Genomic DNA, 105,973 nt, shown 5'->3' with positions numbered 1-105,973 from the left:
AAAAACGCAACGAATACCTCTAATGCAACATGAAACATAATTTTCTTTCAATTTATTAAGTTTTACTATTTTTTACTATGGTTAATTACTCACTGTAATGTAAAATAGTTAGGTCTATTATGCATATGTAACAATTCCCATGAAAATAACAATCTGTCCCCGTACACGAGTGACAAAGCCGCGAAGTGGCTAGCGTGTAGTGCCTGCACGGGGGTTGGTGTGAGAAGCGAGCAGGAGGCTAGCCCCCTAGTTAAAATGAATAATATCTGCAGAAAATATAAATGAAATACATGATATTGAATAATAGCAGAGACAGGATGTAAAGACCTAAATACACCCTTGTCCCATAGAAAAAAGCTTAAGTAACACTTTCCGTAAGGATATGGAAGCTGATGAATAGCACCAAAGAAACATCTGTGTAAGGAAGACAGAGAGAAAGAAAGAGAGCTTGTTTTCCAGGTAGCTTGAAGTCAGGCTGATGCATGGGTGGTATCTTTTGGGTTTAGCTTAATGGAGTCCTTCTGACAGAATGGAGATTCTCTCTCATCCTTGAGTGGTCCATCCTTTATGCCAAAATTTCACATGGGGTTCTGGGTCCTACAATGTTAGACAACTGGATAACCATATTGATGACAGACAGCTTGTTTCACATGTGGCAATTATGGATTTTTTCCTGGCTTGAGAAAGTTTGGTTTTATTGTCTATTTTCCATATTTTAGAAGATTTCAAACATTTAATTATTTTTGTTTTGAAAATGTGTTTTGACGCAATTAAAATTAACTATTGCCTGTTTTGTATTTACCATAACATTATTATGTTTTTATTATGTGACCATGGTTTTGCTAGGTGATGGCCCCCAAAACGTCACACCAAATGATGTCACTGTGGTGACAGTTTATTAAGTTGGGCCAGAAACCTTTGTGTGACTTCCATCTGTAGCTGAGCCATCCATTCTTTACTATATTTTCTATTGTAAACAACATGGATTTTTTCAAGGGCAGAATAAAGGAAGTTCAAAAGATGAAACATGAGTAGAAAATGAGCTAGAAAATCAATCCTATCAGATGTCAAAAACATAAACTGAAGCAAAAATTGAAGTCAGTACTCAGACGTAAGTTTGTTGCTTAGACTTAGTAGCCAGAAACACTTCAAATTACAATTAAGAATTCATTAAATTTAGATGATGAACTACTGTGTCCCCAATTTAAAAACCATTCCTGCAATAATGTCATTTCATACGACCATCTCCTAGCAATCAGTACTTGCAACCATGCGCAAAACAGTGAGGCCTATAACAAAATGTCTGAAATTGACAACATCACAAGCTTTGCTCATAAACGTACATGCATAAAAACTTGATCTTGTTAAAAATATTTATCTATACAATATCTAATTTCCTTGGGACAGATGCTCCGATCTGACACTTGAGTTATAGACTGTCCAGCCATTCTAACCCATGTTAATAATGTGATTTAACCACTGAAATAAAATAAAAATAAACAAAATACATGGGAATATGAACTGTATGACACAGTCTCATGGTGTTGCTCTGAGGGTAAAGTTCCAGATTTGTAGGTAAAAAGAGTTAAATTATAGTTCACCATAGACAGTGGTTTTTAAACAAAATGTCAACAGTCACAAAACAATGATTTTCTTTCTGAAAGACAAAAGACCAGGAGATGAAGAAAGCAAAGGGTCCGGGGCTAAAGAAAGGCCTAAAAGGGCAAGCAGAGGTTTGAAACCAGACAGCCAAACTGGAGATATAATATCAAAAAACAAGCCATTATGCCACAGTTGAATTTTAACACAAGCATATTTGCCGTAGTTAATCAAAAAAGCCCTTAATTACAATAAATCAAGCATAGATTCATTGAGAATATTTCAATACTAGGATATTGACTGAAGTCTCACATTGAAACATGCAGGTTAGGTCACCAGTTACGGCAATCATAAACAAAATGGCTGTGACCATTTTTAAAACATAACAAAATAGTGACCAAACATGGGAAAAAAATAAGAATGAAAGTTTCAAAAAATAGGTAGAGTGCAAATAATTAATATTATCACAATTTAGTTATTACAATAATTATTCAAATCATAAATATTTCACTTATAGGCATGTTCTCATATTTTCAAACCAGTTTGTCAGTAATCCTATGAAATTTCCTTCCACAAAATAAAGACTGGATACAAAATCACAAGAGACCTTGTGTTTCCCAGCCATAGGCAACGCCTGTTGCTTTGCATTATTAAAACAGAGTTCTTGGTTTTACATCACAGTGCGGCTGAGATTCAGCTTGGCTCCCTAAAGCCCTCTGATTGAAAAATTTGAATTTGAAAAAAAGATGGATCAATTGATATTGGTGGGTATGTAAAAAGTTGTGTTATTTATTTGATTTTAATAATATTTCTTGATAAGTTGGAAGGCAATGTTTCTAGACGGACATCTACAGTATGGCTGAAGATTTTATTAGCACCCGACTGTATGTTTGCTTTTATTTTTAATTTGCCAGATTAGCATTGTTGCTCTAAATATGTGATGCAATCATTTCTGAAAACATCCACACCCATTGCTATATTTTGCTGTTTTGAATTGAATATGTGTGCGCTTCATAAACTTTCTTCTAATAGCATAGTTTGTAAAATCTCTTGTGTAAAATAAAATTACATTTTTTAAACCATATACTTTTGAGATTTGTGAATTAACAATGAAACTGAAAGATTTTTGGTCAATTTTCTAATTATTGTATAAACATGCATATTCAAACTGTAAGATAGTTTGAAAAATGTATTTCTCGTCCTTCTTGAAGTTAATATTAATTTTGTTTGTACAATATAAATTTTTTTTTAATGAAGTGTCTATCTGACTGGGTTTTATAATTTGTATTTGTTTCTTAGGAAAAGTTTATTATTATTATTATTAGTAGTAGTAATAATAATAATATTTAATGTGCCAGGATTTTTTGTTTCTATTGTTGATGCCTCTCTCGTTTGCTGAGGGCATGGCCCTGCGCGATGCAATTGTTGACGTCATTAGTGTGAAATTATAAATACTGGCTCTGCACAACTCCCAGTATCTGTGATTGGATACAGTTCTTTAAAAAGACTAAACCACTGCTTCTGGTACTCTGAATCACTGTTTGGCCTTTTCAACTACGAAAATTGCATTGCGTTTTGGTTAAAGTTGTTCAGTTTTTCTCTCCTTCCTGGTTATGATTCACCTTCTGTCCACAACTTTTACACATTACCTGGTACTGTTACACTATCTCCTTTCTAACTGTCAGCCGCAATACAGTACTAAAAAGAGGTACAAATAATGAACATTTTATAAATATTATATTTATCCTCCCTTTCCTCCCCTGCTCCTTTTCTTATGACCAAATGAATGTTTGCATAAAAGTAGAAAGTATTAAAAAAAATGTTTAATTTTCTTTTCTGCAAGTGAGGTGGGGATTCCTTCAAAGGGCAGAAAGAGGGCAGTCAGGATAAACAGAGATCAGTAAAACAGGCTTGTAGTCAACAGCCAAACAAGGGTCTGAACCAAATGCAACTCTCAAAAAGAAATTTCATGAAAAATTAATTTAATCATATTAGAAAAAGAAGATTACCTTTTATCAGAAACACAGTGCAGACAGTAAAATAATCATACAGCTCACCATTAAATATGACGGCCACCAGCACTACATTTTCTCAGATATTCACAGGTACATTGGACACATCCCCAATGACGAGTGGCATCACAGCAACCAACTCTAAAAAGCTGTTACTAGATGACAGATCACCAGCATGTGACTAATTAACATTAAAAAGGTAGAAAGAGAAAGAACAAAGCATTAACAATGTAATCATGACATATTTACAGGACAGGAGTGAAGCAAAACCTATCTTGCAAGCAGAGAGACTAGCCCTGGACAGGACACCATTGAACCTTCACTTGCAACTAGTCAATATCGAGTTACCAATCTACCTATCATTTAGGTCTATGGCATGTGTGAAGGAACTGGACTACTTAGGGAAAAAATCCTACATGAACAAGTGACAGCACACTAATTACAAATAATATGAAGACAAAATATTCCTGTCATTACTGAATATCTTTAATCACTTGGTGATTTGTTATCATGCAAATAAATAATTTAGTTAATATTTTAGTTGCAATTGTAAAATTGTCATGTGTACAGAATACAGTGCAATTCTTACTTGAAATTCCAATCCATATGCAGCACCTTACCACTCTCTGGCTCCATGATAAACAAGTGTATTAAAATATGTACATAACTTGGTATTATATGGATACCTTCTTTGCATTTCTATAATTAGCATATCCTAGTTGTTTGCAACATTCAAGACTGCATACACTTTTCATAATGGGAGCATGGCAGGTTAAATGTCTTACTCCGTATCACACACTAAATTGGACAGGGGGATTGAACCAACCACTTGGTAGATTACATTTTAATGCCTTAAGCACTCATCCACATTTAAGTAAAATAAATAAAAAGAGACATAAAATATTTTACACATACTATTACATTTAAAACCAGTACCCCACTGGCCTTCTAGGGAAATGTTTCTACAGTTTCATGCTAGGTCATAATTATATTAGTCCAAAGACAAAATATTACCAAAACAATTCAAGGCAGAGTTTAAAGCATAACTAATGCAAAAGCACACCCATCCTTTCCAAAGAATGTTGGAGACGATACATCTCCATTTCCCATTTAATGTCTCATATCTTTTTAAAATGATGTTTGTTTATGCTGGTGATAAACATTCTAATACTGTATCATGAGCAAATTTATCTTAAACACTTTTAAAACCCAGGAGGCTTTAATAAGTCTCTGCATTGTGGATTGCTTCTGTTGCTGCTTACCTTTGAGTCGCCATATAACTCTTTATAAGTTTGTAAACAGAATTGCTTCTCTTTTCAGTCCTGCAATGTGAAAAGCAGGTTTTAAAATGCATGGATGGGTGGATAGTTATTACTTACTTAAACAAATCTTTAGTCTAGTAGGATCTATAGCATTTGATGGGTTAGATTGCACTAGCACATACAGTAGAGAACATTCCAGTTTAAGTTAAGCATCTCAGACTACATTATGGATTTCTTACAAAAAAGGTAACTTTCATCTGTGAAGTATTCAAGGTAGGAACCACCATACCTGGCACTGTTACTGGTTGTGTCACTGTACAGAAGAAAAATCATATTAGCCTACAGGAAACAACTAATGAAGTTCAAATTAGCTCCCCATGAGGGTGCATGCTACACTGTGGATCACACTTCTGTTTGCTGAGATGTTTATAATGACTAAAACTACTCATTTACAACACCCTGAAAGGCAATGTTGTGAGGTTCCATTAACTGTTCTCTAAGTAAATGACAGCTCATGAGCCATCTTTTCTCTCTGGAATTTTAGAACTCTCTTTTGCATCTGGAATCTCTTGTTGATTTTATTGTATCATGATTCTTGCTTCAAATGATTTCTCTGTTTACAAGATGTTTTATTTACTGGTTAAGTTATTTATTTTCTATTTCCAATGTTGTTGGATATTATAAAATGGTATTTGTATATTAGGAAGTTGGAATTGAGCACAGCTGCAATAAAGGCCCTGAGACTTGGTACCTGCCCTGGCCTGGTCACCATTTGAGCTAAATTTCATGTGCCTGCAGCTCTTCCACAGGACCTGGTACTCTGCCTTTCCTTTCAAAATTCAAATTTTAAGTGCTTTATAGGTTAATTATCCAGTGATAGTGCAAAAGCGTTTACTGTGAAGGACCAAAGTCAGCTAGAAAACCGTTTCATTAAGGGTGGACCCTACCATTTAGACAAATTAGACAGTTGCCTAGGGTGGCAAAATTCGTAGGCTGCATTTTTGTAAACAGTTCTGATGCTGACTTGAAAACACTCAGGGGCTCAATACAGCTGTTCAATTGTCATTAACCCAATTACATTGTTTCATAAAAGGATGTTTGGTCCTAAACATCTGGTGATCTACACTATATGTGCTACATGTTGTCTTCCAAATCTCAGGGGGCAGGTGATTGTGGAGGATTTTGGAGTAAAACTCAAAGGCTGTAATATAGATAATAAAAATAATAGTAATTCTCAAACTGGTGTAGCATAGATCACATACAGTTGATACCGCAAAATAAAATTAAACAATCAAAATGGCAATAGGGCAGTAACTCTTGAAGGCATTGCTAAAGGCCGATTTAATTCAAACTAAAATAATTTCTCAAATGACCTTACATTAAAATGTGCGTTAATATTTGGCAAATATCATTCTCAGTTATTCACCACCATCTATTACTTTTTGCTCTTGACACTTAAAAAAAGTTCTCCGTAGTCTGTCTCTCTGAGGTTGTGCATTGGTTGGGTATTTACATTGCATTGATTGCATACAGTGCATCCAGAAAGTATTCACAGCGCATCACTTTTTCCACATTTTGTTATGTTACAGCCTTATTCCAAAATGGATTAAATTCATTTTTTTCCTCAGAATTCTACACACAACACCCCATAATGACAACGTGAAAAAAGTTTACTTGAAGTTTTTGCAAATTTATTAAAAATAAAAAAATTGAGAAAGCACATGTACATAAGTATTCACAGCCTTTGCCGTGAAGCTCGAAATTGAGCTCAGGTGCATCCTGTTTTCCCTGATCATCCTTGAGATGTTTCTGCAGCTTAATTGGAGTCCACCTGTGGTAAATTCAGTTGACTGGACATGATTTGGAAAGGCACACACCTGTCTATATAAGGTCCCACAGTTGACAGTTCATGTCAGAGCACAAACCAAGAATGAAATCAAAGGAATTGTCTGTAGACCTTTGAGATAGGATTGTCTCGAGGCACGTATCTGGGGAAGGTTACAAAAAAATTTCTGCTGCTTTGAAGGTCCCAATGAGCACAGTGGCCTCCATCATCCGTAAGTGGAAGACGTTCGAAACCACCAGGACTCTTCCTAGAGCTGGCCGGCCATCTAAACTGAGCAATCGGGGGAGAAGGGCTTTAGTCAGGGAGGTGACCAAGAACCTGATGGTCACTCTGTCAGAGCTCCAGAGGTCCTCTGTGGAGAGAGGAGAACCTTCCAGAAGGACAACCATCTCTGCAGCAATCCACCAATCAGGCCTGCATGGTAGAGTGGCCAGACGGAAGCCACTCCTTAGTAAAAAGCACATGGCAGCCTGCCTGGAGTTTGCCAAAAGGCACCTGAAGGACTCTCAGACCATGAGAAAGAAAATTCTCTGGTCTGATGAGACAAAGATTGAACTCTTTGGTGTGAATGCCAGGCGTCATGTTTGGAGGAAACCTGGCACCATCCCTACAGTGAAGCATGATGGTGGCAGCATCATGCTGTGGGGATGTTTTTCAGCGACAGGAACTGGAAGACTAGTCAGGATAAAGGGAAAGATGACTGCAGCAATCTACAGAGACATCCTGGATGAAAACCTGCTCCAGAGTGCTCTTGACCTCAGACTGGGGCGACAGTTCCATCTTTCAGCAGGACAACGACCCTAAGCACACAGCCAAGATATCAAAGGAGTGGCTTCAGGACAACTCTGTGAATGTCCTTGAGTGGCCCAGCCAGAGCCCAGACTTGAATCCGATTGAACATCTCTGGAGAGATCTTAAAATGGCTGTGCACCGACGCTTCCCATCCAACCTGATGGAGCTTGAGAGGTGCTGCAAAGAGGAATGGGCGAAACTGGCCAAGGATAGGTGTGCCAAGCTTGTGGCATCATATTCAAAAAGACTTGAGGCTGTAATTGCTGCCAAAGGTGTATCGACAAAGTATTGAGCAAAGGCTGTGAATACTTATGTACATGTGATTTCTCAGTTTTTTTATTTTTAATAAATTTGCAAAAACCTCAAGTAAACTTTTTTCACGTTGTCATTATGGGGTGTTGTGTGTAGAATTCTGAGGAAAAAAATGAATTTAATCCATTTTGGAATAAGGCTGTAACATATCAAAATGTGGAAAAAGTGATGCGCTGTGAATACTTTCCGGATGCACTGTATGTTACGGAGTTGGGGTAAACAAGTATTAAGGGTAAATGTTTAGGAATAATCATTTAGCTTCTATGTTTTTGGAGTTACCTTGGTAAAGTTTTAACTAAATTGTTACCATCATCATAAGATATCTGGTAGGCTGTGGTTTAAATAGAGAACTACTAAATTTTTGTAAGATAAGTTGATTTTGTCATGTTACAAAGTGATTTTTTTAAATGCAACTGAATAAATAAAGGCTGCTAACACAGCTCGATTTCTAAGTGCTTTCTGAAATGACATCTCTCACACATATATTTTCCTGAGAGTGTCATGTAAAAAGAAGTTGCAATAATGCCCCCCTCGATTTCTCAAATTGTAAATTCACTGTTTGGTATCCAAACCCTTAATATTTTGCTCTCCCCAGTCTTGGCTCCTCACTTACTATCGTATCTCCAGGTTTCTGTGTACAGCTGTGGCAGTAATGATTTCACTCAAAGCAAAGGGGTGCCATTTTGAGCTTGCCTTGGGCAGCAAAAATGCTAGAGCTGACTCTGCTTCAGGCCCAGTAAAATAAAACGGATGGGAAGTATGGAAATATTTCAGTTTATAAACACGTATGGCAATGTTCTCTCCTTTGTAAAGAGACTTGTAGTAACCATAGTCTTAAAATAAATTATACTAAATTAATCTTGAGTAATGCTGGCTATAATGAAAAACAACGATTCACGCAATTTACAGGTACTTGAATTCCCAGAACATGCCTACTTGTAACCAACCATTCACCTGTCTAGTTTCTTTTTCACCCACTAATTTAATCTCACTGAGTCGCGAGACACGAATTCAATCCCGTCAGCACTGGCCGCAAATCTGGAACAATCTTACAACACCGGTTCATTTTAGAACACAGTTATAACATCCACCTATTTAAGCCATACTCGCGGTCTTGTGGATTACAAGAGAAGAACAACAATTGTCATCATTCAAAAACAGTGCACATAACTGTGGCAAAATGACTATAAAAAACCCACTTTTACCAAATCAGAAAACCGTTAGAAGACGCGTAATTTACTTCTCCATTCAGAATTTCCAACCAGCCGCCGCTTCACTGGGTTAAATCGCGAAACGGACCGTACCAAACTGCAAATAGGGGTACACTTTTTACAAATCCAAATTATAATTAGCGTGCTCATAAGCTTATTATTTGAATATTGTAGTGTTCCATGTGTAAATGCTTTCTATACATTTGGATATTCTTCTTCTACTTCTGTTCTTCCTGCTTTATACTTTTATGCCGTCTGGCACTCTCGGATTCCCCACATCCTTTTCACGTGGTTGCGCGTTTGCCCACTGCTCAAGTGAGTGCCAAGCGCTGGCGACGCCGGTGAAGCTGTTGCTGCTGTAGGCGGCAAAGATTTATTAAAGAAGGGATTTTGATGCAAGGGCGCGCTGTCCGGTGAGAGGCCATCTATCCTGATATCATAAAGTGTGTGTGCGCGCGCGTGTGCGTGCGTTTGGGAGAGAGAGAGAGAGAGAGAGAGAGGGAGGAGGAGGAGGAGGAGGGAGCCGCGGAGGATGAGTTATTCCTGTGCCGGCACTGAGGCAGTGTGTACCGGACAAGGAGCCTCCAGTAGCGGGAGCACCACCACTTCCGAAACCGACAGCAGCCCACCTTGCGGGACTAGGGCTTGTAAGAACCAGAGCAGCAGCTCCGAGCGAGGTGCGGCAATGAAAGTCAAAAAAGGCTGCAACTCGACGGACGCAGGGATCCCGGTGACTACGGAGGAGGAGCTGCTCAGGAAGACTGACATCACTCCGGAGGATGTGTTAGGGTTGCAGAAGATCACCGAGAGTAAGTGGGATTCGGCCGCAGGTCGGGTTTGGTGGGTGGGATGTGGCGATGTTGCCGCTGCTGTGACAATCAGCTGGTGGTCTCTATTTACAGTTTGCTTTGGCATCCAGTCTGGGCGTTCATTCACTCCCATATGTCCAGTTTTAGCTCCGGGTCTGCCTAGCGTGTTTATTTCGTTCACACTTACTGGCAGTTCCATACGTTTGTGGATTATATTTGCTTTTCTGTTTTAACCCCATTTGATCAGGATTTTGACTGGTTGGTTTGTTAATCGCTACTTTCCAGTTAGATGAAATTGTCATTTATACGATTATTTTCTTAGAGGAGCTTGGCAGAATTTTTTTCTCTCACATGGCTTTGAATGATTATTAGTTTCTCCAGTTAATAGTTTGAACTAAGGTTCATTAGTCAGTTGCCCATGTCTATACTGCAGCTCATAACTGCAGTCAATTTGCACCTATGATGTTATTAACTGTTGGATTATGTTTGTATACACAGTACTGCCCGTACTGAATCCACACTCTCCCGATTATGGTCTTATTTTACTGATCCCTGTTGGTCATTTTGAAAATTGCGTGCCTGTTATGACCATCTGTGTTGTGCAGTAGGAATCCAGGTTTACCCAATCTGTTGCCTAAATTTGCTCATCCCTGCTGTTTCCTTATTAGCTTTTTTGTACATCTCAGCTGTCAGGTTCACACATAGCTTTAAATGATTACGTGTATGCTTTTGTAGACCATGCCATTTGGTGTCCCAGTTTTTTTGAGGTTCTTATTTTTCCATTTGGTGATTTTACATGTTGGCTTAGTATGTTTTTTCCCTGTTTTCATTTTACACTATTCTTTTGATTGGCATCTTAAAACTGGATAATTTTGAGAGTACCTGCTCCTTGTTCTAGGTCAGCATTCTTTTGTAACATATTTGGTGCTACCATGGAAAATGTTGGCTCTTCAGTGATTAAGAATGGTATATAATGGGTACTTAATATTGACAAATGCACAATTACATGGATGTGGTATTAGTTGATTTAGCAAGCTTTTGGATGTTAAGCAGATATTGCAGCCTAGTGAGTCATGATGTTACTGAGCAACTCACATAGCCCACCAGTGCTTTAAATGTAAAAAAAATGTGTAAAGAGTTGTACTATAGTGTAGGTCTAACGTATCTGGGAATGGTGTACAGTACAGAAAAGTGATATCTCCGTACCTATAAAACACAATTTCTGTTTGTTTGTCCTATTACGCAGAGCATTGTTTCTCATGCCACAGACTTGAAATTTGGTATACAGGTACTTTTCACTATAAGTCATATTTTTCACATGTAATTTCAACAGAGTGGCTCTGTGTTAGAATAAGTGCCATGAAATACTACAATGCAATTTAATAAAAGAGAAAATGTGGTACATAGGTTGTGATAGTAGTGTAATAGTATGTTTGCCCTTCAGACATGGACTCCTGGTTCAATTTCTGCATTTCTCTCACTATTTTTGTCCTGGAGCTAAACCCTTGTGAGCGATGCAATGTTTTCTCCAGAGTTTTGTTATTGCTGGGGGGGCCTTAATACACCACCCTCATAACCTGCCCTTCACTGTTTTTCTGCCATATCGTATTAGATGTTGCATTCAGCTAATTAGCAATAATAACACCATCGCTGAATCAAATCTTCTAACAAATTTAAATCACAGATATTTAGCCTGCTGTTTATTTTATCCACTTAAATTTTCAGCAGTAAAGCTTGGAAACAAAGCCATTATCTGCAAGTAAAATTGACAGTTTGTATGTTTGTTACAGCATCTCAGAAAATCAGCTATGCATGTTTTCATGAAAACTGGAACATAACTTAGGGGTTGTCCAACTTAGAATATAGGCTATATGGACTATATGTGCAGTGACAGAGAGTTTGGTGAATCTGATCTTGGGGTGGGGGGGTTCTGTTTTTGAGCGTTGACTACCCCCTTTATGACGTCAGAAGCTATCTTTCAAGAAGATTGTTTGAAAGTGAATGAGAGTGAAAGGGGCAGCTTGAATGTACAACAGGTAACCACAGTCTTAATGGAATGTGATAAAGTAGAATCCATATTAATTCTGCAGATTCCTCTCGTTCTGTTAAATTAATATTTCAAGTGGCTATATTTGCCTGCTACTCTGTGTTTTGCAGCCTGGCATCTTGTATGTTGTTTTCTCAGAAAAGTGTAATGTTAAATTTACAGCAATGTTTTGAAATAAAGCCTTGTCAACTGCAGGAAAGATTACTAGTATACAATAAATTATATTTTTTATTAATGGTTACAAATATACTGTCTGTTTTTGACAAACCAATCACATAGCATTTATTGTTCCTATGAACAAATAGGAGTACCATGACTACATACTGTTGAGTGATAATAATATATCAATATTGTCATTGCTGGCTGCATGTCTGCTTTTCTGAACATTGTTACACTGCCATGTTAGCATGGAGTGACATATACTGGGTAATTGATGGACACATGCCTATCTATATCCTTTTGGCAGATACTTGTGTGGAGAATATGATACAGTTACATAGTTCAGTTGTAGGTAATTTAACTTGACCAAATACTTTATTTAGTTATTTTGTTCAATATTTTATTGTGGCTCAATGTCTATCTTTATAAGTAATGAAATTTTTAATGTTTCATTTTAAGATAAGCAATTTAATAATATAAAAGGTGTGTTGGCCATAGTTCCATTTTCATACCTGTTTACCCATTTCAGGGTTGCATTAACTCTGGGCAGCAGCAGGCATAAGACAAAAAGCAGCCTTAAATGAGAAGCTGCTGCTTTTGAAAGTCACCAGACCTGGATGAAGAACTGGATCCTGAGGTGCCATTGAGAATACATAATGTATTTGATTATAAGTACACTTCTAGATAAAAAGAGCTCCATAAACCTAGAGTTAGCTATTGAAAGAGGTAGGAAAAAAAGAAAAACACCTTGAAAATGAATTAGAATTCAATCACACAAATAAAAAGAAGATGTGCCTAGGAGATAACCTCAGTGAGACAGCAGTTACTGAAGTGGTGAATAGTTTTAATTGGATGTTCTTCGTAGACCTGGTGTACTTCTTCAGGCCTTTTAAAAGTGAAGCACTTGTACGGTCTTCTGAAAATCCAGTATGTCAACACTGCATGAGGTGACTTATTTTTACACATTTTGTTGCCTTTTGTAGCATCAGGAGGATTCTTGGGCGTATAACATTGGTACAAAATTGCTGCTAGTCATAGTGCACACACAACAGGATATTTCATTCTTCATCCACCTTCCCCCATCTCTCAACCCAAACCACTAACTAAAATATGCTTCCTGCTGTGAGTTTTGGTAAGAAAGACATCTGTGACTTCCCTAGTACTAAATACAGGATACATGTATGTGTATCATTTATGGCTATCTGTAAATAGGTAAAAACATATAAAAAAGAAAGTATATTTTGTACTTAATTTAGCAATTGTAAAGATTTTAGTACGGTATATTCTTAGCATAGGATTCACACTTTCAAAATAGTTTCCTCAATTAGAGTCTTGCATACCATATTACAAATGCTACGTTTGTCTCCTTTTCTCTGCCTGACATTTCTTTTGCCACCTGTAGATCCGGAAATAAAAACCTCTTCCTGCTAAATGAAACCAAAGGAAAAGTAGGGTTCTGTCTCCCTCCGGAATGCACATATTGTACAGTTACCTTTTAATATGTATTTCTGGTTATTGTATTTTTCTTTCAGCCTGATGTAGCCAGTTCATATTCTAGCCCTTTTAAAGTACCCTCTGCATTTAGAACAGATGCTACTGCACTAAATGCTACTGAAACAGTCAAGTTGTATTTACACTCTAACCCTAGCCTACGTCTGCCCTGATCAAGCCCAATGACTTCAAATGTGCACTGACACATTTTCTCAACCATGCTTCTAAGCTAATTACAGCAACTTTGCAGAAATCTAATTTGTTAATATAGTATATATTTTAATACACTGTAAAATGCACAAGTAAATAACATTTAGTTAAACTAAGCTTTCAAGTCTGAAAAAGATTAGTTGCTTTCTGGATAATGATATGAATTGTAAGAGTAATTAAACATTTCAATAACTCTGTTTAAATTGCATGATGCAACATTCATGAGGAAACCAGTGGGTTTGTAGTGCATTTGGTGTAAGCTCTTAAAGTATTTATTTATTATAATTAGGTAATTTCTGTGTTTTCTCTAAAGTGGTGCCTTGAATATGCCATTGAAAATTGCTTTCAGTGCCTTTTCTCTTTTCTCGATTTTACAGGTCATTTTTACTTTTATGTTAATGGAGGTTTGGTGTTAAGTGCAGTTTCCGCTTCTGTAATATTCAAAGTATTGAGAAAAGCTGATTTTACCATGATATCTGTATGAATGTCTATCTGTGGAAAATCAAATTTGACTTTCACATCTGTTCTCTTCAGAAAAGTTGCATCATGCATATGTCTTGTTACAGGCTTCAGGCCTATTGTTTTTGGTCAAATATGGTCCACTACTTAGATCTATAACCTTAAAAACTGTTATAACCTATGTCCAACAATCACTACTATAAAAAGAGTTTAATTTAACAAGGAGTTTTGCAGTTCACTTCTATTCGTCAAGTGACCAGGGGCCTCATGTATAAACGGTGCGTACGCACAGAAATGTTGCGTACGAACCTTTCCACGCTCAAATCGCGATGTATAAAACCTAAACTTGGCGTAAAGCCACGCACATTTCCACGGTAACTCATACCTTGGCGTACGCAATTTCTCCGCTCGGTTTTGCAGACTGGCGGCACCCAGCGTCAAAGCAGTGCTACTGTTCCTGTGTGGTTACTCTTTCTTAGATCTACATCCACGGCGGCGGCTTTATCAAATACACTGAAATTAACCGCATATCGTTCATAAATTTAATGCATCTGATTGTAATTAACCTGTAACAATATAATGGTCCACAGAATGGTCAAACTACTGTTCCTGTGTGCTCATCCTTTCTTTCTTAGCTCCACATTCCTGACGCGGCTTTATAAATACACTGAAATTAACTGCATATTGTTTATTAGTGTAATGCATCTGATTGTAATTAACCTGTAGCAATATAATGGGCCAGGGAATAGCCATAGTATTCCAAATACCATAACTGCTTTAGCGTTGTTACGCTCACTGCATCTTGTTCTTCTTTTTGCTGTTCCCGTTAAGGGTTGCCACTGTGGATCATCTTTTTCCATATTACTCTCACTGCACCACTTCGGAGTATTTATATCACTGTATCTGAGTGTGAATCACAGCAGCAGATGATCGGAAAGAGAATTATCGGTATACAGTTTCAAGTACACACTACCTCAACCACGGCAAAAAGCGTCAAAGCCTTTCCTGTACGGACCTCGCGTTTCAGAAACAGTTTCATCCCAAGAACTATAAACGCACTCAATCAGTCCATCAAGTGCTCCTTGTAGAACTGTTTGTACTTATAAGTACAATCACCTCACTATAAACTTACACTACAGTTATAATATTGCACAACCTGCGGCACTTTATAAAGCGCGTATGATGACAATATCATTTTTAAGATGAAATGCAGCAAAATATGTTGCTTATAGCATACAGATAAAACTTTAACTTCATTTAAATAATCTGTATTGTTAATAATTAAACATGTGAGGACACTGTGCCGCAGCGTATAGCTGGTTCACGGATAGTTCCTGCCTTGCGCTGTATTCTTGCTGGTGCTGACGCGACACTGGAAGGATAGACGAATAGAATAATTAAACATGTACTACGAAGATATTTCAATGTTCCTTAAAAGTTTTGAAGAATCTGCATTCTAAGCTTACAAATGGCTTAACGTCTATTACAGAGCTGATTGTGTGGCAATTGGAGAAAGAAAAGTATGGACAGGAATTGGAGGTTAGTACGTTTGAAAGAGACAGTACTTCTGTAATAAATTATTTCATCGAAGGTCGCACATGGTGCAGCAAGCCTCTTGCGTGAGATATGAACAACCACTGTGCCACCGTGTTCCCATGTTTAATACCATGCTTTCATTCCTATCATCATGAAAATGATATCACGTATACATCTCAGTATTTTAATTATTCAGAGAGCTGTAATATCTCGAATGTAATGCATTCTGTGTCCTGTCGGAGAAGAGAAAGAACGGAAGCACGTAGTGATTCACACACATAGAGCACATAGAAGATCAAACACAGAACAAAGCATTTAACATGCTACTTGAGAAACTAGTAAAATAAACGATTTTAAGATGAAGTTTATGATGTTCTACTTTAATGGCAAAATAAACTACGTGATTAAAGTGGAAATTTCGAGATTAAAGTTGACATTTCGTGCTTTTTTCCCACTGTGTGCCTATGTTTTTTGTTTGTACCCTAATACGCTTTCATATGACACTCAGACGGTGGGCTACGACTCGCCTTTTCACAGCGACTTTGATATGTGATTTCTTTTTTATTTCGGGCACTGTGCGACTTTGTGAATTTGATCTTTCGAGTTTTTCCGACACTCTGTCACTCGATCAACTTTCTTTTGTTGATTATACCACTGTTAAAACCAACAAATAGTACGTTTTTCCTTTGCCTCCACTTGGTATTCGCGGAAATTCTTATATTTTCCCCTGTGCTTTTCCCATTGTCTTTTCACAGAAGGCTATTTATATTGATTTACATATTCAAAGAGGCGTAATTCTGGGAGGAGTTGGGGCGGGACAGAAGGCGCGTGCACGTGCGTTACTTTTCACGCTGATCGGGATTTATGTAGTGGAAGAACGTGAAAGTATGCGTGCGCACAGATTCCTGCATCTGGATTTTTCTGTGCGTACGCACAATCCCGCTTTTGTGCTTACGCCATGTTATAGTGTGAGTTCTACGCACGGCGTTATACATGAGGCCCCAGGCCTATTGATTCTCTCAAAAACTACTTTTGAATTTTTTTTTTGCAAAAGTGTAATTTACATGGAGGTACTATCTGGACCTTTCCATACTGATTTTTGTTTATTTCTAAACCAATATTTATCACATTTACATTCTGTAATAACACTGTTTCCATTGATAATGCGACTTTATCATATCTCATCAAACTTAGGGTATTGCTGGATCTTATCCTTGCAGCACAAATCTAGATGGCTTGCCAATCTGTAGCTCTTTTTTATATTATTTTTATTATAATAAATTTTAATGGAAAGTCATTGAATTAAGCACTTGAAAAGATATGTAAGCCTTTTTATTTTTTAGAATGTTATATAAGTATAAAGGGTGAAAAACCAATATTGTTCAATTTAAATTTGACATCAATGGATAAACCCAAAGAGAAGGATCCTTTTGTGCACCTAATAATTAAAAGTCTTTTAGTCATGTTCCTCAAGTCTAAGAGAAGCTTTGACGTGATAATGCATTCAGGATAGAGAAAACAGTCAAATTGACCTAGTGTTCAAGTGAACCGTGTGTCTGTGTTGCTTGCTCCAGAATTAGAACAATTTTAGGTTATGTCTGTCATAAGTGTCTCACAGTAAATGCATCTTGAAAAGTGTTCATGCATAATTTTTAGCTGCTGTGATTACATTGGTCTAAGGAAAATGTTTTGCGTTCGTGTTCATTAAAAATGTGCATCTTCATTACTGTGTACATGGACTGTCAGAAAATTGTTGGGTGGTGTATTTATACAATCCATCTATTATAGGTCAGAAGAGTATAACAAACATTATACATACAGGTACAGTTATATTGCTGCAAGAACAAATATAATACAAATGGACAAAACAAAATAATGTCCTTTGAGGTGTTCTGAAATGACAATTTACTATTCATGTTCTTTAATATACACAGGCCAGATTAAATTTGTTCACAGCTTTGTGGTTGTATCTAGATTTGGAATCTACTACATGTTAATGTTAGAAAGGCAGTTGTGTCCAGTTTATAAGTCAGTGAGTGCCCTTATTATTAGCTTAGAGCAGAACAATATCTATCTATCTATCTATCTAGAGAAACAGTAGTAAAAATGTTTTTCATCATTCCTGATGTGGTGTACTGAGAAACATCTGTTGAAAGACCACAATTCGCAAATATGTGCTTTACTATAATACAATTTAAATTTGATAATTGATTATTCAGAGTTTGAGTCGATTTATACTGCCATTCAGTTCTTAGAAGTGGTTTACATTCAAAACACAGTTTGCATAGCAAAACAAAAATATAAAAATTCACAAAGTGATTTTATAACAGATGCCAGTTATACTGTTTTAGAGAGGTTGATAATGGTAACAAAAAATATCCTGACATTGCCAGGCATTCTAATGATTATCATGCCTTCATAGTGTATGAAAGAAGAAAATTAGTGGTAGAAACTTTTTGATTGACCTATTATATGCTAGATGAGATGTTTGTATTAAGAGACAAGCCATTGAACTTGCAACACTTAATAATTTAAATTAAAGTCTGTTGAGGCTGTACAGTATGCTCAGTATATATTTATGAGGTTGTTATGTCATGTGTAAAGAGTATAGTGAAATTCTTATTTAGTTAATAGCTATCCAGAGCAATATCTTGTCTGTGATGCACATAGATGTCCAGGGCTGCATCTGTGCTACAGTGAACATCTTAGAGTGTCTGTACATACTGAACCAAGTATACGATAAGGATTGTGAAATGAAATTGCTTCGCTTTGAGCAATCTGTTCTTAGTAAGCATGCACAGTAAAATTTGTGTTTGGAAAGTATCTGCTATTTAAACACATTGTACATTATTATTTTTTAATTTTTTATCTGGTATAAGATGACTTTATCATAGTTAAAGGAGAATTGGTTTTGTATGAGGTTTGCTTGTTCTCTCCATGTTTCTATGGATTTTGCTTTGGGTGGTTTGATTTTTCTCCTACATCCCAAACATATGCAGGTTAAAGTGACAGTCAGCTCGCAACACAGGCAATCAGAGTGATGGATAGTATTACCAGAGTTTGTCTTGCAACGAACTGGCAATGTACAGATTATTTCCTGGTTTGCAATCAAAGGATATTAAAACTGGGATAAGAAATACAAGAAATGGATGGATCGTTGGAAGATTGAAGTATATTACAATTGTTTAGTCCATTTTTTACATTTGGAGTTTAGATAGGTCAAGTGAAAGGCAAGCAAATGGTTGTATAGTGAATTGGAAGAAAGGTGTAAGGTTTAAAGTCTAGCCGTGCCTTTCTTACACTCTGCTTTATGGCCTACAGGCCATATGGAGACCTATGGCTGGGATTGGTTCCAATTAGAGCTTGTGGAGCATGGTCCGGACTCAGACAGGCGGACACCGATGGTTCACTCAACACACATTTATTCACAAACTCCATATTTACAAAGTGCCATACACAACCCCAGTACTTCCCCAAAGTCCAGGCCCTTCCAGTGCCTCTCTTTCTTCAGGCCGCCTCCACTCCTCTCCTCCCGAGCTCCATCTCTCTTCCTCCCGACTCAAGCCATTGAACGGAGGGAGGTGGCCCCTTTTATACACACCCGGACGTGCTCCAGGTGCCCCCGATTAGCTTCTGCCGGCACTCCCCAGTGTGGCAGAAGTACCGGCTGCACACCCAGAAGCACTCTGGGTGTCCCTGGTCTTCTTCCCCCCAGCACTTCCGGGTGTGGCGGAAGTGCTGAGGGCCAGGGCTCCTCAGGCATTGGGGTGCCTCCTGGCGGTGACCACGGGCCCCTATAGGGTTGAGCTTCTAAGCTCTGTTCCCGTGGTCCCCAAAGCCACCAGGGCAGTCGCCCCCTCGTGGTCTGGAGGAGGCGTGAGCCACAAGCTTATATCAAGCAAAGCTGGTGGACCCTATTAATGGTTAGAGCTAACTCTACCAGTCATTAACTTTTTATTTCATTTGTTCCCATATTCTATTTTTATTTAATTACTCAGATATTTCAATATTAAGGCTCTGTATTTGTTTTGTTAGCTGTGGTGCTTTTAAGTTCAAGTTCAAAGTTTATTGTCATGTGCACAGTAAGGAAACACTTTTCCCTGTACAATGAAATTCTTTCTTTGCTGTCCACACCAAATGACAAAACCAACGTATAAAGATAAACATAAGTAATAAGTAGCAGATAGATAATAAGTAACAGAGGCAGCATAAAGTATAAAAACAGAAAAGAAGTATAAAGTGTAATGTGCAGGTAGGTGTGTGATGGACAAGTTGATAGAGTGAGATGAACCATGGTTATAAACTCCAGTCAGTTATTTAGGAGTCTAATGGCCTTGGGGGAAAAAAAGAGTTAATAAGCAGTGGTAGGTATTGCATAATCTCTGGAGTGCTGTAGCAAGGCAAAATGGTGGTTTTAAAAAAACTTTTATTGTGCAAGCTTCACTGTGAAGTACAATCTAATATATAAATCTGAATATATGTTTGTTTGTGTACTTGTTCAGAATGCAAATCCACACCGTTTAACATATGGATGGATTCCTACATTTGTACAGAGGTAAACTAAGTTTTGTTTCGTAACAAAATGTAGTAGGTACCCCTAGCCCATGCAGTGTCAGGTTACCCCACTTGTGTTTGTCGGGTATGTAAATCTGCATTATTGAACCTGTGGTATCAGTTTTGTGTAGAATCCCCATTTGTACAAGAGAAGACCGTAAATATGTTTGGTTCCAAAATTTAGTTGGTGTTTTCACTGCAACCAGTGCTGGTTGGTACCCCTACCCTGGGCAACAATGTGTGACCCTGTTAGTATTGTATATTCACAAGATTCTCAACATATATATTGCTAACAAAGAAATAATATTTTTTACAGAAAGCTGATACTGTGTATGTCGCCAAGCCTTTTTAAGGCACAGAAGATAAATGACAGGATTGATAAATATGTGCCATCTTCTCATTAATTGACAGAAGTTTTATAACTTGCCCTGGCTCCAGTATGTCAGATAAATAATCTCATTAAAGAATAATAAATAGACTGTTATAAAGAATTAACCTAAATGAAATAATTAATACTAATTTGTTTTGGTTATTTGTTTAGTGTCCGTATATTCCATTTGTGGAAATAAAACATTGTAGTGCCTATCGTATTTGTGTGTTTTTTATCATTGATTATTTTTTAATGCTTTCTAGTTTCTAATTACTACTATGAAGAAAGAGCAACTTGATCATAACCCTCCATCTGTTTATCCATTTTCAAAGTTGCTTTATCAGTTCAGTTTTGTGGTGAGGGTGAGAGTCTATCCAATGAGCCTAGTTTATTATGCTGCTTGAGTGTGAACATTTGTAAAATGGATTTCATTCAACCCAAATGAGCACAACTTGCAAGTTTCAGGTTAGGTGAAAATAAATAGCAAATCTCCAAAATCACTTTACCAATTACCTTTTCACTGCTGGAACAAATATTAAAATATATGCCTTAAAATAATATGTATCTGATCTATCTAATTTAAATACAATGGAGTACTGTATGTGTTATTCTTTTGTAATTTATTAATTGTAATTATATTCTTTTATCTGTTATCCCACGTTATTTGTAGTGATGGCTGAGAAAAAAATTGAATCTTGTGTTTTCATGGAGAACAGAAAAAACAAAGTTTCTGTTATAATAGACTACAATGGGGTCACAGTGGGGGTCCATCTCAATAACATTAGCAATTCATCTTTTGAATTGAAAGCAGGACTCTTGATCAGTGAATGCTTGGGAGGCGGATCTTTAATTCAATAGCCTCGTTTGAGTGAGTGTCAATTTTGCAGGGTAGGGAGCATGCACTTATTCAGCACATTGCTGCACCCACCACATGACAAACCATCTCAGCATCCCAAATTAGGACCTAAACACAGCCGTGCAACAGGTGACATCTCAGCACCACACTAGTTTGAGTGGAGTGGACTACTCCAATTTTCTGGGACTATTTTTTTAACAATATTTTTAGCCCAAAATGCATGTGTTTTAGATATTTTGAATAAGGACTGGATAACTGACATGTTAGTTATGCAAGATCTCATGAGTGTTTTGTTATTGTTTGCTGCTCTTCTGTGTTGGCCCTCACTGGCCCCCATTAAAGTCCACCATAGCAGAAATTTCATTACCTCATTCATAAATACAAACCACACAGGATAAGCAACAAATTAAAAAATATATATCATTTTTGAATTGAGTATTGGGCGGCACGGTGACGCAGTGGTAGCGCTGGTGCCTCGCAGTTAGGAGACCCGGGTTCGCTTCCCGGGTCCTCCCTGCGTGGAGTTTGCATGTTCTCCCCGTGTCAGCGTGGGTTTCCTCCGGGCGCTCCGGTTTCCTCCCACAGTCCAAAGACATGCAGGTTAGGTGGATTGGCGATTCTAAATTGGTCCTAGTGTGTACTTGGTGTGTGTTTGTGTGTGTCCTGCGGTTGGCACCCTGCCCAGGATTGGTTCCTGCCTTGTGCCCTGTGTTGGCTGGGATTGGCTCCAGCAGACCCCCGTAACCCTGTGTTTGGATTCAGCGGGTTGGAAAATGGATGGATGGATGGAATTGAGTATTCCTTTAGAATTAATAAAATGAATAAAGAAGGTACTAATTTAATTCTTTAGGAGAAGTCCACTTATTTTTAAATCAATATACAGTATTTTTAATAAACAAAACCTAGGGCTAGTTATTAGAATTTTTTTTCAATAAAATCCTTGTATGTTTTTACTTACTAATGTGTTTTAATCATCATATAAGCAGTTTTCAGGAGCAAATATTTTAGAGCATAAAGAAACATCTGCCAGCTGCTCTTTAGATACAATTGTGTAATGGTTGACAGGAAGTGGCTGTTCACACTGTAAACATAAATAAAATGAATTAGCAAATAGAAGTCGAAAAGAAAGCTTTTATTAGTTTGCTATTTTTCCAGGTAAAATTATCTTGTGAATTTAAAATTTAAATAAATGTTCTTATTATTTTCTACTAGACAAAAATATTGAATAAAAATTGGTTAACTGCTTTAAAAGAAATATTTTTATCTTTACAAGTACTGAAAAATGTAATGATGTGAACTGCAGGCTAATTTCATTTGTGTATAGGCTCATGCTGTCTTTTTTACAGCATGTAATATTGTGCATTTCTTTGGGAGAATAGATTCTAATTGACTTTTTCAGTTCTAAGACTGCACTGTGATGGAGAGCTTTAACCCAGGTCTGGTTCTTGGCCAGTTTTCATATCCAGTATCTTTATGGCTAGAAGCAATAAATGTTCAACATCTGATTGCAACAGTATGTAAGACATGCTTTTGGTAGTGAAAGACAAAAAACAAGATATGTATAAAGTACAGTACTGAGATACAAGAGATTACATTTATACTTGTGCATTGAAAGAACACCAAGTACTGACTAAGTAATGTGTTCATTTTAGTAGTCAGTGAATTTGATGCAAATGTGCTTGTTTTTATTTATTTATTTATTTTTTCCCATCCAGTAACTCCCCATTGTTGGTCTTAGGGTTGGATTGGTGCTCAGAGCACCTGGCAAATGGGAATTTGAGTGGATACTGGCCTGATCATTGATTTTTTTTTTTTCACAGATCTCTATGGACAGTACCACTAAATATACAGACACAATGACAATGAAAATGTGATGGTTTCTGTTTAATACTGGTAATTGCTTGTAACAAATGTTTCACATTATTGCATAATTGAAAAATCTGCCTTTATCCTGGATTATTCTTAAACAAGATGGTACCACATGACCCATTAGTTGAAAGCTCATCATGATGGTAGAGACAAATGAAAATACTAAAAAAAATCCACTGCTTTACTGTTGAGTGTATCTGTTGTAAATAGACATAACCAAAAACATTTTACATTTTTTGTTAGAGCAATATAATGCAAGCAGTATCAGTGATCTCAGATTCTGCGATGGTCATTTAGTACCTTACAAGTTTCCTATGCAAGTACGTCATCCTTTATGATACTGCAAAATAAATACATGCCTTCCATATAGAACTATCATTACATTTAATTTCATAGTCTTTACTGATTTTTTTTTCACAGAACACAGCCACCTTAATACAAAGGGGATGAAAGGAGAAAAGACCCAGACATCAGGGGAAAAGGGCAATTAGTTTATTTTAAGAAGCTAAATTAACACTAAAAGTCAAAAAGCTAATAAAGCACATGAAAAGTACATCATCAGAGCAAGACTTTCATGTCTTACTGGGAAACAGGATCATGGGAGCATGTTGTCTTTTCAGACTCTTGAGAACTATCTATGTACTGTAAATTCTAGCAATAGACTATACCAATCCATATTACTAACCGAGAATGATAAACTGGATATGGACGCAGGTACATGGCATGCCCATGGACGCAGGAGACATAGTGCACAGGCGCCGACAGCGAGCACTAACGGAAATACGAAATAAAGCAACGAGCACAGACAATATGGAACCCTAACCGTCCACACTACACAGCATAGTCAAACCCGACATAGTACGGAAGGTGCGGGCGCCTACAACGCGCATCTAACACACCGCAGGCAGACCCCCGAGATGGTACAGAAGCCCCAGAGATACGGACTCCACAGCATATGTGAATCACATTACAGTAATACAATAATATGAGTACTCACAGACAAAATAAACACAACAGGCTTCGGCGTCCTGCCCCACAATCAAACCGGAGAGAGTACGGCGTCCCCAAACGTCCACAAAACACAGCATAGTCAAACCCGAGATAGTACGGAGGGCGCATGCGCCTACAACGACTACCACATGAAACACACACACGGCACCGGAGGTATAATATTAGCTCAACTAACGTAAATAAGCGCCTACAACGTGTCACGGCTCAAAAACAAAGGAGCTCAACTAGCGTAAATAAGAAATGAGGCAACGCGCCCATAGGTAACGACACAGCCACACAAAAAAGAGGATTCAGCCCCCCGCCCCAGAGTGAAACGGGAAAAAGTACGGAGTCCAGAAAGGTCCACCATACACAGCATAATAGTATGAAAGGCGCGAGTTAGTACGAAAGCTGAAGGCGCCTACAACGCGTAATAAGAATAAACGAATGCTCCGTTTTAAACGTACGTCATCCTCACACGTCCAAACTGTAATAAGAATAAACGAACGCTCCGTATTGAACGTACGTCATCCTCACACATTCAAACTATACAGCATAAGTGAATCACATTACAGTGATGTATTATTAACAGTACAACCACAGAAACCGCTCCGTATTAACAGTAAGTACAATTAATCATATTACTAACGGTAAACAACGGAGAACTAATGGAGTCACGATCACGGCTCCAAAACTATACAGCTCCACTAACGGAGCTACAAACACAAGCCCGCATGGACAAAAACAACAGACGTCGGCGCCTACAACGCGTGTCTGAAACTGCGGAAGCAAAACTGTCTCGGCTCCAAAACAAAACGGCTCGACTAACGGAGCTACAAACATATCTCATACATTCATCAATGTATTTCGGGTTACCCAACAGCGGGGGTAGGCAAGTGAAGCGAGCAGGGGGGCGGAGCCCCCTTGTTTTAAGCTATTGTGATAGACAGAATCAGCAGAAGGGTCTGTTAGTTGCTCTCTCTGCAACCAGAACATTCTGTCAGTTCTTGATTACATAAAGGAAGGTTATGGACGACCTTCAGAATTAGTTGTTTGGATATGTGCACTTGAAAATAGAGAATTAACAGGGAATCAAGTAATTTAATTTCAAATAAATTTGAATACTAATGGGTTAACTTTATATTATAGAAAAATTTGATAGCAAAGCTAACAGAAATAACAATAAGGAAAATGGGAATATCATTTTAATTGTTATAACAACTTGAGGAATAGTGGTTCCGAGGCTAAGCAGCAAGTGGCCAATTTGTTAATAAATCTGTTTGTTATAAAAAAAAATCTTGGAACGCTTGGAAGGAGACGATACATGATTTTCTCGGAGACACTTTAACGTCCCGCGAGACAAGGTAGTGAGACAAAAGGACAGCTGCTTTACAGGCTTTTAAATGATCGACGTGCAGCGCGACAAGCAGAACTCGCAGCTCGGCAGCAGCAGCAGAAAGCCAGCAGCTGATCCAACCGCAACTCCTTAGCGTGCGTTCAGCCCGACCCACCCTTCCCCCTTCACAACACAAGCAACAGAGTTGCGAAGTGGCTGGCGCGTAGCGCGCCCTGCGGTTGTAGATGAGCAAAGTGAGCAGGGGGCAAAGCCCCCCACTAATTACATAAATAAATGGCTGGCTCGATCTCTGTGGGTGTGCAAGCTCATGTGGCTGTGTAGAGATGGTGGAGTGATTGAGACGGGGCACACCTGCACGTAAGGGTGTGGTCTGTCTTGATTGCTTCATTGACTTCATGCAGTTTACGTTAGAGTCTCTGCACCCTGAAGGCAAATAAGGGGGAGTCAAATGAGGGATAGAAGTGGAAATAGACAGAAGCTGATCAAAAAGAGAGAGCTGAACGGAAGGCAAAGGCAGTACTTTGTCAGCCTGTGCAGAGGAGTGTAGGCAAGTGTTCAGAGACCCCTCAGAGGAATGAGTAATCAATACTCCCTGATGAACAGCAAAGGGGTGGCAGGGAAAGTTCAAGAGATCTCCCTAACTGATCTAACTGATAAATGCTGCTTCAGCTGCCATATGTAGATGGTAAGGGATTTTTCCACAAAGTTTCAGGTAATGAGAGCATAGAAGTAAGAGTACTGAGTATATCTGGTAAGCTGGTTTTTGTCTTCTGTTAATTAAAATTAAGTTCTGTATTTAAATACTGTATAATCTTATTTATAATGATGCTGGAGAGTGGTGACGTGCTGAATGTTGGTTGGACATGCAGGTAGTAATTTCACTGTGCTCTATATACATGGCAGTATTTCTGTACAACTGCTTTTTATTCCAGACATGAAAATAAATGAAACAAAAACGAAAATGTATCTCTAGAACTACATATCTCTTATTGTGTGTTCTTTATGCACAGCTTTGTTTTTCAAATCTCAGACTTGACATTAGACACACAGGTATTTCTCTGCATTTTGACATATAACTTTGGGTGTCGCAAGGTCTGAGCAAGTGGCAGGAATTATTACAATGTTCTCTAATAACAGAAAAATAGTGCTATGTAGGTTGTCATGGTGATGGTCAATGTGCCCAATCTTCAAATAAGAAATCCCAATTTGTTTATTTTCACATTATTTTTAACTTTGTCTTTAATCAAGCATTACCCTCCCTATTTTTGTTATGGGCCTAAGCTGCCCTGGGTGGTACCATATTGTCTCAGGAGTTATTTAGTGCAGTGGAGAGTTACAAGTGTAATTTGTTACTCTTGCACCACCATCACAACCCACCCAGCACTTGTTTTTTTGGTTTTATTTCAAGCTACAGTCTATAAGTCAAACTTTTCACATTTAGCTTTCAGGCTTTATTTAGGGCTAGCAGTTTTAACCCTGCAGCTGACTCAAATCTCATAAGAAGTTTAAAAATAATATGTGAGATAATTCAGGAAACAAAACTATAGTTTCAAACTAGTGAGTGGTATAAAATACTACTGATTGATCTATCAACAGAGAAAGAATACAGTGCAGGTATTCAACCAAGTAATCTGTGTTAGATTCCCACCCATTACATTTAACTTTTTATTTTACCTACATATAGTAATGAATATGGACAAAGTGTAAATCAATAAGCTCCTTTATGCTACTGTTTTTTATGACTGACAATAATTGTACCCATTGTGTTATCCATCCATCCATCCATTGTCTCCCGCTTATCCGAGGTCGGGTCGCGGGGGCAGCAGCTTGAGCAGAGATGCCCAGACTTCCCTCTCCCCGGCCACTTCTTCTAGCTCTTCCGGGAGAATCCCAAGGCGTTCCCAGGCCAGTCGAGAGACATAGTCCCTCCAGCGTGTCCTGGGTCTTCCCCGGGGCCTCCTCCCGGTTAGACGTGCCCGGAACACCTCACCAGGGAGGCGTCCAGGAGGCATCCTGATCAGATGCCCGAGCCACCTCATCTGACTCCTCTCGATGCGGAGGAGCAGCGGCTCTACTCTGAGCCCCTCCCGGATGACTGAGCTTCTCACCCTATCTTTAAGGGAAAGCCCAGACACCCTGCGGAGGAAACTCATTTCAGCCGCTTGTATTCGCGATCTCGTTCTTTCGGTCACTACCCATAGCTCATGACCATAGGTGAGGGTAGGAACATAGATCGACTGGTAAATTGAGAGCTTCGCCTTGCGGCTCAGCTCCTTTTTCACCACGACAGACCGATGCAATGCCCGCATTACTGCGGATGCCGCACCGATCCGCCTGTCGATCTCACGCTCCATTCTTCCCTCACTCGTGAACAAGACCCCGAGATACTTGAACTCCTCCACTTGGGGCAGGATCTCGCTACCAACCCTGAGAGGGCACTCCACCGTTTTCCGGCTGAGGACCATGGTCTCGGATTTGGAGGTGCTGATTCATAGTATCATACTTTGCACAACAACTATAGTGTAGACAAGGGAAATGCCTTGAAACCAAAACAAAAATACTATTAGGTTGAGATGAGGAAAAAGAAGTGCAAAGATGATTAAGTAGATAATCCTCAATGGAAAATACAAATACTGGTGGCTTGGAAAGATATGTATTCTGGAAACAGAAAATAGAAAAAGTAAAATTGCACACAATTCTTTTGTTAGGTAGTTTGATTCATGATGTAAGCAGATCTCTGTTAATTAATAATGTACACTCGTTGACTGCTTTTTTGGAATAACCTCTCTTTCGAAAAAGTGTACTTCAATTTCTTGAGTTATAATAATAAAATCTTGATAACATTTCAAAAGAGGCCCACTCAGTTAACAAGCTAGTTAAAAAAGTAAGATCTGTTTTGTGATGTGCTCTTGACCTGCTGGGTGTAGTTGTGAAGAAGAGAATGAAGTCAAAACTGAGGATTAGGTACATTCAGGCAACTAACTATTGAGCAAAAATTTGTAAAGAAATTCTACTGGGGCTCCTTAATAGCAACGCCAAAACACTTTTTTTAATTAATCACTGTGACTGGGACTGCTCATTCTTAACTTTAGCCAAGTCAGAAGTTTTCTTTTTTTTTAGTAATTATTGTGTGTATTTGTTTGTTATTATATATATATATATATATATATATATATATATATATATATATATATATATATATATATATATTGGAGCTTGGAAGCTCAACCCTGTTGGGGCCCGTGGCCACCACCAGGGGGCGTCTGAACGATTCCGGAGCTGCGGAAGTGCTGCAGGAAGATTGTCAGGGAGCACCTGGAGCACATCCGAGTGCAACATAACAGGGGCGCCTCGCTCCTATCAAGGAGCTGGAGTCGGTAGGTGGAGGACAGAGCTTGCGAAGGGAGGAGTAGAGGTGGCAGGAGAGAGAAAAGTAAGGAAGAAAAGAAAGAGAGAGAAGGGACAGAGCCTATGTGTGCTGATTTGTGTGATGAAAGGCAAGAACTACAAATAAAAGCTGTGCTTTGCACTTGTGTGTCTTGGTGTCTGTCGGTATCTGGGCTGATTTACTACTATATATATATATAGTCAGACATATATATACACACACACTATTTATTTTTTTATATGTATAAGAGAAGTTTTTGTAGTAACTTTAATATGCCTCAGCGAGGGAGAATTTCTTCTTGTAACACAATTTTAAAATAGTACAGTATACTGGTTGTCTGAAGGACATATTTTTTGCACCATTGAGAACTATAAGAATGCCAGGCTATAGAGTGGAGCCCTTGACATCCAGAAAGATGTCAGTCTGTAGCATTAAACATTTCAAACTGGACTTTTTGGTGATGTTTTGACAAGATTTATTTTGTCACACATGTAAGACAAATAGCACATTTATTTTTTAGGTATATAAATTAGCTATGCATCTCTACTTTACTCAGTTTTTTTAAAGTGTTTAATGAAAACCAGCATATTCAGAACAATTTAAGAACTGATTTTGAAAAGTGTATTGTTGATGATGAAACTCAAATATTATTGAAGACAAGAAAAATATGCTGCAGTAATTATTTTTTGACTACTTTATTCCTTATCTGACTCCTTGTGTCAAGATGCTATGTTAAAACTAAGTAAAGTGACCATTCATACTAGCCTTTCAAAATCATTACATCCATGCACTGCACTCATTATAAAGAAGAAATTATTTCTCATAGTATATGTTTTGAATGATAATTGTTTTACTATATGTTCGCTTTCATCTTTCTGTATTTTAGTAATATTCATATGAGAAATGTACTTAAATGAAAACAACAAAAAAATTGCTGTTTTTTTATAAAATGACCAATTATATGTGAGTGTTACCTGTTATATATGTTACATATCTCCTGTCATTATGGTAATAATCCTCTTCTTGGGTTCCAGTATGGTACCAATTTTCCTATTTGTGTCCTCAGATTAAAAAGTTTAATAATTCCTATTCTGTGTCCATAACAGTAATGGCTTACTTTATCTGCTGGATTATGGGGAAATAACTCATTTTTTAAATGGAATGTAACTTACTTATTCCACAGCGCTATAGCCCATGGACTGCCTTAGCCTCCAGCAGGATGCACGCCCATGCTTCTCTATCTCTTGCCTTTATTCCTCAGCCACAAATTCTGAAATGTTCCTCGATATCATCCATGTATTGTATACTTGGCCTGCCAGTACCTTTTCTTTCCTCCGATTTTTCCTCTATACAGTATATATTCACTTAACATTTGTCTTTTCTTCCATTCTCTCTACATATCTGATCCATCTCAGTCTGTTGACCTTTATATATGTTACAATTTTGTATGAAGATTTGCTAAATTCTGATTAATTCTTGTTCTCCATGTTTCATTCTCATTTATTGTTCAATTGATATTTCTCAGCACATTTTGTTCCCATATATGGAGTGTTTCCTCATCCATTTGTGTTGAGTACCAGGTTTCTAACCCATATGCTGCAGCCTGTCCAATGATAGCTATATAAAGTTTTACTTTCAAAGTTTTGAAGATTACAGTTGGTTTTAGTATTCAGTGCATTTCAAAGTACAGTGATCCCTCGCTATATCGCGCTTCGCCTTTCGCAGCTTCACTCTATCGCGGATTTTATATGTAAGCATATTTAAATATATATTGCGGATTTTTTGCTGGTTCGCGGATTTCTGAGGACAATGGGTCTTTTAATTTCTGGTACATGCTTCCTCAGTTGGTTTGCCCAGTTGATTTCATACAAGGGATGCTATTGACAGATGGCTGAGAAGCTACCCAACTTACTTTCTCTCTCTCTCTCTCTTGCACTGTCTTTCTCTGATCCTGACGTAGGGGGTGTGAGCAGGGGGGCTGTTCGCACACCTAGACGATACGGACGCTCGTCTAAAAATGCTGAAAGATTATCTTCACGTTGCTACCTTCTGTGTGCAGCTGCTTCGTGAAGCGACATGCTGCACGGTGCTTCGCATACTTAAAAGCTCAAAGGGCATGTATTGATTTTTGACTTTGTTTTTCTCTGTCTCTCTCTCTCTCTCTCTCCCTGCTCCTGACGGAGGGGGTGTGATCTGCTGCCTTCAACAGCTTTGTACCGGCGGTGCTTGGCATACTTAAAAGCCAAACAGCCCTATTGATTTGTTTGCTTTCCTCTCTGTTTCCTTTGAAGAGGAAGATATGTTTGCATTCTTTTAATTGTGAGACAGAACTGTCATCTCTGTCTTGTCATGGAGCACAGTTTAAACTTTTGAAAAAGAGACAAATGTTTGTTTGCAGTGTTTGAATAACGTTTCTGTCTCTCTACAACCTCCTGTGTTTCTGCGCAAATCTGTGACCCAAGCATGACAATATAAAAAATAACCATATAAACATATGGTTTCTACTTCGCGGATTTTCTTATTTTGCGGGTGGCTCTGGAACGCAACCCCCGCGATGGAGGAGGGATTACTGTACACCTTATTTGCTGCTTTTTTACTTTAATTTTGCTCCTTATTCAATTTTTTTCTGGAATAATAGATCCTAAGTACTTGAATTCATTAACTTTCAGAAACTAGTAAGTTCCTATTTTAGCATTTCTTATATTTTCTGGTTTTCCTGAATTTTCACATGTAGTCATATATTTAATTTTCTCCTCATCAATTTCTAGCTATATCTTTTTTGACTTGTCCTCAAATACAAGGAAGCATTGTCTTAAGAATCCCTGTGTTCTACCTGCACGCTTTGTAGCATCAGCATATGCCAGGAATTGTAGGGGTCCATCTTCTTTCATTCCAAGTTTTCATATTATTTTTCCAGACTTAAGTTCAATAACATGCATGACAGGACATCTCCCTGCCTCAGACCCACTACATATAAATGTTCTGAATGTTTTTCCTTGCTCTTTTACTTTACGTTTAGTCCTTGTCAGTGAAAGAAATATTAATCATAAGAATCTGAAAACGTTTCTTCTCACAGTGACTGTCCCTTTTTTTAAGTAGTGGATTCTTGAGGTGGCCTTTCTGATGTGTAGTTTGTCTGTCTAAAAATGAGAAATAGATAAGGCAGGGCCAGAATCTAAACAATACAATAGAAGGGTGAAATCTTGTTTCGTTCAAGTGTTTGAGCCACTTGTGCACCAAGTCTGAGGCGTAATCTCTTAATATTTCTAGGAGGCTGTATTGCTTATGTGTACTTAAGTCATCCATCCATGCATCCATTATCCAACCCGCTATATCCTAACTACAAGGTCACGGGGGTCTGCTGGAGCCAATCCCAGCCAGCACAGGGCGCAAGGCAGGAAACAAACCCCAGGCAGGGCGTCAGCCCACCGCAGGGCACACACACACACACACCAAGCACACACTAGGGACAATTTAGAATCGCCAGTGCACCTAACCTGCATGTCTTTGGACTGTGGGAGGAAACCGGAGTACCCGGAGGAGACCCACGCAGACACGGGGAGAACATGCAAACTCCATGCAGGGAGGACCCGGGAAGTGAACCCGGGTCTCCTGAGAGGCAGCAGCACTGCCATTGCGCCACCGTGCTGCCCGTACTTAAATCAGTCTCAAAAAATGTATATATCAAAGCTAGCACTGTCTGGTACTTAATGATATTGCTTATGTAAATAATCTGTGTGGTGTTGCTTACCTTTGTGTCAGTTGTTTCAATGATTAACATTACGTCAAGAAAGCATTAATTAAGAATAGAGTGCCATTTAGACACAAATATTTTTAAATAGAATGGATTCTTTCTGTAAGTGAAAGCCTTTGGGTTTATGTTGTTTCTTTCGATACTTAATTAAGAATTTGACATGTAATTTAAAGAAATAACTTCCCCTAATTTGATCAAAAAATCATGTAATTAGGAAGGTAGAGTCATGAGAGGTTGGACTCGCATCTTAGTATTTCACTAATCTTGTCTGGGAAATTTAAACTGTTGTTTGACTGACAAGACATACACATACATGAAAAGGCCTGGTCTTAGTGCTTTCGTATTTGTGCATAAATTTAAGTGAAATGAATGTATAGATACAGCAAAACAAAGTGTATAGGTTTCTGTGTAACCTTTTAAAACAAATTTGAATTATTACATTTCTGTATGTTACAGTATTGTGAATTTAATTTATATAACCCCAGGTTGTGTATGTTATGATCACTGATTTTCAAAAAATGTATTTTGCAAATTCTAGCAGAGTTTCTAGCAAATTATAGATTGATTATAGGGTTTTGATACACTGAGGTTTGTTTTTGTGTTTTTTGGACCTTAGGCAAGTTTAAACTTTCCTTACATTTTACTGCAATGCCATTTTGTCTTTTCTCACCAGTGCCACCATATTGTTGGTTTTTTTGCTATGATAAGTCCTCTGGTTGCTGGAGGCTTGTTCACAAAGGTCGTGACCCTGACCATGTTAGGTCAAGAGGTTAAAGGTTGGCTGAAATGGTCATGTTCTATCTAAATTTCACATATAAGCATTAAAACCCTTTTTTTTATTATTTTTTTAACGATTGCCGTGCTCTTGCTATCAGTTCTGTCTTCTGATTTTTTGATAATATCCCACATTGTTTGAAAGATAAGATTGACTTTCATTTCTGATCTTGGTCTTTTTGACTTAAGTACAGCCAGGATTGATCCCAGGCACATAAATGATCATTGAAAAAACTCTTGTAATGGTAATGCTGTCTTTACAAAATAAAATTAGAAATATAAAGAAAAGTATACCCATATACATTAAAACTTTGCACCAACTTAATGTCGAAATAAGGATGGAAAATAAGATGAAGTACAGTAATCCCTCCTCCATCGCGGGGGTTGCGTTCCAGAGCCACCCACGAAATAAGAAAATCCGCGAAGTAGAAACCATATGTTTATATGGTTATTTTTATACTGTCATGCTTGGGTCACAGATTTGCGCAGAAACACAGGAGGTTGTAGAGAGACAGGAACGTTATTCAAACACTGCAAACAAACATTTGTCTCTTTTTCAAAAGTTTAAACTGTGCTCCATGACAAGACAGAGATGACAGTTCTGTCTCACAATTAAAAGAATGCAAACATATCTTCCTCTTCAAAGGAGTGCTCATTAGGAGCAGAGACTGTCATAAAGACAGAGAAAGCAAACAAATCAATAGGGCTGTTTGGCTTTTAAGTATGCGAAGCACCGCGGCACAAAGCTGTTGAAGGCGGCAGCTCACACCCCCTCAGTCAGGAGCAGGGAGAGAGAGAGAGAGAGAGAGATAGTGAGAGACAGAGAAAAGCAAACATGCAAAAATCAATACGTGCCCTTCGAGCTTTTAAGTATGCGAAGCACCGTGCAGCATGTCGCTTCACTAAGCAGCTGCACAGAAGGTAGCAACGTGAAGATAATCTTTCAGCATTTTTAGACGAGCGTCCGTATCGTCTAGGTGTGCGAACAGCCCCCCTGCTCACACCCCCTACGTCAGGACCAGAGAAAGCGCAAGAGAGAGAAAGAGAAAAGTAAGTTGGGTAGCTTCTCAGCCATCTGCCAATAGCGTCCCTTGTATGAAATCAACTGGGCAAACCAACTGAGGAAGCATGTACCAGAAATTAAAAGACCCATTGTCCTTAGAAATCCGCGAACCAGCAAAAAATTTGCGATATATATTTAAATATGCTTACATATAAAATCCGCGATAGAGTGAAGCCGCGAAAGGCGAAGCGCGATATAGCGAGGGATCACTGTACAGACTTGCTGAAATGGAAAGAAAAAGTCAAACTATGACAATACAGCTGAATAAAATAAAGTCCATATTAATTGATTTTTTTGTCATTTATTCATTCTTATTTTTACCTAATTTAAATTTTTTTTCTTTCTTTCTGTTTTTTGCCATTTTGTAAAGCATTTTGAACTACATTACGGTGTATGAAAATGTCATAAAAATAACAAATATATAGTATTTGAACTATAAAACAATAATTGTAGCAGCCATAAGACTGGCTGGGGTCAAAGGAGACAGCACTTACAGGATATGTGGAGACAATATAACCCAATGTGATGGTGTGGGTTGGTGTGGGCTTCTATTATGGGAACTTCTTGAACCTGACACAGTCAGTACTATAACCAAGATGAACTTGGCAGATGAGGACAAAACACAAATGAAGCAAGAGGATGGTGTAAAAGTGAATCAGTGCTTTTATTAAAAACCAAGTCCAAAAAAGTTCAAGAGTGCAGTGCTTAGATAATAATTCAATAAATAATCCCATAAAAGCAAAAGGTGGAGGTTAAAATAATCCCAATAAATATTTATTAAAAATGAGGTTAAAATCAACTGGCAGGAAACTGTCTTTACTAAAAAAACCCGGTGCCTTCTTCCTCACTTGCGGCTCTTCTGCTTATCCCATACGGGCCTTGCAGCAGAGGAATCGCTCTACTGACACATGCAGCTGACCTTCTGCAGGTCCGGGTCCCTGCTGTCCCATGGTTGCGGCATGGCTCCCTCTCCGGACCTAGACCTCATGTTGGAGCTCTCGTCCCAAGCCTCCTGAACCCCCGCTGCCTTACCGGTTTACCACGGCGAGTCACTCCTTTTAGTGCTCATTTAGTTGCTCAGCCAGAATGATCACTCCTTCAGCCCCCCGGTATTAGCCTCTTGCACCACTCAAAGGGCTATCCTTCTGAGCTGCCTGTCTTCTCTCCCTCAAGCCTGCTCCCTTCTGCTTGCTCACACTGGCTCCATCCACGTCCTGCCCTCTCTCTTTCTCCCTTGAACCTCCATCTTTTCTTCTTGCTCGATTCTTGATTCTCCCTTCTTGAACTCGCGGATCCCCTTTAAAATGGGGACGTGGCACAGCTGGGGCAATCAGCAGCTCCTGGTGTCAATTAGGGTCACGGACGATCCTACAACCGTGCACTAAGTGCAGGGCCATCTGCTCCTGTATCGCATATGGGAACCGCTCGCCAAGCTACCAGGCCTCAAACCACAAAAACACGAATGCAGAGATTATTTACTTAAAATGCCAAACAGCTGTGGACCTCATTGTACCACACCCGACTGACAATAAACTCTCTAGAAATATCCCATCTGTTCCACTGCTTTCTAGGGAGTGTTGTCCAGAGGCTGAGCTCCCTGCAGCACAGGTTTTTCTTTAAAATGGGAGCGTCATGCGAGTCAGGAGGTCTGGCATTTCAAGAAGATGATTGTGAGGAGGACCTCCAGGAGGATGAAAGGAAGTAGATGAAGGAGCCAAAGTAATGTGTGTGGGGGACCAGAAGAGGAGTCAGGAACCCTGATGGTTTATGTGTGAGGAAAAGGCATTGTGGCAGAAGTGTATGTGCAAAAAGGACAAAGCAAGGTTAGGTGCTACTTGTGAAGGTGTTTAGCAGTGTGTTCTGTTGTTAAACAATAAATACATCTGGCTGTCTGATGGCTCAAAGCTGCACGCCCCGTGTGGTGCCTTTGGGTGGGTTTGCTTGTTTCTTCAGTCTCTGTGCTTGTCAGATTGTTGTTTTGTTGGGAATGTTTGCAAGTCAGGGTCTGTGTTGTTTAAATAAAATGCCTCCCCCAAATTTTGCTGACTTAGGCAACCACCTAGTTTACGTGAATTACAGAAATGGCCCTGGCCTGCATTGTAAACAAGTGCTTAGGTCCTCATCTCTTAAATTTAGCTGAATGGATAGTAGATGTTTCAATTAAGTTGTAATATAAGAAAGATAAAGTTTAAAAGGCATTGATTTTTTGGACAAAAAAAAGGTAAAAAGAAATTGGAAGCACTTGACTAAAGACCTTCATAAAGGAAGGATGTGCAATCCTTCGTTAGACTCCCACTTTAATTGTCACCACCCCTGCAATCAGATGACTGCAGTAGGAAGGGCTGAAGGCAAATATAGACAAGTGTTTAGGAAAAAAGATTGGCTAGACTCCTTAGGGAATCTTTAAAGGTATTTTGGCAACTTTTCTGTTTTGATCTTTAAAGAATTCTGTGTTGGGCACATTTATAACCATTAATATGAACATGTAACTATAAATATTATTTTTGGTGGTACTTCTTTGTCTTTTGGCTGCTCCTGAATCTGTTTTAATATTTTCCTGTCTTCTGCATCTTGCACAATCACACCCACCATTTGAACGTCCTCTCTCACCACATCCATAAACCATCTCTTAGGGGTTCCTCTTTTTCTCTTGCCTGGCAGCTCTATCCTTAGCATCCTTCTTCCAATATACCCAGCATCTCTCCTTTGAACATGTCCAAACCAGCACAATCTCGCCTCTCTGACTTTGTCTCCAAACCATCCAACCTGAGCTGACCCTCTAATGTACTCATTTCTAATCTTGTCTATCCTCGTCACACCCAAAGCAAATCTTAAAATCTTTAACTCTGCCATCTCCAGCTCTGTCTCTTGTCTTTTGTTAGTGCCACTGTCTCCAACACATATAATATACATTCCCTTTCACTCTTGCTGGTACCTGTCTGTCACAAATCACTCCTGACACTCTTCTCTACACACTCCACCCTGCCTGCACTCTCTCCTTCAACTCTCTACCACATTCCTCATTACTCTGTAATGTTGATCCCAAGTATTTAAACTCCTCCACCTTTGCCAACTCAGCTCCCTGTATCCTCACCATTCCCCTGACCTCCCTCTCTTTCACATGTATTCTGTCTTGGTCCTACTGACCTTCATTCCTCTCCTTTCTAGGGCATATCTTCACCTTTCCAGAGTGACCTCAACCTGCTTCTCTTTTTACAGATCAGAGTTTCATCCGCAATCCTCATAGTTCATGGGGACTCCTGTCTAATCTCATCTGTCAACTTGTCCATCACCGTTGCAAATAAGAAAGGGCTCAGAGCTGATCCTTGATGTATTCTCACCTCCATATTGAATACATCTGTCATTCCTACTGCAGACCTCACCACTGTCACAATTCCCTCATTCATATCCTGTACAACTCTTACATACTTCTCTGCCACTTCCGACTTCCTCATTCAGTACCACAACTCCTCTTGAGGCACCCTGTCATATGCATTTTCCAAGTCCACAAATATACAATGCAACTCCTTCTGGCCTTCTCTATACTTCCTCATCAAAGCCCTCAGAGCAAACATTGCATTTGTGGTGCTCTTTCCTGCCATGAAACCATACTGCTGCTCACTAATTATCATCTCCCTTCTTAACCTAGCTTCCATTACTCTTTCCCGTAACTTCATGCTTTGGTGAATCAATTTTATATGCAGAAAACAATACATATTTCCATTTGGTGTTACTAATAGAGTCATAACATCTCCTTGTTAAATGTGAAATTTAAAGTCCAGGAACATTCCTCTTATAGATTATTTCTCCATGCAGTCTGATACAAAAAGACAAGGGGTGGTTTGTTGGTCTCTTCAGGTAAAGCAAATTGGAATAAATCATCAGAAGTCAGTATCATAGAAAGCATAATTTATTTAAACTATAGAAAGAAGAGCCTAATACAGGAAATTTAGTCATTAAGCAAATATGAACACTCGAGAGACTAATACGTTGAAGGTAATCAAAAAATTCTACCAGAAAAAAAATAATCTGGTTAAAAACAAAAAAAAAAAAAATTGAAAAAACAACAAAACAGTTCATATACTTTTTGTATAGCTGAATAATATTAGATTTCTCAAATCAGTTATCCTTCCTTAAGAATGTGAAAAACATAATTTCATCCGATTGGTCCTCTGCAGACTCCACCACTTTCTGATCATAGAACTGAAAGAAGTATTTCTGTATAATACAAATGCTTGCATAATCTATTGTAAATAAGCAGTTTAGACTAGATACTATGTAATGATAAGTATCTTATACAGTATACCAAAAATATTTAGCAGATAGCCATGTTAAATGGTTTCTGAATACAGGGATGAATATTTAATTATGATTCATGTGAAGTAAGTCTGCCATATTACTTGGGAAAACCACTATCCAGACCAGATTTTGAGCATGACAAAAAAGATAAAGGTTAAAACACTTTTTGTAATGTGAAATAGCTCTGTCAATTTCATCCTCTTGACTGAAGTTCTTCTTATATCCACTTATCACAAACAGTTTAATTAGGCCGCCAATGATATTCTGCATATTGCTTTATTCTTTAGTGCAGATAATCCCTCCTTTTAACAAAGTGTAATAAGCCATGCCTGACTGTTACAATGACTGATTTGGCAACCTCCTTGTTTTTAACGTCTTACTGAGCATTAAACAAGAAGCTTAATCAAATATTTCTGTTAAATAACCCCACCAATCACCTTGCACCTCTTCTAAAAAAAATTAACAGGGATCGGTAATTTCACAAAGCAAGCATATCAAGGTACAGTTGCTGATAGTGATGTCTGACATTTTGAAACAGTCATTCTACTAAAGAAAATCTGTGTGAGTTAATTAGGCTGAATGTATTGTTTGTCAACTCCTGGTTTGCATGGCCTCAAACTGTTATAAGTTAACATTGAATAATTCGTCTATTTTACCTGTGATGGGATTGGTAGAGAAAGACAGAAGTGGTGAACACAAAGTACTAATCTTATACACCGCATTTATTGTGCTAAAAAGATTAACAATTGACACTGTATTTGATATTTTTAGGAAGATGCATCTTTGAAATTAACATATAAAAATAAGCGATTAATGAGTGAAATTTAAACTCTCGTTTTCCTTAACAGCATTCTGCTGCTTAAAGGATAATGTCTATTATGCCTATACTTATTGTGTAATTAAGTTATAAATGAGTAAATGTCAGTTGGGTACTATTAACTTTGTGATATAAAAAAATGTAAACTGATTTTGGGGTAAAAAAATTTCCATTTTGCTCCATGTCTGACAGTAGGATTTTTTTTTTAGCAGTTTGTGTTACACCATCTTCCATAATGTGCTTGCTTGTGACATGCACTCTAACTATGAGTATGCTGTGAAACAAGATACATTGCTTCACTGGGTTAGAGCAGTTAAACCACACATATGTTCTTCTGAATGGAGCTTTCTGACTCATGAAAATGAACTGAACCTTGCAGTTAAATAGACAAGAGTTTGGAAAAATTAAACTAAATCCAGGGAGTTTTTTTCTATAAAAGTGTGTTGACTACAATACAAGAACCAGCCTGGAAGATATATGAAGCAATTGATTTGTAATTTACTAATGCACTTTAAATGAAAAATAATGAACCAGTTCATTGAAACTTGACCAAAGCCCAGTTTTGCCACTAAACATTTCTATAAGCCAGTAGCAGATCACATAAGGCTTTTGGCTTCACTCACACTCTTAAATTAGTAAATGCAATGCACCCACTGTGCCACAGTGACACCCTTATGTTCTACATGAATGTATAAACCATTAACTGATATCCTACCCACAGAAAGTGACACCAGAGATATGAGATATTGAACAGCTTAAACTACTGTAGAATGACCAGTTAGTGGTAGTTGGTCTGCTGGCCTGTGTCACTAGAACTGTGACTTTAATCTGTGTTTTCCCCAGAGTTCCCAAGTGGCCATATCTTAATTGTGATGTTAGTTAACTTAATTTTTGTGTTTATTTTTAATTTTAAATCATTCTGCTTTATTGTGTGTTCATTCTAATTCACGTTTTGTTGTAGTGTATTATTTAATTCTTCCTGTTATTATAGCTAGACATTTGCGCAAATGTTCTGAACCTATACCCAGTGAAGAGTGGTATATAAAGATGAGCTAATGATTGAAATACATTTTGCAATAGAATAAAAACGAAGAGGGTACTATTTTGTACATTTAGAACAGTCAGATTTATTCTGAGAGTTAAGTATTAATTTGCATTGAGCCACAACAAAAACAGATAGATGAGTGAATATACATATCAATAATACATTTGTTAATATTAATTTGTCTAGATTTTTCGAGTGAGCTACACAACAAAAAGCTGTTACTTTTGAAGTGGATGCATTTACAACACAGCCTTTTGCTGGAATAGGTTTGTGCCACATTTTAGTGAATCCATCTTAGAGTGCAGCGTGAACTGGACAAAACAAGAAATAACACTATACAGCAACATTTTACTGGTTTTCCAGTTATGCCCATTAGCCTCTATTGTAAAGAACCAGTGAAGTCAAGATATTTTTTTAAATTTATAGAAAATATTTAAATTTAGAACACAATTTGTCATTGCAAAGGCATATATAGCATGTTTGTGAAGAAATAACATCAACTTGAAAAATACCAAACTTATCCTTTAGCAACACTAGGAGACTCCATCCCCTGATCGCTTAGCTCGCCAACCCCTGGATTTGGTCCTGTGGAAATACAATTTAAAGTGTTTTTTTTTTCATGGGAATTGTTACATTTGCATTATGTTCACTTTTGATAATGCAACGTATAACTGCCCGTGAGTGAATATCATTTCAATAAAAATAAAACTTTCTGATAAAACAATCTACTTATGAAAGTGGAAATATCCAGAGCCGATATAGAAGGTGGCATTGCTCTCAATAAGCTGTGGATTTCTGGCCATTGTGGATTGCACATTATTTTAAGAAATAAATCTGGCCCACCGATAGTTCTGGATATTGCCATTGCATCATGATATAACTGTTGCAGTGCTCTTGGACTACCTTGATATGATGATGGTAATATTACTGCTGTACCTATTTTGAATTTGTCTGAACTATTGATATTTGAATTTTGAACGTGATCAATGAGACCTTGCATATATTCCTTCTAAGTTTAGCTTGATTCGATTTAATAAAGAAGAGATGATTAGCTGCGACTTTTACATATGCATTAATAATGTAATGTTGCGATAGATGTTGAAATGATAGAAGTGGGTTTAATACATGGGAACGTATCGCTAATTTTGACCCGAAATTTTGTGTGGGTGTTATTCGTTTTCCTGAATGTGTTCATCCTGTTTTGCCATCTGGGAAAAGCAATGGAAAAAGTAAAGGGTTGGCATGTGGCAATGTATTTGACATAAATGTCGAAGCATGCTTTGCCTTTGGATATACACGAATATCTACTCTGTCTTTGATATCTCCGTCTTTCAAAAGTATTATTGCTGACAAATTGTCACATGTGGGTTTAATTTAAATGCAACTGTGATCTTTCCGATTCATATATAGATATCCAAGAAAATGTCTGTCCATGTGTTGCTGCTAAATCTTGTGCGATACGTTTGGACATATGGATTTGTATCCATTATTGGCTGTATAATATGTTATGTCAGATCGTTTAACTGTTTTGATACTATGTTGCATCGCTTCTCTGTGATCATAAAGATACACCTGACCAAACTGTTTTTTCTAAATTAAACTTGTCGTAGCTGTATTTGTTGCGGGAACACAGAGTCTCATAGCATATGGTCCATTATTGTGTAAATAAACGTTTTGTGCATTGAATGATGCTAACACGAAACGATTATTGTAGACCCGTATATTTTGCCTGTAGTGTTTGTGGATTTCACTTTCACCAAACAAGAAACTTTTAATTCTTGCAGAAACGCCTCTTCATTGGGAAGCAGCAGTACTTTTCCCTGATGGCAACACAAAGTAGATGATCTACAAGTCTCCGACTTAAACTTTAAAGCCTTACAATATCTACATACGTCTGACATATCACCTATGTCCATATATTCAATCTCTTTTTGCTGTTCCATTATTTTACATAGTAGTAATTTCCGTTTGTTTGTGCAGATGTGATCTGTACTGTCTTGTTGTTGACAATTTCAAATTTTATTAGTTTCATATTTTTGAACTTGCTTTGCATGTGAATCATGCCAAGGTTTTTTGTGAGCCTTCTGAATTCCACTGCTGTCATAATCTGAAATCTGCTCTGCATGTGTATGCTGCCATTTTTTGAATATCTTTATGAAGTTCTACAATGTCTTTTACTCTTTGTCTTTTATTTCTGATGCCGTTTGGACCTGCAAGGTTTTCAATTCCACTTGTTCCGGGCTGATTATTACTTTCCTTGCCTAGGTCACCGTCTTACGGGAACATGCTTACAATGGATGTCAGGATGACGTGACTTGACCGTGTCGCGGGAAGTGAAAGTGTCTCAGCCTCTCTGAAGTGTCTGTCTTCAGAAGATCACGTCTCGACGCAAGATTTTTTTTTATAATAGAGAGATGTTTATTTAATTAGTTTTTAATTGAATCAATAATTATGATTACTATGTTTTTGCTGAAATACCTTTTTTGTCAAAAGAGTTTAGCTTCATTGCATGCTGTTTATAATATATATATATATATATATATATATGTGTGTGTGTATTTACAAGACTTGAATTTCAGTGCAGAACTTGGAAGCATTTTGCATTTTATTTCAAAATTCCACACAATGTAACCTAATAAATCAGTAATGTACCTCTGTTCTCTCAAGGAAACAATTGGACTAAAAGCACATCATTTTTGCATATTTCATGCAATTATACAGGTAGCACATATTAAAAATCAAAAATATATGCTTTATGCACGCTTTGATGGTTTGATGATGTGACAACTCAATTCATTGTGAGTGCAAACTATTTTGACTTTTACTGTCTGTCAGCAAAGCTGTTGAGTCAAGCTGAATGGTAGAATTATAAATGGCTGTGGGATAGTTCTCTAGCTAATAGTAAAATATTATATAAATATTGTACATCCCTAATAACAAAGCAGATTGTTCACATTCACTTTCTGAGGTGCAATGCAAATTTGAGACTTTTAGCCGACAAGGGTTGTGATTGACACCTTAAAGATTCTAGAAATTAAACAAATTTTGCAAAATGGCATCAGAATATATATGATGAGATATGCATGTACATTGACCATTCATAAACACTTTTGGGGGCAAAAAATACAGACTACAACATGTTGATAACAATCCGTCAATAATAATAAAAATAATAATCCTCAAACTGGCATAGACAGAGACATGACAAAGTAAAATTTAAAGAGGAATGTAACTGTAGGATTTAAATACCCTGGTAAAGACTGATTTAATTCAAAGTATAAGCATTTCTCAAATGGGCTTACATTAAAACTTACGTTAAAACTCTGCAAATTCCATCCTCAGTTGTTTGGCACCATCTGTGATTTGATGATTTTCACTTGTGACATAGATTCAGTTCTTTTTACAGAAATGTGAAAAGCAAAAAAAAAAAAAAAAAACACTTCCTATATGTTTTCTGAAATGTCACGTCTCAAACATGTAACTTTCAGAGAGTTGCATTTGGCAGTGATGATTCCATTGCAAGCATCATTAAGCACTTGCTAATATGTGCTGACCAATTCGTAGACATCCTGGGTTGTAAATAAATGTATGCCTGTATGTAACTTCAATTCATGTTTATAAGGTTGCATCTATCTGATAAATTGATTTTTATTAATTTTGCAGATTCAGGATAGATTTCTAGAAAATGAATGCCAATACAATTGACTGGTATATGGCTTCAAAATGCTCATGCGCCATTTTGATTCTCAGATACTTGCATCAGTTGCAGTTTGCTGAGGTGCTGCCAAATTTGAACCTTTTAAAATGAAAATATTTCTCACCATTTTTAAAGGTACTATATAAATATGACACTGCATATGTGTGTAATTTTTAAGGTTCATACCTAACTTTTTATATTATTTTGTATTAGGGTGCCACCTCACCCAAAGATGAAACTTTTCTTGAGAAGCAAAACTTCATAGACTGCATACTAAACCATCCATCCATCCATCCATCCATTGTCTCCCGCTTATCCGAGGTCGGGTCGCGGGGGCAGCAGCTTGAGCAGAGATGCCCAGACTTCCCTCTCCCCGGCCACTTCTTCTAGCTCTTCCGGGAGAATCCCAAGGTGTTCCCAGGCCAGTCGAGAGACATAGTCCCTCCAGCGTGTCCTGGGTCTTCCCCGGGGCCTCCTCCCGGTTGGACGTGCCCGGAACACCTCACCAGGGAGGCGTCCAGGAGGCATCCTGATCAGATGCCCGAGCCACCTCATCTGACTCCTCTCGATGCGGAGGAGCAGCGGCTCTACTCTGAGCCCCTCCCGGATGACTGAGCTTCTCACCCTACCTTTAAGGGAAAGCCCAGACACCCTGCGGAGGAAACTCATTTCAGCCGCTTGTATTCGTGATCTCGTTCTTTCGGTCACTACCCATAGCTCATGACCATAGGTGAGGGTAGGAACATAGATCGACTGGTAAATTGAGAGCTTCGCCTTGCGGCTCAGCTCCTTTTTCACCACGACAGACCGATGCAATGCCCGCATTACTGCGGATGCCGCACCGATCCGCCTGTCGATCTCACGCTCCATTCTTCCCTCACTCGTGAACAAGACCCCGAGATACTTGAACTCCTCCACTTGGGGCAGGATCTCGCTACCAACCCTGAGAGGGCACTCCACCCTTTTCCGGCTGAGGACCATGGTCTCGGATTTGGAGGTGCTGATTCTCATCCCAGCCGCTTCACACTCGGCTGCGAACCGATCCAGAGAGAGCTGAAGATCACGGCCTGATGAAGCAAACAGGACAACATCATCTGCAAAAAGCAGTGACCCAATCCTGAGCCCACCAAACTGGACCCCCTCAACACCCTGGCTGCGCCTAGAAATTCTGTCCATAAAAGATATGAACAGAATCGGTGACAAAGGGCAGCCCTGGCGGAGTCCAACTCTCACTGGAAACGGGTTCGACTTACTGCCGGCAATGCGGACCAAGCTCTGGCACCGATTGTACAGGGACTGAACAGCCCTTATCAGGGGGGCCGGTACCCCATACTCTCGGAGTACCCCCCACAGGATTCCCCGAGGGACACGGTCGAATGCCTTTTCTAAGTCCACAAAACACATGTAGACTGGTTGGGCAAACTCCCATGCACCCTCCAGGACCCTGCTAAGGGTATAGAGCTGGTCCACTGTTCCGCGACCAGGACGAAAACCACACTGTTCCTCCTGAATCCGAGGCTCGACTATCCGACGGACCCTCCTCTCCAGGACCCCTGAATAGACTTTTCCAGGGAGGCTGAGGAGTGTGATCCCTCTGTAGTTGGAACACACCCTCCGATCCCCCTTCTTAAAGAGGGGGACCACCACCCCGGTCTGCCAATCCAGAGGCACTGTCCCTGATGTCCATGCGATGTTGCAGAGGCGTGTCAGCCAAGACAGTCCTACAACATCCAGAGCCTTGAGGAACTCCGGGCGTATCTCATCCACCCCCGGGGCCCTACCACCAAGGAGTTTTTTTGACCACCTCGGTGACCTCAGTCCCAGAGATGGGGGAGCCCACCTCTGAGTCCCCAGGCTCTGCTTCCTCATTGGAAGGCATGTTAATGGGATTGAGGAGGTCTTCGAAGTATTCCCCCCACCGACCCACAACATCCCGAGTCGAGGTCAGCAGCGCACCATCCCCACCATATACAGTGTTGACACTGCACTACTTCCCCTTCCTGAGACGCCGGATGGTGGACCAGAATCTCCTCGAAGCCGTCCGAAAGTCATTCTCCATGGCCTCCCCAAACTCCTCCCACGCCCGAGTTTTTGCCTCAGCAACCACCAAAGCCGCATTCCGCTTGGCCTGCCGGTACCTATCAGCTGCCTCCGGGGTCCCACAGGACAAAAGGGTCCTGTAGGACTCCTTCTTCAGCTTGACGGCATCCTTCACCGCCGGTGTCCACCAGCGGGTTCGGGGATTGCCGCCACGACAGGCACCGACCACCTTACGGCCACAGCTCCGGTCAGCTGCCTCAACAATAGAGGCACGGAACATGGCCCATTCGGACTCAATGTCCCCCACCTCCCTCGGGATGTGGTCGAAGTTCTGCCGGAGGTGGGAGTTGAAGCTACTTCTGACGGGGCTCTGCCAGACGTTCCCAGCAGACCCTCACAACACGTTTGGGCCTACCACGCCTGACCGGCATCCTCCCCCACCATCGAAGCCAACTCACCACCAGGTGGTGATCAGTTGACAGCTCCGCCCCTCTCTTCACCCGAGTGTCCAAGACATGTGGCCGCAAGTCCGACGACACGACCACAAAGTCGATCATCGAACTGAGGCCTAGGGTGTCCTGGTGCCAAGTGCACATATGAACACCCCTATGCTTGAACATGGTGTTCGTTATGGACAATCCGTGACGAGCACAGAAGTCCAATAACAAAACACCGCTCGGGTTCAGATCAGGGGGGCCATTCCTCCCAATCACGCCCTTCCAGGTCTCACTGTCATTGCCCACGTGAGCATTGAAGTCTCCCAGCAGAACGAGGGAGTCCCCAGAAGGTATGCCCTCTAGCACCCCCTCCAGGGACTCCAAAAAGGGTGGGTACTCCGAACTGCTGTTCAGTGCATACGCACAAACAACAGTTAGGACCCGTCCCCCCACCCGAAGGCGAAGGGAGGCTACCCTCTCGTCCACCGGGGTAAACCCCAATGTACAGGCTCCAAGTTGGGGGGCAATAAGTATACCCACACCTGCTCGGCGCCTCTCACCGGGGGCAACTCCAGAGTGATAGAGAGTCCAGCCCCTCTCAAGGAGATTGGTTCCAGAGTCCAAGCTGTGCGTCGAGGTGAGTCCGACTATATCTAGCCGGAACCTCTCAACTTCGCGCACTAGCTCAGGCTCCTTCCCCTTCAGAGAGGTGACATTCCACGTCCCAAGAGCCAGTTTCAGTAGCCGAGGATCGGACCGCCAAGGTCCCCGCCTTCGGCCACCACCCAACTCACACTGCACCCGACCTCCTTGGCCCCTCCCATAGGTGGTGAGCCCATGGGAAGGGGGACCCACGTTGCCTCTTCGGGCTGTGCCCGGCCGAGCCCCATGGGTGCAGGCCCGGCCACCAGGCGCTCGCCATCGAGCCCCACCTCCAGGCCTGGCTCCAGAGTGGGGCCCCGGTGACCCGCGTCCGGGCAAGGGAAAACGCCGTCCAAAATTGTTTTTCTTCATAGGAGGTTTGTTTAACCGCTCTTTGTCTCATCCCTCACCTAGGACCAGTTTGCCTTGGGTGGCCCTACCAGGGGCATAAAGCCCCGGACAACAGAGCTCCTAGGATCATTGGGACACGCAAACCCCTCCACCACGATAAGGTGACGGTTAAAGGAGGGGTATACTAAACCTGCCAGCCTAATACATAACTAGATTCCATATTTCGTTTAGAAACTGTTTAAGCAAGCAGGTACTTTTTACCCGAGTTTGTTTTTGATAATTTCCATTATGTCTTGTTTTTTTCTTATGAAGTGCATTTTGTTTATAACCTTTTTTTGTAGATGATTATTAGTCTTTTAACTTTTCTTTGTTGGTAACACTTTTCTGTTTAGCAATTCCTGCCTATTTCTTTAACACAAAACTTTTGAAATAAGTACCCAATGGATTACTAAAATCTATGTGTCAGATCTAAAATTTTGGCTGTAATGGATCATGATAGATAGCAGGTCATTATATTCTGCCTATAATGCATCCATGAGGTTGTTTTAAGTGTAATGATAATACTAAGGGTATGATTATTCACTGTATTCATACGGCTTACAGAACCATGCTTAGGGAACTCCTTTCTCCTTCCATTCATTTATAGATAATTTAAGTGACTTTTTGCTTTATTTTCTTACATGTTTTACTTTAAAGATCATTTAAGCTACCTGGTATGACTGTGAGCAGCAGAAGTGGGTTGACCTGATTGAAGTTCATGCAAGCTGCTCTTGTAACAGTGTGCTTCCTGACACACACATGTCTCCGCTGGCATTTTATTAGACATTTGTTTTGATGTTGGGGGCAGCTATCAAATGCATAAAAATAGAAAAAACTTACAACTTGAAATAATCTCTCCAGGGATAAATTTGAAACAATAAAATGGTTCATAATTGCAGTTGCATTTTTAAGATCGATAATTTTGGAAATTTGCCAATGCTTTTTAAATGCGAGTTTTTCAAAACTTTGTACAGCTTGGTTTGTTTGAGATATTTAGCTTTACTGATAAGTTTACTTGGAAAAATAAGTCTAGAAAATTTCACCAATTTTGTTCTATGAGAACAGAGAGAAAAAGACATGATAACAGCCTTAGGTGCTTTTCAGATTTTATGGAAATATACCTAAAAATAGATGTATACACCTAATGCAGCATACAGTATGTATAAAATATATGTAATGTAACTGATAAAAAAGAAACACAGCATTACCTGGAATGAGAAAACTATAGGTTTAGTTTGTGTACTTTTCGCAAAAAGTTGACACTGTATTTTGACCCGCTGACCATTAATACAGCTTGTGCAGAGAGTCATTGCAGCATAAGAAACTCAAAAGCCCATTAGGTGTACTTTTACCCAACAAGTCCAGATGGGAAAACTACCTGATCAAGTCTTCCTTTAAAAAGTCTTAATTTAAAGTTGAGGACACAGCAAATCACTTTTCAAATTTGGTTTTGTTGACATTGAGGGGAAGAGAGATTGTCGTCTTTGCACTACTCTGTCAGAAAGCAGATCTCTTCTCTGTCTCATGCTTGTCGGTGATCTGGTCTACAATTGCAGTTGTAGCAATTGTTGTAGCATTTGCAGCAACAATAATGATGGAGAATAAGCTGTGTTTGGTCCCACCATTATAGACGAGCAAGGAGTATAACTCAGCCCCCTACCCTATAGGGTGCCCATATTGAAGATCAGCATGAAGGTTGTAAATCTACACATGCTAAATTCTGCCAGAATGGAAGTCCAAAATCCAGTTGTAGAGGATGGCACCATGTCCTAAGTCTAAGAGAGTGGTGACCAGCTCTGATAGTACAACATTGTTAAATGCTGAGCTATAATCTCTAACCTGTCTCATGCTTGTTTGTGATCTGGTCTACAATTGCAGTTGTAGCAATTGTTGTAGCAATTGCAGCAACAATAATGATGGAGAATAAGCTGTGTTTGGTCCCACCATTATAGACGAGCAAGGAGTATAACTCAGCACCCTACCCTGTAGGGTGCCCACATTGAAGATCAGCATGAAGGTTGTAAATCTACACATGTTAAATTCTACCAGATAGGAAGTCCAAAATCCAGTTGTAGAGGATGGCACCATGTCCTAAGTCTAAGAGAGTGGTGACAAGCTCTGATAGTACAACATTGTTAAATGCTGAGCTATAATCTCTAAGCAGGATTTCTACATGGCAGTTTCTATTAGGAAAGAGTACTAAGAAGTAGTCGGACTGCCCAAAATGAGAGTGCAGTAGTAGGTGGTAAATGGGTTTTATTGGTGTATATCTGTGATCCATAGTGTTTAACATACTGGTAACATGCTGAAGCTGATGATATTTAGGGTAAATATTAGGACAGAGTGACAGAAATTATGTGCTCGTTATGTGTGTGTGTTTTTTTTAAGTTTACTTTGTAATGCACTTATTCATGTTGTAACAATTTTGTTTATATTAAAGCGTTCAACAGATCAAGTAAAGTAAGCTATGAGAATTGTATTTATGAACAAAATGTGTAATTTTTAGTATGAGTTAGGAGTATTGGTACAGTTAGAATAAAGTACTTAATAAGTATTTACAAAGTATATGCAAAGTTCTTAAGTATAAGCAGAGGGCACAGTCATGTATGCAGTATGTGTATCCAGGCAGTCATGTGAGTCTAGGGGTTCCTTCCGTTGATATAATAAAACCACCTTTACTTCTTCTGTAATGTTTATTTTCCATTTGGATTAAGTGTCTGCATTTAGTCCACAGCCTTCTTCACCCAATTAGGTGGATTTGTTTCCATACAACTTCTAAAGCAGATTAAAGGAGATCAGGATGGCGCTTAATTAATTAATGTTCTTCTTCCTACAGGTTTGGCAATTTTTTTTTTTTTTTTTTACAAAACACTTCTTGAACATGTACACGATCAATTACAAAAGGGTGTATTTAAGATGTAAAGGATTTCTTATTCTGATTCTGAAGCACTATTTAACATTACACTACAGCTGATTTTTGATTAAAAGTTCAAAATTGTAGGTGCCATCTTTATTAACTTAATAAACAGTGCCTTATTCTTTGCTTCTCTAATGAGTTTTCCAAATTTCACCTCGGAAACATCTCATTACATTACTTAAGTATTTTCTTTTTTCTTGTTGTGAACACTTCATTTATGATTATTTGTTATTGGCATGCTACATCAAATCTTTGTTTTCTTCCTTTGCGTAATTACAGATATTTCAATTGAGTGAACTTGTTTTTATTGCGTCTGTTTCGGTCTTATCACTTAAGAGTCCAATAGATATTTTATCTTAATCTTGTTTCTCTTGTGCTTTTTCTATTTTGTTTCAGTGCTTTTGGACTGTATTGATACATTCCTTTCATGTTACCTGGGAGAATGCTGTACCCTGGCCTCATTCTTTAATTCACTTGTGTTTAGTTTGTTTTGATTTTTACTTGATCTACCCTGTTATGTTTTTGTTTTTTAGGAGCCATGTCTGATCTGGTCATATTAAATGATTTAGATCTACCACTTTTTTGGCTCGCCTGCCTTTTTTCCCTGATCATTTACAATTTTCTTTAGGTTTCAAGAGAAACATTTTTCATTTTTTCTTTGGCACTGAGAATCCTTTGTCATTTCATTCTCACATTTTTCCAGTCTCTGTCTTCTTAGTAAGAGAGATTTACAATTATGATGAAGATTGTCAGAATGCTGGAATCTTCCAAGTAGATAGGGACATCTGGTATAAGATGTTTTTTCTTCTTGCTTTAGAGGGGGGATAATTAAGGTCCATTTTCCAAGCCTGTTTAGTTATTTCTCCTGTTTCGTTTTTCCGAAACATATTCTGCTCCCTTTTTCAATGCTGTAGCTTCTATATTTGTAGAGTGAACACCTACCAGTTAATCTCTGTGATAAGTGTGCATAAATAGATTTTAACAGCGCTGAAATCCTGCCATCAGCTGTACTGGACACAGATTAGCAGGCAGTTAAAAGTGGGGGAGGTTAGGCTTAGCAGCCCTTATTAATGTTGTTTGTTATGATTTTTATATTCTAATTTTCTAGCACACTCCATATGGATATAGGAAATATGGTGATATATTATTTTTCATGAAGTCGTTATTGTCTAGAAGCCAATAATTTCATGTTATCATATTCTCCAGGCTGTGGAAAAAAATACATGCTTAAAAAAATAAGGTTAAGTCTCCCATCAGTCAAAACTAACTGGTGGATGAAGTGGTGACTTTAGGACAATCACTATGATTTGCCAACCAATAAGCTAATGTTCTTGGCTGTAAACTTTTTTTTTTTTAATTGTAAGTATTGTTTTGTACTTTGGTTGTGTAAGATGGTCAAAAAACAAACACAGCCTCATATTATTTGTATTCAACAATCTGTGTGACAGCTGTAATCCTGTCTTATTTTTAAATACTATAATCAGTTAGCTTTAATGGATATATATTAAATGGCAATTAAAAAACAGGTTTAGTTATTGGAGCTTTAGTGAAAATGGTATGGTTTTAGTAAACTATCATTTACTACTGATGTTTACTACTTCACTCCAAGAACACATACAAAATTCTACACATAGACAAATTATACTTGGCTCAAGAAAAACAAGCCAGTCACAGTGAGGCATTATACAGTAAAAAAAGTACCACTGCCTTAAGTATGAAAGAACCTCAGTAGCCTTCTCTGACAGACTTCTGCTGTATAATACAGCGATTTAAATTACTCATTAATAATGTATCATAGAGAGGATGGGAGGCATTATTTATGTTATTATCTTGCATATATATATATTATATTATGTTTGTTTTATGTTTTACTTGAAGAAAATGACAATAGTATAACAAACATATTTATTGGGATAAAAATTAACATAAAAGAATCCCCAACTCACACATCTCTGTGAATAAGAAAGATATGACAGAGGGAGATAAAAAAAAAGAGAGTCACAGTACCACAAAGATCCAGCCATCGACCAGTTGAGCAGTAGCTGACGACTAGTTAATAGTGGCACTGGATGAACTGTTAAAACTAACATTCGATGCTGAAATTTCCAAAAACAATAAATTCTAAAAATAGGGTTTCCAAAGATTCTGCAAAAGATGTTCAGTAGACTTCCATCTAGAGGTTTAAGTTTAGTTGCTATGGAGCCTAAAAAGAAGAGTTTCACTGGATCTATGAAAGAGTTGATGAAGATAGATCCAAAAGAATGAAAATATGACATAATAGAGGAATATTAAAAGGCAAGATCTTAGAAAACGAGTTTCAGACAAAGGTCCAGAAAGAAATAACTGAAGAACATGTAACATGTAGAAAAAGGTGCCAGAGATGTTAAGATAATAAAAGATAAATGAAGGGCAGATTAGCAAGTCCCAAAATGCAGTTTACATATTTAAACTGATTGTTTTGGTGACCAGAGTGGCATTCTTGAAATTTTTATTTCAAAAGCAGTGAAGAAGCAGAAGGAAAATTGTGGGGCCACATAGAGAAGTTAAGGTAGGAGGCTACAATAAGAACAGCATAAAGTGTGAATGAATCTTTCACCAAATGTTAGTGAGATGGGGAGGAAGCATGGTTCTAACAAAATAAAATTTTAATAATTGCCAAATAGGATCAAAAAGATAGAGGAGTTGAGAGAGTCCCCGACACCTCTCAGAACACTGTGGTAATTGGCTATGGCAATACAGTATTTTGAACCAGCTTAGAAATTTCAGTGTCAAGGTATATTAATGAAGTTGCTGTTAGTATAGACTGAGAGTGGCCTGTTGGCATAGATAGTTTAAATTTAGACCAATTTCATAAGACTTAAAGAAATTAAAAACGTGGAAGACTGGAAAAGTTGTTGCCTAAGAAAACTAGAATTTAATTGGCATACAGAGGAAGCGTATTGTTACTGTTATGAATTAGGATAGTGAAGGGCGCCAAAGAGAGATTAAAATGTAGAGGTGAAATGGAGCATCCTTGTCTGATGCCTTTATATAAAAAACAGCTTTTGAATGTTTGAGTTCTTGAGCAAGATAACAGCGGTAGCAGAGTGAACAGTTTGAACTATATTAATAAACCACCCTCAAACTCCAGTCTCTATAAGACTTGCCAAAGAAAGTCCCAATTCATATGCTTGAAGGCCTTCTCTGCATTGAGAGGTATATAGCCAAGGATGAGATACAGTATGGCTGGTGCTGCATAAATATTATAAAAAGGTAGCAGCTATTGTCTACACTCTGACGAATTTAATATACCCAGTTTTAACAGGGCGTATCAATTTATGGACCACTCTCTCTAGACAACATGTAAACACCTTTGCCAGTAATTTGATGTCTATGTTCATAAGAGTTTGGGAGTGACAATTAAAACATTCAAAAGGTTCCTTGCCTTGTTGGAAAAGTAGCATAATCAAAGCTTGAATAATTCTGAGGTTCAGTTTAGTCATGGAGAAATAAGCATTTGATAAAGCTGGTCATATAACTTTATTCAGTAATGTGGAATATACTGTATATAGTTCAGGTGGCAACCCATCAGAGCCAGGGTCTTTCTCAGTACTCAAGGAATCCAAAGCATCATTAAGTTTCTCCAGCATAGAAGCCTACTAATCAGACAACTTGGGGAGAGTCAAATTATCTTAAATGGATGTATTATCTGAAGTAGAAGCACTACATTTATTTGCAGAAAGCTCTAAATACAACCATAAGAAATGATTATTTAGCTTGGATTAATTAGCAGTTAATACACCAGTTCTGTGTAACACCAAGGATTATAGCAAAACCACAGTGGCGCAGTGGGTAGCGCTGCTGCCTCGCAGTTGGAAGACCTGGAAGACATGCAGGTTAGGTGGATTGGCGATTCTAAATTGGCCCTAGTGTGTGCTTGGTGTGTTTGTGTGTGTCCTGCGGTGAGTTGGCAACCTGCCCGGGATTGGTTCCTGCCTTGTTGGCTGGGTTTGGCTCCAGCAGACCCCCGTGACCCTGTGTTCGGATTCAGCGGGTTGGAAAATGGATGGATGGATGGATTATAGCAAAACAGTCACATCGGTGAAGTTTTAGTACCATTAGTTTTTGGGCTTGGCTCTGGATATGTAGTAATGAACTCTTGTGTAGATTATCTCAAACCCAACACAATGAAGAAGAAGGAAATTTAATTAACTAGTATGTGAATTTAGCAGCTGATGATCTGAATCCACAATATTAAGACAAGAGTTTTTCAAGGATGTGAGGGAGGTCTCCAGCTCCACTATTTTAGCACATCTTAAATGTGACAGCTGGTGAAATTAATTGTGAAAGCGCGGTTAGCACCCTTGATACCCATCCAAACAAAGGCAAGATTCTTGACTGAGTGGCAGTTAGCAGAAATAGAGTTCTACTTTAGAGGATAATTGTTCTAAAAACGTAGTGTTCTTCAATAAAGTACTGTTAAACCGCCAATGTTTGGCATGCTCAGAAAAAGAAGATAAATAGAGTCATAAAGTGGCAGATTTGTGGTCTGAGAGTAACGTAGATAAGAGGGAAACGTTATGTACACCAATAGAGGGACTTGGAGATTAAAAATATAATCTAGACTGAGATTGATAAAGAGATAAGAAAAATGAAAGTTCTTTGATTGAAGGATTTATCAACCTGAAAGAATCCATCATATTTAGGACAAATGCAGTTTTGCAGAGAGAAAGAGTTGAGTGAGAAGTGTATTGATAAGCAGGGATATGAGATTTATTGAGCAAAGTATTTCAAAATCTTTAAGATTCAGAATTTACTTGGTCAGAAAGGGGAAGAATTATGGGCAGAAAGGAATTGGGGCAAAGACAGAACATAGGGCCAATTTCCTGTCGCCTATTTTGACCAGTAAATAACAAAATCCACCCTCAGAGTCAGAACTAGATCCTAAAACTAGGATGAGGGAATGACATAGAAGAATAAGCACTGCATATTTACATTTAATGGTGGAAGTGGAATCCGATGCAAATCAGGGCACATCTTCCTCAGGTAACTTGAATTCTTGTATAAATGCTATATTTTTTTGCCATTAATAGTCAAACATACTGAATCTCTTGACATGTGATCCAGGATCCCAAACATTCCACAATGACACAGTTAAACTAGCCATTGCAGTTAAAAGAAAGAGGCACATTTTGGTAAGTAGAGAACAGAGGAATATGAAATGAATAAGAAAATTCAGAAGAGAAAGAAGATAAAAAAGAAAGAAAAAGCAGAAAAGAAAAGAAAAAAAAATTCATAGAGCCACACATCCATTTCCACCCTAGCATGTGACAATAAACCAAGTTTTTTAGAAACTCAACAAACCTCCCACCCCTCCCAACACATAAGCCTGAGAACAAGCCTGCAGTTTGAGAACAATATAATCCAGCCCAGACAAGAGCCTGGCAACCCCCCTCAAATCCCACCCCAACCCAAAGGCATCTCACACTTTAATTACTAAGGCACACCCCAAAACACCCATAATGTGCAAGTCTGCACTGCCAAAAGAACATGAAAATAAAAATTCTCTTGCAGTCTAGTTTACACTTCCCCCAAGCCTCAATTACTGCTGCAACACCCAATAAGTCCTATAAAGATAACTAAAACATGTCAAGGTTAACCAAAAACTAACTGTAACATTCTTACATGTTAACATGATTAAGAATAAAAAGAAACTATGAAAAATGCAGACTAGTCAGAGCAGGAAAAAAAATGCAGCACATGGCAACAGGTGGTCAACATACCAGTACCAGATCTCATGGATCACAAGCCATACCCTGGAGTTAAAAGGCTGAGGCGCTGAAAACTCCATTTATAATTAAACAATTCCAGGAGAAAACATCACTATGGAAATATGAAGCATCCAGACTGTATTCCTGAAAGTGAAGGTAAACAAATAATCTAGAGGAAAACAATAAAGCTTATTAAAGTACTTGCTATAATGTCCCAAGCACCTGCAAGGTAAACCAACAGGAGTATGCTGGAAAAGTCAATGCGTTCTTCATCTTCTCCTCTGCTACTACCTCTAATCGATAAAAAGTGCATCTAATAACAACTTTGTTTTGTAGAGCACATTTTTGTAAAAAATTGTAGCTTAAAGTACTTTGCAAAATTCAAGAAAAGTTTCAAGAAAAAAAAACAAATGAAAAATACATAAGAATGAGAATGAATAAATGGTAAAATTAGTAAATAAGAATAAATCAACACACAATTACATAACAGAGATATACAAGTCATAGATAAAGCAGAGTCCTTATTTATTGATTTATTTTCAAGTCTGTAATGGTAGTCCAATGCTATAGTCAGATGGAGGGGAAAGACAGAAAAAAAAAACTCCAGAGGCATGATGCTGAAGAGAAAAAAAAAATCTGTAGGGGTTTCCAAGGGCAAAAGACAGGCCAGCCCCAACTGGGCATTCTACCTAAAATAAATGTTCTTAAGTAGTTCCAATTATTTTATGCTTTTCCTTGAAGATTTGATTTACTGGGTTTTGTCGACAGTTGGACAGTTGGATTCACTTTCATTTGAGCATCACAGATGGCTGCACAGTGCTTTGATCAGGTAGTGGTGGCACAAAAACATCACCATAGAAAACCATAAAAGAAATTTGAGAAAAACAGAGATTAGTAATGATGGCAAATTAATAAAGAATATGATATTTCTATGCATATATAATCTATTATAAGTAGAATTAACATACTGCTATGATTAAAGCCAAATTTAAAAAAGGTGTTCTTTTAGATTTTTTTTAAATGTTACATGATGTTAGCCTGGCATATTTCTATTGGTAAATTATTTCAGATTATCGGTGCCTAACAGCAAAAAGCCACCTCAACACTTTTTTTATACTTACCTCTTGGGATAATAAGCAGACCACTATTAGAAGATCTAAGGTTGGAAATGGGAATGTAAGGGGACAGGAAATCCAAAATCTAGGAGGAGCAAAATTATTTTAAGCTTTATACAGTATACTATTAGTAGTATTTTAAAATCAATTCTAAAAGACATGGGTAACCAATGTAATGATTCTAAAACTGGTCGGCTGTGCTCATATTTTCTTTTCCTTGTTAAGACTGTTGCTGCTGCATTCTCTAATAACGACAACTGATTGCTACTGATTGATGTCTTTCTGAGGTAGTCTTGTTAGGAGTGCATTACAGTAAATCCCCAAGCCCACATAGTGCCAAGAAGGTCAAAGAAATACAAAAAGCGTGTTTTATCATCAGAAATATTCACGTAAGGAAAGGGAGAAATGTATAGTGGTTAAAGTGACAAAATCTATATATATAATTCACTAAGCCAACAGGGCATGCAAGACAACCATGGGATACGCACGACATAGCCACGCCCACCAACTCTTAAGACCACGGGATACGACGACAACTCACAGAGCCATGCCTGCTGACAACTCACAGAGCCATGCCCACCAACTCTAAGAATTCACTAAGTCCATGGCAAGCAAGACAGAGCCACGCCCGCCAACAATTCAAGTGAGAGTGAACGCATTTGCCAAGAATGTTTTCATTAATAAAGAACGAAAGTCGGAGGTTTGAAGACAATCACATACCGTCGTAGTTCCGAGCATAAACGATGACGACTGGTGATCCGGCGGCATTATTCCCATGACCCGCCGGGTAACCAAAGTCTTTGGGTTCCGGGGGGATTAAGGATGCAAAGCTGAAACTTAAAGGAATTGATGGAAGGGCACCACCAGGTGTGGAGCCTTTCGCGTAATTTGACTCAACATGGGAAACCTCACCCGGCCCGGACACGGAGAGGATTGACAGATTGATAGCTCTTTCTCGATTCTGTGGGTGGTGGTGCATAGCCGTTCTTTGTTGGTGGAGCGATTTGTCTGGTTAATTCTGATAACGAAAGAGACTCCCTCCTGCTAAATAGTTACGCGACCCCCGAGCGGTCGGCGTCCAACTTCTTAGAGGGACAAGTAGCTTTCAGCCACGTGAGATTGAGCAATAACAGGTCTGTGATGCCCTTAGATGTCCAGTGCTGCACGCGCGCTAGACTGAATGGATCAAGGTGTGTCTACCTGGTGCTGAGAGGCATGGGTAAGCTGTTGAACCCCATTCGTGATGGAGACCGGGGCTTGCAAATGTTCCCCATGAACGAGGAATTCCCAGTAAGTGTGGGTCATAGCTCACACTGATTAAGTCCCTGCTCTTTGTACACACCCCCCATCGCTACTACCATGGTTGGGTGACTTGATGGATTATATATAGAAAAGCAGCCGGAACCACAAAGAACAATGAAAAGTCAACGTGGCTCAGAGGTGCATGTGGACTGTAGCAGAGACGAAAGCGACTGAGGCGGTGTTTGGAAAATGAAAAGTCAACATGACTCACAGGTGCATGTGGACTGTACACAGACGAAAGCGACTCAGGTGAGGAGTTGGGGGCAGGCACATGAGCAGGCAGTACATACTGAACGATGACTAAGAGATGACTAAGAAATTAGCAGACTAGAATGGCAGGGGGGCCGGGGCGGAGGGGGCGAAATGGGCGTCCTTCCCCTCTCCACCCGTTCCGCCCTCCACGCCCGAGCGCCGTCCAGCCCCGTCCCTCGCTCTGGGAGGTGGAGGCGCGATGGCGGTCCTCCAGTTTTCAGTCACGGACAATTGTATGTTGCCCTCTCCAGAGTTCCATCTTTTCATTCACCTACAGTCGTATCCTCAAACTCACCCCATCTGGACAACTGTGTCTTTCAGGAAGTGTTCACCCATCAATACATAATTATGCGGCGTATGCTACACTGCGGGTTGGCTAGTAAAATATAAATTATAAAACCATAATTGCCCTTAGGGTGCCTTATGCATGTGCCTGCAGTTAAACCCTCCTATCACTTACCTTCTACCATTGCCCTTTTCTTCTCGCTTCTCTGCCTGCTTTAAGCTCTTCCTTACAGGTACAGAGAAAAAACACCACAGCAGGTAGATGGTTATAATTCCAGAGGCTGCCTACTGATGGAATATTTTGATGGTAAACCCATAATAATTCTGAAAAGGTTGTTTCTCTGTTACTCTTGGAGTCGCATAGAATGGTGTTCTTATAATAAAGTGCCCCCTACTGGTCCTGAACTGGCACTCCTTTACAACCCATCAAGGTCTAAGTTACAGCTAGGATCCAGTTGCACACTGGACTTTCTGTTCCAAAACCTTGATGCACTACTTTGGTGGAAATACTTAATCAACATTTTAACACACTTTTCTTAGTGGTTAATTGTTCTACATTTAATTGTAATTAAAAAAAATATTAAAACTGAATTTATCTTTGACTGTGAAATGTTTGACACTAGCTAGCTAATTTTGACCCTCCTATTTAATGACTTATAAAGACATTTACATTACATTAGCCCACTGGATGTACCATGTTCAGTGCTGGAAATCACACTTTTCAAACGTCTCTGTTCACATTGAAGCCTCAAAATTTACAAAAATAACCACAAAAACAATATCTAGTCACAACACAAATAAAAATTGTATACTTGGTATTAAAATAATTTTTTCAGCATACAATCCAGGTCAGGTACAACCAGGAGAACTTTGTTAAATAACAGCAGAGTGAATGTTTCTGTAGCAGACATGGCACTGTCTCTTTTGCTCTGTTAGCAGATGTGCTGTCATTAGTCAGGTTGTAGTCTTGTTAAGGGGATATCAGAGCATACAAAAAAGTTTGGAGGGTGGATGATAGTGTGGTTAAGCAGGTCAGTTGTTGTCATGCTCCAGTGTGTTTAGGGGTCCAACAGTGATGGGGTTCTCAAATGTCAGGGTGTGTTAACATTTTTTGTAACAATAAACCAATCCGTTTATAAAATAGAGCTTCAGCAGTCTTTCTGCTAGAAATCTCTGGAAACAAAGAACCTCTGTGGCGTTTCTCTTGGCAGATCCCATGAATTACTCTCTCACAGACTAATATAGCACAATAATGAAAACAAAAAGCAAGACATCATGTACAGTAAAAAAGAAAGCATTGTAGTGAATCAATAATATTAAGTAGAAATAAAATATATGAATTTTGTATGAAAAAATATTATGTAATAGGTGTACTGTATGTGTTGAAAGCTTGTTAAATACACAGATTACAGTAACACACTCAGTATTATCTTCTCTGTGGCCTACATACAGTACATATATTTGCTGGCTTATGTCGAAAGGTTCAGATTCTGGCATGACTGTAGTTATTTTACGATTTAAAATAGTCTCCTTATCTATCATGTTAACAGTTGTTGATTACTGGTTGCTATTTTAATGCTAAGATAATGTTAAATGTTAAAAAGTCATCTTGTAAATAAAAATTAATTAGGAGAAAATACTCATGAAATTTTTACATCTACCCATTAATTTTCTCAGTCTCATTCCCAGTATAAAGTTGCAAATCCTATTCTAACAGCAGTCATGAAAAGTATATTAGCCCATCAGTGGCTAAACTCCAGAATACACAATTCACACTGGTGAGATGCCAAGAGTGTTCATGGGGCATCTACAGATCCTGTGGACGCTGAGATGGGCATAGAAAAGATGGAGTTGGGCTCATCTAGACCCAGTGGACTATGAGGGATGGTGACCTGGGTGGTAGTCAAGGAAGGGCACCTAGGGATCACATGAACACTGAGGTGTAAGGATGACAGAGTCTAGCTGAGCACATCCCTGTAGATGCTGAGGGATCATGACCGAGAAGAGAGTTGTGGAGGACTGCTTTTGCCAGGGTCTCTGCTCCTCTGAGCATGTCTGGAAGTTGGGTGAGCAGGGCAAATTCAAGCATGAGTGAGACCAAAGACACGGACAAGGAATACAAAGATTATTCTAACTTTTTGGTTAATTTTCCATGATTTATTTATTGTTATTTATTTGACTTTTTAACTTCCTAACAATGCAGTAGCTGTTATGGTTTATTGATGTATTTATTTGAAGACACTGCTGCAATGTATTTCTGAACACTGATTTATTTGGATTGAATAAAATGCACAATGCACTTTTTGATGCACCAACTCTTGTTATGTGTCCTGATTTTACTAGTTCATCTCAGTACATGTCTAGGTGCAAAGGTAGAGTATGCCAGAAGGTTGAAGGTTTTTTATTTAGTCATGTTTATAATAAGTAAACATGAATTTTGCCTTTTCGGCTGCATCCAATAATAGATAAAAATAAAATGGAGTGAAACATGGTAAATATTACATTTATTTTACATTATTTGGAAAAAAAAGTACATTGGTAACTGGTTGTAAAAGTTTGAAATTAAACTTTTACCTAAAGATGTTACACAATATGTATGAAAAACTACACTTGTAGAATTTTTATAATAATAATAATAATAATAATAATTAACTTTATTTATATAGCACCTTATCATACATTTACATGCAACTCAAGATGATTTCTACAGATTAATCAACAAAAACAAAGATATACCACATTTACTTGGATTAATTAATACTATGATAATTTCTAATAAATGTAAGTACTGTATAAAAAAATCAAGCACGTATTGTTAAGCAAAATTTAACCACTAACGTGCAAAACAAACTTTTACTCTTATCAGAAAAAATGTTTTCTCCTTAAAATATTTATACATTTATACATTAAGGTTAACAATAGAATGACCAGATCTAATCTACCCTATATATATAAAATCCTAACTCTAAAAAAGTAGGAATACTAGACGGTATATGAACTATGAAGTGAGTGACTTTAAATTGCAAGTATTAAGTGAGAAACTACAAAACAACATAATGCTGAAGGTCAGGCATAAGAATCTTTTATATCATGGAATGGTTTCATAATAGCAGGAAGCAGAAAGATTGGAGTTTAACAGTATTGTAAAATTCTTTTAAACTAGTGGGCTTTGCCCCCTGCTCGCTTTGCTTATAAATCTCTTGGCACTTTTGGTTAAGTTTTGGCTCACGGGATATGAGTTCTTGATATTTAAAAACGAAATAAGAATCTGAAAATCTAACAACATCACATTAAAGTTCAATAACTTCTGAAAAGAATGATACCAAACATATATATGTAGGTTTTAAAATAATCCCGATTTAAAGCATGACAAAAAACATGACATAAAAACATCATGGGCGGCACGGTGGCGCAGTGGTAGCTCTGCTGCCTCGCAGTAAGGAGACCTGGGTTTGCTTCCAGGGTCCTCCCTGAGTGGAATTTGCATGTTCTCCCTGTGTCTGCGTGGGTTTCCTCCCACAGTCCAAAGACATGCAGGTTAGGTGCATTGGCAATCCTAAATTGTCCCTAGTGTGTGTTTGGTGTGTGGGTGTGTGTGTGTCCTGCGGTGGGCTGGCGCCCTGCCTGGGATTTGTTCCTGCCTTGCGCCCTGTGCCTCAAAAGACCCCCTTGACCTTGTGTTAGGATACAATGGGTTGGACGATGACTGACTGACTGACTAAAAACAGCACATAAAATCGTTGCACAAAATCGTTGCACTTTTAGGCTTAGGATTTTATATATAGAGAGTAGATTGTAATCAATGGTGTCAAATGCTGCACTCAAGTCTAGGAGAACAAGAACAAATGTACTGCCTCTGTCTGCAGATCATTTACTACTTTAACAAGTGCAGTTTCTGCACTTTGATTTGTTCTAAACCCTGACTGAAAGTTGTCAAGAATGTTTAATCAGATATTAATTTAGCTGCTTAACTACTGCCTTTTCTAGAATTTTACTTATGAAAAGTAAGTTAGAAATTGGTTTGAAGTTGTCATAGACAGAGGAGTCGAGATTATTTTTCTTGATCAGGGGTTTAACAACTGCATTTTTTTAACAGTCAGGGAAGACCCCTTGATCTAGTGATGAATTCACTAAGTCAAGTACGCTATCACACATTGGAGACTTCTTTGAAAAAGCTGGTACTGGGTCAAGGACACAGGTGGAGGGTTTCAGCTGAGAAATTACTCTACATAGTTCAGGTAGATCTATTCCAGTGAAAAAATTTTACTTGCTTAAAAGGAGATGCTGGGGTTGAACAGGATTAACTTTGGGTTGATGTAGTATACTATTTCTAATATTTATTTTGTGTTTAAAAATATATCAAAAGCTTAAAAAGTTTAACTAGTAATAAACAGTAATTTCAACACCCTGAATAGTATGATATAAACAATAAAATGTCATTGTGTCAGTTCACTCACTCACTATATTTGATTCATGATTTGTTCATATGACTTAAATTACTGTAGAAACACAATGTTTGCTCCCCTTTGTTAGCAGCATTCTCTGGGCCTCTTTCTGGCCTGGAATTTCCAGAGCATTGTAAAGCTTCAGTTTTTTAATTAAAATGAGATTGTGATATAAATACTACAGAAAGATCTACATATGGCCATCTGCACTGTCTATTAATTTATTTGTAAGTGGACTAGACCAATATTAAGGCTGTATATACAGTATGGTACAGTTACTGCCAGCCAGCATGGTGTTAAAAGCTAGTTGCTCTGTTAACTGTAGCAGCCATGCCTGTGATAGTTGCCATAGATACAACTGTTGCCATGGCCCTTGTCACTGTATTGAAGGATTCAACAGCTCTGGTTTGTGGTCAAAATCTCAGGGGAAGATCATTTATGTGAGTGTAATCAAAATCTACCATGGCATCATTAAAATAGCAAGATTATTGAAAATCGTTAAGTCTTCAGTACCTGTTGAACCCGCTGTACAGATGCCATTTTACAATTTGTAGGACTGTTTCTTTTTTTTTGTAAATTTGGCTGTGTGTTCTGATTGTCTCAGGACACAAAAAGTAACCCACCAAGAAGACTCTCAGTATTCCATGAAATTGAAGCCATTGTGACACCAAAAGAAAATCCATCAATAATCTGCTACAAAGCAGATTTGAATGAGAGAAATCAGGAAATGTCTAAGGGGGTTATTTTCCCTCATGACCATTTTCCATATGTGAATTTTTTTTTTAGCCTAATCAGTGCTAATTTGTTCGCTGTTCATCTGGAAATCCCTTTTGGACCAGAGGGCAAAACCTGCTGCTGTGTAGTTCTGAAATATCCTCTTTCACTGAAATAGAGCTCTTATCATTTTTCCATACTTTCCAACATACAGCCACAATTTCAAGTTTTAAGGTTGTAGAGTGGCTGGAGCATATTACAAAATTTTTACAACAAAATCAGCAAGCAATCCTGGATTGCACAAATCAAAAAAAAAAAACACCCAGACTCTCTCATGCCAGGATTTAGGGTGAAAAATTTGATTTTATTTATGTGCCCATTTACACAGAAGTATTAAAGGCATTTACATTGCCAATACTTAAAAGACTAATTCTGATTAATATAAAATGATTAAAAACACAGAAATATCTAAGAGCAATTTACATGTAATAACAGTAGAGAAGGAATTAATAGAACATAACAGCAAGGCTATAAAAATGTGCACAGATAAATATACAAAATGCATGTAAAATAGATAAGATAGGTTAAATGCTTGCCAAATAATTAGGTGTTTAGTCTAGAGTAAAGAAAAGATTTGAATTTTTCTAACTGAGATGGGCAAAGAATGACACATCTTTGGAGCAAGATAGTTAAAAGGTGTGAAAAAATGGATACCAGCAGAGTGAAGGGCTCTGTTCAGCACACAAGGGCTAATTACATCTTCTAAGTCAGTGAGCTGCCTTCGGTATTTTAAATTATATTTGTTGGTCAAGATGGAGTCAATGCAGTTGAGACTGGACTGGAGTAATGCTCTCTCAGAATCAAGTGTGTGCCTGCAATTGAGCTGCTAAGTTTTGAATCATGTGACGTTAATACAACAGGCACTTAAGAGGACCACTGTAGTGGGTATTATGGTAGTGCATATTCGAGGCAGCAGGATATTCAAAGTAAAAGATATTCCTGAAATTAAAATAGACATATTTACAGACAGCTTTTATATAATTTTGAAATGATAGTTCAGCATTAAACAGAGTGTTATATTTCAGCCAGGGTTTCTTCCGTGGCTGGGGTGCAAATTCCTGTTTTATGTCTTTTTTTATTAATTTTTTATTCTTCTGTAATTGATAACATTGCAACTTTTGTTAGTTATTTACATTATTATTTTTGTTTACATGGGGGCTTTGCCCCCTGCTTGCTTCACTCGCCCACGCCTGGAGCGTGCTAAACTGCCAACCACTTCGCATCACTGCTGCTCGCGTTGTGACGGGGGGACTGAACCCATGCTAAGGAGATGCAGTTGGATCAGCTGCTGGCTTGCTTTTGCTGCTACCGAGCTGCGTGTTCTGCTTGTCACGCTGCACGTCGATCATTTTAAAGCCTGTACAGCAGCTGTCCTTTTGTCTCTCTGCCTTGTCTCACGGGAAGTTAAAGTGTCTTTTGCGGGATGTTAAAAGTGTCTCTGAGAAAATCACGTATCGTCGCCTTCCAAGATTTATTTTTATAATAGAGAGATTATTTAATTTCTGTGCATCTCTGCATGTTCTGATATGTTCCTTGTATTGTGTGGGTGGTTCATTGAATGCACTTAGTGGTGTTGGTGAGTTCTTTATTACGGTGCTATTGTGGATATTTGAATTATGTGACCCTTTTGTTCTGTTTTTTACCATTCTTTTGGATTTTGTGTTGGGAATTGTTTGCTATATCAGGCAACTGCTGATGTGCATTTTGTGCTCTTCTGAGCTTCCCTTAGGTTTCAGAGCATTTTTGTGAAATAAAAGTTTTTATTTATAAAGATTCTTTGTTTTTCCCTGTGTTACATAAGCTGAAGATTGATGGTCCCTTTCTGTTGTGGAGGTTTTTGGGTTCATGACAATAGAACAGATTTCACAAACAGGCGCTGGCACTAAAAGCATTACATCCGAAAATAATTTAATAATAATTAATTAATTAATTATAAGTGAATTTCATGACACTTAAGGACACAGTACATAAATAAGTTAAAACAAAAACATAGATAAAATAAGACAGTCAAGATCAAAAACAGATAAATAAGACAGCCAAACTTACAAAATACATTCAGCACACAAAAGACATCTGACTTTAGATTGGTTTCAGAAGCATCAATTGAGGAAGATTGTCTAAGGTAAAGAGACAGGGAGTTCCATAATCTGAGTGCTGTAGAACTAAAAGCATGGTCACCCAGTGATTTACATTTAGTGTGTGGGTGACAAGAAATTCATCATTGGATGACCTTAGACTATGGCAGGTTGTATAGTATTTCAATATGTTCGAAATATTTATAGGTCCATTGCCATGAACAGCCAATGCAAGGACATTAGTGAAGTGGTTATATGTTTTCAAGGTTTAGCAAACTTTTGGCTGAATAATTCTGTAATTGTTTCTAAGTAGATTATATTTTTCCTAAAACACCAAAGAGTAGAGCATTACATTAATCAAGCAGAAAGGTGACAAAAGCAAGAATAAGTATTTGAGCAAAATGATAAGTGAGAGATGGTCTGATTTGTAAAATGTTCTTCAGATGAAAAAATAGCACATCTGGTAACATTTTTAGTATGACTTTCAAATGAGACTGGAATCTAAAACAACCCCCAAGTTCCATACTTCTGAGAGACGGTGCAATCATTCTGAAGTGGGCAAATGGATTTAGGAAGAGTCTTGGTACCTATCAGTCCCTATCAGTAACACTTCCATTACGTTGTAAATAGTTATGGCACAATCAAGAATCAAATGTGACCAGTGCACTCAACCTGGAAGTTTGTGTGTACATACAGTACATCTTAGTGTCATCAGCAAAGAAATGAAATCCCAGACCATACTGTTTAATAATCTTGCGCAAAGGGAGAAGATAAATAATAAATAGCAATGGCCCAAGAACTGAGCCCTAAGAAGTACCTTGTATAATCGGGACAGGTGGGAATTTGTGGCTGCCAATAGATGAAAATTGCACCCTGCAAGTTAGATAAGACTGAAAATATTCCAGCGTTACATCTTTAAGACCTAAATAAGACTGCAGATGTTGAATGAGTCTAGAAAGGATACCATGATCAGCAAGTATAAGAAGATCATTCACAGCCATCACCAAGGCAGTCTCAGTACTGTGCTTAGCCATAAATCCAGACCGAGTCTGTTCAAACAGCTGGGGCTTTTCCATAGAAGAAATTCACTTTGAGACAATAGTGTCCTTCAGTACCTTAGCCAAAAATTTAAGTTTGGAAAGGGGTCTATAATTAGAGACATTGTCTTGATCAAGACTTTACATTTTTAAGACTTGCATGACCTTAGCCACTTGGTACAATACCAGATACAAGAAACATGTTAATAATGTCGGCTATTTGAGTACTCAAAACAGTCATATAAGCCTTGACTAAGGTAGTAGGCAGGTGGTCCACTAAGCAGCTGGAGAGCTCAAGTTTTTTTACATGCTCAGTGACAAAGATAGACGACTGGAACAAATGCACCAATATTGTGTTCAGGACTGCATTTGGTACCAAAACTCACAATTAAAGGTAAAGATATAAAATTAAGATTGGAGCCAGAGTAAATACATCACCTCAGTTTTATTTACATTCAAGTGCAAGGAGTTGGAACTTAACCAGAGCTGGATTTGATTAAACCAGTTAGATAATAGTGAAAAGGATTAGTGCTAAGAGATAAATAAAGCTCGATGACATCTGCATAGATATGAAACTGACAACCAAACTACAGAGTAATGTTCCTCCTAGGTATTAAATATATTATGAACAAAATGTGCCTTAATATTGAGATCTGTGGAGTATAACAGAAGATCTAAAATTATGTACTTAAACAAAAAGGCAAATAAATAATCAAGGGACGTTGTGCTCAGATTGTATAATGCATTAGTAAGAAATGTGGAGATGGAGTATTGTGTGCAGCTCCGGTCTCCATGCTACAAGGATGACATAGCAGCACTTAAAGCCGTGAAGTGGAGAGCAACCAGGTGCACACCCGGACTTAAGGACATGTTGTACTCTGACAGACTCATAGAATTAAATTGGTTTAGTCACAAGCAGAGGAGACTAAGTAGGGACCTAATCCAGGTTTTCAAAATCCACAAAGGCATTGTGAAGTAGATTCTGCTGAATTCTTTCAGCCTTTATGGTGAATCACATGCTTGAAGACACCAGAGGAAATTAAGGGGAAGAGCATTTAGGACTTGTGGGGTGAGTTGTGGGAATCTGGAACAAACTACTGAGCCATGTAGTTGAAGTAGAAATGTCTTTAAGAATATTTGGACAGATTAGGTATTGGGGGGGGAAAAACAAAAAAAACTTGATGGACTGAATAGTCTCCTGTCATTTGTCAAAGATCGTATGTTCTTATGTAGTAGTGGCAGCTATATTGTACCAGCCAGCCAGTATTCTTGACACATGGACTTATCTCCTAGTTACCAACTTACTAAACATGTAATGTAAAAGAAAACACAGAGACAAGGGAATGAATTTGCAAAATCCAAACAGAGAGTGACCAGGCAATGATTCCAAACCTGTTTCCTGCAATGTCACTGTCTGTATGGATTTTAAATATTATGTCTACATAGCTTGTTTTTTGTGCCCCAACCACACACATAATCCAGACATTCACTGGTTAAGCGTCCTGTGCTAGTGAGAGTTGGTATGTGTGTGACTGTGTCATGCAATGGATGTTGTTCTCTAAAAAGCCGTGTTACAATAACTGGATGTGAAAAATGAATGAGTGATTTGACTGAGTCAGAAACATTTTTAAAAAACACTAAAAAAAGAAAAGACCAAATGATGATTCTTTGATCAAAGCATTAGTCTTATTTTAACATGTTCCTAATTTAATTGTGGAAAATTAAGAATTTAATATTGCAATTACATTATTTGTTATTTAACTGACACAGTTGCTCACTTGTTATTTTCTATCCTAAGGCTGTTTTATTCTCACCTACATTACTCTTGCTTCAAGCCTTATAAGATGATTGAATGCCTTATAATCTATGTTTTATAGCCTGAAGTTAAAAAATGTTGGCACCCAAATGACAAGCAGCTTGAAGAGACCACTCAAATTCACACTTGACATCCTGTTCTTACTTAGTGGTTCCCATAATATCTCAATGTAATGTATGTGTTCAGTGTTTATGGTAATAGAGAATTTAGTTGATTTTTCTTGTTAATCTTTTTTGCACAAGGCTGTCTGCTGATTCCAACCAAGGATACTCATTGACTTCACACAGGTTAATAAATGAGGATGATAGTTACTGACATCAGAGGAGATGTTGCTGAGAATAAGTTAAAATAATCTTCAGAAAAGTTATACAAGGTATTCACTGAGAAAGCTAAAAATGGCTATGAGGAAAGGATGCCATTGTGAGAGGTCATCTTTACTTAAAAGAAAGTCACAGAGTAAACCAGAAAGTAAACGTTAGTCAGATGGTAACCTACTGAAAACAGAAATATACTTGAAGGCAAATAAAGGCAGCACCAAGGACGTAGGTGTACAATACAGCAGAACATTTCCATTAATTAAGACAGACATTGTTGAGTTGAAGGGAGTGTTAAAGTTTACTATTTATTCAGACGATTTTGATTGACAGCTATATAAAGGTCTTCAGGGTTGTACAGATCCTTTTGTCACTTGCAATCTGTCTTCGAGATGCTAAAATAAGATAAGCTTCTTACCACTAATCCCTCCTTCCACCATTGTCTAAGGTGCTTCCCTTCCCAATAGGCCAGCACACTTAAACAGGCTGTAGAGTAAATCTAAAGGGGCATAAGGTTGTTACATTTGTGTTCGAATAATATTCAAATTCATTTTCATGCTGTAAATCAAATAACGAGATGGGGGGATTAAAAAATTACAATTGTGCAATAGGTTTATGCAAGGTCTCATTTCATGTAGTGACTGAATGATCTATCTATCTATAGATTGTTTATTTGACATATAAAATTCACCACCCTTTCTTTAAGCACATTTGGTTAATTACACAGTAAACCAGAAATATGTTTATTGTGTAATTTTTTTGACATTCTAACTCCTTTTACTTAAGGTTTTATAATTCAAAGCCTGTATAATTGAACTCCAGATATCTATCTTACTTGTGTACCCAGCCCTTTCTGTATATATGACTATAGATCGATAGATAGATAGATAGACAGATACTTTATTAATCCCAAGGGGAAATTCACATACTCCAGCAGCTGATACAAAAAACAATATTAAATTAAAGAGTAATAAAAATGCAGGTAAAAACAGTCAATAACTTGGAATAATATATGGTAATATATTAATATTACCAATATATTAATATTAATAATATATAGCAGTACCAAAGGAGAACACAACTATAGAATTGCTGGATTTCAGCTACTTTATTAGCTGTAAAGAAAAAAAATTGTGAAATTTTGAATGCAGTCTTTGTCTTAAATAAATAGATAAATTGATAGACTGATAGCACTTTATTTGAACCAAGTGGAATACTTAGATTTTTACAGAAACTCAATAAATAATTTAAAAAACAAGCAGGAACAACGCCCCTCAAAAAACACTAGAATTACTAACAATAAAGAAAAAACGTATGACTTGGCCAAAGACTAAAAGAGCTGTTACAGACACGTTGAGGTATTATATAGGCATATTTCCCTTGGATTAAAGGAGCCCCTCTAGCATTTCTTGGCACAGTCTTGGTGAATAATTTGTTGGCTGAAAGTACTCAGTGCTAGTGTGTCAGAGAGAGGATGTGCAGGATTGTTCATAGTGACTATTAGTTTTGTCTTTATTCTCCCTTTCACTACCAACTCCAGGTGGTCAAGAGTGTATCCAATAACTGAGCCTGCCTTTTTAATTAGTTTGTTTATTCAGGTGGCCTCTCTTGAAATGATTTTACTGGCCCAGCACACCACAGTGTAGAAAATTACACTGGCCATCACTGAGTTGTAGAACATGTGAAGGATGTCACTACCCACATAAAAAGGTGCACAGTCTCCTAAGAAAAAAAAGAGCATGATGTGCCCTTTCTTATATAGCTCCTTGTGTTACAAGACTAGTCCAACTGGTCATTGATGTGGACTTCCAAGTACTTGTAGCATTGCACAACCTCCTCATCCACTTCCTGAATATGAATAGTGACTGGACATAGAGGTTCTTTGGTCCAGTAAAAGTCAATAATCTGTTCCTTGGTTTTACTGAAGTTAAGTTGCAGATATTTTTGCACCAATAAAAACAAAGAAACAAACTTCTTCACCTTACTCCTGTACTCTCTCACCGATTAGTGCAGAATCATTTGAGAAGTTCTGCAATGACATGACCTGGTGTTATATTTGTATACATTTTAAATATTATGTAATTTTTAATATGTTATATAATTTTATTAATATTTTGTATGTAGAACAAATAAAAAAGTGACAGGACTGCTTCCTGTGGTGCACAAATGTTACTTACATCAACATCAGAGACATGCTCCTTGAGCTTCATGTAGTTCATTACCTAGGATACCATAGGCTCATCCACCAAAATATCCTTGAGCTTACCCCTTAACAGGGATGACTGGATGGTATTTAAGGAAGGCACAGGAGAAGTAAAAAAAAATGTAATCTTCACATGTGCTGCCAGCTTTGTGCAGATGGGAATAAGCCATGTGGAGCAAATAGATTCCACTTGAATCTTTGTCAAATAGGCAAATTGCAGTGGTTCAGGTGGTCTTTAACAAGAGGACCAATATAGTCCAGGCTCAGCAACTCTTTGGTCTTTATGATGTGAGATGTAAGGGCCAATGGCCTGTAGCCATTTGGTAAAAAGGCTCCAGTCTTCTTCGGAATAGGAACAATGTAGGGTGTTTTTTCACAACAGCGGCACTTTCTGGAGCCTTAGTGACAGACTGAACCTTATATTTTTAAAAACAAGTAAATACATTTTTGGTAGTTTCAAAATGCTGAATTTGATGTTATACAGTTCAACATTTTAGAAATATAGCTAGTCTTGAACTGTTGACTAAATGAAACCTGTCAGGTTTTCTTGAATCAATGTAGTTTATTTTAAAAATTATGCCCAAGCTAACAAAATCACATCCAACGCAGTGTGTCAATAACTATGTTAGTTTCATTGGGAGTTCTCTATTGACTGTTAATATTTACAGATCTGACCTTTAGGGGACATGCATTAGCACTATGTAAACCTGAGCAGGATAAATGGGTTAGAAAATTGATTGATTTATGTGTTTAGCTGACACAATTATCCAAAGTCACCATTCAGTAGTTTAAGTGACTTGCTCAGGGTCACAGTATGACTCATTGTTGAAGAGTGAATGAAGAACCTACTAGTCAGTAATCCATGTCTGTTTCCTGATTTGGAAAGCAACCCTCCTTCTGAGGATGTACTATACTTAAAGTTCCATTGGTTTAAGAATAACTTAAATAACAGTACATTATTCACAGTCAATTCTTATGCACTTCACTTTGCATTTGATATATTTTCTTTGTCACGTAACTATTCAAATATCTGTGAATCAGATCATGATCATGATTACGAGACAATTTAAAGATCTATTTAAATTTTATTAACCTATTGAAAGTTTTAGACTAGATATTAATCGATGGTGTTCTCTTCACTTTACATTAGCTGAAACAATAATATCACTAAAATGAGCATGCTCTTCCACAGCATTCCAGTATGTACTGAGTACCATTATGAACAATAGTGCACAACCTCTCTCTGACACACTAACACTGAGTACCTTCAGCCAACCAGTTATTCAGCAGAAGTGTGTGAAGATACACTATTGGGGCTTCTTTATACCAACGGCAATACGCCTATATAATGCCTCACAGTGGCTATGACTGCCAAGACAGAAGTTTTCTTTTCTTTTTAATTTTCTTGCTTTATAATCAGTCTTGTGTCTGTTCAGACCAATGTCTGTGTGTATTTATTTATTTGTTAATTTACTTACCTAGTTATCTTATTTATTAAAAGAGCTGCTGTAAAAAAGCTAAACTTCACCCTAGGGACAAATAAAGTTCTTTCTTTCTTTCTTTCTTTCTTTCTTTCTTTCTTTCTTTCTTTCTTTCTTTCTTTCTTTCTTTCTTTCTTTCTTTCTGTGTACAAAATGTAATACTTTTGAAACTACAATTAATATTTGAAATGCAAAGAGGCCACATAATAAAAAAATGTACTACAAAGATCTAATCCAGAGCACAGGCCTACTTCTGTCCACTTCTACCGTTGGATCAAGTATTCCAAGTCTTTGAAGGGAAGCAGAAAGAAATTCAACTGTACTGGCTTTGTTAGTTATGGAAACAAATCCTGTTCATCTGTTGTTTATGTACTTTCAGTGTGCACCTGCTACTACTATGTGTTGTCTACTAAATCAGTGCTTGCTCAGAGTTTGGTACGAGTGTAGACGAAACTGTACGCCGTAGATATTACTGCATCCTACCATGCTTTAGTTATAAAGCCTTCATCCTTTGAACATCAGCATCTCAAATGTAATCTTTTAGCAAGTAATTTTTTGTATTATATACAAGTCAACAATTTTATTAAAGATACTTTCCAGGATGTACTAATTTCCTTTTAATCAGTTGTAGAAATTGTGCTGTCCTGCAATAATGAAGATATACAGTAAGCAGCATTTCTACACTTTGCCACTCTCTTTCAAAAAGTTCTTTCCTTAGATGAAATGCCAGTGATAGGAAAGGGACCCTTCAACAACATTTATTTATATAGCGCATTTTCATTCAGTAGGAATTTCAGATAGAGAATGGAATTCATCCATTGGCAAGATACACTCCTCATCAGTCTGCAGAAAGTGTACTTTAGCTAAACATTGTACACCACAGGCAGTTATCTCGGCTTAGGTCATCTGAAGTGTAGCCAGGCTAAGACCCTAATTGTTAGCAATATTATCAGATACCCGCCTCACTCAGCCACATGTTCTAGGGCTGTCTGACCCTCATAACTTACCAGGCAGATGGTATTGAGCCAACCGTTAATCCTTATCCACTTATTGCAGTATTTGAAATATTACCAGGTGGGACAGTATGTGAATAATCTAATGTGATATCCTATACCGCTATTGTTTACGTCTTGGAATAATTCAGTTTATTAAATTGGAAAATGCAGTCCTTCCACAATTAGGCAGGGAAAATGTTTTATTCTGTTTAAAATTAAAACAAAAAAATCAAATTGTTCAACTAAGATGCTGTCTGAATGTTCTTTAGAATTTGGCAAGTATTTATTAATAATTAACTGCATAATGAGTTCTCTGATTTCATTGTTCTTCCAATAGCTTGGTAATAATGGTGAATGTGAATTTGAAATGAAATATTGTATTACTGTATGCGAAGTTGTTCTATATCATATGTATAGTAATATAGCCTTATAAAGCTAATATGAGGTGGGGGTTTTGGGGGATTTCATATGAAGTAATCACTCGGATACACTGAAATATCACAAAATTTAGTAATAGTTCAGCATGTTAAATTAATGCATTAACTGCACATATTTGAATGGATTTAATGTTACTATTGTTACTATTAAGAGAATAAAACACAAACATTAGGCCACAATTCAGTCAAAGATATGGTCAAACAGACATTCCAAAAAATCCATTTAAGTGAACATTTGATCTGTTTTCCTTAACCAGTTCAGAGAGTTATATGACAAGAAAGCCCACTTCAATGTGTCCCACATATTAAGACAAAAGAAAAGATTCAGTAGAGATACATCTTGATCTTTTTAGAACAGCATTTTTGATTTTTTGCCATATTCTGAAAAAAATCTTGAGAAAATCTTGACTTTTTCCTCACAAAGATAATTTGTTTTTCCAGGGTATCACAATAGATTTTTCATTACATAATTTTACCTGAAATGTTTCTGTCACAAACTGTCAAAGGTTACCCAAGAGATTGTTTAATATTTTAATCCAAGATGGTGTTAAGTGTAGGTCATTGCCAGAACTTATAACCTACTAAAGAGTGATTTCATGAAAACTTTACTTCATTAATTAGCTGGATATATGTTTAATAAAATACTGTATTAGTAGTAGGACAGGTATTGCCACAGGGTCCTTTTCAGCACCATGATAAACCTCATTTTGTTGAACAGAAAACACAAATCAGCTTGCATGATGTGAAGTTGAATTTTACTCCCAGTTTATGAAAACTTTAGAGGAAGATTCCAGTACAGTTAATAGGCTTCTATGTGCTACCTACAACTAGCGAACTGTTTAAATAAAAAACAACAACAACATCATCCATCCATTTAAACATGAGCCTGTCTTGTTATCTATATATATAAAAAAAGAAAAGATCTGGGTTAAACATTCATCAGTCTTAAATTGGTACAGCAAAAATGGCTGAGATGCTACTGTGTTCCCCTCAGTTATATGAGATGGCTTGCATTCAGAAAGCCTTACCCTGACAGTGCTGTGTGATCTCTCTATCATCTCTCTATTATAAAAAAAAATCCTGTGGGAGGGAATGACTAGGAGACGATTCGTGATCTTCACGTTAAGATCACGGAAGACAAATAAAAGACCTGCGAGACGAAAGAGAATGGCCACGGAGCGTCTCGTGGGGATATAGAACATAAGATTCTTGCAATACACGCCCTACTTACAAGCAATATCAGAGCACGGCCAGCAAAAAAATCAGTAGTGTAAAAGCATGCAGCACACACAGATCCAGGGGTCTCAGTGCATATAAAGTGTATAAAGGACAATATGTTATAAATGAAACGTTGACGACTAAAAGATCGCATTAGCGCAAACAAAAGGAAATTAATCATCAGGACCAGGTGTAATTGAAAAAATAACAGGACAAAGTGAGGTCAGAAATAAAAAGCAAAGAGCAGAAAACAAAGTCTTTTCACCTTCCATCATTCAATGCACAAAACATAGATTTACACAATAATGGACCATACTCTATGAGAATCTGTGGTCCCGCAACAGTTAAAGCAACGAGAAGTTTAATTTCAAAGAAAACACAATTCGGTCAGGTGTATATTTATGATCATGGAGAAGCGATCACAACGCGAGCAGCAGAGACATGAAGTGGCAAAAAGGACAGCGGCTGTACAGGCTTTAAAATGATTGACGGGCAGCACGACAGCAGCTGCCCCCCCTTCACAACGCGAGCAGTGTTATACGTCCTGCAAGAAAGAGATTTAGCCACGCCGGGGCCGGAAATAAAGGACAATTATTGTTTTTACAACGTCACACGAGACAAGGCAGTGAGCCATCATTTAAAACAAGTCCACAGACATCTAATCTAGCAGTTGTTGGATTGCTTTTGGCGGACACGCATCATGTGCTCCCAGCTCTTAAAACAATGACATGTGACAAGCAGAACAGGCAGCGCGCCAGCAGCAGAAAGACAGCAGATGATCCAACGGCATATCCTTAGCGTGTGTTCAGCCGCCTGCCCCTTCACAATGCAAGCAGCGTTATACGTCTTGCAAGAAAGAGATGTAACCACGCACGGGGCCGGAAAAAAAGGACAAGTATTGTTTTTACAAAAGTTTTTAAAGTAAAAGTGAAAATAATGCATATGTAACAATTCCCATGAAAATAACAATCTCTTTAAATTGTATATCAGATAAACCAAACACAGGGGTGGGCGGGCGGAGCCCCCAAGTAAAAAAAAAATCTTGGTGGAAGGGAGACCAGGAAGACGAGACGTGATCTTCTCAGAAGACACTTAAAAGACCCACAAGATGAAAGTGATTGGCCACGGAGCGTCTCGCGGGGACCTTAAACATGAGACTTGGTGCCAAGAGATTGCAATTTGACGTCCCGCGAGAAACCCTGTAACGTCACACGAGACGAGGCAGTGAGGCAACATTTAAAACAAGTTCACGGACATCTAACCAAGCAGTTGTTGGAATGCTTTTGGTAGTCAAGACATCATTTGCTCCCAGCTCTTAAAACAATGACAAGCGACAAGCAGAACACGCAACTTGCCAGTAGCACCAGTTGGAAGCCAGCTGATAATCCGACTGCAACTCCTTAGCGTGCACTCAGCCCCCCCTTCACAACACAAGCGGCAGAGACATGAAGTGGCAAAAGGACAGCAGCTGTACAGGCTTTTAATGATTGACGCACAGCGCAACAAACATAACAGGCAGCTCACAGGCAGCAGCAGCAAGACAACATGATCCGACTGCATCTCCTTAGCGTGCATTCAGCTGCCCCCCCTTCACAACAAGAGCAGCGTTATACGTCCTGCGAGAAAGAGATTTAACCATGCCTGGGGTCGGAAATAAAGGACAAGTATTGTTTTTACAAAAGTTTTAAAATAAAAGTGAGAATAATGCATATGTAACAATTCTCATTGTATAACCGGTAAACCAAACCCGGGGGTGGGCGAGCGAAACACAGGGGGCAGAGCCCCCTAGTTTTCAATAAAATTAAGAACAGCTCAACTTTCATGGTTAACATGATTGTGTAACGAATATATGTGTTTTATCTTTCAGATTATTTGTGTTCCCCAGAAGAAAATGTGTACCAAATTGACTTCACTAGGTTTAAAATACGAGACATGGAGACTAGCACTGTGCTGTTTGAGATCACCAAGCCCCCTGCTTCAGGTAAGTTACTTTAAAAAAATAAATATTTTGTAAAAATCTCAAGACAGTCGTTACAAAGAAAAAAGTGAAGGACTGAGGAATACTGTTTGGAATGTTTTCAGTAAAGAAAATAAAGGACGTCAACAACATTTGAATTTTTTTCTGCCAAATACGGCAAAATGTGAAACAACAGAATTGCCTTCTAATTAGGAAATGGTTTAAATCAAAAAACCTGTAGCCACTGTGACCATCTATGAATTTAGCATGAGCCTCTAGTATTCTACAGCTTCATAATTTACAGCAGTGTCTTCTGCCCAGGATCATGGTATTTCACTTTCATTTCTTTAGAGAGAACTCAAGGAGACAAGAGGGACTATGATCCAAATGCTGGTCGATTTGTCCGGTACCAATTTACTCCTGCTTTCCTCAGACTCCGCCAAGTTGGAGCAACGTGAGTAAAGGGGTTGCTTGTACAGTAAATTGTGTACCTGGCCCAAATGTTAGAGATTAGAAGCTATACATTTTGTAGTCCTTTAGTCCTGTTTTAGAGGGTGAGAGTAGTAAATGGGGAGGGGCATGTTCATATTTTAATTGTCTCTCTCTCTCGCTCTGATATAGGGTAGAGTTTACAGTTGGAGAGAAGCCTATCAATAACTTCAGAATGATTGAAAGGCATTATTTCCGTGAGCAGCTGTTGAAGAGCTTTGACTTTGAGTTTGGCTTCTGTATCCCGAGCAGTAAAAACACATGTGAACATATCTATGAGTTTCCTCCACTCTCAGAAGAAATAAGTAAGTTGATTTGTATGTTTTATATGTAACCCACTTATAGCCTCTTCTCTAGTGTTTACACAGTGCTGTTTATTATTTTTTTCTATTTGAAAACATTACATTTTAATTCACACTCCAAGTAATGATTTCCTACAAGGTTATCAAAATTGATATTCAACCATCAGGAGGAGGAAAGCAAAAATCCACTTGTAAAAAGTGTTTTTTGTGTTTGTTTTTTTTTTTGCAATTATTATAGAATATACCCATTGAGTTCCTAGCAAAGAGGAATTCGAGTGATGTGTTTATCTAACCAAGAAGCAGATGAGTGCTTCTGAAATTAAATTCTAATCTGTGGTGTTTACAGTACAGTATGTGTGCATATGCAGCCATGTAAATTTGTTTCAGAATAATAATAAACTGGAACATCAGTTTTAAGTATGACGCAGAGTAAATGACTATACCACATATTACAACGGTCAACTCCATTTTTAGCTTTTGCTGTGTCTAATTAAGACTGAACTATTGAAAGTGTTTCTTCTTTTCTCAATTAGTTTTTATAGACTAATATAACATTGTAGGTAACACTGTGTTTTCCAATTGCTATAAGACCCTTGTCACCAGAGATGATGAACCCTAAACAAAAAAACTAAAATGTTGTACTATATGTTTATGCAAAGACATGCTCTATACATTGCACAAAACAAAGTTTCTCATGCTCTTTTAATAGGTAATATTAGCTTATTTCTTCAACACATTGTTGAAAAGTCTCTTTAGAATCATCTAAATACTGAGCATGTGAGATGAGATTAAAGATTAATACCCCATGTTTAGACCGCATAGGTTGCATTCTCAATTGCCCAGTGTGTCAGTGCTGCACATTTTCTGTGATTTTATTTTAATCTTTTAGGCTGTGTTGTGTTCACATATATTTCTTTAACCAAATGTTGGAAATAACTAAAGTCCCTTCGTAAATGCCCCCAAACCTACCTTCTTTATTAATGAATGAATAAAAAACATTTTTTCCCACTTTGAATAGGTTTTTTTTTTTTGTCAACAACAACAATCTGTCCTTTTCTCAGATCATTTTTAGTACATGGCCATAGCAGATGGGGTCCAATCCTAGCCATAGCAAGTTCGAGGCAGGAACTGTCCTATTCATCATAGGACACCTCCGTACAAACACCTACACTAACTTTCTACCATTGTGAGGAAATATCCTAAATTAATATGATCTGATCTTCTGGATATGGTGGGAGAGCACATTCAAGTGGTGGGTGTGACAGAGCAAGGTGCAGAGGATACGAAGCTATGGAAACAGATGATCTACTGTGGTGACTCCTAACAGGAGCAGCTAAAAGAAGAAGGTGATCATTACATTAAAAAATGATCTGATTTTACAAATACACACAGTACTGTACTTTGCTATATTAAATATATTATTTAAACATTCAAGTTCAAGGAAAAAACAGCTGAAACTTGTTTAGCAACCTTCTGAAGCTGCTGATCACTACTCGACAGAATTTTGGAGCTATTCTGACACTTTCAGAACTGTTTCAGTTTATTTATATGAGATGTCTTGTATAACTTTTTTTTTTTTGGCAGGACACTCTAGAACTACTTCTGTTTTAAGCCACTCTTTTAACTGATTTTCTTTTGTGTTTGGGGTCATTTTCATGCTGCAATGATTCAGCTTCTTTTGAGCTTCAGACCACAGAGAGATGTCTTGGTATTTTCCTGTAGAAATGATGGGTTCAAATGTACTTCTGCAGGAAGTAAGAATCTAATTCACATCCTGGAAGTTGTGCGACTGTATGTAATATATGTAAAGGTATCATTCAGCCAAATAACATGCAGGTTGCATTTGAAACCAGTCAACGTATTGGCTTAACGAGTCAGCATAAGTTAGTTTTTTCAACCTAACAGTGTCTTCCTGTGAGTATCTGAGAGACGAAGAAGAGTGCCCACCTGAGGACTGGTATCTGATTTGCTCCCCAAACTGCCAGCACAGGCTCCAGCTTTCATGGCCTTGAACAAGTCAGTTCAGGTAAAGGAAAATGTGTGGATAATTCAGTGTCGAGGTGCCCCATTCAAGGTTTGTTTAAGTAATTCACATTTATTCATTCTGTAGCTGAACAGCAGGAATAATTTTTCAGGTCCCTTTTCAATGAATGCTGGTGGTGCAGTGCATCACTTCTAGGGCTTGTAGCTAACTGTGATACATTATTCATTTGACTAGAAATATTGATCAGTTGCTTGTCTTTCAACATTTTCTGCTGTTTTATTTTTCAGTGCGGGAAATGATCATTCACCCATATGAAACTCAATCTGACAGCTTCTACTTTGTTGATAACAAGCTTGTGATGCACAATAAGGCGGATTATTCTTACAGTGGAGGACCTTAGGAAAAGACCAATAAAATCCACAAGAAGAAGAGGAGGGAGCACACGTGCGCGCACACACACCCACTGCAATCCTAGGGAGTCTGGAACCTTTCTAGCAGAAGCTTGCCTGCCATGTTTTGGAGGAATGACTTGAGAATTTTTCAGCGATACCTGGTACCTCACTGGAGTCAAATAGGGTCCAGATAATCCAAAGTAGTTCAAGTGGTAAAGTTGAGCAGTCTCACAGAAGTGCACCCTATAGTTTCACTGAAGAAATACAGTTCTTGCTATTAAGTTGCTTTGTTTTATGCACTTCTATCGTTACTGCAAATCATTTCCTAGGTAGGAGTAATATAACTTTTGCTGTTGGAGTGTGGGTTTCTTTGCACACTGTAGTTTATAAGATGTTGTGTGTGTTGAAACTGCAGCCTCAATAGACTGAGCCATAAACACAAGCAATTATCAAAACAGTTTAAAGCAATGTGTGTGTGTGCACACATAATAAATGTGCGTGTGTGATCGGAGTGGTCATAGTTTATAATAGGGCCATTATAACTAACCTGCAGAAATATATACATTTAGAAAAGAAAAACACTTCAATTAATCATTTTTATTTTTTATGGTGGGTGAAAGTAAATTGATACATTAAGAATAAAAATATTCCTTCTTAGCAGTGAGCGTGATGCACTTTATGGGTCAGGTCAATGGATGAAGATATAATAAGATGTGGGAAAATTTGTTTACACTTCAGTGGTGCAGCTTCTACTGAATCTGAGTAGAACCACAGAATTTAAAAGGGATGAAAAAAATATGCAAAATGTTCTTCATTGAAGTGGGAACAAAGGTCTGAGGCAGAAATGTTGTTTATTGTGAAAAATATAAGGAATAAAAACATGAAAGAGCTGTTTTGCTTGCTGAAAAAATCTTATTGGTTGGCAATTAATATCTAATTGTAAGTACGTATTGCCATTAATAAAACAGACATGCAACACATTCATATCAAATCCCCTTTTCAGATTGCATGAATCAAAGTAAAACACTTTTTTTGTTGTTTTCCGTTTTCACTTTTCCCTGATTGTGCCTAAGAAGACCACTTGGCCTGTTCTAACTCTTGCAAGAAGGAAAAACCTTTAGCAGACTTTTGGGTCATCTTTTCTGTGATACTCCTCTGGCAGCACATTCCTAATAAATTTCCCCTTTTTCATGCTAGTTATATAGATATTCCTGCAATATCAAAAAGGAGATCATGTCTGTCATCTTATTTCTCCAGTTTTAGACACTTCCTATCTTTTTTTAAGTGGGCTTTATTCAGAATCAGTCTATACTGTGGATTTTCTATTAAGGCAGTATTGTTGAATAAAGGATGAAAGGATTAGTTATTTTTTAAGTTTCTTAGTCTTCAAGACCAGTCTTTACTTTGGATTTTCTAGTTTGATCTTTATATAACCATAGTTAACAGATATATTATTTTTATAGTGATTGTTTTTAATTTATAGTTGAATTTTTTATTTTACTAATCTGGTGTAAAGTGTATTTCTATTTTTACAATTACGCAATAAAATGCGTTTTTCAATGATGAACATTACAGTATATCACTAAGTTTATGTTTAAAAGATTGAGACTTAAATCTGGGAGACACATTTAGCCTAAAGTACATCCATGCAGACGAAACATATTTTATTTTTTCAAATTATATATTAGGGAAAAAATTGCAGACTGAAAGTTGTCCTCAATGTAACAATAATTATCTGATATTCTTTAATACACCCAAAATTGAAGTAAACTGTCCATTTGTAATAATATTAAGGATGAATAGAAGTAATTCAGTTTATACACTGTTGGTTTAAAATCTATTGTTGGCATCTGAAATGGAGCAGTTCACTCTGAATTTTTTTAGTGTTCATTGGCAATAAAACAATATGACTACCTGTTATATAGCCTTCTTCTAGTGTGGCACATCTGTTTGGAGGAGTTACAGAAAAATTGGGCATTCCACACGCATCGGCTTTGCACATAGTTTATTTAGTTCCATGCTGTGGAAAACACTGAAGAAATTATGCATTTTGTTTGGCAATTGTAGAACTTTTTGATTTAACCAGGTATACATATAAAATAAATGAGCAGATACCAAATAGGCAACCCGTTATTAGCTTTTACTTATGAAACTGCATTGCACTGCTGTGATTATCCTTATAGTATTATAAATTTATTATTTATTCATGGTGGCTTCTGGTCTGGAAACTTAGGCACACATACCCATTTTAGGACAGTCATTTAAGCCACCACTAAAGTTCAGCCACTCCTGTGGTCGTATGAATTCTAATTTGATAGAATGATGAACTGGTAGTTAAGCAGGGTTCTGGAAGTTAAGTTAATCACCAATGTTAAGTGATTAAAGGAATATACTTATTATGACAATCTTATTAATAAAATTGAGCAATTTATTTTTTTGTAACCAAGAGGAAAAAAAGTATTCTTGTGTGTGTTAATGGCATCAGTCTGTTTTTAGGGACTTATAGTATAGCTCCTATTGTGTGTCCACAATTGTGCTCAAAAGGTAAGAATTTCCATTGTGACATGGAGACCCAGTGTATACCACTTGTTTGTATGTGTAATGAAGACAAATAGGAACCTTTGTATAAAGCAGGATATAAAAAAACCACCATAATGTCATACACACTGTACAGCTTCTAGCAGCCTCATTTAAAATTGTATAGCACAGAAAAGTGAGTCTTTGTGGTAGTTGGTCACATTTAATATGTCCCTTTAAGACAACTAAACAAGGATGCGTGTTCTAACTTCCTTCCTAAGGATCTCATATCTGTAAGTGAATATATTTGAGGATCATTATGTATTAAAATGTAGCTCTTGTAGCAACACAGTAAAACATAATTAGAAACAAACATTTTTCTACAAACTGTGCTATTAAAATAAATGTGCCGTGAAGGAGTGATAAATGTTTTTATTGTGAACTGTTCAAATACAACTCTGGAAAAAAAAAAAAACAAGAAATGTACATAAAACATATATTTGACATTTTTACAGTTGTCCTGTATTTTTTACAGAATTTTTCATGCATTTGTAAATGTGCTTTATAATTCATGTTTAACTGTTACCTAAAAACTTTCACAATGGGGTTCCAAAAATGCACATTTCATGTTGTATGAAATTGACTGTAGTAACTAATAAGAAAAAAAGGATACCACTCAGAAGACACCATAACACATCTGTTGAAAAGTATTCATCTCTTTCACCTTAGTTGATAGCTCACGAGAACTGGTGTGGAACTTAAATTCTCTTGAATGCTTTCCCAAGAAGGTTTCTTTGCTGTCTTTTTCTTTTAATAGGTGCATCACCTGAAGAGAACAAAAATGAATACATTGTGAATCTGTCATCTGTGTGGCAGTCCAGATTCTATTGTTTAAGGTTTTCTTTTTGTGAATGAAGCACTCTCAAGGTCAAGTGCTTAATAGGCTTTTTCTGGAAGCATTTCTGCATTCTCTGAAACTCCTGTGCTGATGTAGGCTAAGCATGAAAGGAACCCTAGAGTGGTTTCCCCTTTTACGTTTCTATGCATCAGTTCTAAACAGTGCCTGGAACTTCACTCTGAACTTGGACCTGTGGCTGTTTAACTCACTATTTTAAAACAATTAACAGTTGTTTCATTGAACAAAATCATAATTGTTACAACATTTTCAAAGAACTTCTTTAAACCGGTTTACTATATTTCCATATTTACAGAGGCACTGACCTGGAGGAACTCCTCAAAATTGATAAGACCCAAGCCTTCAACTGCCACCTTATTAAAAAGTACCATACGATCTTTGTGTAAGGTTGTATCTTCAGTTTGATTCAGTACTGCCTCACTGCACATGTTCAAAAGAACAAGATTCCAATCAAATTTAATATTTTTGTGTAACTCGGTTTTTGCAATTGAGAAAGTTGCACTGATTTCTTCATATCAGGGAAAGAGCTAATAATCATAATGCCAATATACTCACAATTCTTGAAAATCAATTAGCCGGTCTGCATTTATATCAAACATTTCAAACTGGTGCCGGAGAACAGAAAAGTCCTCTTCTGTCCACTGTGGGTACTGTTTCTGGAGTTCTAACACCTTTTCTGGCCATGACATTTCATATTCTAGACATTGAATAATAAGAGCATATGAAAAAACTGTACACTTGAAAGATATGCCCTGAACCAATAGTCAAAAGATTGTGCGCTTATCAGTAAAAATTCAGTTGATGTATCTGCAAACTTCATAAAAAGACTTGTACTCGTAAGCAAGGACTGTTGGTAAAGTTATTTACTTTTTAACTATGAATGTATGTTAATTCAAGCTATACTGTACCTTTTGCTTGTGCAAATAAGGAATATAAGAGTTTGTTTGGCTTGTGCAAGTAATTGTTCCCTACTTCTAAAGCAGGAATTATGTCGACCAGAGAAACAGAAGAAACTGATGGGGAAAATGCCCTTTCTTTGGTGTGGTCACCAAGAGGTTTCCACCATCAGTGGCATAGCAGTCCAAGCCTGTACAGTTAGAGAAAGTAGGATTGCAACATTTATTTAATGTGCTATGTTCACACTCTGCTCTTTCCTAAGTTTTTGTTGTTGTAAATTACTTAAATTATATTTATTTACCAGGCCTATTAACATTGTCATTTTGGGATGAAGCAATCTATTGGAGCAATCTTGTTATACTATGCATTGATAGTTGTTCTGTGTTTCACTGATGTAGTTTTATAACTGTAAATCTGTACAGTGCTCTCAGTCTGTCAAATGATAAGTATGATGTTTGAAGGCACAGTGAACTGAATTAAATTAGTAACAATTTTGGTATGTAACAATAGTCAAAAACTGTCCAAATGTGTGTTCTTTGTACTAAATGTAATATTCCTATACCAGTTCATTCCAGGTAACTTCTAACTGAATGTATTTTAAAACTTGAATTCCTTTCCATTTTTCAATCCTGCAGAATTTGAGCACCTATTCAAATATAAGGCAAGAATAACTACATCATATGACATGCACATGGATATATCCATACTTATAGAAGACAGAATTATATAGCCTTGGGATGGGAGAGGAAGACAGGAAAACCTACAGGGAGAGATAAGGAGAACATGTAAACTGTACACAGACAATAATTGGATCGAGATTCAAACCCAGAGCTCTGGAGCTTTTCTGTAGAAACATTTAACACTGCATCACCCATGCCACCCAATGTGTCCAGACCTTGGTGTTTGGTGATCATCTTCATTACCTGCGGTAATTGCACCTCTTACCTTCAAACTTGGTTTTCTCTGCTTGTGACCAAATCCGTGCAGAAATAATGTCATGACAGTAGAAGGTGTTGATTTTGTGCATCTCTTTTGCTAAATTATCCTCTTCCAGGTCTGCCAATATAAGAAAAAAATATTCACATATTATTAGAAAAATGACAATTCACTTACACTTGCCACCATAAGCCAAGCACAAATATATGCTTTAAACTAAGAGGTGGTAGTAAATAATCTTTTTCAGTGAGTGGGATGAGCGGGACACTACATGCCTACATTCTCACAAAGATTATGCTTCATACTACCACCCTGAAAATACCAATAAGTTTCTGAATCATTGTCTGATTTTTGTTCTGTTATTTCTACTTGTACAGTAATATGAACTTCCAGAAGTATAAAAAAAATAGTATTTTATGCTTCAGAGTTTTTTTTTTTTTGTTAATTTCAGTACTTTAGTGCTCTGCATAACTATTCTCTAAGTGTTTTGATAAAGGTGCTCTATGCTTAATATACAAGAAGATGGAATTAACATCACATCTTAGATTTTGATTCATTTCAACTAGTATCAGTACAACTTAAAGGAACTAATTAATTTGTTATGAAATATTTAAAATATTTTGAGAGATGGATCAAACCCATGTAATGTGCTGACCCCATATTATGTCTGGGCATCGTAGAGCCATGCCCAACCATTTCATGAAAAAACATATTATCCACCTTAAATAAAGAATAAGTGTTTATGTCTGTCTGTGTGTCTATCTTGTTGCTGTTTCTGTCAGTGTAACAGATGGCACATCACAGTTTTGTAAAGTGCATCACATTTGTCATTCCAACAGATGGTGCATCAGAAACCTTAACACTGCTTTTATAAATTGCATACAAAATAGCATATAAATATCCTCTTTAATAAAATCCCTTTGTGCGTCCAGGTGTCCGTGTGTGGGTGTCTTCTGGTGAAGTGCGCATGCGCAGGGCACGGTGCGATGCGTGATATTACTGTCAGAGAAAGTTAGAGGCGTTTTACGGAAATACAAACCAGTATTACTGCGAGAGGAAATTAAAGGTACACAATACAGTGACGCATATTCCAGCCACATACAAGCCAGTATTACTGTCAGAGGAGATTAAAGGCATATTACCGACGCGCACGCCTGTATTACCGCCAGAGAAAATTAAAGGTATATTACGGACGTACAAGACAGTATTACTGTCACAGAAAATTAAAGACACACAATACACGGCGGCAGCCCACGAAGAACAGTCAGCTCAGCAAGTAAACATCAACAAAAGAAAGGCTGAAAGAAAGAAAAATACGACCAACAAAAAGAATGAGGTCAAAGTCCCTTGCCATTTAATATAGACTGTTCCTACTAATGTTTATGCACTACTGTTCTAGCGCCCGTTATTGTAATGGGCTAAATGACTAGTAGATATATATGTTGCATGGTGAACTGCAAATTAACACAGAGGTCAGATTTGATCACTTAGCTTTTAACCCGTCTTAAACAGGTAGCACAGCTAGTTTAACATATACAGTATATATATATACTAGCAAAATACCCGCGCTTCGCAGCGGAGAAGTAGTGTGTTAAAGAGGTTATGAAAAAGAAAAGGAAACATTTTAAAAATAACGTAACATGATTGTCAATGTAATTGTGTTGTCATTGTTAGGAGTGTTGCTGTCTTATATATATATATATATAATATACACACACACATAAACATATATATACATATACATATATATACATATCTACATATACACATATCTACATATATATATATATATATATATATATATATATATATATATATATATATATATACATATACACATCCACATATATATACATATATATATATATATATACACATATCAACATATACACACATACATACACACACACACATATATACACAGACACATATATATAGATATATATTTACATATCTACATATATACACATATCTACATATATATACACCTATATATATATACAGTGGTGTGAAAAACTATTTGCCCCCTTCCTGATTTCTTATTCTTTTGCATGTTTGTCACACAAAATGTTTCTGATCATCAAACACATTTAACCATTAGTCAAATATAACACAAGTAAACACAAAATGCAGTTTTTAAATGATGGTGTTTATTATTTAGGGAGAAAAAAAATCCAAACCTACATGGCCCTGTGTGAAAAAGTAATTGCCCCCTTGTTAAAAAATAACCTAACTGTGGTGTATCACACCTGAGTTCAATTTCCGTAGCCACCCCCAGGCCTGATTACTGCCACACCTGTTTCAATCAAGAAATCACTTAAATAGGAGCTGTCTGACACAGAGAAGTAGACCAAAAGCACCTCAAAAGCTAGACATCATGCCAAGATCCAAAGAAATTCAGGAACAAATGAGAACAGAAGTAATTGAGATCTATCAGTCTGGTAAAGGTTAAAAAGCCATTTCTAAAGCTTTGGGACTCCAGCGAACCACAGTGAGAGCCATTATCCACAAATGGCAAAAACATGGAACAGTGGTGAACCTTCCCAGGAGTGGCCGGCCGACCAAAATTACCCCAAGAGCGCAGAGACGACTCATCCGAGAGGTCACAAAAGACCCCAGGACAACGTATAAAGAACTGCAGGCCTCACTTGCCTCAATTAAGGTCAGTGTTCACGACTCCACCATAAGAAAGAGACTGGGCAAAAACGGCCTGCATGGCAGATTTCCAAGACGCAAACCACTGTTAAGCAAAAAGAACATTAGGGCTCGTCTCAATTTTGCTAAGAAACATCTCAATGATTGCCAAGACTTTTGGGAAAATACCTTGTGGACTGATGAGTCAAAAGTTGAACTTTTTGGAAGGCAAATGTCCCGTTACATCTGGCGTAAAAGGAACACAGCATTTCAGAAAAAGAACATCATACCAACAGTAAAATATGGTGGTGGTAGTGTGATGGTCTGGGGTTGTTTTGCTGCTTCAGGACCTGGAAGGCTTGCTGTGATAGATGGAACCATGAATTCTACTGTCTACAAAAAAATCCTGAAGGAGAATGTCCGGCCATCTGTTCGTCAACTCAAGCTGAAGCGATCTTGGGTGCTGCAACAGGACAATGACCCAAAACACACCAGCAAATCCACCTCTGAATGGCTGAAGAAAAACAAAATGAAGACTTTGGAGTGGCCTAGTCAAAGTCCTGACCTGAATCCAATTGAGATGCTATGGCATGACCTTAAAAAGGCGGTTCATGCTAGAAAACCCTCAAATAAAGCTGAATTACAACAATTTTGCAAAGATGAGTGGGCCAAAATTCCTCCAGAGCGCTGTAAAAGACTCATTGCAAGTTATCGCAAACGCTTGATTGCAGTTATTGCTGCTAAGGGTGGCCCAACCAGTTATTAGGTTCAGGGGCAATTACTTTTTCACACAGGGCCATGTAGGTTTGGATTTTTTTTTCTCCCTAAATAATAAAAACCACCATTTACAAACTGCATTTTGTGTTTACTTGTGTTATATTTGACTAATGGTTAAATGTGTTTGATGATCAGAAACATTTTGTGTGACAAACATGCAAAAGAATAAGAAATCAGGAAGGGGGCAAATAGTTTTTCACACCACTGTACATATCTACATATATATATATATATATCTAGACATACATACATTGACACATATATATATATGTAATTGTGTTGTCATTGTTATGAGTGTTGCTGTCATATATATATATATATAATACACACACACACACAAACATATATACACATACATATACACATACATTCACACAAACATATACATATATACATACACACATACATACATACATAAACACATATATATATATATTTACATATCTACATATATATATACATATCTACATATATATACATATCTACATATATGTAGACATACATATATATATATACATAGACATATATATATATATATACATATCTACATATATATATATATCAAAATACCCGCGCTTCGCTGCGGTGAAGTACTGCTTTAAAATTTTTATTAAGAAGAAAAGTAAACCTTTTTAAACTGAGGGAAAATGAATCAATAATTATTTGTTAAGGATCTCTCTGTATACCACGTTGTCAGTTCGCCCCTCCGGTTGTAATATGACCAAGCTGTGTGCTGAGCTTACTCTTGAGCATGCAACGTACAGTTGGCCATGTTAAAGCAGTCCTGCCTCAAATCAATGCCAACCTTTTGTAGGGTCTGTCCCTGAGACTTATTAATTGTCATTGCGAAGCAGAGCCTTAGTGGAAATTGGAGGCGTTTGAATTGAAATGGGAGATCAGGGGGTATAACGGGGATGCGAGGAATAAAAACTCTCTCAGTAAAATTAGTTGCTTCAATGAGGTTCTTTTGCAGACACATGACCTGAAGTCTCATGCCGTCACAAAGTTTCAGTGGCTGTACGCAAATCCACAATCGGTTTCATATTGTTTTCGTACCTTATCAATTGTGTAATGTGTTTTTTGAACAGGTTTGATTCATCGAAGTGATCACTCCTGCTGCGTTCAGTCACTTCACGTGAGCTGCTCTCTTGTGTGATGTTGCGATGTCCACGGGTTTATTTAATGTTAGCTAAGACCCGGCAGTTAAAAGTTTCTCGCTACAGCAATTTTAACTCTGTTACAATGTGATCCAAACTGTCGTTTATACCTCATGTCTTCTCATTAAACTTGTATCTGGCGAATATGGCATTGCAAACGGCAGCGGGTCAGTTCACGTGCTTACGTGTGAGGTGTGATGACGCGATATATTTTGATATATATCAAAATACCCGTGCTTCGCAGCGGCGAAGTACTGCTTTAAAATTTTTATTAAGAAGAAACGTAAACCTTTTTAACCTGAGGGAAAATGAATCAATAATTATTTGTTAAGGATCTCTTTGTATACCACATTGTCAGTTCGCCCCTCCGGTTGTAATATGACCAAGCTGTGTGCTGAGCTTACTCTTGAGCATGAAATCTAGGCGAGCTTTTAAGCCTGAGAAATCACCCCGTAAATGCACACGTTTAATTGCACATATGTTAATATGTATGCTTACACAGTATTAAAAGACACTCAACAATTAACGTCATTTACCTTCGTTCCTGCGTTTGACTCGTGCTGTAAATCTCTTCCTTGTTTTCAGTTCATGTGATTACGTAGGAGGCATGATGACGCGATACGTGACTCCGCCTCCTCCATTAGAGTATATGGACAAAAAACAGGTTCCAGTTCTGACCATTACGCGTAGAATTTCGAAATGAAACCTGCCTAAGTTTTGTAAGTAAGCTGTAAGGAATGAGCCTGCCAAATTTCAGCCTTCTACCTACACGGGAAGTTGGAGAATTAGTGATGAGTGAGTGAGTCAGTCAGTCAGTGAGGGCTTTGCCTTTTATTAGTATAGATATACAGTATGTAAAACAGAATGTCTGTCTGTGTGTTCCCTAAACAATCCTAGACCCTTTGACCAATTTGAACCAAATTTTTGATTGGTGCTGTCTAGGTCCATACAGACAAGGCAGAGTACTTTGGAACCCAAATTTTTACTCTGTGGGCCCCAATCTCAAGTGAAACATGCAAACAGACTGAAGGCAGACTAGCACACAAAATTGCCAGAATTTAACATCACTTTCCTGGGAACCAGCACATGCATCTTCTATCTATTATAATATATAAAGGAGTTATCTTGTGCTTTTACAGAAGGAGATGTGTGAGCCCTGATTGAGAGTGTAAGTGCAGTGCAACACAAAGGAGAATCAAAGAGTTGTTGTTTAACTCTTGCTTTGTCAGCTTTTCTTCATACTTTAAGCTGTATGAACTGACAGTATTCATGGTTACAACCCAGCAAAAAGTTACCACAATTCTGGAATCAAAACAGACCAAAAGAACAAATTCTCAGTTCACAAGGGCAGAGACATTGATGTAGAGACAGTGTGGATGATGGATAGGACAGCAATCTATAACAAGAGGGTCACCATTTAACAAACCCATAAACCTTGGCTTTCTTTCCTTAACATATTCCACAAATACACCCAGGCAACACCGAATAATTCAACTAGTGCGATAAAAGGACAAGTTGTCTATGTCTCTGTCTGTGTGTCCGTCCGATTGCTATGTTCCTTTCATTGCAAAAGATGGCGCATGAGAAATGTTTTTATGAATCAAAACGCATTGCATTTGTCATTCCAATAGATGGTGCATCAGAAACACTTGTAGTAATGCATTTTAATACTGCATTACAACATATATTTCAATAGATGGTGTACTGTAAATGTTAATGCTGAGGTCTAAATTGATTACTTAGATTTTCACCCATCTTAGACAAGCAGCACAGCTTGTATTTGTGTATATATATATATAGTGTATTATATATATTATATATCTCTATTATAATACATTTTAACGTCCCATGAGACAAAGAAGTGAGATAAAAGGACAGCTGCTGTACAAGTTTTTAAATGATCGACGAGCAGCGCGACAAAAACATGCAGCACGGCAGCAGCAGCCCCGGGAAGCGGGGGGAATATCTCATTCACTACAGCTTTATTACTCGCAAATATCAAGAAATAATAAATGAATGAAATGAAAGTAATCTATTTAAATTGTATATCTGGATTATCAAACCCGGGGGTTGGTGAGCGAAGCCTAGCATATATATATTTTATATATATATATATATACTAGCAAAATACTTCGCAGCGGAGAAGTAGTGTGTTAAAGAGGTTATGTAAACATATATATACATATACATATATATACATATCTACATATACACATATCTACATATACATATATATATATATATATATATATATACATATATATATACACATATCAACATATATATACACATACATATACACACATACATACACACACACATATACATATACAGTAATCCCTCGCTATATCGCGCTTCGCCTTTCGCGGCTTCACTCCATCGCGGATTTTATATGTAAGCATATTTAAATATATATCGCGGATTTTTTGCTGGTTCGCGGATTTCTGCGGACAATGGGTCTCTTAATTTCTGGTACATGCTTCCTCAGTTGGTTTGCCCAGTTGATTTCATACAAGGGACGCTATTGGCAGATGGCTGAGAAGCTACCCAACGTACTTTTCTCTCTCTCTCTCTTGCGCTGACTTTCTCTGATCCTGACGTAGGGGGATTGAGCAGGGGGGCTGTTCGCACACCTAGACGATAGGGACGCTCGTCAAAAAATGCTGAAAGATTATCTTCACTTTGCTCCCTTCTGTGCTGCTGCTTCCTTTAAGCGACATGCTGCATGGTGCTTCGCATACTTAAAAGCATGAAGGGCACGTATTGATTTTTGGTTGTTTGTTTTTATCTCTCTCTCTCTCTACTCCTGACGGAGGGGGTGTGAGCTGCCGCCTTCAACAGCTTTGTGCCATGGTGCTTCGCATACTTAAAAGCCAAACAGCCCTATTGATTTGTTTGCTTTTCTCTATCTCTCTGACATGATCTGCTCCTGACGCACACTCCTTTGAAGAGGAAGATATGTTTGCATTCTTTTAATTGTGAGACGGAACTGTCATCTCTGTCTTGTCATGGAGCACAGTTTAAACTTTTGAAAAAGAGACAAATGTTTGTTTGCAGTGTTTGAATAACGTTCCTGTCTCTCTACAACCTCCTGTGTTTCTGCGCAAATCTGTGACCCAAGCATGACAATATAAAAATAACCATATAAACATATGGTTTCTACTTCGCGGATTTTCTTATTTCGCGGGTGGCTCTGGAACGCAACCCCCGCGATGGATGAGGGATTACTGTATACATATACAAATACATACATAGTGCGTTGTAACACGGGCTGTGATTGTTACATGGGAGGGAGACGACAAATCACAGCTTCCCGCTTTGTAATCGGGCCTGTGATTGGTGCTTTGACTGATGCCCAGATCCCACAGTATCTCCCCTTAGGAGAGGCGTTAGGCAAGTGTAATTGAATAGCGGTGCTGCAAGTTTAGCTTTACACCTGTTTTTAAGGCTTATTGACTGAAAGGGGCTTTCATGAAAAAAGTTAGGGCTTTGCTACAGGATGCACCCTCCACAACTTAAGGAAGTAAAAATAAAGGTATATGCGGGCGGCATGGTGGCACAGTGAAAGGTGCCAGTTAGGAGACCCGGGTTCGCTTCCCTGCGTGGAGTTTGAATGTTCTCCCCGTGTCTGTCTGGGTTTCCTCCGGGTACTCCAGTTTCCTCCCACAGTCCAAAGACATGCAGGTTAGGTGCATTGGCGATTCTTGTCCCTGGTGTGTGGGTGTGTGCGCCCTGCGGTGGGCTGGCATCTTGCCCGGGGTTTGTTTCCTGCCTTGTGCCCTGTGTTGGCAGGGTTTGGCTCCTGTATTTAGGATATAGCGGGTTGGATAATGGATGGATGGACATTTGTATGCATAGCCCCATTTGCCCGTTTTCGTTTTTTTTCTTTCTTCAGTAATATTTCAGCAAACCCAGAGCTTGTCAGTTCAAATCCTGGTACTGACACCACTGTGTGACCCTGAGGAAGTCACTTCACCTGCCTGTGCTGCAAAAAACAAAAGTAATGTAACAAATTGTACCTCAGATGTTGCAAGTTGCTGGAATAAAGGCATAAGTCAAATAGATAAGTATGTATTATACACATAGGAACTATTCATTTATTTTCAGTTAAGTCATCTGCAGCAAACCTTTATAAATGAGGGTTTCTCCTTTTTAGATAGTGCAAACTGTTTCTTCTTCATTGAGGTTTTCTCTTGGAGAGCTTTTTTCATTTCATTGAAAATTAAAGCAGCAGCTGCCAAAATATGTAGCTTTCTTATTAATTTTTCAACATTGTGTAAAATAACTTTATAAAGTAACATAAAAGGTTTAAATACTGGTTATACTTTTACACTAAAATATTACTAAAGAGATACAAAAAAAGTAAAATGCATATGTTGTTTTTCTTTAAGGAGATTAAATATTACTGAAGAAAGAAAAAAAAAAAACTAAAACAGCCAATAGGGGCTATGCATACGAACTTAAAAGGTTTAAATAAAACAGAAATATATACCTTTATTTTTACTTCCTTAACTTGTGGAGGATGTATCCTGTAGCAAAGCCCTAACTTTTTTCGTGAAAGCCCGTTTTAGTCAATAAGTCTTAAAAACAGGTGTAAAGATATTGACAATAAGCTACGCAAACCCACCAAGACATGGAATCGTTTAAATCAAGGTGCTGCGCTACCTTCTTCCAGATCGGCCCCAAGGCGTTTATATTTTTCCAAAGCAGTTCTGGTCTCTATCGGCATCTGTAGCTGAGTCGAAAAACACCATCCCATACTATTAGTTAACGATTAACACATTTCTATATGTATTGTAAGCATACAATACAACTGATAATATGTTGCGCTTATTTATCTGGTGTACTGACATTTTTGCGCGTTTAACGCGCACCATCTATTGGAATGACAGAATGAAAACAGTTTGCATTTACCTTTTTAATAAAAGGCGAGCTTTTAAGCCTGAGAAATCACCCCGTAAATGCACACGTTTAATTGCACATGTGTTAATATGTATGCTTACACAGTATTAAAAGACACTCAACAATTAACGTCATTTACCTTCGTTCCCGCGTTTGAGTCGTGCTGTAAATTCTTACTGTGAAATATAATTGACAAATAATTTGGTGAATGAACTTGTGAAGAAGGTGGAGCTGGATTATTACGTCACTTCATTAACGAAAATGCCGTGATGTGTGGAAGGGTGGGGGGAGTGTGGGGGTTGACGGAGAATGTTTTCTTCAGCGCTCTTTGGGGCTCTTCCTTGTTTTCAGTTCACGTGATTATGTAGGAGGCGTGATGACGCAATACGCAACTCCGCCTCCTCCATTACAGTATATGGACAAAAAAGAGGTTCCAGTTATGACCATTACGCGTAGAATTTCGAAATGAAACCTGCCTAACTTTTGTAAGTAAGCTGTAAGGAATGAGCCTGCCAAATTTCAGCCTTCCACCTACACGGGAATTTGGAGAATTAGTGATGAGTGAGTGAGTGAGGGCTTTGCCTTTTATTAGTATAGATACATATATATACAGTGCATCCAGAAAGTATTCACAGCGCATCACTTTTTCCACCTTTTGTTATGTTACAGCCTTATTCCAAAATGGATTAAATTAATTTTTTTCCTCAGAATTCTGCACACAACACCCCATAATGACAACATGAAAAAAGTTTACTTGAGGTTTTTGCAAATTTATTAAAAATAAAAAAACTGAGAAATCACATGTACATAAGTATTCACAGCCTTTGCTCAATACATTGTCGAAGCACCTTTGGCAGCAATTACAGCCTCAAGTCTTTTTGAATATGATGCCACAAGCTTGGCACACCTATCCTTGGCCAGTTTCGCCCATTCCTCTTTGCAGCACCTCTCAAGCTCCATCAGGTTGGATGGGAAACGTCGGTGCACAGCCATATTAAGATCTCTCCAGAGATGTTCAATCGGATTCAAGTCTGGGCTCTGGCTGGGCCACTCAAGGACATTCACAGAGTTGTCCTGAAGCCACTCCTTTGATATCTTGGCTGTGTGCTTAGGGTCGTTGTCCTGCTGAAAGATGAACCGTCGCTCCAGTCTGAGGTCAAGAGCACTCTGGAGCAGGTTTTCATCCAGGATGTCTCTGTACATTGCTGCAGTCATCTTTCCCTTTATCCTGACTAGTCTCCCAGTTCCTGCCGCTGAAAAACATCCCCACAGCATGATGCTGCCACCACCATGCTTCACTGTAGGGATGGTGCCAGGTTTCCTCCAAACGTGACGCCTGGCATTCACACCAAAGAGTTCAATCTTTGTCTTATCAGACCAGAGAATTTTCTTTCTCATGGTCTGAGAGTCCTTTAGGTGCCTTTTGGCAAACTCCAGGCGGGCTGCCATGTGCCTTTTACTAAGGAGTGGCTTCCATCTGGCCACTCTACCATACAGGCCTGATTGGTGGATTGCTGCAGAGATGGCTGTCCTTCTGGAAGGTTCTCCTCTCTCCACAGAGGACCTCTGGAGCTCTGACAGAGTGACCATCAGGTTCTTGGTCACCTCCCTGACTTAGGCCCTTCTCCCCCGATCGCTCAGTTTAGATGGCTGGCCAGCTCTAGGAAGAGTCCTGGTGGTTTTGAACTTCTTCCACTTAAAGAAGATGGAGCCCACTGTGCTCATTGGGACCTTCAAAGCAGCAGAAATTTTTCTGTAACCTTCCCCAGATATGTGCCTCGAGACAATCCTGTCTCAAAGGTCTACAGACAATTCCTTTGACTTCATGCTTGGTTTGTGCTCTGACATGAACTGTCAACTGTGGGACCTTATATAGACAGGTGTGTGCCTTTCCAAATCATGTCAAGTCAACTGAATTTACCACTGGTGGACTCCAATTAAGCTGCAGAAACATCTCATGGATGATCAGGGGAAACAGGATGTACCTGAGCTCCATTTTGAGCTTCACGGCAAAGGCTGTGAATACTTATGTACATGTGCTTTCTCAGTTTTTTTATTTTTAATAATTTGCAAAAACCTCAAGTAAACTTTTTTCATGTTGTCATTATGGGTTGTTGTGTGTAGAATTCTGAGGAAAAAAATGAATTTAATCCATTTTGGAATAAGGCTGTAACATAACAAAATGTGGAAAAAGTGATGCGCTGTGAATACTTTCCGGATGCACTGTATATGTATACATATATATATATATATATATACACACACACACACAAACACTTACACGAGTTAAATACCATAGATATATTTTTTTAAATGATAGGCGCCCTTTCAGTGACTATGATTACGTTTTATGCCTGTGGAGGAGGCCAGTAAAGAAATCATGGAAGTTTACAGCTTGCAGTTTTGAAGCTGTCCCATCCAGACACTGGAGGGAGTTTTCCTTTTAACTCCCCACAATAAAAGTGCTTCTGTGTAACCAAAAGGTCTCTGCTTCATAACTTGAGTGCAGTAGTTAGTGTCAACACCAGAGAGGAAAGTCCTTGACTGTTGTAATTCAGAGTTACTCTAGGTAGGAGCTAGTGTTGTATTCATTTAGAATCAAAAATTGTGATCACTGACAATTACAAAACAGATGGCATCTTAATTAGAAAGTGCCTGAAATTGCCTGTCCCCACCAGTACTTAATTATAAATGAGATTGGGAAGAACTCTGCCTCTCTATCTGATAGTGTACCTGAACAGCCAACATGTGGCAGGAACAGGGCTTGTGCTGGAATCAAGGAGAATCTGACTGAATCACACATGCTAAGTTCATTCACTGTGGATGACTTTGGCACAGATAATTCCAAATAAGTTATACTGAACAAATGCTGAAGGAGCACTGCATGGGATAAGTTAGGGATTTGCTTTACTGTGTGTGTGTGTGTACCCTGCACCTGCCATGGTATTTATGTTGGTTACATATGTCTGCCTTAGTGATGCTCAGTTCTGGCATTGAGTGTGCAATGATCTACTTTGTAGCATTTCTAAATATAATATTTAATTTATAAAATCTTATATTAAGCCTGCAGCATTCACTGTGGTGCTCAAAACCTGCAACGTGTTTATTGTGTGCTGCCTTTTTTGTTTTGGTGGCCTTGGCTTAATGCTGTTCTTTGGTTAAGTCCACTGTGGCTTGGCACCTAGTGAAAGGTCTAGTCTCTTGATGCTTGTTCATCAGCTGGAGTGCAGGATGTCTGCTCTTAGTGGCATTGGCTTCTTGTTATGAACCATTGCTTCAGTCTGGTGCTTGACTAATTAGCATGTCAGCATCACTGCCATTCATTTAATTTAAATTCTCTTGATAATGCATTATTAAAATACTTCTCAGAAATAAGAACGAGATTAATTTGATTTTATATTGCAAATTCATATTGCCCAGCCACAGAAATGCAAATGCCCATCTTAATAAACGCCCCCTGCTTGCTTTGCTCGCCAACTCCACCTGTCCTGCGCTACGCACCAGCCACTTCACTCATGTATGTGGATTTCATTTTCACCAAACAACAAATCTTTTAATTATCATGGATACGCCTCTTCATTGGGAAGAAACACAACTATTCCCTGATGGCAACACAAATTAGATGACCTACAATTTTTTTCAGTTTAAATCCAAACAATATATTCAGTCTGTTTTCACTGTTCCATTATTTCACCGAGTAATAATTTCCATTTTGTTTGTGCTAATCTTTACTATTATTTTTTTGAGACTTTTGAATTTTAGTACTTTCATTATCTCTAACCTGCTCTGCATGTGTATCGCGCCAACGTTTTTTAATTCTTTAAGACGTTATACTTTGTCGTCTACTCTTTGTCTTTTATTTCTGGCCCCGAGTGTGGTTAAATCTCTTGGCACAAAGCCTCGTCTCGTGGGACATGAAAGTATCTCTCTGAAAAAGTCATGTCTCATCCCAGGATTTTTTTATTATAATAGAGAGATATGATTTGAGCAATGGTGAGTGCATGGAGTAATCATATGACAGGGGCTCACCCTTGTTTAAATTGTACTTTACAGTTGAGCACATCCAGAGATCTCAATGAGAAAACAGCCCTCACAGCTCAACCTATCCATCCACCATCAAATATGCGTATCTAGTCTATGCAGAGAGAGGCTGCCTGTCCCACATCTGGAAAGGCAACGTCAATGCTGAAAGGAAAATGATCTAATTATTTTCTTAAAATGGTACATTTTCTCATTTTCAACATTTCTGTGTTTTGTTGTGAATACAATATGGGTTTATGAGATTTGCAAATCATTACATTATGTTTTTATTTACAATTTACACAGTGTACCAACTTTTTTGGAATTGGAGTTGTAAATATAAGTTATCCTATTGTGAGCAGCTAATGCTACCCTTTGTCTTCACCAGTTGTCAAGTGGATAGGTAATTTGCAGTAACATATTGGTGTAAGATTTAGGTGTGTTTGGGTTGCTTAGGCCTTAGCTAATAGATTTGAAAGTTGGAGCATTTTACATTTTGTTGCTTCAAAGAGTCAGTTATAATATTTTTTATTTTTTTATTATAACGATGCATATAAGAGTTGTAATAGAATGCAATTATATATATTAGTAGGCTACACAAAATAAGTGCATTTTATCAGCACTTTATAATATCATTTTGTTAAAAATGTAACCCAAATAAGTTTATAACCAATAGATTTCACAGGCAGCAGAGTCCACTTCATATATTATAAAAATGCCATCCATGGATTGATTTGGTATTGTTTGTTATTGGTTGTGAAGGGTCTGTGACTAACTGTTATCCAATTTTTTTTTCAAAATTTATTGAATTTATTAAAAGCATGTAATGTAATGTTCTAAACAATCAAGTCAAACTTAACAAAACTAAATATAAATCAACCCCCACCCATAAGAAAAAGAGGAAGGCCAACAACCAGAGCAAAACTGTTGAGAGTAGTAAAGAGAGAAAGGAGTCTTCCATCCATCCATCCATTTTCCAACCCGCTGAATCCGAACACAGGGTCACGGGGGTCTGCTGGAGCCAATCCCAGCCAACACAGGGCACAAGGCAGGGAACCAATCCTGGGCAGGGTGGAAAGGAGTCTTTCTCCCCAATATAAATGTTTGTTGTAAAAACTTTTTAAAACGTTTTAAACAGATCCTCTAAGTGAGAATTTGATTTTTTCCAATTTCAAGTAGTATACTGTATAACATCAGTTACCCACTGACTTAAAAGAGGTGGGTTAGGATTCTCCCAATTGAGCAAGATAAGTCTACGTGCCAATAGTGTAGTAAAGGCAATTGCAGTTTGTTTGTCCTTCTCCACTTTAAGCCCATCTTGAAGTACACCAAACACAGCTATTAATGGTTTAGGAGGGATTGTGACACCAAGGCTGTCTGATAGGAATTTAAATTTTTTTGTCCAGAATGATGTGCAGGCCCAAAACATGTGGCCTAGTGAAGCTTGGATCTTGCCCTGGTAACATTTTGGTCATTCACATTTTTTAAACATAACGTTTTTGAAAGACGTGTTTAAATCCAAGATGAGGACTGTTTATATGGGTGGTGATGCATGCATGTCTGTATTTCAAATCTTAATTTTGGCATGCATCAATAAACCCCCTCACCCATAGGTTTACTTTACAGTATGGTGAAAAGCTCCATCAGCATGCATCTGCAAAGAAAAAAAAAGGTCAAGTCTGAAAGACGTACCCGATGGAAAGCTGAAATCTCACTTGAAGTCTCAAGGTACAACTGCTGACTGCGTCAGACCAAGGTATGTAGAGCAGGCGTGGAGGTTTTCTAATAATTATATTATCAGAGAAATATTGGATCATTATAATTTGCAGAAAATGCATCCGTCATGTTGTTTTTAGTGTAAAGGAAATCCTGAATACACAGTTATTACCAGATTATGATTGTGTGGAGGCAGACCTTATCCTGGCAGTATTGGACCAAAGCTGGGATTCAGCACTTGATGGTATGCTAATCCATTGCAGGGCAGATGTACGCATTCTACCCGTACCTCCTTGTACTGGGCCTGTTCAAAAATATTAGTAAACCTAAACTGGAGCACCCAGAGGAAAATCCATAGAGGTACAAGAAGAACGTGCAGATGCCACACAGACAGTAAGCAGGAAACTTAAAGTTTGCACTAGTGAACTGACAACCTATTTTTACTCACAGCAGCAGATCATACTTTACTTTATAAGGCCTACTTGTTGTATTCAAATTATTAACTAACCTAAAGCTAGTAACTTTCTTCATCTACTAACTTACTATTTAAGTGACTTGAACCTTGCTTGCATGCATATTTGGTCTGCCTTACAGCTGCCATGTTTGTAAATGTCTTTTTTCACCAATGACTACTTCGCAAATAAGCTTCCTCTCAGTCTCTTACGAGGATGATTTTAATTTTTAAAAAATTTAAAAAACTTTTTTCCATTTGTGCCACAACTCCTGCCCCTGCACGTGCTACAACCAGCCCACCACACACAGCCTTAGACCAAGAATGCCACTAAATGGAGCTGGCATTTATTGCTGGCATTTTCAGGATGAACTCTGCATCCTGAACTCATTATGTCAGTTTGATAGGTATAAGTAGATTGTACAGATTCTGCTGACTATATGTACAATTACTTGCATTGAATTCTTTAATTGGAAAAGGCTCCAAGACCAAACTACCTTAGTAACTTTAAATTCCTGTAATTCACGCATCAGGAAACAAATTGTCCTTTTTAGGTGACAAATACCCAAAGCTGCATCAGTAAATGATGAAAAAGCCAATTATAAAAAGTGTAGTGGGTTTCATTTTAAAATAATAGAATAATAAATTACCATCTTCACAGTCCGGATCATCATAAATGTCAGGTTCATGAACCAGCGGGTACTGAAAAACGTTTCCCATCCCACCAGAGGTGCTGCAAATGAAAAAGAAGGCAGAAAAAAGCAAAATGGCAGGAATAAACAATTTGTTGCTTTAGCTAAAGTTGACAATTGAACGTCAGTTTGTTATTGCATCATTTTTCATAGCATATTTATATAATGAACTCCATGAGAAGGCACTTTACAAGACAGATCTCTAGAGAATTTATTTCGTAGTAGTTGGGTTGGCAAGTTAAGAGACACAATCAGCTTCAAATGATAAGTCTGTGGCAGACTTTGAGCAAATCCAATAATTTAAAGGCCATCTTCTTAAGCATGAGGCTATACTACCTGCGTATAAGTGTAGGGTGTGAAGTCCCAGGGTGATCCTGCATTTCTTCATAACAGTAATGCAAAACAAACCTGCTCGATCCATTCTGAGATCTGGGGTGTCAGATACCGTATTGGCAGCAATAGGCACAAGGAAGAAACAAACCCTGGGTGGGGAACTATTCTGTAACAGGCCATGCTTTCACACATAGTCCCTACTGTCGGGCCAGATTAGAAGTAGCCATTAAACTTCCACGCACAACTCTGGGATGTTGGAAGAAAAAACGGTACCTGGAGAAAAATCCCATGCAGAACATGCAAACTACATAGACCGTGATTGGGGTTGAACTTGAATTCACGAGTCCATAATACACAGTCATCCACTGTGTTCCCTTTAAATGAGTGATTCCTGCATCAATTCAACATGACTGGGCCACAGTGTTAGTCATTCTTTTTAGCCATTACCATAATGAGTGTTAATGCACATATTTGTACTGTATGACTATGTTCATGATTCTAGTGTGTATACTTGAAATGCACTAGTAATCAAATGTAATGTCCTTTTATGCTTTTTAAAGTCTCTTATATTGCACATTTCTACAGTGAACACTATATTAAAACAGAAAATCACAAAACAAATTTTAGAAGCTGGACTTTCATTGAATGACTTAAAAGTTTAATTGTTTTGGGAAAAGGATGGCCACCCAACTATGACATCAGCATGAATTTGAAAGTGGACCCAATTAAGACAGACACGTGTCTGGATGGATTACAGATATTGAATTGAATGTTCAAGATTGGCACAATAATAAGAGAATCAAGTAAAAACTGTGGTCAAAGAACTAGGAATTCAAAAACAGGAATAACTAGACAGGGGAAGAAAAGGACTCATTAATGAATAATGTTTTTTATGTGACGATTGATTAAAAATGAAACGCTCATTAGTAAGGAACGATAACAGAGGTTTATTGATTAAAAAATGAAACGCTCATTATTAAGAAACGATAGCAGAGGTTTATTGAATAAAAAATGAAACGCTCATTAGTAAGGAACGATAACAGAGGTTTAAAATAATAACTGTGCAGTGCTGCTTGAAAAAACAGGAACGTATTGGTCATGGCAGGTCACCCAAACCAGCACATTACGTGACTTCTAGTTGGAGGACATGGCATACTTACTGTGATGACTGAAGTTTCGGGATGTCGTTGCCTTGAGGATGTCAGATTACAAGACCGAGAATCGCGTTTCCAAAGTATCGCCTCATTCTGACAGCCAACGGCACTGAGAACTGCCGACTCAATGATGACTTTCCAAATCGCCATCCCGAAGCACTGTTATTCCTTTTTCTGTTCTTCCGTGGTAGGATAAACACGACATACGAAACATCAGCTTGATTTCTTTCTTGGCGGGTTGTGCTTCCGGGTGAGCGCTCATTGGCTGTCACAAGAATTTGGGCTCGTTGCGGTTTGGGGATAACCAAGTGGCGGCCACGAGAATGCGCTACGACTGCGTCGACTTGCTGAGGTTATGTAAATTAAGTCTACGACTGAAAATTATGGGGAAAGTTCTACTTTCTTATAATATGGCCTTTCTGAGGTGAGTGACAGGTACTCATTAATACATGTCTGTCATTGCTTTGTGTTGCTTTATAGGAAAATTTACTGTAATAGGACGTTTTTTGTAAGGGAGTTAACCAGCAGTCAACTTAACTAATCAGTGTGAATATTTGAACGTCCAAAATAAACGTAGAAATGAAAGCCCAGTTAAATAATGTATTGCTGTTAATTGCATAGGTAATTATTTATCATTCTGCCGTCAAAATTACAGAAAGAATAAGCTGAATTTGATGGGCTCAAAGCCTAATTGAAAGACAGAAATGCGACAGACTGGCCGCATGTGTTCGCAAACAGCGCTTCTATTTGATATTTCGCTATGTTACTCTGATACTGAGCTCCAGCAAAAAGTGAAAATAAATAATTGATTAGTATTGGTGTTTCACTATTTTTGCTTTGAGCTTCAGCAGAAAGTATAAAGAGGTAAGAATAAGTAGTTAGCATTAGTCCTTTTGCAAAAATATGTATGGAGATCCAAAACATATTTACAAGTTAAAATCTTCGGTATTTGTGTATTTCTATAATATTCCAATTTCTGTAAATTTCTATATATTTTTTTATGTTATGAATTCGTCAAAACATTTGTTTTCCTTTGTCATGCCGTCCTTTTAGTACACAAGTATCTTTTTAGTGTATTTTAGTTCGAGTGTTCTAACATAATTCATTAATTATTCATGCTGTGGGTGCCCCTCACCCTCCAGAATATTTAAAAATGTGAATATTCAGTAATAGACATTGAAATTGCACAACAGTATCGTCCATGACAGTGGAATACTGAAAGAAAGCAGCATATAACACCTGCA

At 38.0% G+C, this 105,973-nt stretch overlaps 1 protein-coding gene across 1 annotated transcript; it reads left to right on the top strand.

The window, feature by feature from the left end:
- Positions 1-9,349: 9,349 nt before the first annotated feature.
- unc119a (unc-119 homolog a (C. elegans)) lies at positions 9,350-83,727 on the top strand. The gene is made up of 5 exons (XM_028806761.2): positions 9,350-9,843; positions 78,371-78,484; positions 78,812-78,914; positions 79,082-79,254; positions 81,523-83,727. Exons 1-5 carry the CDS (start codon positions 9,567-9,569, stop codon positions 81,633-81,635), a joined length of 780 nt encoding a protein of 259 aa, XP_028662594.1. The 5' UTR covers positions 9,350-9,566; the 3' UTR covers positions 81,636-83,727.
- Positions 83,728-105,973: the final 22,246 nt, after the last annotated feature.

The sequence above is a fragment of the Erpetoichthys calabaricus genome, chromosome 8 (assembly GCF_900747795.2).
Source record: "Erpetoichthys calabaricus chromosome 8, fErpCal1.3, whole genome shotgun sequence".
NCBI lineage: Eukaryota > Metazoa > Chordata > Cladistia > Polypteriformes > Polypteridae > Erpetoichthys > Erpetoichthys calabaricus.
Note: the sequence above shows the minus strand (reverse complement) of the source record. Positions and strands in the feature narration are given on the sequence as shown.

Coding starts and splice junctions, on each gene's coding strand:
- unc119a (XM_028806761.2), top strand. CDS start 9,567: ATGAGTTATTCCTGTGCCGGCACTGAGGCAGTGTGTACCGGACAAGGA. Junction 9,844..78,370: donor GTTGCAGAAGATCACCGAGA/GTAAGTGGGATT, acceptor TTTATCTTTCAG/ATTATTTGTGTTCCCCAGAA. Junction 78,915..79,081: donor CTCCGCCAAGTTGGAGCAAC/GTGAGTAAAGGG, acceptor GCTCTGATATAG/GGTAGAGTTTACAGTTGGAG.